This window comes from Anas acuta, chromosome 2 (assembly GCF_963932015.1).
Source record: "Anas acuta chromosome 2, bAnaAcu1.1, whole genome shotgun sequence".
Classification (NCBI taxonomy): Eukaryota; Metazoa; Chordata; class Aves; order Anseriformes; family Anatidae; genus Anas; species Anas acuta.
In genome coordinates, this window is record NC_088980.1 from 136,795,827 (window position 1) to 136,913,253 (window position 117,427).

Here is a 117,427-nt window from a genome sequence, read left to right on the forward strand (position 1 = left end):
CAGGACAGGAGCGAACATCAGAATTGTAACACTCCTGTAGTGAAGTGGGAGGTAAAGGATCCATTTATGCCAGACCACCTCTCTGTGCTATGTTTATTTCTCAAATTCACTTAACAGGAAAAAAAAAAATCCATTCTGAAGTTCTCTGAACTAGTGGAAAAATGAAGTCTAACTTTTCGATTTATTTTTTTGTGGGTGTGGGGACCGGATGCACACAATGACATCAGAAAGCGCGCTGTAGGGCTTTGAGATTACAGCAATAGGTCCAGAAAACACCGGCCTCCCTCCTCCGCCCCGTAAAACGCAGCCTTCAGATAGCATTCTGCAATGAACTCACTGTAACCCCTCCTGTGACTCTGCAGAAATCATATCCTGGGAACACAATCACTGGAACCCAGCGGGCTGCAGCGTTTAAGGACCATGCTCTCCTCCCGGGGTCGATCTTTTTAAAACAAAGATGCCAACTTCGCTACTTCCTTTCTCCCCCTGCTTTATCGCTTCTGCAGAACTGACAAAGGACACAACTGGGTAGAAAACGCCTCTCATTCTGCAAATTCGCAGAAACTACAGCCTTAAAGGTAGGGGAAAGAAAGCGGGCAGCAGCTGTAGGGTAACCCATCTGCAGATGGACAGCTTCAACTGCCTGTTAACTTACACAGTGAGAAGTTTAGCAAAAGCTTTTGTTAGTTCCTCCCTAGGTGGCTGATCACAAAATCAACTTCTTGCAAAACTCTTGACCTCAGTAAGGTCCTGTATCAGGTTAAAGGCAGCTCAAACTAGTATTTTTCTTCAGTTTTGCCATATTTGGTTCCTTACTTGGACATTTTTGGTGTACAACACACAGGCTGAACTGTAGGTCCCATCAGGCCAAATGATCATAGAATAACCAAATGATTTGGGTTTGGAATCAGGTTGGGAAAGGTCTCTAAGATCTGGTCTAACCTTTAACCTAGCACTGCAAATCCACCATTAAACCATATCACAAAGCCCTAGAAGTTTTCTGAAGAGCTCCAGGGATGGTGACAAGCACTTCCCTGGGCAGCCTGTTCCAGTACTTCACAACCCTTTCAGTGAAGTTTCTCCTGACATCCATCCCAAACCTCCCCTGGTGCAACTCGAGGCCATTTCCTCTTATCACCTGGTGCTTGGGAGAAGAGACCAGCCCCCACCTCACTACAGCCTCCTTTAAGGTAATTGTAGAGTGCGATAAGGTCTCATCCTCCTTTTCTCCAAGCTAAACAACCCCGGCTCCCTCAACAGCTCCTCATTGTACTTGTTTTCTAGACCCTTCACCAGCTTTCTTGTCCTCTGGACACGCTCGAGCACCTCCATGTCCTTCCTGTAGTGAGGGGCCCAAAACTGAACACAGTATTTGAGGTGTGGTCTCACCAGAGCTGACCGCAGGGGGACGATCACCTCCCTAGCCCTGCTGGCCACACTATTTCTGATACAAGCCAGGATGCTGTTGGCCTTTGTGGCCACCTGAGCACACTGCTGGCTCATATTCAGCTGGTATTGACCCCCAGGTCCCTTTCCAGCAGGCAGCTTTCCAACAGCTGCTCCCCCCATAGCACTGCATGGGGTCGCTGTGCCCCAGGTGCAGGACCTGGCACTCAGCCTTGCTGGACCTCACACTGTTGGCCTCAGCCCACTGATCCAGCACCCTCCTACCATCGAGCAGATCAGCACCTGCCCAACTTGCTGTCATCTGCAAACTGACTGAGGGTGCACTCAATCCCCTCATCCAGGTGACGGTACAGATATTGAAGAGAACTGGCTCCAGTGCTGAGTCCTGGGGGATACCATCAGCAACTGGCCTCCACCTGGAGACCCCTTTCTTTCTTTGCTATTATACAGCAGATCAGATTCAGACCAATAGAAAGCCCCCCTTTCCATTCAATTTTTAAAATTATAAGGATGAACCAAGAAGATAACCTTTTACAAGAAACATCAGATTTAAATTTTGTGTAAGCTCACTGTACCAAAAGTTAATGAAAAGATCTTTTGCTAGCTGTTGAAGTTGCCTTTGGCGAAGGATTTGTTCACCATATTCAAAAAAAAGCAAAATGCAGCAAAGCTAAAATTAACCAGTAGCCTTTCACTTGTGTTAAGGAACACAACATTAGCAATTTCAAGGCAAGATTAAGCAGTTCTATCCACAGGACTTTTACGGTGTTTATCTTTTGGTTAATATGCACTTAATACATTGCCACTTGAACCTTATTGTTCTAGGAAGCCTTGTGTTTGTACCTTCACAGTAACAATCTCACAACACTGTTGCAGACAATTCTTGTTCATTCACCCGTATCCACACTGCTCTGCCTCCACCTCAGCCACAGTGACGTTATTGCCATGTTCAGGGTTAATTCCAAAGACACAGCAGGAAACCTGTATGCGGAGTCTTCCTTCCACCAAGGTACAATATTTTAAAGGGCTACTTCTATTTATACACTGACAAGAGCCCAGACATCATGCTATGAAGGATTTTAAACCCAAATGTGGACCTAGCTGCTCTTTTTGTTTAAAGCTTAAGTTTTTATTACCAGTAACAGGTGGCTAAATGGAGGCTAATCTGCCAAACTGCTAAAACATACTCAAGGTGGATTCTAACTTGGTATTCTGAAACACTACCTTATCAGAAGGACACCGTACAAAAAACTATGACAAGTAAATCAGTGTTTAAGGAATTTTTATTAAACCAAGAATTTTATAATCCAAATTACGTTTCTTTGCTCAGCTATCAATTCTCACTGTCAACTAAAACAGTGGTGATACTCTGAGCTTTTCCACAGTAAAGAATTACAAAATTAAAGAAAGGAATGCTTTAAATTTTTTTTTTTTTTTACTGTGCTGAAAATTCTTTTTCCCCCGGGTTTATAAAACATTAATTTGTATTTTTTATTTTACTATTTTTTTTTAATTTTAAATCAATAAGTAATCTAGGACTAGCACTTGTTTTACTAGCCCCGGCATTGCTCTGTACATAAGCTTCAAAGTTTCCTTTCCTTTTTTTATTTATTTTATATTTTGCAATGTTTTTCTCAATATTTAATAGTTTTTCCATGTTTAGATTTTTTTTTTCTTCGGTGAAGCGAAGTTCTAGATTGTAGTTCCCGGATCTTTCTGTAAACAAAAACAATGCTGTTAGGTATTCAACTCAAAGCAGCACCTTGCTTTCTGCAACTGTAAGCTTGATAATACTTTGTACTTTCACAGTATTGACCATGCCAAAGTTCTTTACAAGCAGGGTATCATAGAGGCAGATAACCCACTTTTTAGAGATATTTAAGTTCCTCAAGGCTGCAATCATTTGCAAGGTAGAACGAAGCCTAGAACTAAACAGAACTCTGCCTTGGACAAGGGCTGGGCACAAGACTTTGTTACTGTAACCTGATTGCAGAACAGAGACCTCTACTCTAAGGTCAGCTCCAACAATTAGAGCATTTTCAAATTCCAATTACTAAAGCATCATGGAACACAAGGAGTAATGTTCTCTAAGTTTGGGCAGCTTAGTTTAGGCCAGACAACCATTCAACACTTTTTAATCTCCAGTGTGAAAGCGTCACAAGCAAAAAAGAAAGGAAAAAAGCAGCATGACTCATTCTGCCTCCAAAAGACCATTTCCTGCCTGCAGAAAGGAGACCAAGAAAGATGAAGATTTTAAGTGATCAAATTTAAAAGCAGGCCTTTTCAGCTGATAGTTTTAAGTGTGATAAGTTCACATACAGGCAAAACCTAACTGAAAGGAATGGGGAATAGACACCTACATTATCCCCAACTCCACATTTTTTCACTTTTGAAATGGTAAATGTAGTACCTTTTGCCTCTTCCCATCATGCAAATTTAAGCTATTAACCACTCAGAAAATGTAATCAGGATAATCAATATTTTAACTGCCGTTAAGGAACATGTAAGGAACAGTAAGGCTTAGTATCATTTAAGCTTACTTCCCCCACAATTTGCAAAAGTTCCTCTTGAGCAATATGAACAGCAACGTTTGACAGAACTTCTCCCTTTTGCAGGCATGCCCAAAAGCAGTACCAGCTAAATATGCTGTTCGAAACAATGCTTTAATTCCAGTTAAATATGCACAATGAAGTATAAAAATATCCTACCACCATGACCACAGCTCCTACTTTCTGTGGCTGCAAATGATACCGAGCCTGGAAACACTGCTTGTAAGGCCATGGACTAGGGACTGTTGCCCTACTCACCCTATAAAGCTGCATTCCTCAGAAAACTTACTTATTAAACACTTGGAACCCCAGTGGGGTTATTAACTGCCTTTTGAGCAGCCTCTTTAGCTTGGTGGGCTTGTAGTACGGCTACAGCTTCATCAACCTGAGAAGTAAAAAAAATAATTAAGAGGGAAGCTTAATTATTTAAGTTTATGAAGTGGTTTAAATTATACATGCAAGCAATACCTGTATCATTAACAATAAATGGATAACATTAGTTCCAGTTCATGCTAACATAAGTCACAGAATATTCTAACTTGTCACCCCAGGCCAATGTTGCATTGCCACTACTCCACCATGCCAGCACAAACACCCGTTCAATCAGAGATTTAATTGCTTATGAAATTAGCAGGAGGCAAAGGCTCACCCACCTTCGAACGAAGAGATTCAGGAGACTCGAGCATGTGAAGGAGTTCAGAGTTGTCAATCTCCAACAGCATACCAGTGATCTTACCCGCCAGAGTAGGGTGCATGCTTTGAATGAGAGGAAATAGACGTTCACCTAGAAAAAAGTTATCAGGAGTCACAGATCTCATCTGATGACCACAGCTTAAGATTCAAGGGAAAAGGGCAACAAGTTCCTTCTTGTTCTACTCCTAAAACCATTTATTCTGCATTTCAGAGCACTCTGAGTGTTCTTCTACCACAAGGCATCAGGAGAGAGGCCGTGTACATACCTAACATCTGCTTTTGTTCTTGCGGTGGGGCAGAAGCCAACATGGAAGCAGTCAATGGTTCCTGACCTTGCACATGGACAGCAGGCTGCAAAATTAATATTACACCATTTCAAAATTAAATTCTATTTTATAATTACACACAGCTTCAAATATCTGTTACACAACTCAGCATAAGCAATGCCTACACTGTCAGAAACCTGAAAAAAATGACTCTCAAGTCGATTTAATCAAGTAGTGTTGGTTAGGGCTGAGTGATGCTGGAGATTAGCATCAACCACTCCACTGGGGAGCAAACACAGAACACTCAGGCTAAAGTATCAAGCAACTGGAAAATATGAAGCAACACAGGATCCCATCCCAGGTGAACTTGAAATACACTTAAAGCCCCAAGGCTGTAAACTGGTGCCATAATGCAGAGCCTCAATTCTACAATAACAAAGGAAACTCTTAATCATAAGCATCCCCGCCTTTCATCAGAAAAAAAGGAACAGCAAAAGCATGACCAGTTCCTAAAATTACATACCTGCTGCATAGCAACCTGTGGCTGTGTATTAAGATGCTGCTGAGGATTGCGAACACCTGCAGCATATTTGTATTGTGGTACTGTGCGTACAGCAGGAGTAGCTGCAGTAGCTGCTGCTGCAGGACGTGGACCCATTGTTTGTGTTGATGTATTAGCTGAAAAGACAACAATTCTGCTTATGAACAGCTCCATTTTTAATTCATCATACACTGTACAAAAGTTAAAACAACCAAAACCAAATACATAATTTAAGTATTGCATTACAGATCCATCTCTGTCGTATTATCACATCACTGGTCCCATCTGAACATTCAAATCTAGAAATCTACTGGTTGTTACTCTCCAGTCACTTTTTTTTTAAAAAAAAAAAAAAACACGTTCTAGAAAGATGTATGAGAAAACAATTCACTTTTGGTTGAGTATTGATGTAGTTTCATCCCAACCTCAAAGGACATGATTTCCTGAGTGTACACACTGTCAACACTCAACTAAAAAAAAGATACTCTCATGAAGTGGATAGCTAAAAACCACCAGCTAATATGTTCTCAGTTAAGACTCCATTACAATCAATTCTGGTTCATTCAGTGATGTGCAGATTCTGCACGATAGCAGCTCACAGTATTCTATTACAAATAGTTAAGAGCTAAATTGGATCACCTCAGTGTTCTTCCTTGCAACTTATTAAATTGCCACATTGATATTTAGAAATGGTAGAAGCTCTCATACAACACTATGAAAACAGACAATAATGGAAGAACTGTTCAGTGCTAGAGACAGGACTACATCTGGAGTCTGATTTTCATTCTTTGATGGGACAATATTTTAAGAAGCTAGTAAAAGGTGATTATTGGCTTGCCAATTTAGAGCCAGAAAAGGAGAGAAGCAGTACCACATGTGACAATGATCTGATGCTTGAGAGATTCTGAACCAGCAAAATTAAAAAAAAAAGAGGTTTTATTTATATTTTAAGTGTAAGTTTTTATAAGTGAAACTCACCAACACGCTGCGTTGACATGACTCGTGGAACTTGTGAAGAAGCCGGTCTCATGGTACTAAATGGTGGTCTGGGCGCTGCTGGGCGGATAGCACCAGGCATGTTTTGGAATGCTGTTTTAGGAAAGGTATCTCACATTACACACTGAAACACTGCATGGTGAGGAGAGCGTAGAAGGAATTTGATAACATGGCAAAGACTGTAATACCACGAAAATGTCTGTAAAATTTCAAAGGTAAAGGCTATCGAGTTTACCACAATCACTGGAGAAGTAAAGAAGTGACTTACGATGAGGTCTGGCACCCTGAGCAGTCCAGCGAGGACTAGGTCTAGCAAGTTGAGCAAGTTGATTAGCAGGATAGTATGCAGCACGGTTCTGAGTCTGTCAAATGAAAAAATATGTACTTCTGTTATCTTCTGAGGGCATACTGAACAGTCAATCCCCTTTTCTGCTATGCTGAAGTTATGGATACATTCTAATTGTTTCGTTTACTCTTCAATCTAAACAAATTTGCTACATGGTACAAAATATTGTTACTAATCTCTATACATACCTGTGGGATAGCTGCCATGAAGTAACCTGAAGGAGGTGCTGGCTGGTAGGGGTTGATTACAGGATTAGGTACTGCTCTTACACTTGCCATTCTCTGCATATACTGGTTGGTGAGATGAGCCTGGCGCTCTTCTTTACGCTGCGCTAGAGCTACATATAATGGTTTAGTAGCCACAATTCTACCATTCATCTCTGTGACAGCTTTGGTGGCTTCTTCTGGTGATGAAAAGCAAACAAACCCAAATCCTTTGCTGCGCCCACCTTCCATCATGACCTGCCAAGGACAAAGCACAATTTTTTAATGAGAATGTTACGTCTATACATATTCAACTTGCACAACTTTTCTTTTTCAGCTTACTATACATGTGACACCACAGGTTTGTTTTACTGAATGCATTTATGAAAAAAAGGAGTATCACTGCTGAACGAGTTAATTCTTTAGTGAATACAGGTGAAAATCTCAGTGAAGTAACACTAAGCATACCATTGCAATGAAAAGACGTTATTTTTCTCATAGTCATGCAGTAGTACACAGCTTAAGTCAAGAAAGGACAATAGCATGATGCATTTAATCTGAGATGTACAAAAATCAGGAAAGCAGAAGCCCATGTATATATAACAGTAGCACTGATAGGTAATTGGGTCACATTTCTGTGAGTCAAGGAAACAAATTGCTCTTCCTTGGTGATCATCATTCACCAACAAAAGGAGGAGCGCAGTCTACAAACTTAACATTACCTTTGCACTAGTGATTGTACCAAATGGGGAGAATTCTTTTCGAAGGCGTTCATCATCAATGCCATCATCAAGATTTTTCACGTAAAGGTTTACGCCCTAAAAGAAAAGTAAAGTTATTTTTAAAAGTAAATGACTTGCTTAAATCTAAAAATAAAGGCAGTCTTCTTGAATTAAAAGCAAACCTGGTATCTGGTGATCCTGTCCTGCTTCATTTGCTCAAATTTACGCTTCAGCTCCGTCTGTCTTTCCACTTTTTTCTGAGCCCGGCCAACATAGATTTGTTTCCCATTGAGCTCCTTCCCATTCATCTCATCTACAGCCTTCATTAACGAACAAGAGGTTAGCAGTGGTTTATATTTCAGTGTTTTTCAGCCATAAGAAAAAGTAATTCAAATATAAAAACCACATTTACTGAGGTATTGGTGTTCTAAGTTACTTGAAACACACCATGTGTGATCCTGACTCCTGTGAGAGAAGCAACTCATTGATGAATGAATGCAAGGCTGAGAAAAATGTACATTTAAGACAGGATTTGTTCCAGCTTTTTGCTTGTGCGCTCGCATTACTGAGAAATCACAGAAATAAATGCCTTTTGAAAAGCAAACTTCATTTGTTGCCCCTGATCTGCTCTGTGCTGCTTTTTTCTCCTGATGCTATGTCCTTCCTGCCACAGCAAACTGACACATCAAAGCAACAGCTGCCAACAAATTAAATTATACAGCACACTGGCATGTTACAGACATACACACAAATTAATGGGACCCTTGTTCCACAGTTACTTTTCAAGGTAAAAGCAAAATCACAAGGCTATTTTCTTACAGCTATGCCAAACGTACTCCATAAAACTAATAGCCTTCCTGCTGACTTAGCAGTCCTGAAGTTCAAAACCTCCATCCTTTCTGCTTTGCAGTTGCACAAATGCCTTGTGCAACCAAATTGGATCCAATGATTCATCTGGGTTTTGCAGGGATGTAATAATTTACTATGCTTGCGTGTTGCCCAGCATGAAGGAATCCAAATCTCATCAAAACCTTCAAGCCCAACTACAACAGGGGCTTTTTCTCAGTATCTTAATAGGCTCTTCAAATCAACCGACATTTCCTCAAAAGAAAGCATTTTAAGTGATATCAACTATGTTCAGTCCCTTAGGAAGAAGATCCCTGCTTTTGCAGTGTTTTTGACCAATTAAAAGCCCTTAATGAACTCACAAGATTCCAAAGCATTCAATGAAACTTATTATTTGAGTCTCTGGTTACAGAATTCCTAACATGAAGTACAAAAGCTTACTTTTTGGGCATCTTCATGTCTTTCAAAACTAACGAAGCCGAAGCCTTTGGATTTTCCACTCTCATCAGTCATAACTTTCACACTTAAGGCAGGACCTAAAAGGAGAATGTAATACTTTATGTGGTGTATACAGAGCATATTCTCTTCACATCTTGAACACTGTTTAGACATTTTAATATTTAGTTTCTTCATTTATACTACAAAAGACTCTTGCACCAATGATAGTATCTAGTAAACACCATCCATTAATATAAAATTGCTGATTTGCCCTTAGGCTGAACTACAGCTTTTATGGCTGAGTTCTGCCACGCTGAATTTCTTTACTGTATTTTCAGCCAAAATGGAGTACAAATTTAACTTCAAAGTGAAGTAATTTTAATGGGGAAAACCCATGATGTTTAAGAAGTGTTGGCGCTTTTGTCCTTTGAAACAGGTGTTGAAAGGTGGAGAGGAGAGCCTTCTATTAGCTATGGGCTTCACACTTCTTGTCCTGGTGAAAGGATCCCAGCTCAGCTGTTTCAAACCTTTGAAAAGCTGTGGTTCAGACTCAATTGTCAGAGACATGAGCTAAATTTGCTACCATTTCATCCACAAACACAATAGTGGAAAGGAATTTCCTGTGAATGCTGCTATACTGTTGCAATAGGGTATCTTACATACAAGGCTCTGCCTTGGTTTGCGCAATATCCACTGGAGAAGAGCAAAGCATAGGAAAAAAATATAATATAAAAAGCCACGAGGCTGAGGACAACAGATACAGCCTATAAACCAGTGTAAGATCTAACCGAATAAAGGAACTTTGCCACTTCCTAACTTGGTGACACATCACATATAGACATGCTTACCATAACTCTGCCCTGAGCATAAATGAGGGTCAAGACAGAACCGAATAGCTTGCCAATGGCAAAGTTCCTCATAATTTCAGAGTAAGGAAGCCACCACAATGTAACCAAGTAATGAAAACAGATACCTTGAATAAAGCTAAGTCTGCAAGGTGAAAAAGCTACAGGAAACTTATTTGTCATGCTTCCTGTACAGAACTTGCAACATCAATCAGTACTAGAATAGAAAACGCTTCCATTTACAGCTTAAAGAGTTTGCAAAACCCATTAAAAAGACTAGACACTTTTCAAATTATCAAACAATTCTGATAGGAGGATTATATATATTATGGCCATTTAAAATTCTTTAGTGGATATAATTACAGTTTCAAATTCAAACTGATAGAAACAAATACTAAGTTTTCCATACTTTTAAAATAAAAGTTCAGCCAGCGATCTGATTCCTCCTATTATAAAGCACCATACAGCTGTAAGAGCTGAAGTTCACTGGTGTTTATATAAACTCAAAGCGTAAGACATTACCAAACTTGCCAAAGAGTTCCTTAAGTCTCTCATCATCCATGTCTTCTCCAAAATTCTTGATGTAAACATTGGTGAATTCCTTTGCTCTGGCTCCAAGCTCTGCCTCACGTTCCTTACGGGATTTAAACCTTCCAACGAATCTAGTTTCATGAGAACAGAATAGAATAAAGTAAATTTTAGCACCTTGATAGACTTGCTTTAATCACCTGGCATACTTTATTCTTTATCAGTCTCATTATTCATTACAGGCATGAAATTCTTCAAGTAAAATATTCAAAATAAAACTGTAAGAAAAACTATTTTACTATCCTTTTCTATATGAGTGCGCTTATCACAACTACAAACATAAAAACAATTCCAAACTCTTGGCAATATTGTTTGCTCTTCTGCAGCCCTTGGCATCAGGAGACACATGGACAATGGGAAAGAGTACTAAGTAAACTGAAATTCTAGTTACCAGCATAAACTGTCATACGAAAAACTTGGCAGCCATTCTGCAACCTAGCTTTTAAGCAAGGGCTATTTAACCAACTTTCTGCATGCCCTTAGACACCTTTCCAGCCTGTGTCAAAGCAAACCCTTATTTTTCCCCCACCTCTCTCAGTAGGCATGGAGAAATAAATAGTGCAGCTTGCTCTGTAGTCAAATATCATTGCAAGTTGGCTGGGAACACTAAAGGTCAGCTCACACTGGCAGAGAAGGAACAGAGGCTCAACAGAACACCTTACAATCCAAGGAACTCCTCTAGTACAGAAGTTATGAGAGTACAAGAGGCACCGATTTCTGGTTACAGGCTTTTATTCTCTAATCATCACCTGAACTTCACAGTTCCAAACCTAACCAATTCAATAATGCAGCATACAGTAGCTCAACAGTTTCTTCAATACTAACAATTTCACCAGGTTTTGACAGTAAGCAGAATATTAATTCACTTGCTTTTATGATGCGTTTTATTAAACAAAGTTTATGTAAGTAATGTGGTTTATGCCTGTATGCTGGCATTTATACTGATTTAAAAAGGTTATGTAAAGAGCAAACTGAGTGAAAACATACACAGTGTGTCAGCCAAGCACAGAACAAGAGGGAAAACTAAAGTTTCAAAAGATACGTTCTCCCTGCACATGGCTTGATCCACCCATTAAAAATAATCCAAGAGGGTAAGCTGATGCCAATTTCTGTTACCCTTTTTTTCCAAAGCCACTCAAGTATTTACAGAGCTATTCTTCTGCAACTATACCAAACACCATAATGATCCCTTACACACAGCTGTAGGCATACTCACTCCTCCCAGCCCAGCCTAGGTATCACTAACCAATTGCCAGAAGATTATTTTTTTTCCTATAGCAGAGAACAAGTATTTTTTAATCCATCGTGTTCATACGTTTTCTTTTCTACTCCTGCTCCCCAGGTATGTCTATTAACAGACATGAAGAACATTCAGCATAATCAGACCACTATTCAGGATTTAGTAGCTTCAGCACTCTGAAGATTCACTCAAGAAACAGTAACATACCCATCACACAACTTTAGTTAAGAGTTGTGCTTTACCTCAGACCAGTAAAACCAGAAAAGTTCCCAAACTCTCATTACAGCACCAACCTTTAAGACAACTTTTTTCTTTCCTGAAGTGCATTAGCAGAGTTTTCCAAACATATTCTGCCTTTAGAGTAGGTAGGTAACACAGTTTGTAGTATTCCTAGCACAAAAATTCTAAGTCATTTTAGATGAGAAATGTTTAGAACAACCTGTCTCTTCTAGGTAAGCTCTAAGCCCACGTCTACTTTAAACAGTTTCAGTCTGTTGATCTACAGCTCCGTATTTATGTACTTACACTTTGCGGTCATTAAGCAGCATACCATTCATTTTTTCAATAGCTCTTTCTGCAGCTTCTTGTGTCTCAAAATGTACGAATCCATAACCCTTGGATCCATTTTCGTCACATACCACCTATTAAAGAAAATCTTTGCTGTAATAGCCATGGAATGTTTTCCACATGTATTCCCCCCCCTCCAAATGCCAAACCAGTAAATGCACCCAGAATTTTGCACTAACCTTACAAGAAAGGATGTTTCCAAAAGCAGAAAATGTGTCATACAACGCTTTGTTATCAATTGATTTGTCCAAGTTTTTGATGAAGATGTTTCCTACACCGCTTTTGCGTAGAGATGGATCGCGCTGAGACCACATGATGCGCACTGGTTTGCCTTTAATGACATCAAAGTTCATGGTATCCAAAGCTCGTTCAGCTGGAAAAAAAAGCATCAGGGAGTTAGTAGGAAACACTAAAGTTGCTTTATGAAGTGCAAAACCAGCATTTTGAGCACAGTTCTTCAAATAATTTTAGCTTAGTCTAGTATCATCACCACCAAGATGCAAATCCAAACTTCCAATGCAAATAACCCCCCCCTCTGCTCTGCAAGTAAAAACCAGCAAAAACTCCTCAGCAAAAGCTGTGCTGAAGAAACAGGAAGGAGCACGGGTGAGATAAATAAGCAGTAGAAGCCCCAGTAGTCCCAGTGATTGTACCCCACCATGAAAAAATGGCACCTGGACATGATAACATCTATCAACCGACAGCAGTTATGACCCCATTCCCCAGGAGGAAAGGTTTTAACATTTGGAAAAAGAGCAGCTGGCCATAGTGTATCAAAAAATGCTTCAGGGGTACAACTTGTGCCCACACTAGTCCTTCTGCAAATATTTACATACCAACTCCTAAGACAGCAGCAGCCCTAAACTGACAGAACTGCTTTGCAACTGAGCCAGGTGCAGTTCAAGCAGCTTTTCAACACAACACTTTAGTGACAAAAAGAAAGATCTGTGATGGACTTCTAGGCCAGGCACAGTTCAAAGAGAAGTAAAAATAGTGCTTTACTTTAAAAATCTCCCATAATATATATTTAAAGCTCATGATGAAATACACAGGAGGTCAAAGGAGCAAGCATTAAAACAGCAAAAGGAACTAATGCAAGGTTTTGTGACTCCAGAGGAGCAGTTTTTCCAGTAGAGCTCCATAGCTGACTTTTCAAAGCCTGAATTTAAGACCTCAGTGTACTTAGACAGGGAAGTGTCAAGACGTCCTCAGTTTTCATGTCTCTTCAAAGCAACAAGATGTGCCTATGATGTTTTAAGTCAACAATATATTTAAGCAAGAAAGAGAGACAGCTCTAAATTATGGCAGACACTAGCTCCTTTCCAGTTTTGCTCCTGCCTGTCTGGCAGAACCCTGAAAATAGCCCCAATAAATACCTGAGGTCACAGCCATCGGTACCGATGCGACATGAACATGACTGAAATCATTCAGTATTAGTTTAAAACCAGTAACCACCTGGCTCATTTGTCTTTCTCAGGAGAAAGACCAGAGGCCAACCACGTTGCCAAACTCAACCAAAATCCTTTTTTTTTTTTATTCTCCTTTTAGTGCTGCTCATGTATTTGGCTATGCTGCTGGATATTATGGCCAAAGAAAATGTGCAGTTGGCCTCTGTTCAGCTAATACACCACGGCATCTCCTTTAGTGCTGTGTTTCTAGATCACAAATGGATTTAAAGACAGACATCTGCAGAGGTTAACTAGACAGACAGGTAAAAGTCATTTTTTTTGTGAAAAATCATCTACAGAAACTACTGCTACAGTCACACAACAGCCAACAACTGATTCAGAGCTGAAGCCATAGAAATACAAGCACTGCCAATCTTTTGTGAAAGTTCACAAAGCTCTCACAAACTTCGGTATAAATCAAGCAGGAGAGAAGGAGCCAGCTTTGGTTACTGGTAATTAGAAACAAGGAGTACTAGAACAGCAAATTACTAAAAAAAACCTGCTGGTCAAACAGAACAAGTTGTAGATACCAGGCTCGCTGTGGTAGAAACATCGAACACTTTGGGATTGCCCTGGAAGTCATTACAATTATTACTGCCAATGCCAGCAGAAGTGCCAGTAATAAACACTTTGTGATTTCCAGCAGTAGCAACAGGGCCTGCTTTTACTCGAAAAGAGGCTTTTCTAATTCGTGCTAATTGCTTCTAGAATAATCCTGAAACTCCTCAGGAATGTGCGCTCATGGCCTTGCTTCCCAAACGTCTGATCTGAAGCGATTGCTGGTGGCTGATTCCACACCAGCCTTTGCAAACTGAATTAGCAGTGAGCACAAATCGTAGGCCGATACAATTTCTCCATGAGGACGAGGACAGCAGGGAAACCCTCCTCGTCTTTTCTGTGGAGTGGAAGTGCAAGAAATAGGAAGAGTTCAGCTTCATATGCACCAGAGTCATACCACAATATACATTAACAGATGACTAGAATACTTTACATACTTTACTAGGCATAAGCTGCTACTCAGAAAAAATTGGAAGCAGTAAAATTGGCTTTTATCACACCACAGCTTGCCATAGGAACCCTTGGACTAGTTTGCAGGGGGACAATTCAATCCGGTAGTTAACTTGTTACCCAGAGGACACACCTACCCAGGCTACCCTTTTGCTGATTCTGCTGGAGCTTTTATTGAATGAGTCACTGGTTCCCATTTTAGTCACGAGCAACTGGCCGCTCAACTTTCGCAGCAACTTCAGAATCGCACAGAACACACTGGGTGCTAAACCTCCACTGGGATAGCTACGAGATAATAAACCCCCGGAAACAGAGCCACTGAAAAAAAACAACTGATGGGAAAAGTGCAGTTTCCGATTACTCAAGGATAAGCCCAGTTCAGTGATTAAACAAGATTGCTGGGGCTTTACTCCGGACAGTGACTCAAATTCAGAGAAGTCACAGCTGTGAAATGTGAGCATACCTCACGAGTGTGTCACCCGGCCTAATTACTTTTCGGAAGAGCTTTGAGATCCCTGGTTTACAGGCAGCTGGTAATGTCAAGCACACCTTCAAAGACCTTTTCAAAAGCCCAGCTAGTTGTTACTGGCTGTTTAATGAGCGTAGTCTGAGATGTAGGTAAGAATTAGGCTAAACCAAGGAAAGGCAGCCAGCTTGGAATTAAAAAGAAACCAACATGACTACAGGAATAACCATTCATCCTCAGAGCTGCTAGTGCAAGGTTCCAGAAAACGCTTCGAGGCTTCAGGAAAGTGCGATCTGTCAAAAAAGATCAGCAAACACTTTCTAGGTATTTGCCAAGAACACTGAATTCTTGCAGAAGTACGGTCACACGGTCGCATCGATGTGTTTTGTACTTCCAGTGAGGTGCCCGTGCCTGTCTGATACAGAGGAGAAATGCTTGTAGCCGAACCCGACTGGGTGTCAGACACAGACACCTCCATCCCCCACGTCAGAAAAATACTTACAGGTTTGGAGTAATAGCATTTTCCTAAGAGGCACATTCTCAAACCCTGAATGCAAATGCTGCCAGGGTGAAAAAGCTCTATTTATCCCACCCCCCATTTGGCAAATTACAAAACTAAGTCACAAAGTGTAGGGTTGACGAGGCTGTTTAGGTAACCACAAAGGCGAGGCCGACCCTCGTGGAGTTGTCATTAGTAAGGAGGAAAAGCATTTGAATCACCTTCAGCTTCTGCCCTGCCATTATCATATCACAGTGCTGAACTGTGCTGACCACTTATTTTGCTTTTTAAGAGTAAACTGTCCGGCAGTTTTTTTTATCAACTGAAAGAATGTTAAGGCAAGCAGTTAAATTCTCCCCTCCTCAACGCTGTCTGAATAAATTAAAAGCTCTCTGAAGTGAGAGGGCTGATAACAAGTGAAATGTCTTATTAAAGAAATGAGACAGTAACTTTTACTACTCGCACACAGATAACACTGGGGCACCAGAAGCCCGATCTGATAATGGTTACATGCGAAAGCCAACTCTGAAAGCCAGTTAATCTAATTGCCTGAAAAGTTGGTAATTCAAATCTCTTTCATATGCTCGAAAATAAACCCATTCTAATGGAAAGCTGTTTACTTAACTGTACTTGAAATCAAATATGATCTAGCTGGCCATTTTTTTTTCTTTTAATTGGTCTCCACAGAACTTAAAATCAGTCGGATTTGGTTCTTTTACTGAAATCCCCTCCAGAGGAGCGAGCCGGCTGGCCGAGCTTCGCAGAGACTTGGTGAGTGCTACACAGGAAGTTTCTCTGCTGATGTAACTTTGGAGAAATGGCAGCGTTGCGCGTAAAACAAGTTTCAGAGAAAAAAGGCAACTTCGTCAGCGAGCCGTCAGGGTGTAGCGGGAAGACAACCAGAGCAGGACATGGCAGAGAGCAGCCAGAGGAGGCCCGTGTAACCCCCCCTCCCCTTCCCTACACGTGATGAATCTGCCCCAGCGCTTCGGCCTGGAGCGGACGGTGGGTGCGTGGAGTCCCCGACGATCCCGGGCCGTCCTATTTCCTCCTGGTGCCTGTGAATCACGCTCACACACACACACCCAGCTCCTCACCACTTCTCACAGGGTGCTGATGACCACCGCGCTGCCTCCCAGCCAGCCTCCCCCCCCTTTGGCCCCAGCAACCCGAGTCACAGCTGCCCCCACGCCTCCACCCCAGGAGCCACCGAGCCGGGGGAACGTCCCCAGGGCTCTTTTTACCCTTTTTTTGCTTTTTTCCACCAATTCCTTCCCTCCACCCCTCTTCGCGGAAGCGCCTCCCCCCCCCCCCTTAACCGCCACGAGGCAGGCCGCATGTCAGCCCTGTGGGTGCGTGTCCCCCCAAAAAAAACACCCCACATTTATATTTCAATTTTTTAATTTTTTTTTTCCCTCCCCACCTCTTCCAACCGGCCTCCGGCCCCACCCCGCGCCGCCGGAAAATGGATGCGGCGGCGGCCGGGGCCGGCGGGAGGGGGCAAAATGGCTCCCCCGCACCCCCCCTAAAAAAGAAAGATGTGTAAAAAGGATTAATAAAAATATGTATTTCTGAAATCCGGGCTTACCGTCGGCCGGCTGCTGGAAGTTGACGTAGGCGTATCCGAGCGAGCGGCGGGTGATCATGTCCCTGCAGACGCGGATGGAGAGGATGGGCCCGGCGGGGCTGAACTTCTCGTAGAGCATGGCCTCGGTCACATCGGGGTGCAGGTCCCCCACGTAGAGGGACGCCATGGGGTAGCTGGGGGCGCTGGGGTTCATCCTGCCGCCGTCTCCCGGCGCGGGGAGGGCTGGGGGGCAGCAGGCGGAGGCGCTGGCGACGCGAGGAGGCCGCGGCGGGCCCGGCGCTGCCTCAGGAGGCGGCGGGGGACGAGGCGCAGGCGGCGGCGGCGGCGGCGCTCAACGGCTGCGGGGCGCGGGCTCGCTCCGTGGCTCCTCGGGCGGCGGCGGCGGCTCCGGCGGCTGCTGGGGGGGAGCTGCGCTGAGCTGAGCTTCGCTTCACCGGGCTTTATTTTTTTTTTTTATATATCAAAAACCGGCCGGTTGCAAGGAGGAAGGACGGGTTATTATTATTATTTTTTTTTAGGTATTTTTTTTTTTAGCGATTTTTTTCAGGATTTTTCTAATTTTTTTTTTAAAGTATTTTTTTTTAAATCTTTTTTTCCAGGATCTTATATTTTTTTAAGATTTTTTAAATTTTTAAATTTTTTTTTTTTTTTTTTTTTTTTTTTTAGTAATAAAGGGGGTGCGGCGGCGGGGCCGGCGTGTCCCGGTGTCCGGAGCACACGCACTGCGCACGCAGCACCGACGGCGGCCGGGGGACAAGGGGGAGGCCGCCGCCCCGGCCGCGCTCTATATATACCCGCCCCGCCCCCCCCCCACGCCGACGCCGCACGCCACGCACCGACGGCGCGCGCCGCGCATGCGCCGCCGCGCTGAGGCGGAGGGAGCGGGGCGGGTACTGCGCACGCGCCGCCGGCCCGCGCGGGAGGGCGCGTGCGCCGCGCGGCGGCAGCGGGGGGAGGTGGGAGGGGGGCCGGCGCGGCGCGCAGCGCGCATGCGCCGGGCTGGGGAGCACATGTGCGAGGCTGGGAGGGGGGGTGGGGGGTGGAGGGGCGCATGCGCGGTGGAGGAGGGGAGGGGCTTGGAGGCGGCGCGCAGGACGGGGAAAGGGAAGGGCCGCGCGCATGCGCACAAGGGGCTGGTTCCACCGCCCCGCGCGCAGGGGTGGTGTGACGTAGTGGGGGCGGGGCTTCGTAACGGCCGCGGGGGCGCCTCAGGGTGGGGGGGGGAGGGGCGGTGCCTCAGGGCGCTGTGGGGGGGCTCCCGAAATAAAGTTAAATCTGCGTGGATTTGGGTCCCTGGCTCTTTCTTGCTTCTCCGTCATTACCACTCGAGCGTTTTCTTACACGTTTCTTCTCCCCCAGGCGTGTTCTTGCCCCATCGTGTCAGTTGGTGCCCTTGGTGCTCCTGGGTGAGAGCGAGGAAGTGCCCGGAGCACAGCCGGGCGCTGCTTCTCCCTGGCACCACTTAAAACAAGCAAACAAACAAAAAATAAACAAAAAAACACACAGCAGGATGAATTCTGCTCAGCAAAGGTGCGCTATTCTCTGATCTGGCTCTTAGACTCCTAACATACAGCTTCAGAGTTTTCTGTCACCAATGCTCTCAGGGAAGCAAAGATGTGCTCTTACCCTTAGCTGGATATCCACCAAAGCTCAAATTATAGCTTAAAACCTCTGGAGCTTGCTCATGAAACGTTTCTAGCATTTCTCCCTTCAGCAAAATAATGGGCTTCTTGGGTCTTGTCCTCGTGGGTTATGCTCCTTTAGCTTGGAGCAAGGATGTAACCACTAATAAAAAATTTGCTGTCTGCTTCCTCTGTTTCCCCATACTGTCATAAAGTGTTAAGCTGGCAGTTTGGGTGTTCTTTAAATGAGGAAAAAAAATCATTGTAGGAGGTAGGTGTAGTTAGCTGGTGGTGCCCAAAACACTTTTCCTGTCCTCCACCTACATCAAATACATAACTTTTTGAGATGTGGCCTAAGTGCTTTTAGGCAAGCAGAAAGGATGGTTTTGTGGCCGAGGCACAAGATTCAAATTAAGCTTGAGATTCTGTTGGCAAAAATTGCTGGCAAATCCTCCCGGTCGCTTAGGATTCAACCTCATGGAAAACTTGGGAGCTTGTAATGCTCTGTAACACTGGTGGCCCCCCAAAACTGCAGCCCAGAGCCCCAGGTGAGAGCTGGGGTCAGAAGGGGACCCCGGCAGGAGATCCCTGGATGGCACCACCCGATGTATCCACCTGGCTCTCTCCAGGACCCATTTTAGCTCTGCTGCTCTCAAGTCCCGTGTGATGGTGGGTGCAAGTTGCTGCAGCACCTTTGTCTCATCAGCTGGGCTTACTGCCCGGCCCCAGCGTACGCCCTGCCACCGCAGGTGTTAAACACGCATGGCTGAGCCTAGAGCTGGCCTCCTTGTCAGAAACAGCTTCTTTTTTTTGGAAACCACAGGCTTGGGATGTAGCTGGAAGACATAATTCAGCGTTTCCTTTGTCAGCTTTGGAGAACCTAAGCCAAAGAGGAATTGAATGAGGAGTAATAATTTAATTATACATCTTTGAAGTATTTCACAATCCAGATAAAAATACTTGATGGGCACGTTGCCTCCTTTTGGCGGAGTATTACTAGAAAATAGAAAAATGAGCAATGTTTACACAGTATTTTTCAATAAGGGCAATTGATTAATATTTTAAATTACCCAGAAACGTGTTTTCTAAACAAAAGTGTTCTACCAAAGCTGCTAAAGACCCTTTGTAACTTCAAGCTCTAGGCAGATACAAGATTTCAATTTTTGTGCCAACTGTACTATGATTTGTGGATGCAATTATTTCTGATTCTAGGCTATCATGGAAGTGGGGAAGTTATTGAAATGTGCTCAGACTTCAACAAATATCCTTTCTGTTGCCGAGGAATTATCACTTTTTGAAATATGATGGATTGGCTAAACGGTTGGAAATCATGCAAATCTGGCTTTGTAGGTAGCCATGGGAAGCATTTTTAAATTGTATCCAAAAAATGCTAATATTGAAGACTGATACTTTTGCAAACTAACACAGCTGATGCTTGATTTAGAAAAGAAAGTTTTATTGTTCAGAATAAGTGTGCTGTGTTGCTGACTTCAGGAACTGCAGGATCTCTTCCACATCTCCGTGTTTTCCTTCCCAGCTTAGCTGCAGTACAACGCTGTATGCTAAAAGTGCATTGTGAAAGCTAAAACCTTGATGATCTGTGTCAAAGAGATAAGGAGGAACATGTACCCTTTGAAGGGGAGTGCCGGCTTCTTTAAATTGAGTGCCTCGCTGATAATGCTGTTTGCTTTTGGGAGCCTACTTAGACCCGATATGCTTTTCGGTGCTGGGTAACCTTCTGAGCAGAGCCAATCCCAAATTCTGAGTATTTTCTTTAATAGAAAATAAATATAATACAAGACCTCATAGCTGGGTATTTTGGAGCTTCTTGGGCGTGACCAAAACCAGTTTTGCATTTTTATTTTAGGGGCTATTTAATAAACACTCTTCACTCATGAACTGCATGTCCATTTCCTTCACTGAGCTGGTGTAGGGGAAGTCATTTTCGCAATGAGCAGCAGGGAAAGAAGTGTCATTCTCAGGCAGTCATGATGGGGGGAAGGCCACAGTTAATTACTTTATATTGTGCCTGAAGCAAACAAAACAGCAGGTTTGTGTGCTGGGATTGTTTTCTCCAGTGCAAAGTGCAGCTGAGAGCATGGGAAGGTGCTGAGCCGGGTATGGTCAGGAATAGCGCTGCATGGTTCCCCTCGTGTCTCATTAGGAGTGTGCTCCATCTCTGTGCCCTTTTCTAGTTAAAATCAGAATTGCTTAACTGTTGGGCACGTTCCCTTCATCAGATGCTACAGCATCTCTTCACCTAGAAACAAACACCTAGATTCTGAGAGATTGTTAAAAGTATGGAATTGTAAGGAAAAAAACAGGAAGAAGGTTTGGTTAGTGCCCTAGTCTGTTCTCTCCCCCAGTGAGGACACTGTGTCACCCCTGACCAAGATTTCATGGGCATTTTCATAGATATCCTCATATTTCATAGATATCCTCAGTGATATACAAGGCAGTCAGTTCAGGGGCTTTACTTTCCTTAACTTGAAAATGATTTTCCTGAGTTCCCATTCTTGCAGTTCCTTCTCGCTCTATTCCCAGTGGCAGTGCAGTCATGTTTTTTTTGCCTTTCAACTACTTTTCCCCTGACAAAGCCACGTCTCTCTTGCAGGGCCCGTGGTGGAAGTTGTTCATGCTGGCCTTGCAGAGCTAGATCAGGAAGTGGGTCAGGCTGGAACGAGTTCTGGCGTGAGCAGATAACGTTTTTCAGATGGGCACTGCTGAATTAGCACGGTAGTGACTTTGTGGCAGCATGTGCCAGTCTGTCTCTCCCTGTTCCAGAGCAAGCTGCTGCAGCTTGGCCATGTGCACGTCGTGTGGACGAGGGGATCCCAGTTCTTATTCCGTGGGGGCGGCTTTTCCCTAAAGCCGGGGAGAGGGCACTCTCCCACACATCTACAGCAGGACTTGGGCACAAGAGCCGAGGTCTGAGGTAGAAGGCCTGCATCCAGCGAGTGCCCAGAGGCAAGCATGTAGTCCTCAAAGTCTCCCGGATCAAAAGTCTCTCAGTCTGAGGGAAGCTGGTGGAAACTGGACCCTGTTCCCTTCCTACATCAATGCTACCACAGCAGAGTTTTTCTCTCAGTTCAGAGGGATCACGCTGGCAATTAATAACTGCCTTAAAATAAAGCTCTTCCCCATCGGAGGTGGGAAGTAGGCTGCTGCTGCTGTTATGTGTCATAAGTTCAGGTGCATTTTGTGGTGTTTGTAACTTCCAGTGCATTTTGTTTTAGTTGGGAACGCAGCATGGCCAAACCTGGTGTTTCTGGAGACAAGTGGCCCTGCCCGGCCATCCTTTAGAGGGCACTGAGTGACCATTTGTGGTTCCACCAGCACTGGAGTGTACCCAGGTGGCTTGCTGCCACCAAGAAGGCCATTCCTCTTTCCTGCTTTCTCTTGTCCTTGCTGCTTTCTCCCCTTCTTCAGGCCATGCAGTCCTGACCGCTTCCCTTTTAAGGGTTTTGGTTTTGTTTTTGCAATGAGTAAATTTGGATGTTTTAGTGACCTAAATATGCTCACAGAGCCGGAGCCGACACTGGATAAGCAGCAGGGTGCAAAGCTCAGGGACAAAAGGAGGCTGCTCTGTACGATGCCAAGTTCAGGTGCTCAGGTATTCGAGCGGAGTTGAGTGTGAGTCTCTGGAGACACCCACTTCCATTTGGACAGGGAGAAGTGTGGCACACTGGCAGATTCCCAAGGGATCTGCAGTAAACAGCGAGCACAGAGATCCAAAACCAGCTCCCGTATCGTGTTAGCGAAGCACAAGGCCTGAGGGTGCTGATGTTAGCCTGGCTGAGCGGGGAGGACTCAGCCTCCTGGGAGTGAAAGGGAGGATAACAACAACCTCTGTCCCTGCAAACACTGCCGCTGCAGCCGCATCGCTCGCCTTCAAAACCAGCTTTAATTGTTTGGCATAAATGCAACTCACTCCTCATCTTTACAGGGCCTAGCTTAGCTGCTCAGACTGAGCACAGGTGATATCTCCAGGCACGAGTGTCCCAGCACAGGCTGACCCACGGGACCTTCTGCTGGCCTTATTTTCTGCCCAATTCTACGTCCTTGCCCCACCTTCACCTCTGTGTGGCAGACACAGCCTCCTGCCACTGAAGGCAAGCAGGGGCTTCTCTCGGCAGCAGCATTCCTGGAGAGCTGACCAGAGCGTTCATTCCAGCCGTGTGGTGCTGTTTACAGGCTAGCCCAGGAGCTTTATAGCTAATTAACATTCCCAGGGGCTTTACCACGGCAGTATGCTCTCACAGGAGGCGCGTGGCCTAACTGCTGCTTAGGATTCAAAGCCTTAGGAGGGTGGCAGAGCACCTTGCACAACCCCCAGATCAAATGTTAACCTCCCCAGCACACGAGCTCCCGTTTCGGCAGGGTGACGTGGGCTCTGCGGGCTGAGGCCCTGAGGCAGCCGCCTCGCTGGATTTCCCCCGCCGCTGACAGAAACCACCGCTTCCTTCCCCCACAGCGTGCTCTGGCCACCTCCCCATGACACCATCCCCCTGTCCCCATACCCTGGCACACGTGGAGACACGCTGGTCACTTTATTTTTAATTTCGAGGTAGCACTTGATTTCAGAGGGCAAAAATAACCCCGTCATTACCTTGTGAGACTACTCGGTGATCAGCAGGCTCGTGGTGCCACCCATGGGCTGCCCCGGGGTACCCGGCCTGCACGGAGCCCCTGGCACAGACCAAGAAGGTCCCAGCAGGAGGCTGGGAGCAGCCCTGAGCTGGTCCTGAGCCCCCTTATGGGGTCTGGGGTGCTTCCTGCAGAGCGGCACCAGGTTTTGGGGGGCCTTCCCCACCTCCATGCACGCCTGAATCTTGGTGAAAAGTGTTCAACGCATCCCAAACCGTGTGGTTTTGAGACACTACCAGACAAATTCAGGTGATCCCACAATCTCTTTTTCAGTGGTTTAGGTTCTCGCTAGCACCCAACAGGCACTCTGGATTTAATTTAATTTCCCATAGGAAAATGGGGGGAGTTCAGCGCGTGTCTGCTTTGCTGCAGCTCTGCCACTGCTTTGCGGCACCAAGGCCCGGTAAATTATCGCAGATAAACACTGGCTGAGAACTTCCTAAGGAGCTTCTCTGAAATAACGACGCTTCCCTGGGCCTCCTCTTCTCCAGGCTGAGCAGTCCCAGCTCTCAGCCTCTCCTCACAGAAGGGCTGCTCCAGGCCCTCCATCTCATGGCCCTCTGCTGGACTCTCTCTGGTATGCCCATGTCCCTCCTGTCCCCCCAGGACAGACACAGGACTCGAGATGTGTCCCCAGCAGTGCTGAGCAGAGGGAAGGATCACCTCCCTCCACCTGCTGGCGATACATTGCCTAAACCAAGGCTCTTCACCGAAGGACTTATTCAGATGCAAAACGAGTTATTTTTTATTTTTATTTTTTTTTAATTTTACTGCACGTGTACCTCGGCAGCCGCTGGCAGTACCACAGGGTTTGGGGTGTCCTAAGAGAAACCACCTCAGGGCAATGGAAAGGGATTTAACTCCCTGCTCTCCCTGTCCCCATCCCCTCTCCTTGAAGCGAGGTGGCAGGATGCTGGAGTGAAGAACACTGAAAAGTGCTGTGCTCAGTGTTTATGATCTAAATGTGGCCTGATAAAACCTATTGGGATCTCCCTAGGAAACTCTCTTGGCTTGTTTCTTCAGCTCACACGCTGCTGAACCAATAACCGTGTGGCAAATGGTAAGAGACGCCCTCAGCACATTGTTTATCATCAAATAACAACACAGCACGAGGATGAGATAAATTCTTCAATGAAAGCACCTTTCATGTAGCTTCTTTTCAGATGCTGAAAAGCTCACGAGCATTTTTAGGCTCGGTAACTATTTCAATCTGGCACCAGAGCAGCCAGGGCTGGCCTGAGCCCGGTGTCACTTCAGTTTCACCCAGGAGTGGTTCAGTGACGGCTCCGTGGACTCAGGTCCCCTGCAGCACCCCGCTGACCCTATGATGGAGAGGCCAAGGCCAAGCCCCGTGGTGGTCACGAGGCTGGTCCCTAGGGCTGGTACTGGTGTTTGTGTGGCCCTGTGAGCAGGGATTTGACCAGCTGTGAACACAGCTTGGTTTGGGTTTTCTGGCTGTGGCTTTGGAAGGAATTAGCTTGGGCTGGTTCTCCGCCAGGGGAGCTTGTACAAAGTGGGGCACAGGTTTACCTACCCAAAAGGCAAGCGTAGAAGTGAGAGAAGCCTGGAGGGTTTTGCAGGAGCTGCCAGCTGCGAAGTTGTATCCTCAGCTGCGTAGGGTTTTAGCGTAAGGAGTTTGAGTCTGACACAGTTGGAAATCTCAGCACATTCCAAAGGAAAGAAAGGGCATAATTAATGAGGATTTAATATCACAAAAGCCAATATTACAGCCCGTTCCGTGGGGTTAACAGCTGAAAGAAAAATGTATCATTAGAGCGTAACCGACATTTTAATCAAGAAAAGGTCATCTGGCTTATTCCTCCTGGATATCTTGTTTCCTCTTGCAAGATATTTAATTGATTCTTTAATTTGTCCCAGGAACCTTGTTAGGGAGCGTGATGGAGTTTTTTGCTCAGTACGCTGTAAGTGCCGTGAAGCCTGCTCCAATTTGGCTCGCATCACCTCAAAAGTATTTTCTCTAAGGTCTAAATTACATTTGGAAGTTCTTTGTTTGAATAGTGTTTTAATCAAATATTTCAATTGAAAGATCTCGTACGCTTTGGGGGATGGAGAAGCGTTTGGGCTTCCTGATCATCCCTCCAAGAAAATGAAATGACCATGTTGAGCTGTGAAAATGACGGGACATCCGTGTACCAGACTGCAGGGAGGAGATCTCAGGGCTTTGGGAGGAGATTTCTGGGCTTTGGGAGGAGATCTCGTGGCTTTGACCCTGTTCGTTCAGTGTTTCAGGGAAGCAAATTGCAGGTGGGGATGCATCCCTTAGAGCATGGCTGTGTTCAGCAAGAGTTGTTCAGCATGAAAAATGCCTCAGCACGGCTTGGAGATCAGGTACAGCACAGACACTGAGCTCTTCGACGTCTCTGGGGAAGGAGATCCCTCTTTATTTTGCAACAAAATACCATATGTACAGTATTACCCCCCAAAAAGTGAACAGACAATTTGGGAATTGGCTATCCTGATCCATCCATTTGATAAGGAAAAGAAAAAAAAATAAATCTTGATATTCTGAGACAGAAAACCCAGAATTTTTTATTTTTATTTTTTGGTTTGAATAAAGTTTCTTCTTTAGAAAATGTCTTGGCTGAAACCAGCACAGCAACTTCTTTTTCATTCTTCTTGTTTTTGAATCTCAAGGTATTACCGGGATGAAGGAGCTGACTCAAAACTCACTGGAGATCTTCTGACGTACAAGGCACAGTCTGATGAGGCTGCAAACACGTTATAGACTTCCTAACTATGATCATTAGGAAACACCAGCCCCCCACGCATATATTTTGTGTTTTCTACCAGCAACAAATGCTCCCACAGGCATAAATTTTATCCTTTCACTTTAATTTCAGTTTGTATCCCTAACTAAGCCCGTTTTGACTGCAAGGCATCTTGGATCCATCCTTTACATTTCCTTGGCTTTGGAACATGAATTACCACCAACGTATTAACAAAGGACTTCACTTTGGAGATTTTTTTCCGTCGTTACTTACGTTCATCCCTCCACAAGATGACTCCCCACTGCATCCCGACTATCAGAGCTATTTCTTTTCCCTCCTTGAGAATTCATCAATCCTTTCACTCTCCCCTGGCCAATCCCACACCCAGTGCATCTGGGATCCCTGAGGACCCCCGTAGGCAGCCTGTCTCTGGGCTCACACGCACTGCGACTGGAAACGCCAAGTCTGATTCCCATTTTACTTTCCAAGCATGCTCAAAATCTCGGGCCTTGTTTATGTCGCAGGTTTGAGAGCAGGGAAGAATTCCTTCCTGTGTGTGTTACATCCTTTTTGCAGGCACTGAAGCAGAACCCTCCTTTGCTGACCAACCCCTGAGGATAATCGGTTTGAGTTGTGCAGTAATGGACAAGGAGGGACTCCTGAACCTATACTGACATGCCCCAGTGCTCATCAGGCACAGGCAGGTTTTTTTAGTCAAGAAAAATCAAAATCAATTGGGCATTTCCTTTAAAACCCTTGTCTGTGCAGCCTTCTGTATCCTCACTCGGATGATGATGTCCTTTCACAGGTTCCCTTATGACCTCTATTAGGGCCTGAGTTTCCAATGGGTCTAGCAGTAAAACCAAAACCAAATTTTAACCAAAATCTCATCACAGTTTTGTAGGTAACATAGACCTGACTTATGTTTCATGCAGCAATTCTTAATTTATCCCCCCTTCCCCAAAGAGACAAGACTAGCTGCTTCTCTCTGAAGGTCACATTTAATCATTTAATGAACGCGATGCCCTTTTGAACAACTCCAGCCCATTATCCTAGGTTGCATTCTTTCCAAAAATTCTCATTTAAGTCCACGTGTGAACAGTTTGCGAACACTTCTCAGCCCTACAGAATGGGAAAGGCACAACTCTGATCGTCCTCACCAAAGTGCTGGGCTGGCTGGCTGGGAAGCTGGGTGGTGTAATCCTCTGCATGGTCAGCTTCTTGCTGCCTCACTTCCCTACCTCAGCGCCTCTTCTTACTTCCTTTTCTTGCAGTCTTATTAGAATTTTCTTCGCTCACCTCACCGATGTATCAGTTTGCATTCCTTGTAAAACAATTCTTGATACTGCAGAAATATAAGGAGCTAGAGACACACAGTACTTTTTCCTGAAAGTGTTTTTTAATACAGTAAATCAATCTTTTACCACCGTCCTTTAAAAATGTGCTCATGGGCACATGGGAGGACGAGAACGTGGGAGGAAAACGGTCTGGATTTGCACTGAAATGCTTTCCATCTTCTAGTTTGGGCAAAATCTCAGTGACAAGCACTAACCTCGAAGGGTTCTCCAGCTCCTTTTGGCACTGGGAGTCGAAATTAACCATGCTGATGCTAAATAGCTTAGCATTAACAGCAGAACAGCTTAGCTAACCTGTCCCAGAAGGTTAAACGACAATGAGCCTCTTAAAAATCGCTCAGAGTAATGGGCAGGCAGAGTATTCCGTGGCACTAGGCTGGGGATCAGCCCTCCTCCCTGCTGTGTGTGGCTCAGCTGAAAGCCTCAGTCCGGATCAGAACATTTCTAAACGTTACCTCTGCATGTAAAGAAATAATTCAGTGAAACTAAATTTGACTTTCATCCATGAATGAGGGTATTTTACCACAATAAGAATTTATATTTGAATAATTCTTTCCTCTTTAAGCGTCTTGCAGTCCCCAGCAGCCCGGGACTCGGCTCTGCACTTTTACACACATTGACAGTGTTACAGCTCCCCTGGGGTCGCAGCACGCTGGCCACTCTGCCTGGAGTGTGCTGTGATGGGAGTTAAGGCTACGAAACTTCAATTTCATGTAGGTGGCCCTCTAATCGACAGCTACAGTTGCTCTGAAAACAAATGCTTCCAACACACGGCTTTACTCACCGCAGCTATGCAGATTCCTGATGAGCTGCTCCAGCTTTCACAGCCCTACCTCACAGCTTACACCAGGGAGCAGGGTTAAAAGCAAGCAGAAGATCATGGAGGAAACAGGCAGGAAGGCAAGAAAATGCCTCCCACCACAACCAGTGATCCCTGCCAGGCCAGAAAGGGTTGGTCAACACGGATCACCTACCAAGTTGCTTCAGGGAAGCACATCTCTTGTAAGAAAGAAGACAGAAAACACCTACTGGAAGAAAGAAACAAGGCAAAGAAAGAAAAAATGTAGACTCTGGTTAAAAATACACATTTTCTTTAAATGTTTTCCAAGCTGTTTTAAGGACACACCTGGGAGAGCCTCTTGCCCCAGGCACGTACTCCAGGGCACGAGGTATTTAAAGTCCTGTCCTTGGAAACTATTAGTTTTTGGTCCTCTTCCTCCATGTCAGGAATGACAAAGCAATGGGTCTGCAATGCAGCCTGCCAGATCCACAGCTAGGAGCTCGGTTTGGGGCCCAGCTTCCTTGTTTCAGCTTCCTTGGGAGGCCACCTTCCATCTCTGCAACCTGGCGGCATCTGGAGGATTTGCCTGGACAGCTTAACTAACCACCTGAGCACAACAATCTGAAATTGCCCTTTTCTCTCTATCTCTCTTTAAAAAAAAAAAAAAAAAGCCATACAAGTGACTTGACTCTACCCTGTAGCTGCTAGAGCCACTCCTGAGTGACTTCTCTGTCGTGCACCTGTCAAAGCAGAGCCTGGGGATGCTGGGGCACTGTGTAAAGGCCACAGAACCCAGCTTCATTTTCTGGCTTCCCATTGTCCTTGTCTTTTGTCACGAATGTTTCTGAATTTCTTAAAAAGCAGATAGCTTTTATAGCAATTAGCACTTGGCAGGCTTAAAATTATTCTTTTTTTGTGTGTGTGTGTTTTGTTTTGTTATTTCAGGCTAGGCTATGAGAGGATAGGAAAAGAATCCTGAAGGCAAATAACTTGGTTCCATTAAAGCAGAATAAAAAACGAATCAAACCCTTACTGTACGGTAATTGTACAGGGTATTACTCACCACAACCAGCAGCTCCTCCTCCTCCAGCTGACAGGTAATGCTAATTACTCTCAGGGTGGGGTGGGCAGAAATTATGCTCAATTATAGGCACGAGATTAATGCACGGCCTTTGAATAGGGCTCAAAGGCTACAGCTGCTTGGAAAAAGTTCTCGCTTTCAACAGGCTCCTTATGTGAATTTCACTTCAACATCACGTCACTTTTTTACAGAGAAACTCTAGTTTCTCTCTTTGAAAGGGTACCTTGAGTAAATGTTTTCAGAAATCTGGGACTTTGGATCTTCCAACAACTTTTACTGTATCGTTAAAGAAAGTAAAGTAACTTACCCAAAAAATAATCTTAGGAGTTGAGTATAGAAGCTAAATCTCGATTTCCAGTATTTTCTTATCCACAGCGCCATCCTTGCCTCCTCCTCCGTTCAGGATTTGGAAATTTCAGCCTGCCAGGATCTTGCTCGCGTGTAAACTACTGGAAATAAGGAAGCAAACCTGGTCACACGCTGCCAGCCACACGGAGCTCTTACCAGTAGAAGACGCAGCTGATTTAGCTACCTGCCATCCAAAAGGGCCAGGAGCAAGAGGCAGGACGAGTAACAGCTAGGTGCGCTACCCGGGACATCAGAGATTGCTTCTGCGGTATCTTAACTTCCACCTTTTCTCCTCAGGTAAAGCTTCTGCGTGTCCGTGTTAGCATCCTAGAAGTCCTTCCCTTCAGAAACAGGCTACAGCAGGTGGCTGCGTGGCTGTCCTCTGTGCGACAGGCGGTTCTGTACAGACACCTCCAACCTCCGGCGTTGTTTTACCTGTTCCACCTGCACCAGCTTGCAAGCACCTCTATACAATGTTTTAAACGTGTGCAGCACTAGCACTGCGCTAAAGGTTTGAGGAATTCACGCTCTAAGCCTTTTCTGCTCAACAAAGACTATTTCAGAACAAGATACACACTGGGTTTGAGGCAGCGCCCCATGTTAGGAAGGTCTTCAGCTTCCAAACTAAATGTGAGAATATACTTGCCCTAAGAGGAGGCTGCTCATTCACACACAAAATTATTTTCATGATCAAAGACTGTGGATCCCTCTCTAGTGGGATAATGGAGAAAATGAACGCTCAGGGTGAACCTTTTGTGATATCGAAGATCAGCTCAGATACTATAAGAAAAGGCTTTCTAAAAACCAAACAAAACCCCAATGACCTCCCATGTGAAGACACCTTCTTATTTAGTGATTAAAGACACAAGAGTGAAACATTTTTTATGCTATGTTCCACTGGTCCCTATCTGTGTGGGTTTTAATTTTCAGTAGTACCTTGATTTCCCCAGATAGATGGAATAACATTACAGAACCCTATTAACTCAGAGCTGGATAAAGATTTAAGGAAAAAGATTTAAGGAAAAAAAAAGCAGCAATTTCAACTCAAGTAATTTTTTATAGCTTAAAGTTAAATGTTTAGAGTGTAATTAGTTTACCATAAAACTTGGTAAATGGATTTAGTAAGGGAAGCACGCAACATCTTCATTAAAGACTTCCCAAGAAACACAACCCACATTTGCTGTGGTTCTTCCTTTCTAAAAGTGGATCCAACATCCCCAAAGGAATTTTGAGTCGTGGTGAATTTTTAGTCGTGATCTGCCAACTTGCCCTGCTCCCAGACTGGAATGCAGCCCTTTGTTTTGTCAGTGTACTTGATTACTGCTTTTTCCTTTTGACAAGTGCTTTCACATATTAAAGAAGCTATTGTTACTTTTTTTCAGTGGTAATTGAGGAATATACTAATTTCACCCCTATAAAACCTCATTAACCTTCATCCCCTGTATTCTTCCCTCCTTCCTGCTCTTCATGAGATTCTAATTTTTATTACCTATTATAACGGACAGATTATTAACTTACCATTCTGGGAATGGTTATTAGTGCCCCTAACTACCTTTTTAAAGCTTGAAATTATCCTACCCACCTTTTCTACCAATATAAATATTTAAGATCTGGGAGATGAAGCTCAGCTGTTTCTAGAAACAGAGCATCACATTCTGAATGTAATCATGCTTTAAATCCCCCCCCCCCAAAAAAAAAAAAAAGAGGAAAAGCCTGTACAGTCAGGCCTGTTACCTTGCTCTTCAAGTCCAACCACACATGCCAAAAGGATAGGGCAACGGAGATCACTTTCAGTGACTCGGTTTATCTTATTCTAGGTAAAAAGATTAAGCTGGCAACACTAAAATACCTTTTATTTGGGTGGAAAGTTATCTAAAACTAGAAAATACTCCTAACTGTGCTTACACATGCAGCTTGACCAAGAAAAAGACCACTCATGCTCCCTTTTATTAAGTTTTTCCTGTTGTAAAATATTTCTGCAAGCAATATAAAGGTCAATTATTTTCCAATAATCTCAGCTCCTGGCAGAGATGTGACATGGTTTGAAAAGTAGTTTCTACTTCCTTGCTTTTTTTCCCCAGTTTCTAACTAAATATCCCCAAATGCCAGAGCTATTTTGCAAATACTGTCAGTTTAGACCTCAGCAGGAACAAAGAAAGGAAGAGCATCATTATTCCACAGAGTCTCTTTAAATTGAGTCATAATATCTGAAACGCCTGAATCCTATAGAGGCTCCTGCTCTGCTCTCCTTTGAAGAGCTCAGAAAAGGAAGCTGTGGGCTTTCATAGACTAGACTCGTTGCAGGAGTCAGCTCTTTAAGAGCTTCTTATGCATTTTGCCATAAATCTGGGGACCATATGTTTTATTAAAGCATCTCCAGAGTACCAGCAGAAGTCAGAAAGCTCTAGCCACCCAGAAGTTGTAAATTAATTAGCGCAATCTAAAAATCTGATGTGAAACACCCAATCTTGGCTTCCATGAAATTAGCTACATGCCTGAGTGTGTATTATTAAGACTCTCCTTAATAAAAAGGCTCCCAAATTGACTTCATGTCTAACACTGCTGTTATTCTAGGTGTGGAAAGAGATCACATGAAATCTACAAAGGTAGTTGAAAAGTCCATTCATAAAACTTTTATTCCACTTACATCAACTTAATACACATGTTCTGAACAGTTATGCTTGGATTGTTCATGAAAATTTCATAAGACATTAAACAAAGCTAGCCATCATCTCAAGTTATTTCCCTGTTAACTATTTTTACAGCACATGCATGTTAGGCAAGTATCAAAAAAAATCACAAAAGCAAAAAACCTAAAAAAGTTAAATACATGGGTTTTTGTTTTACTGCTGTGCTCGATATACAGTGTCATTATGGATATCAAGCAATTCATTTTTACTGCATCTTTACTTGTACATTTGTTCTTAGGTTGCTTAAACCATTTAAATACAAATAAAATGTGTAGCAAAAATAATGAAAGCAACAGCAGGTAACTTTACAAATAATGGAATGTGAACCGTTTCTCTGTCCTTCTCTAGAGAAAGCTGACTGGGTTTTCAAACTGCCTTAAGGAACACTTCAGCTGCAATCAGAGATGTACACTTGATTGGTATATTCCACAGATTTCACGTTTGCTTGACACGCAAGACCTGTGGGGCATCGCTTTGTTCACAGCCATGTGTGCTCCAGCTCGAGTACGCATGCTAACTACACCTGTGGCTGCAACCAATTATCCCTTTTTTCCACCGCGACAGACCAATATGCAAGCAGTCGTCTTTGCTTGACATAGAAAGCTGTTTTAACACTGGCCTTGTGGGAAGCCACAATGTACCAAAAGTACTATGCCAAACATGTAAAACTTGTATAAAAATTTCACAACCCTATATTGGCCACCTCAGATGAAAACAGATAAATTCCCCAAATGTTAACTGGCTCTATTCCCCTAATATTAAACAAAACCACATGGGAAATATAGAAATCCAAATAGAAGTAACATAAACCTGTCAAATCGTAAACAAAAACTATTCGTGGGACAGCATGGATGACAAATGGTCTACTGTGTAAATTTCAGAATGAGGCAGACGGAAGTTGGAAGGCTGGTTAATTCTCCCCTCCTTCTCCTGCTTCGGCTTCATCTCCTTGGGTATCCGATGTCCACAACTGTTTGGGGGAAAAATGGAGTAAAACAGGTAAGATAGTAGTACTTACAACCAACAATCGATGATTATTTGAGAAGCCCAGTTTCTAATAATATTGTGGGAGGCCATACTAAGCACCACAGGGGGATAAAAAGCACGTTTAATAAATTTCTCTTTGCAGGAAAGCAGAAGTAAATGGCTATTGCTTCCACCCAAAACAAAATATAAAGCTAGTGCTAGGTGACCCAACCCTACGCTGCTTTTAATGAGGAAGTTCGTGAACAGTCAAAACCAAGATCTCGTATTCACAAGGCTCACCAGAACACGACTACAAGCAGGCCAGAGTCACACCTACGGAACAGATGCTTGAGAACAAGGAACTAACAACACTTGGTTTCATGTGGATTGGTACTTTCTCCTCAAGTGAGCTTTATGCATCTTTCTGAAGGAAAAGCTTCAGTAAAGGTGTCTTTCCACAGCCAGTGGCAGAGCGAATGCTGCCTTTTCTTCAGAATAGGCATCTAAAGATTTTTTTTTTTAAACCAAGATATTTCACTAAAACTGCTATCCCCTGGCTCTATTTGGTTAATGGATCCAAAATTTGCTTAAGGGTAGGCACAGAGCTTCTAAACTTAGAGGGCAGTGGAAGGAGGGAAGAAAAGTCAGGCTAAGCGTGCTGTATGTACCAAATCCTATTTTCAGCTCCATAAAATCACATTAAGGAGCCATGTATCAAGATTAAGTACCACTAAAGCAACTAAGCACCAGTTCCAGGGCAACACCCAGGGCAAAGAAGTTATTTTGTGAACCAAGCCTTTCGCTACACTGACTGCTTCCAAACTACTCCCAGCCCAATATGATTTGTTATCTCTCACCATGGATTTAGAGCAGCCTTAACTGAATCCTTCATGCTCTATGGCATTAGGTGGTAAAACCTGAGAACAACTTAATTCTTTGTCCACCCACATCTTAGCATTGCTTTGGGATCTACCAATAATTGTAGGTCCTACGTGATGCTTAAAGAATTCAACACCAGAACATTTTACCCTTTCCAGAAGTACAACGCAATACAGAGACTTCAGCAAGACCATGTTCTTACTCTCAAGACACATCTGCACTAAAGAAGACATTGCTGAGACAACATCATACTGGTCTGTTTCCAGCTCCTGCACTACATTCAAATCCATTATTCTCAATTTCAGTGCTACTCCATGCATTTGTAAGGAACAGTCAGTAAGAAGAGCTTTTAATCAGAACTTTATCAGGTGCTTCTACCCTAAGTCTTCACCCCTAGAATATCTAGGGTCATGTACATACCTTTATTCACTCAATAAAAAACAGCCTGGATAATATAAAAAGGATTACCAACTGAAAGCAGAGTTTAAATAATCTGTTGGGGGACCTTTATGGGAAAGGAAATGGGGAAAGATTCCACGCCCCCCACCTCCCAGCCCAGTAAAACAAGTTTTGACCTGCTATATTATATTAAACAGTCCTCTGAACACTTCTCTACCTTCAATCCCCCCTGAGAATGAACACAGTCTCTTCTTCAGCCAGACGAGACAAAGAATCATCAGCTGAGGAAACTGCTACTGCATAAAATTGATCAGCATGCTGAATCCCTGTTAAAAGCCTACATCCAAAAGAGTGTGAGAGACTTGCATAACTAGCAGAACTTTTCACATTTATGATTTTAATTGCAGTCTTTATCAGTCACACATATATCAGAAGTTACTTCCTACCTCAAGAAGTTGAGGAAAAAACACTGAATCATTGTGAGAGCAATATTCACACGGGTCACACTAAACATTTAAGGCAAGACACATCCATCCATCCAGGGACATGGAGTCTTGCAGCTATCTACAGTTTTCTCCCTTATAATGTAAACCTTACATCAACTATCATTGCCCTTCTATCATAATAGAAGCAGCAGGGTATCTCAGTCCAACTTTTGCTCTTGCATGAAGCAAGCTGCTTTCCAACTGCTGTGACAAGCTTTACATTATTTTCACTGGAAAGCTAGCAATTAAAGTCAGCTTCTATTTTCTGTTTCAACAGATCTCTCATTCAGAGGACAGCTCTTGAGCAATCTCACCCAAGGGACAGCACGCGCACACACGCACTGAAAGCGAGGCCAATCCTGTATCTGTCTCTGTTACACAAGTTGAGAAATCTCTGCCATTTGTTTTGTAAGCAACAGCTGGAATCATCACATGTAATTTTCCAGTAGTATTAAATTGCCATTCTCATGGAAAAGGTCCCAAGAAATAGGCAAATAATGTGTTAGAAACAGAAATAGAAGGTGTGGCAGCTCCAACTTTATGCAACTGTACGACTTTAGTTGTAGTTATGTTAAAAGAAGTCCAGCTATTTTGCTGTCTCCAATTCCAGATGAACGTATGAACAAGGGGTTACGTCTGGCAACAAGAGAGGTGCTTCTTATTTTCCTGCTCTTGCTTCCAGTTCTCCCTTTCCCTTACAAGATGACCGTGAACTGTGTCATTAATTACAGTAATGCATGCTTGCTTACACTTACTATTTAGATGTTTATCTTTGCCAGTTTTAAAGTTCAAAATAGGTTAAAAACCACACACACACAATGAAGATCGTGATTACAGCGGAGTCCAAGTCAAAAGGAATTAATATGGCTGTTTTATGACTTCCCCAGAAATAGCCTGGCTAGCACTGATTCCAATTTCAGCTTTACCAAAATTGAAACCAACGCCCTCCTCCCTCCCCCCCCCCCCCCCAGCAGGTCCTTAAATGGACGTGCTGGCTTTGTTTGAGTTTTCATACAGGGTCTGCTTCTTACAGATGCAAATAGAGATCAAGCTATGTGAGATTTGATGGAAGTTTTGAGATGGCAAATGTGACTGTTTTCTCTAAGGCTGTTACAATAAAAGAGAGCACTGTCAGTGGTCACAGTCCCCGTACCACATCACTTAAACATGCTAAATTACTTGGATTAACAAAATAAAATAAAAATGTGGTCAATCTGTCTTTTGTTAGAAAAATGTGTTATGTTAATTCGCCTGGAGACACAAGAGATTAGGCAGGAGAAAAAGATATAGCTCAGAAATATCATGTAAGCTTGCCTGTAAGTAAATAACAGCTAAGAATAACAATAAATAGAAGTTAAGAAAGAAGGGGGCAACTCTAATTGTTGTAAAGACCAACCCCACTACCAATAAATACGTAAGATTTAACGATACTCACTGTCAAGTTGTCTCTCAGTAACTGCATTATTAGTGTGCTGTCTTTGTATGACTCTTCACTTAATGTATCAAGTTCAGCAATTGCTTCATCAAAAGCCTACAGTTCAAAAACAAACTTCATTAGACACGTGACAAAAGGTTATGTAAATAATAAAGTGGGATTTTCCACCCCCACAGACCTACCGTTTTTGCAAGGGAACAGGCTTTCTCCGGGGAATTGAGAATCTCATAATAAAACACGGAGAAGTTTAGAGCCAGACCTAATCTGATGGGATGTGTTGGCTGCATCTCCTTTTTACTGATTTCAAAAGCCTCTTGATACGCCTGTTGTGATTGCTCCACTATCCCTTTAGGGAAAAAAACCACACACACAAAAACACAACAAGTAAATAATTCAAATAGCGTATTCAGAAATACAATAAGGACTGTGTTCATGGTTGCATGAACAAAGTATGTTAAGAGCCAATGCTCGTGAATAAGCACTTAAGTTGTTTTATAAAGATTTTACTAAATCATATTTTTAAATGGGTAAAAAAACAGGAAGTTGCCACTCGATCATAGGTTAGAGCATCTCCCTGTCACACTGTGACTATCTGCAAATACAATCAAATGCTTACAGCACTTTTACAGTGCTTGACAAATATAAAACTCACTGCCTAAATGAAAAAGGTACAAAGTTGAAGGTTCAACTACACGCAGGTTTGATGTAATACCACGGTTCCAATAAGTACTGCACAGAGATCCACATTTTAGTCACAAAAAGCCCTGATTACCTTTGTGTATCTCGCTGGATCTTTTCTGTTACAGTCATCTGTGAATTCCCACTCAGTTACAGGAAAAAAGTAGGAAAAAATTGAACTATACAGTGTTTACTAAAATGGAACTGTTCCAGACACCATTCTCACTGAACACACTTGAGCTTATGAGCAGCCTGTGCCTGCACGAGTCAGAGGTTATGGTCCAACACCATTTACAATCTGGACTATGCCCTTGATGACTGCAGGAGGTAAAGTGTAAGACACTGAGAACAAAGTCACCATTGTCCCCTACACTCTCAAAGATTGTTAATAGCAGCTGAGAAAAAAGGTGTGCAGGAAGGAATTCAACTCAGATGCAAAAGGATTCACATTCTAACGTTTCTAGATCAAGCCAGAAATGCATCCAGTGTGATCTCTGCAGGAGTGCCAGTCACATAGCCAAAAAGGAGGAAAGCAATCTTAAGGTTAAGGACTCAAAAATATCAACATTCATGTCAGAGCACTCAAAATCTGAGAATAACCGAACACCAATATTCAGGATGCCTATGTAATCTCAGTTGGTTCAGCTTTGAATGAATTCCCCCAAATTAAAGCATGTTGTCCTCTGCAGCGTGGAAGAGGAAGGACACTCACTGCACAATTATTCAGGGCTCTGTCCCCTCTTCACTTACTACCAATAATGGAGTGCTTCAGAAGTCAGACAACCACCACACCACCTTGAAAATCACCAGAAGTTAGCTCATTACAGTTGAGAAGAACTGGTTTTACAAGAAGTTAAATTTAGAACTAGTGGGATGTGTTTTACTCCTTCCGTAATGGAAAAGAGCTAGAAAATGGTGCTGTTTATGAAAGCCAGAACAAGTACCTTGAAAAATAAACACCTTCAAGACATGAAGGTAAGTGCTTCATTTTAAACATTTTTTCTTTAACATAAATAGCTTCAAAAAAAGTACTTTTTTTTCCTTATTTGACAAGAGTTACCTTTTGAGCATGGATTCATGGAACTGCGAGCAGAATTAGATATATTCTATTTGTTTTAAAATCAGTCATCCAGCATAAAAAGGCTGCAAGATTTTCAGCCTTGTTCTGCTCAGACAGATAGCATTGCACAATCCCAAAGTTCAAGGCTAAAACAGCAGGGTAAGGTTACCTGCTTGACACTCGTGTCCACTGAACAGCTAAAAGAAACCCCTGTCAATACAATAACTTATGAAAACAGAAATCCAATTTCTAGAATTGGGAGCTTTATCCTGATATTGCATTATTCTGCAAAAGAATATTATTCTGAACAGCCATTATTTCCTAAAAACCACTTATCAGTTGCTCTTCAATGTTACCCATCACAGCATGCAGGAAAAGCCTGCAAGATGAAACACCTACAAAAAAGATCTTCAGTTTAGGAGCCATAGCAACTAGGAGCCAGGGTGCTTTCAATTCGTTTTCTTTATTTGGTAAGTCAAAACCCACTAAAAACTGCTCAGGCAGGAGATCGGGTTGATTAAAAATGAATTTTAAAACCACATTAAGCAGAGATTTTAACAGTCTGATTTTATAGCCTGCAACTTAATCCTCACCATGAGCAGAACATCATACCTTCCAGGTCTGTAAATGAGAGACTACTAAATGGAACATAGCTCCTTTAGGGCTGTGACAGTACAGACCACAGGTTACAGAGTTCTGCAGTCACCAAGGATGGGTCAGTTTGCATGCGGTAAGTATCAGAAGTCAAATCAAGCCCTATTTAAGTCTCAGTAACTTTATTCAATTCCCCATTATCTAGCATACTGGGGAAACTGGGCTACCACAAGTGATGTGGATAAAACATATACGAGGCAAGACAACAGCAGTCCATGCATTTGGATTGTCCGCACGCTCCCAAATATCCCATACTTCCACAGACTGAGTAACAGATTAAACTGAGTCTGCAAGGAAACAGCGCAGGGCTGGCAGAACTTGCAGACTGGGCTCTGTGCTGAAGAGCACTGGTCTTCTGAGCACTGGTTGCAGCCCTAAACTGGCCCCAGGAAGTGATTTAGGAGTGCTCACAAGCTCCACCTAACGTAATGTATCCTCTTGAATTGAAGGTGGCTGCACAGAGTTAACTTGTTGTAATGCTACAATATATTAGGTGGCTTAACTGCTGTAGTTAAGTACCTTATTTTAATTTTACTAGCCACACTTAGGTGAAGGCAACTTACCTGCAATTAGGACAAGCTGCTTAAGTGAAGATATAAACAAGTTTAGGAAATCAAAAAACATTTGGAGATTAAACTATCATGGCTATCGAACAAGCTCACCTAACAGCACCATTTAGTTCATTAATCCTGTTCTTCTCCAGGTGTACTGCAGTCTTTGATCACTGAACCTATGCAGATACGCTGTAAAAATGCAGAACTAGCATGAAAAGGACTTCAAAAAGCTAGATTGACTGACTCCCTGTGAAGATGCGAAAACAATGCTCAGCCAGGAAAGAGATGCACAAACTCATATTTCAGTGATAAGCTGCTCATGTGCATGAAGTGGAGTTGATTTCCAGACTGAACATCTGTTCCCTGGCTCAAATTTTAATAACTCATTTGAAAGCCAGCAACCTATGACTTTTCTTTAGGAAACAGGAGGCTTATTACAAAAGAAATTTACAGCCCAAACAGAAGTATTCCACAACTACAGTAGTGTCACTGTTCACCAAAAGCAACCCAACGTGACAACAGGCGGTGACGCGCTGCCATACAATACCTTTCTTGTCATCTCCAGCAGCAACCTCGGCCAAGTAACGGTAGTAGTCGCCTTTCATTTTCAAATAGAAAACTTTGCTTTCTGCTTGCGAAGCATTAGGGATCAAGAACTTTTCCAACAGAGACTGAAACAGAAACAAAGAACACAGTGTTGTGAACATGCGTGCTCGTACAGCTCGTTGAACCAACAGTTCGGTTACACTACCATCTCTCATAGTCAAGACAGTTTGATTTTCTGCCTGTTTTCTTCACGTCTTACATAGCATTGTCAGTTAAGGGGAATGTGTCCTGGATCACAATTCAAGGCACCAAAAAGGAATGCTCCATGGGGAGAACAGAAAAAGAGGCTGTGTTAGGTTTGCAGATGAATCTGTAAGAACCACAGGAAGGGTTCCTGTAGGCCTTGACAAAAATAAGGTAATCCAAAGAGTCTGGGCAGAGCACACACAATGGAAGAAAGTCTGGATCCACAGGTGATAAAAGGATTCAAAACATCAGCTGCCAAATCAGAGACCCAAATATCTTACATAAATGGGCACCAAGAACTAGGGCAGGCTAATGAGGCTTTTTTAAAGTTATGATTAACTGGAACTCAACACCAGAATCACCAAAAGAAACTGCAAGGTGAACCTGGATCCTTGAATTTCTCAACAGCTGAGCAGCACCGAGGAGGATCAGCTATTTGTGTGCTGCCCTAACAGGTCTTCCCATCCCTTCCCAAGCAAAGGGGAGCTCTCTGAAGTCACCCCACCAAATCCTCCCCGTAGGCTGCCAGTTAAGACCAGGTTTTTCTAGATTATTCTAGCTGCTTATTAAATTAACATAGCGAGTTCCCAGCTGAGGCAGTCATGTAATTTAGTAAGAATTCTATTATGATGAAAAGAAAGAAAAAAAGTCACTAGCTCCAACACATTTAGTCAAATTAAGGTACAAGCCTGTCAAACTTCTTGATAGTGAGTGCTCAAAGTCAGACTTTGAAAGAAAAGCCAGTTATTTAAAAGCCAGGAAAAAAAAAAGTGCAGAAGTGCTCTTGAATACTGAAAATGCAATCAGAAGCTGTTACATAAACTTTGCTATGGCTACATAGCAAACAATTTTTTTAAAAGAGGTCTCAGTACGAATTTTTGGGCGTCGCTTTTCACTTGAAATTAGAAGAATGACATTTCAGTTTTGCTTCACTGTTTTTAGCTCATCTTTCCAGAGCCACGGCTGCCTTACAGTGCTTTCCTCTAGACCTGCAGGTTTACTGAGTGTCTTACGTGATGAGCGCTTGGGACAGGCTTAACTGGACTACAGTAAGCTGGAACCAGTGTGCTGCAACCCCACACAGGCACCTGTGGGCAGTAAACCAGTGGACAGAAGCAACAGAGAACTTTGTCATTGACAGAAAGAGCAGGAGAGAACATGACCACGCTGCCCCAGCACGGCTGGCACGAAGCAGAAGGCGGTCAGGTCTGTGGGTCACACACTTTGGCTCTGCCACTACTTATACATTCTGCTCTCAGCATCACACAGCTCCAGGATTTGCAGCTCTGGCATTCTTCATCAGTGCCAAGCAGCTCTGACTTCAATGACAAGTGAAGGTTCCTCCTCGCTGCTGAGAAGGAGGCTCGTTAGGCTGTCTCTGCAGGGCTGCAATTAAGCCAGGTGTGTCAGTCTGCACCCACCCTCTGGCACCACAGGGAGCTGCCCTCCTTCTGTGCCCTCCATTAAGCGCCCAGACCAAAATATTTGCAGCAATTCCAGAAAGAGAAGTTATTCATCACCTCTATAGGAAGCTGACTGAACAATACAGCTCCGCTCACTCCCACAGCAGCAGCTAAACCCCCAGACCTGAACTTCACTTCGGTCCCAAAGGAGGTCAAGTTGTTGGCCAACATCTAACTGAAGGGGTTGATTGCACCAGCAGACACAGAGGAGGGAAGACTACCAATTAATGAAGTCTTCATAATTGGATAGGGCAAAACAGCAGCTTGGACAGTGGGTAAACAGTGAAATGAAGAGGGTTCTGAACCCAAGCTGACTTGGGAAGACAGAGGAACCAAGAAAATCCCACTGAATAGCTATTCCTACAGCATAACCTATACAACGAGTCTCTGACTGCATGGGTAGCTCGCTCCTGTTGGGGTGAAAGTCTTCTCATGCACCTCTGGGAGAATTTTATTTATGCTGAATACTTCATAAACGGTAACAGCAAGACCTGAGAGCCAGTCTGTAAGATTACTGAAAGGAGGAGCTCTCTCCCCTCTCCAGAAATCTATCAACAGTCCTACCAATGCTTCAACTGCTCTGTTCTAATATATCAACTGCTAAAGGAGAAACAAGGTAGGTAGATGGCAGTGGGTGGTTATCAGCGTAGTGCTCATCACCACATGGGGCACTGAAGTGCTAGAAACTAGTCCGGGACAGGACCAACATGCCAGTCCCTAATTAAGAAGTTCGTTAGGTAAGCCACAGCACTGCAACGCACGCAGTGTCCTGACAATGGAAGGACGTCCCGAATAGCAATGTATCATACAGATGCTATGTACCCTTGCTAAGTTGTCCTGCTTCTTCAAGATATCCTAGCTATCATGTAAATTTCTGCCTATTTTTGATTTTTTTTAAATATATAAAAGTATTATATATAATATATATTGAAGTATGCACTAACTACACCTCCATGGGCAGTTAATTGCAGTGCTGGAATGAGAATCTTGTAGAAACAACTTATCTCCCCAAACCAGCCCTCTACTCCCCCAGCTGTAATTGCCAGAGCTTTTAATTTGACAGCAAGAGCGTTTAGCTGCTGTGAAACAAACCACGGCATTGTAGTCAAGCAGACAGGGATGCAGCAGCATCTGAGTGCTGTACAGCAGAAACCTGTAACAGCTTGTGCAAGTGCTTCAAATACTTCTCATAGCAGAGTCACAAGCAGTCTTTCCAAAGGGATTTTCAATGGAAACTCACTTTTTTGGGGTCTGTTTTTAAACATGCATAGATTAAATCTGAATATCAACTCTTACAAATACATCAGCAATGAAAAGCTCGGGCTCAACACGTCACAGCTGGCAGCAATCGCGGTCCAGACAACACGTCTGTCCTCTGGTCTGGTAGAGAAAGTGCATTCAGCCCTGAGAGATGCCAGCTATGCTGACGCATACCACAGATAAGCAATCTCACAAATTTGGTACATTCCCCCACCCCCAGCAAGTATGCAGCAGAGAAAGTCTTTGTCTCGAAGGATGTAACAGGCTGCATCAGCACAAATTTATTATTCGACCAGCGAGCTTCAGTTCTGGCTTGCATTAAAATAAAAACTAAATGAGAAAGATTTATTCTGTTCCTTTTTAATTATGTTCTTTAGCCAGAGCAGGACGCATTCAACAGATGGCCATGCTAACCACAGGCACAAGGCGTTTTGGATGAAAGGCCCCAAGGACTTGTTCCTGTGGTTTTGCAAGACAGTCTTAAAGGTGAGCACTAGACTCAAGAGGAGTATGAAGGAAGGATCACAGTAGTAATTCAGTCTAAAAAACAAAAACAAACCCTCTACAAGAAGCCTGCTTTCTTCTGCAAGCATACAGGCTTAAATTTGTCACGTTGTGGTGAGAGCTTCAGTTGAAGACAGGAAGCCAACCCAAGACGACTTGAATAGTCTTTTCCTTTCACAAGAAGCCTCAAAATACCTTTCTTTTGAAAGTACTTGCTTACATCTTTGGCAAATGACTTGTGCAGGCCAGAAGACCATTCCCAAATCCACCATAAGAGTGTTGAAATCCCTGCCTCAGTTTTGCTCCATTGCTTGTAGCCCTGCATGCATTTCCTTTTAATATGGGCTCAGTTTCAGTACGTGTGGTGTGGAATCTTTAGATAATTCCTAAAGCTCTTGAGGACTGCAGCAACAGCTCAATTTTCTATTCAAGATATTCCTCTTCTGACAAACAGGTCATAAGAATAAAGTCACCTGATTGCACAGCAATATAATTGTAAATGAGCAGGTAATATATAAAAATGTTTAAACACCAGCAATTAGCTACCAGTAAGATAAATAGTTGAGTAAAAACCTTTCGAAATATCAAAGGGGGAGAAAAATCTCCTGCACAAAAGGACCGAGCTTAAGAGAGGCAAAACCTGAGAGGAACACGCTGAAAAATAGTAGCTAATTTAAACGGTATCAGTTTTGCTCAGAGCTAACGTGGCAGGCCTTTTGTTTTCAAGAAGTGTCAAAGCCATCTGACACAGCTATGCCATTACTGCTGCTTTTGGAGAGAAGTTACACGGGAGAATTTGCTGAATTTTAATCCCACAAATTGATGATGAGTGAACATGGCATAGGGCTGAAGAACATATGGAAGGGCTTTCTCTTTTTATAAATCCGCCCAGAAGGCATGAAAGAAGCAGCGTGTCGTCTTTAAGCTCAGCCTGAAAACCTATTTCTTTGCCATTTCTTATTAAGGGACAGCGGCCTAATTTCATGATGTAGGCAGCGTGCCATCACCTTTCTTCAGGAGCACAACACGAGCGCTGTGTTTTTCACAAGAACACAGGGGTGATTGCCCTGGAAGACAGGGCTGTTCTGTCCAACCCACCCACAACAATGCCCCAAAGAGGCTTCCGTTAGAAAAACATACAAAAAAACAAGAAAATACCATGCTTCCGTTGGCCTCCATCGATGCCTAGGGACTTCCTGAGCCAGATGTGGTTTCTAAGTGTGGTAACCTTCAGCAGGCTGCTTGGCCACGTTCTACACACTCGTCCAAGCTCCCTTTAAATCACCATTACCTTAAGAGCCACAGTACTCTGCACCAAGGAAGCTGCAGATATGTGACTACAAGGAATTGTTACTTTTGCCTTAAACCACTTTAAAAAAAAAAAAAAGCTTTTAAAAGCATCGGTGCTCAAGTCTGCCTTTCTTTCAGAAGGCCACCAGATAGCTTCAAATCATTTGAAGAGTTTACCATTTCTAAATTAGAATCAAAAGCTCACGCTGCACTTTGACACCATCCAGGCAGCTCTTTATTTGTGGTCTATGAAGGAAGGTGAGGAGTGGAAGAGGGAGAGATGTGGAGGATGTTAGGAAGGCAGCATCGAGCTGAAGCCCTGTGGTTGAACAAGCAACGAAACTGCAGTCAACTGAAGACCCCTGAATCTCCTGAATTAGCTTTTGGGGTGTATTTGGGATGTACTAATAAACTTACCAAGTGCAAACCAGAGTACCCAGCTCCTCTCGTGTTCCAGATCTCCCAGGGTAACGACTTCATTTCTACAGGTGTGGAAATACTTTATAGATGTAAAGCATCAGGTGCAGCCAGGCAAACATTTATCACATTGATTCTGATCGGGTACACACATGGCAGGAAGAACTACACGCACTTAGTCCCGAGCAGAGCCAACTAACCAGAGTAGTAACTGCAGAACATCCTGGTTGAACTACTCCCTACCTCTATTTTGATGCCAAAATTAAAGTCGGTCACGTGTGTTGGGTAAATTCATGATAGCTACTGATCCTACAAAAAGCTAGTGTTTGGTTTTCTGTGTGTGTGTGTTCTGTGTCAGCACCCCAGCTAGGCAACTCACACAGGCTACAAAATGCTACCTGCAGTTAGCCACCCCGCACAGATCTGTGTGCCCACTAAAAAGGGTTCAACCGAGCCATCTGTGGCCACCACAAGTTTTATTTCCAGACATCTATCTGAATTGCTGGAGGAAAATGGCAAATTTTGATTTTTAAGGGGATTTACAACTGCTGCCTCGTTGGTGACCTCCGGCTCTCTTGGGAAACAGAAAACCAACAAACCTCCACAGAAGGGATGGTTCTGCTGCCAGCCTTCTCCTCTGGCCAACAGCAAAGCCTCTTGTTTAAAGTCAGCTCGAGATTTCTACCTACTCATTTCCCCAGCAGAACAGGCATACAAGAAGATCTGTCAAATACCACTGGCTGGTAAAACAGCTGCTGAAGAAGGAAAGAAGACTGCTGCCTGCCCTCAGTACCAGTTATCCCCTCCTCCCATCAAAGTGGCTGCCCACACAGGCAGCAGCAGGTTGAAAAACGCGAGGCGAGGGAAGACAAGGTGAGAATAATGAGCCTGAGCAGGGGAGGAATGCAGGATTTGGGACACGGGGAAGAGCAGGACTCCTGGAGCTTACCTAGGACTGGTAAGGACAGGAAAAATGTTAATGGTTACAGCAAAGCAGCTGCTGATCTGATGAAGATCTGGAAGGGGGAAAATGAAGGAGACAGTCCTGAGTAATAAGAGGGTAACTGACAGAGCTAAAAAGCTGCTGGAGAAAAGGGAATCCTGTGGAGCAGGCAAGGAATGGCAAGAACTTTTAGCTTATGCAGAAGATGCTGTTAAAAACGGTCTAAATATATTTCTGTAGGAAAGAGAACAAAAGCAGTGTCACATGTGGGCAATCAGAGGAAGACATGAGAGAACTAAGTAGGACACCCAGAAAAAAATCACCCTCGTGCTCACACATATGCTGAGATGTGGCACTGAACAACAGGTAGTTCAGAGGGTGGTAGTTCAGAGGGAAGATCTGGCTCTTACAGCCACAAAGCCCCCAGTATGAGAAGAAAAGCAGGGGGATGAGGTAGCAGGGAGCGAGATCTTCCATACCATGCTTCCACAGGCAGATCTGCAGCTCTCCTTGCAGACCTGCCCTTCCCAGCTCGTTCCTTCCACCTCTCTGCTCTCCAGCGAGTGTTGGTGGCACAGGGAACAGGTGCGCTAAATATCAGGATATACTCTTGGAGAAAATCCATACAAAAGGCAGCAGCTAATAAGCCAGTTTAATCCTAATTATTTTTCTCGTTATTCTTTTGTTGAGGCATTGCTATAGGCATTAATACACAAAAACAGCCTTCGCTGGGAACCAAAGCCAATATGCAACATTTCCCTGCTTTTTGGCACCACCTCAAGTTTATTTCTGGACTGTTGTGGACTCGCAACAAAATAGCACGGTGCCAAGAGATCATTATTCCCTAAAACAAACAAACAAAGAACAAAAAAACAGAATACCTTCTGAGAAGCTTGTAATAATACAAAATTGAAACCAATTGGGTTGGATGAGAATTTCTGCTGTACAGGTAGGGCTACATGACAAGCTGTCCTGGCTGCACTCCAAACCAGAGCACAGTTCTAGCTGCCTTGAGCTTTTCCAGTTTTCCTTTCTGAAGAGATACTATTAAGCCCCCCCAGAAACATGATGTAACACTTCTTATCCTTGAGAAGAAACAAAAGACCAAGTTATCCCTAGCAATTTAACAATCTCTGAGCAGATCTGCAATGTGAAGTGCACCACGTTACACAACGTGTCTATTAGCAGTTCGTTACAGCACGGGATGCTAATATTAGCAAAAATGGCATTTTAGAGATGTAAACCCACTCTGCACTAGGAGGAGCTGATTGAATACAGACTGAGTAGCTTAGATTCCTGTTGTTAAATATTTGGTTACCTGCATAACCACAAAGGGTAGTAACAACCAGGAAAAAAAACTGCTAAATTATTTGATTTGGATTAAATCTCATCAAAAAATAATTTACTTTTTATCTTTGTCTCAGCAGCAGCATGACTTATTATTACTCTTCATTAGATGGGGCCCAGCCACTCTTCTGTCCGATTTCAAGAAAAAATAAGCAGCTATGCAAGAGCTGGCATTCAGTAAAAAACAAGTTCAAGAGGTAATCATCATCTTAACATTATTCCATCATATTTAACAGCACAAAGCTTTCTCCCAAACTGTTTCAAAATGGTAGCCAGCTACTGCCTGACGAGATGATCACATTCAGGTTAACAGCCAGGAGCTGCTTCGTCTACCTACAGGAAAAAAAAAACAACAACTAAAAAAAGACAAGAGTTTGAGAACTGGTTTCAAAAAAGTGCATTTCTGTCAGACGCATGGTAACAAGACAGAAGTTTCCAGATAAAACCAGAGATAGCTTGGCATCTGCTTATTACAGATGAGCAGAGATAATGCACCAACTCTGCGCATGTTTTAGATGTTGTATTTCTGCCACTCACATCTTCCTCAGGCCCAGCAGCAGCAGGCACCTTCCCATAGCAGTGCTTCTGCTGGCAGCCTCCTGAGTATCAGTGAAATGAGCACACCTAGCAGCTAAAGAGTTCCAAGTGCTTGCGTCAAGTTCTTGCTTCTTCAACAGCAAGAAATAAGGGGGAGAGCATTTGTTATAAATGCCTAAAATTGAACAACTTGTTTTTGTGTTGCTGCTTGAAACTGTGTACCACTTCCAAGGACATAAGGCACGCAAACACTCGAGGTTGCTTTCAAGTAAGAAAGTTACCTGGATGCTCCTGAGCAGCACAAACCCTATGTACAGTTCTTATTTTATTTTCTTAATTTATTTTTTAATCAAAGTCAATTATTAAGCATTAATGTGACCTTAAATTAGTACAGCAGGCCACTGGTTATAGTAAAGATCTGCTGTACAAATTCGAGAGGGCACAGATACCTGCATATATGTACATGCACCCGTGTGTGTTTAACAGGTAACTGCATGTTTAAATACTTGTTTGCATTTGTGCAGAGCACCATGACCAACTTTATGATAAATGGGCGCTCCAAGAACATCAACATTCTTAATATTAGCAAGAATTCCATCTGTAAGTGCTGTCTCACCTTTACTCTTGCAGCCCAACCATCAGTAAATTACTTTCAGATGCTGGAATCAGAAAAGTCCTCTCAAAAATGAACTGAAATTTCATGCATTCACAAAGAATTACATAAATAGTGTAGGAAAAAAGGATTAATTTTGCACAGCTGATAACTAATAATTGAAATTATCAAAATAATAATATTTGACCTTGTCCATGTGATTCAAAAGCTTTTCAACACATTCTTTTTTTAAAGGAAAAAGTAAATTGCTCTAGTTTAGGCAGTGCTTTCGCCACTGCAGGAAAACAAGGACAAAAACAAACACCTGAAGGGGTGTAGCTACAACTAGGGAAGCGATTAAAGGATTAGCAAAGTGAAATCATGAGGTTGATACAAATAGTCTCAGCCTCCTCCCTTCAAGGTATTTGAACAATTATCCCAGCTGAAACTTCACTGAAAAAGCTAGACTTGGAGAGTAATTAAAAGCTTTAATTATAACCATCCTGGGAAGGCGTAAACCCTGGCTGTTTTCTCCTCTGCAATAAACAAAGATTTATTCATATAAATGATTTTTGAACTGACTTAATTCACATACATCCACTAGCACGTTACCAGTTACCATCTTTCAGCACACAGGAGATGATAACCAGAGTTTTTTTGTCCAGGTTTGGGCTCCACCGCCCAACATATCGACATCCTAAAATGAGCCTGGGGAGGCCACCAGCATAATTATGGGGCAGAAGCACATGAAACGTGAGGCAAGGCTGAGAGCTGGGTTTGCTCAGCCTGGAGAAAACCAAGGGATCTTACTGCTTGTTACAGCTGACTAGAGAAGATGGAGCCAGACTATTCCAGAAGGTCTACAGGGAAAGAAAGAGACACAGCAAAAGAGCTGGAGTATAAGTTCTGACTGCATAAAAGGAGAAAAAAAAGTATATATTTTATGGTTACACTTCCAGTGTAACAAATATTACAAGAGGCTGTCCAGAGAGGCTGCACAATCTCCATCCTTGGAGATGTTCAAAATTTGACTGGACAAGACCCTGACTGATGTGATCAAGCAGCACCTGTTCTGAGTGAAGTTGAACTAAAAGGCCTGCCTTCAAACCTCAATAATTACTCAACCAAAGCAGCTTAAAACGACATGGAACAAGTTTTTCAAGACAAAGACTTGGTGCACACAACTCCTAGATTTCAAAGTTAACCATCCTCCTTCAAAGAGCTGCTTTCTGCAGACAGAAGTTTCTACCACTTCTTCCTTTTTTTTTTTTCCTCCTTCCTAAAAATATCTGATAAAGGGCACAGATCTTAAAGGCAGAAAAAAGTGGAGTCAGAAATAAAAGATGAAGTCTGACGGAATCAGAGAACTAAACATGGAAATTTTCAGCCAGAATATGGTATTTTTTTTTGTTAGCATCTACACTATGAAAATATCAGAAGGCTGTACAGGATAATCAGCCACTGTGGCTCAAACAATCCACTTGTCTGCTCAATTATACCACTCTATAGGTCAGCTGTGTCCTGACACACTGAGCTTTACAAACACCTCACATGTACACATAGCTTCTTACAGGGGGGAGGACTAAGTTTCCTGATCCTATCGCTTAGGAGTTAGCGCACAAACAGGTTTTATAGATGTTGAAATAGTAACCTATTAGGTGTTTGCAGGCATCCAGAAAACAGTCACAGAGGAATTTGTGAGTAGGACAGCAAGAAGCATTAATTCTGTGGTATGTTCTCTAAGAAGCCATTTAGATGCATTCTGAAGGGAATTACACTCTCAGCCCCCAGTGAACTGCAGCCCCACAACAGGTTACTAAACCTTTCAAACCTTCCCTGTTCACAATAACCACTGTTATGGACGTTTTACTTTTTATAGAATGCAAAGAAATCCAGCTAGGTACACAAAGAGCACCATTTTATGCTTTTGAGCATGAAGTCAGGAAGAAATAAAACCTGGAAAAGCCAGCAAGCAATTCATCTTGTTCTTGAACAGCACCTTTATCCTTAACCTTTTCTGGCAGGGAGGGGAACGCGGCGCAGCACCTCTGTGCAACAGCAGCTCTCGAGGGCTGAATGGGAGCCAGGGCTTCAGGAAGCACTCTACACCTCAAGAGGAACAACCCAAAGGGAACAGAAGGAGGGAAGCAGAGCGCTCGTGCACTGCAGGGAAAGATTAATTTAAGGTATAACTGTGGGAGAACCTGGGGGAGGGGGGGCAGGTCACCCAGAAGACTGGGCACGGGGCAAATGTAAGAAAATCACAAGGTGTTTTAGAAAAAATGCAAGGGACTGTGCTTCCATACGTGCCAGCCTAGAGAGCAGACAGTAACTCTGCCTAGCAAGCTGCAGAAAGCTTGCCATGCTTCAAATTATTAAATTATCAGACTGCCTGAAAGCTAGCAGTAGTTTAGAGCTCCAGAGAACACGCAAGCAGTAAGAAATATCAGATGCTAGCTGTGCAAAGACCTCTCCACATGTTCTCTGTATTTCAGAATCTGTATTAGCTGGAAAATTCATCTTACTACACATTTAATGGGACCTACTTCAGCTACAGTTCTGTTTCCCTTTAACTGAAAAAGGCTTTCTGAAGAAAATCCACACCTGTTCAAGTAACATCCATTTTTATTATGGAAACGACAAATAAAAGGTTATTATACTGCTATTTCAGACAGACCCTCCTTCTGCCCCAAAAAGTGAAACGGGATGTGAAGCACACACTTAGCTAACATCAGGAAAAGTGCTTAAAAGCTTAATTTCCTGTATCAATATGAAATTTCTGAGGCTGGAAATTTTCTATAATATGTACATTTAGGATGCTTGAATATGGCAATGCATTATCCATCCACGTCCTCCCCCCCAAATTATATTATTCTTAAAGGGTTTGGAAAATCAGTCTTCACTGTTACAGTGCACATAGCTTGTAGTATGCATCATGTGTCACCATTACTTGCAGTTTATCGGTGCTACCAAAGGAACCAAAAATCAGGGTTAATTATAATATGCCTGAATGTATCCAGGCACATCTGAGAGAACTGGTGCTAGAACAAGAGATTTTGGGTCTCTCTCCATGCAGCAGCATGCTGAGGCTGCAGCAAGCAGAAGGATGAGTTCAACCTGTTTAGAGCTGTACGAGTACTCGGTGGAAAGGTGAAGTAAGGGAAGATAAAAAGATGGCGAGGATGTAGATGCTGGCTTCTCTCTAGCGAGGTCAGTGCAAAGAAGAAAAACATCTGGATCTGCCCCACGTCACTGCTCATGTTATCTCTCGATCGCCAGCAGTTAGGAAGCAAGCAAAGCCCAGCATTGCTCTTATTCAGCCCGTAAATTAGCAGGGGAGCTGGGAACAGACCCCACTCGCAGCTTGGCATACTCCACACCTACTGGCTTAGAAGGGCTGTTCCTTCCAACCGCTACTAATTTGATTCCAACAAGTGAGGGAAGAGAGCGAGAAGCTTCAGAGGAGCCGGCTTTGGCTACATTTTGCTTCAACACTCCCTTAATTTCCTCCCTTCAACACAGAAGTTAAGACTCTGGTCACAGCTGAGCGTGGAAGTGACGTAACACTCCAGGGCATTAAATATTACTTAAGAGCCCAGTAGGCAACTGAAGACAACGGCTCAAATGGATTCAGTCTTGATAAAAGATACAAACAAGTTGCCAAGCTGCCTTTTTTGTTTTTTAAGCCAAAATGGATAAGCTTCATGCCTGAGAACTCTGAAAATTTAACACTTTGGGCCCTGTTAAAGGCATTTTTCATACCAATCAAGGTTTGGTAAGCATTGTTTTTCATTTCTGTGAGCAGTTCCAGGCTGTGCAAAAATTACAGAGGATAAGAAAAAAATCCTAGTTCTACCTTTGCACGTGGCATTGTGCAGACTCCTGTTCATAAAAAAAAATTATGTTATTAGACCTTTTTCCTCTGGTAAAGCAAAGTGGATTTCAAGTAAAGCAATGGAATCAGTCATGTCACTAGGTAAGGAAGAATGTATGTGAACAAAGAATCAAGAATATATTTTAAGACATAAATCTAATCCTTCACTGTAATTATCAATGTCAAATTCAGTGTGTGCCACTTGAAAGCATTTTTAAATCTCGGCTCTTCAATACAAGAAGATTTTATTTTCCTTTTTAAATCCCAAATCTCAAAAGTAGTTTTATTGCTGTTAATCACTGTCTAAGGCATTGTTCCATCTGGACAATACTTTTTCCTCAATCTATTAACAAAAACCAGACTGGCAACACTGAAAATGAGCGAGACATTAGCTGCCTAGAAGTAGTAACATGTCAGAGGATAATAATTTTTTGAATAATTTACGTATCTCTCATTAAGCACAGCAAAGAGAAGTTCAAGCCTATTTTGAGAATCAAAAGATTTAACAAGATTCCCCACCCATGTTTCCCCCTCCCTGATTCATTAGTTGCTGCAGCAGCCTCAAAAACTTTTTTTTTTGTTTTAGTTCTTGTATTTAGCATGCACAATAAAAGCAGGCTAGTTTTGCCTCAATCTGGTTTCCATTATCAGAATGAAACTTAATTGCAAACACTTTGTTAACTTCTACTAAAAAGGGGTTTCTAAGCCCAACGGCTTAATTAAAATTAATCCTTAAACCCACATGCAGTTTACAAAAAGAACTTCAGATCGCTCTGAACTGAAAGCATCCACCCCCGAGGACTTTCCCCGTTAATAAAATCCGTTAATAATAATAATAAAAAAGAAATCACAAAATTAGAACGTCAGATTCGGATCCTTATTTTCCTGGCTTAACCTGATGAGCTGCCACTTAACGCACGGAACAGCAAAGAGGCTTTTTCCAATGCACAAGCTTGGCTTTTCCATTTTCACAGTGGAAGCTGAAGAGCCATCCCCGCACAGAGCAACAAAGCACATGAAACTGGGTGTGTTACAATAACCGTGGAAGCCAGCCTGAGCTGGGAGCCAAGGCTCCGAGCTCTCCATGCCGACTTTTACACACCCTTGGAGAACCAGTCTGCTAGCAGCCATCACCGCCCATGCCGTTTCGCTCTCCGACACGGCGAGCCAGGTTTGTGCTACTCGGTGGCATTAATTTTAGTTTGACAGCAGGTCTGGGAGCACATGCTTTGCTACAAACCGCTCGTGTGGCATGCTGTCACCGCCAGGGATGTGGCCCCGTCACACACAGGGTGACACACCAGCAGGGCCCACGGTCCAGGGTGAAATTCTACAGCTGACAGCAACATCTGCCCTGAGTGGAGGCAGGACAGGATGGCCACTGCTCGTGTGCTCGCTGAAGCATTACCAGCGTATGCAGTTAAAAAAAAAAAAAAAAGACAACGTGGAATAAGCATTTGGAGGAGGTTCAGGTTTTCTAAACCTGCCTCCTAATGGCAAATGTAACGTTCCTTGGTAGGTACGTGCCCACTGTGACACAACTGCGAATCCCACAGAATGCTGAACTTGAACCCCTTTGCAGTTTGCTTCTAAAAATCTGAAGTTTAAGGAGGTATCACAGCGTCCCCACTGCCTCTTCCTGCAGTGAGTTTTCTGCATGGCTGAGTCATAACTAACATTACATCATCTTACCCAGGGAGGGGCACAATTTCCGTCGAGTAAGAACTACCTCTTACAACTAGTGCAGCGCCTTAAAGTTACAGGAATCAAAGCCATCCAGGACACGAGTACTGCAGGGGGGCGGGCTGGAGGAGAGGGCTCCAAACCAAGCCTGTATCTACTTCAGCCTCAGAGAAATATTAGATATAAAGTAACAGGTATTAAAAGTTACCGTAAGGTTTCAACACATCTCCAAACACATTAGCATCGATAGTTATGTTAATTTGTACATAAATAATCAATATATTAGAGGGAAAGAAGAGCAAGACAAATATTAAATCCCATCCTTCAGAAATGCCACAACTTTAATGAAAGAACAGACAGAAGCAGCCTTACAAGACCCAGCACCATTTACCCTGCAAACGGTAAGTAAAAATGGATCAACAGTTTCATTATTTCTCACCAGCACATCATTGCAGATGTCTCTTAGCTCAGTCTCAATTTTCTCTCTGTATTCTCGAGCCATCTGCTGTTTTTTCTCAGCGCCTTCCGTCTTTTGTTCAATACTTGAGACGACTCTCCAAGATGACCTACGGGCTCCTACAACATTTTTATAGGCAACGGAGAGAAGGTTCCTCTCTTCGTTGGACAACTCAGCTCCTTGCTCAGTCACAGACTTCATGCAACTTGCCATGTCATCATATCTTTCAGCCTGCTCAGCCAGTTTGGCCTTCTGCACCAGCTCATTTTTATCCATGCTGATATGTTTCTAAAGAGGAAAAATAGTGAGGCATTATTCAGACACCGATTTCATGAAAAGAGATGTTTTAGCTTCACATGCAGAGCCACCATCCTCTAATTAGCCTGGAATTGTACAAGGTATGGCTGAAATTGGCTGAAATCTAGACTGCGAGGCGTGCAAGTGCTCAGACACAGGGATTGAAAACTCACAGTCATTGATTCCTCCTAAAAAGCTGTTAACTTGTAGAAGTGATTACTCCAAAAAATGCAAACAAAAGCATCCAAAGGTGAACTGGAAGCAAATCCTTCCTATCTTATGCAAATACATGATCCCAGTTCTTTGCCACTCTCTCATAAGAGCGCATCCAACCTGCAGCATCAACTGCATCTAATCGTGAATACAACAGAATTGACAAAGGAAGCAGCCAGCAGTGCTTTTTTCACCCCTACAAAACCAGGCAAATAAAGGCTAAGATGAACAGCACCACACAACGCTGTGCCAAAAATCTTATGGTTACGTGCAGAAAGAACTGGCAGATGGATCTGCAAATCCGATCCCACACTGGATGCTGCAAAGTCAGAACCTAAAGCACCTGAATTTCAAAAAGCCACGCTAATTTCAGCCACACTAACCTCCTCTCCTGAAAGGCGGGATGCTAGACCTTCTGACCCCTCAGCCTGAGAGGCTTTTTGGAGACAAAAGGAAATTTTAGGGTTTAGTAAGGTATCGCTTCAGCATCCGTATTTCAGATGGCAGGAGGTGGTGGCGATGCTTCACGACCTGCACCCCATGAGGGCTCCTCCAACCCAGCTCTGCTGCACGGGGATAACCACTACCTTTATTTTTTTTTTGCTCCATAGCTCAGAACCATCCTTCCTCACCCCCAACCTTTCATACACCTCGGCTGGCTCCTTCCCAAAGCCCTGGCGGCCCTTTGGGCTCTACAAAACCCCTTTATCCACCCTGCTGCGGCGCACACCCCGCTCAAAGCCGGCTCCATCCGACCCATTTCGCTTCCCTAGGGTGACAACAAGAAAAATAAAAAACCCTGCGGGGCTCAGCCCAGGCAATAGAGGGCTGGGGGGGGGGCACAACCCCTAGCGGGGAGCCCGGCGGCGGCTGCGGGAGCCATTTTACAGGCGGCTCCGGCCTGGGGGGGGGTGGGGGGGGAGGCGGTGCCGCCCTCCTCAGGCTGTTATATGAGGGGGGGGGGGGGGGGCACAAGGAGGAGAAGGGGAGGAGGAGGAGGAGAAGGAGGGGGGGGGCTGCGCGAGATGGCGGCCGGGGGCGGCCCCTCAGGATGGCCGCGGGGGCACCGAGCGCCTCGCCTCGCCTCGCCTTTGTCATGGCGGCTCGGCGCCGCAGCCCTGCCCACTGCGGGGCGCCTCCAGCCCCGAGGAGGAGGAGGAGGAGGAGAAGGAGGAGGAGGAGGAAGAAGCAGAGGGGGCGCCCCCCCCCTCACACACATCCCCCCCCCCCCCCCTCCGCCTCAGCGTGAGGCGGGGAGCGGCCGTTAACGGATGCGGAGGGGGGGGGGGGGACCCCCGGGGCCGGCCCCACCCGCCCCCTAAGGGCCCGCCGGGCTCCCCCCCACCCCGCTCAGCCCCGGAGGGGGCTCGGCAGGCTGCGAGGAGGGCGGTGGGCGCCGGGCCGGGCGCGGCGGGGCCCCGTTACCTGCGGGAGGCGGCGGCGGTGTGTCGGGGCGGGCGGCCGGCGCGGACTGTGCGGGGCTCGCGGCGCTGCAGCCTCTCCTCCCCTCCCCTCCCCAAGCTCGGCAGCCGCGCACGGGCGGCTCGGCCAATCAGCGCGCCGCCCCGCCGCCCGGCCCGTGACGTCAAGCGTCGCCATGGCAACGGGCAAGGCGCGGGCACGAGCCCCGCGCCCTTCCCAGGGCGGAGGCCCCGGCGGCGGGGGCGCGCGGCCGTTCCCCCCCCCCCCCCCTCGTTCTCCTCCCCCGCCCACCTCCCGATCTCCGCCGCCCTTTTGTGTTTAACCCCCCTTATGTAAAAAAAAAAAAAAAACACATAAATTTGTCACAAAAAGCACAACAGCCCTCATTTCTGCTCCCTCATGGTGGTGGGGGGGTGGTGGTGGGGTGCACAAAATGGCTGCTGTGGGGGCTCCCCAATCACCCCCGGTCCCCTCACAGGGAGCCCCGGGAGTGCTGAGGGGGTCCCAGGAGAGACCCCCGTGGGTGGGGTGCCTGGGGAAAGGGTCTGAGGGTCCTGAGGAGGTGCTGGGAAGGAGCGGGAGGCGTGTGGGAATGCGAAATATTGGGAACGCTTTTTGTGTGTGAAATGAAATGAAATAAAATAAGATGTTCAAGCCTGCATCCACTTGGCTGCCTCGTTCTCTGCCTCAGCACGCTGCGTCCTGAGCTTGCTTCTGGGCTTTGGGATGAGCAGGATCGGAAATGAAACCCCGCTCCTGGCTGGGGCATCCCACGAGAAGCCGCTGAGGTGGTGCCTCGCCGGCCTGAGTGAGGCAGCGGCTGCAGGATGCTGAGGCTTGGGGTCTGCTGGCGGTGGAAGATGGAGAAAGCGCCCCAATGTGTCCCCTGCCCATGGCCGGTGACAGCCGAGGGGCCAGGGAGGTTTTCTCCTCGGGCTTTGTACCGCAAGCTGGCGGTGTCACGGAGCAGGAGCACCTCCGCAGGGAGAGGGAGATTCCCTCTCGTGGACTCGCTCCAGGCGCTCGTATTTATGGAGATTGCAGCCAGCACTCCACCCTGTTCCTTTTTCCATGCGGGATCCAACAGAAAAACCTCGCGCGGCGGTCACGTGGCGGGTTCCTGTATCTCAGCGGTGGAGCAGCGGCTGGAAAACAAGCTGCAGCACTGCTCCGAGCTGCTCCTGCTCGCCTCACGCACGCTTGCTGGGCGAATCCTTCAAAACAGCTCGTGCAGAAATAGCCAAAGCACGGGACGGAGGGGTATTTATGTGGGTAGAGCCGTAAAAACCTCTTGGTAGGGCAGCGAGTGGGAAGAGCATAGGAAGGCTGAGGTAGTCGCTTCTCGGAAAGCAGGAGGAAGTTGGGAGTGTGCTTGTGCTCTTGGCAAGTCACTGGTCAGGGCTAGGCTGGGACGGTACTGGAGAAAACAGCGTGAGCAGGTTCTCCTGCGAGCTCGCCGCCTCCCGTGTTGTGCCTCGCAGCCTTTCCCGCACGTCTCTGTCTTTTCCAGGCGCTTCTGGGGGAGCTGCTTGGCACGCTCCTCGCCTTCCCTTCTCCCTGCCTTGGCAAAGGGGATGGAGAATGGGAGCTTGATAAAGTGGCCAGAATGGGGATTTTATTTCCAAATCTTCCAACCAACTGTCCCGTGTTTTGACTGAATATCGGGAAGACTCTATTTCAAGCTCCGCATGACAAAATTGGTTTCCTAAGAACAGGGCTTTGTTTCATCTACCTTTAAAATTGTATCATATAAAGAACTGCTCCGTTTTCAGCAGTGACATTTTACCTGTACTACTGGCTTATGGCTCTGTCACCACCCTTGCTCACGGCCTATGATGTGTGTTGAGGTTTGTCATAACGTGCCTTTTCCGCCTTGTTTTCTCCGGCAGCTGCTGATATCCTAGACATTGATTTAACACTGAGGAATATATATATATATATACATATATATTACTTTTTTTTTTTTCTTTCTTAACATTTCTAGTGCCTTCCATAAGAATTTCACTCGCTTGCCCGTGGCATATTGCTGGGATGCCTGAGGAAGGAGCCAAAGATAGCAGAGCATGGAGGCTGGTGGGCAACACCAGGTCAAGCAAAGCTGGCCAGGCTTGGCTAGCTGTGTCAGGTGAGAAGATCTCTGCTGCTTAATTTAAACCTGATGAAGAACATAACCTTCCTTTTTTATTTCCCCGGTGACACCTTGTTGCAGGAGGCAGATACAGAGGAGTTTGTTTATTGTGACAAGCAGGGTAAGGCTCAGGTTCATAATGGATTCCAACACACAATGCTTCTTCGTCTTATCTGTTTTTTATTTTTTTATCATTATTTTCCACTTTAGGAAGCTATAGGAGGAGAGCTCGAGAGCTGTACTTGAACACAGATGGTATGATGGCACAGCATTTGCTGCAACTTGCTTCAAGTTATGTTACAGAGTTCATTTTTAACATAAGCTTTAAACCTTTATTTTGTAGAAAAGTCTCATTGAAATGGCAGCTACCCAAATATAGACTATACATTTTCAGAGGTACTTGAATGTTTTGTGGTAACGTGGTGAAAAATGATCTGATACGAGAAAATAGAATAATCCTTACAGCCTTACAAGTGCACAAAAATCCATGCTGGAGTGTGTGTGTCAGATGAAGCACAGGTATGCATCGTATCACTTCTTGGTACCTCCAGGAAACACAGGGCAATGGCTTGCGAAGCAGGCTGCAATACAGTAGGTAGTGTTAATAGGTTTGTGGAAGGAAAACATCAGCCTTTCCATTCACTTCTTTCCATTATTTCTGTTTTTGGAGTGAATGGAACATCTCCTGCAGCAGCCCTAATTGCCACTAACCATAGTTTTTGTTTGCTAGCAGCCCCATATGTCAATAGACGCTGCACTCGTTCTCCTTTAAGTAAGCTATTTTTGCCAAACACCGTTTCCACTTCTCTGGATTTTACGAACGCTGCCATTTGAAACAGATCCAAGGAATTAGACATTACTCACCTTTGCATATGCCGTCTCCTGAACAGATACTCTCCTGCTGTCTTCTATTCTTACATTTCCTGCACTTTTCCCCTAGTGTGGAATGTTATATTTTGTCTTGCTTGCTGCAGTTTTGACCAAGGAGCTCGGCCTCTTAAAAAGATAGGCTTTAAGCAGTTTCCCTTTCCTTCAAATGCATTTTCTGTGCTGCTTTCCACATGGCTTTTTGTTCGATGACTTGCACTTTCACTATCTCAGACTGTCAGGCATACTTGTCAACAGCTAGGAGCAAAAACTCATTTGTGGAGTTAGACACATTAGCATATAAAAGTATATCTATGTGTGTTTATTTACAGCGCTTCTCACTTCACTTGCTTCTTGAGAGAGGAAGAAACGGAGTGGGAAAAAAATGAAAAGGGCCCCAGATGTCTTTTATTCTCCCTCGAGCACAGCATTTAGTTCTTTCTACTTCCCTCTCATCGTTTCTCCTGTAAGTGCTAGTTATTCTCCCCTGTGCTTAACCATACCCGACTGAAAGTGGACGGGTGGTTAAGGGAGGGTTATCCGCTCGCTGGAAGAGGACAGCAGGAATTTTGGGGGAGGTTATCCTCACACAGCCTAGGGAAAGCAGTCCAGGAAGTCAGTAGGAATAGCTCTTAAAGGTCGGTGACTGCTGTCCGGAACTGGGAGGCAGAGCGTTGCTCGATCCTGGAGCTAACCAGGAGGCGGCTGCTGCTGCTGCTAGAAAATGGACATGTTCTGATTGCCTTATTTTTTCCTGGGAACAGGAAAATGAGGAAAGGCAGCCTAGCAAAGGGCATTTCTCAGGAGACCAGGAGATGATTCGGCAAATCTATGGCCTATGGGGGGAGAAAGAAGAGATGGCAGCTCTGTCCTGTGGTGTCCAGCCATCAGGAGCCACTTTTCTGAAAGCTGCTTGCTCAAAACCCTAGCTGTTGTGAATTTGTTTCACACTTTTCTGAACCAATTCTCAGGTTATTATGTTGTATATAGGACTATGTATCCTTACATAGTCTTTTTGAGCTTCTGTAGGGCTTTGAGCTCCTTGCCCCCACTTAGCAAAGGCAAGATCTTCAGAGCATCACCACCTTTCTGGAGTAAAACTTTCATCAAAATTTAAAGGAATCCGTCATAGCTGCCTTCATGTCTTTCCTTGGCCACAACCTGTGATTTAAAAGTCAAACTTCAAGCTTTGCTGATAGCATTAGTGGATGAGATATTTCCTCTCTTGTATAGTCTGATTGAGGTCTTGAGTCAGCTAACACACTTTGTTCTCAGGACATTCTTGTAGATTGATCAAGCAGAGACTTTACTGAAGGAAGGATGCATTTGAGACTTTCCATTTTGTTCCTTTTTTTATTTTTTCTTTTTTTTTTTCTTTTTTTCCCAGTGGTCTAACATGAGTCAGATTCTGACTCCATGTCAGGTGCCAGTGATAAAAAATATAAATTGTGGATAGGGCTGCTATTTTCTGCCACTGAATGGAAAGCAGTTAGAGCTGCTGGGTCTTAAATGCCCTTTCCCTCCGTTTCCCTAGAGATGTGCTGAGAACCTTCTCCAAACTCCTCACCTTTCCATCCGTAGTTCATTTTTATTAAAAATGACACATCTAGCTGAAGAATCAGAGCGAGTCCTGCTTCAGTAAGCGGGTACACAGGAGTTAAATTCTCAAGTGATTTTGGATATGGACTGGTTTAAATGCATATATTAGGGAGTTAGTGCCTGGTTGCAAGTGTCCTGAAGGATGATTCCTGAGATTCTGCTGTCAGGAAAATGCAAACATCATTTTCACAAAAATAAAATGTAGATTTTTTTAACATTAGTAAACATTTTGTCACAAAAGTGATGTGGATCCAAGAAGGATGTCAGAACACCACCAAATAAATGGCATAGAGCAGGTAGATTATGAGTTAGCATGTTCCTTGGTTCTGAAAATAAAAGCGATGTGAAATGGCAACTTCCTTCACAGAACTTGTCGCCAAATAACAAAGATAAATTGACGCTGCTCTTTACTTCCTACTGACCTTTCTGAGAAAGGAAGCTAAATGCAGTTCTTCCTTGTTTAGAAAAAGTTCCAGCAAGGTATGAAAGCCCGCAAGTTTGCACAGAGGTCACTAGAAGCTGCATTTAATCTAAAAACCTTTTATTTCTGACATTTAGTGTATGACATGGCAGAGAACACCAGAACGTGGCTGTATTTAAAGGGCTGCGACAAATTTCAGTACTGAGTTAGCTGCGAGTTAGTTTGAGAGGTCAGGATGTTGTGCATAAAATGTAGCTCCATGGATGGATCTCATTTGGTTCCTTTCCTTTTAGTGTTTGAATGCGTGTGCGACATTTGAGCACCTACATATTGAGGAGAAAATGAGCAAATTCTTGAACTGCTGAAAGCTCATTTTCAGAGCAGGCAACTTGCCATGGCTTTGGGTGTATTTACTTTCCCATGGAAAATTCATCCTATTTCTGTGTTGTACCTGATTTGATTTTGCAAAATTAAATGCAAACTGAAAAGCTATGCGGAAGAATGAAGTTCAGCACTTGAATAAGATTGATTAATCAGACTATTTTGAGAAGCAGCTAAGGAGCGTTTTAGGGATGCTGCTGCAGTTATCAGAACTGCGAAGAAATCAAATGAAATATCCCCAACCATCAGCACAAGGAGACTTAACGTGAGTGTTTAAAGACACTTGGCTAGACAGAGGCCTGCGAGTGGAATATATATGGTTTATGTCTTGTGATTTTATTATATTCTCATTCTTAACCGATTGCCCAAATGCTGAGGTATTTGTGTCTTCCAAAGACGTATTGAATGAGTGGATCAGATATGTTTTCTTCTCAATTTCTCCCTACAGGAGACAAGATGGATGAGGCCACTGTCAGCTGAGATCACTGGCTGAACCTGGGTCCTCTGGGGCTGAAGGTATGAGTTGGAGTGAAGTTAATACCGTGCTGATAAAATCACCATGCATTGGTCTTATCCTGGTACTCTACACAGCCCTAAATTACACCCTGAATTACTAAATTCTGAGTAATTCGGTTGGTCTATAGCTGAAAACAGTTCTTTTCTTTTTGCAAACAATAGCCACGGGGATTTGGGAACTTGGAACTCTCCTTAGCTTGTGTTCATTTCCTTTATGTGTAACTGTTCTTGAGCGAGTGAGATAATACATAAAAAGTGTTACCAGAAGAGACAGGATGTCTTGAAGCAGACTTGAGACTAACATCATTCTATTATACTTACTTTGATTTATTTTTGGACTTATTTTTTATTTATTTGAGCTTACGAGCTAATGTTATTTTAACGTTGATTGTCAGGAAAAAGGTTCTGTAATGTCTTGTTTCATACCTGTTCTGTCACTAAATTTCAGGCCTCCTTGCCTGGTATGCATTTATGATGAATTAATTTGTCTGATACTTTTTAAACGATAAATTATTTACTGTGTTTGCATTCTTTAGAAATATACAACGGCTGCTACAGTTGAAGGCATCAGGAAAAATGCTAAGGTGTGCTCGCAGTTCGTAAACATGTAAGTTGCCAGTTTCATAGGGTATGGCCTGAGGACTTCTAAAGGGCCTCAAAAATGAAGTAGCATAGCTAGTGTATAATAGATGAGAACTCTCACTAAAAACATGATCAGCGGGTAATTTGTTGAACCTATATTTTTAAAAGGCAATCCAAGGAATTACTAATACAGTGAATTGTGTATTTGCTTATCATTATACTTAAAAATGGAACGATGCAGTACCTCAAAGATCATTTTCTGAGGTGGTCTCAGCAACCACAATTTCTAGAGTAGAAAAGTCCATCTCAATAAACTCTCACTCTTACCTGAATGGTTAAATAGAAGTATGGATAAAGGAGAATTTACTAAAATATTTTATTAAGATTTTTCACAAACCTTTGGTGAAACTAACAAGCTACTAAGGAAATTCAAAATGTAGTTTTACAAGGGAAACTTGGGCCCTGAAATAAGTATTTAAGCACATTCATTCAAGTTACAGGCATTAATAGCATTTTTCACCCCGATGGTTTGCTTAGTGCTGTAGGAACTTGCATTTTCCACTGGTAAAATCTCTTCGTTCCCTTGTTTTTGCTGCCGATCATGTGCAAAACCATCTTGACAGCTCCAGGCTGCTAAGCCCCAAAGAAATACACAAAATAAGCATTTTCTTGCAAGTTTCCTCTCAACTGCCTGTCAACTTCAGTTTTGCATCCCAGCAACCAATTTCCACTCATTTTGTTTTATACTGACTACATTTATCACAATTTATTTTATATTCTTGATAGGATATTGAAAGAGGCTCTCAGGGCCACAGATTGCTGCTGAAATGTTAGACAACATTTGGCACGAACAGGATCAGAAATTAAAAACCGGCATTTTTTTTTTTTTTGTTTTTAGCCTGGTTGCCTTTGAAACGAAGTTTATAGGATTGTGTTGTTTATCTCTCTGTACATTCAGCAATTCCCCTTAAAAAACTTCGGGACCCAATTTCAACCGAATTTGAAAGATGAAATCTCAAGATAAATAAGGTTTGTGAGAAACTGCAGCTGTACAGAGGACAAGGAGCATAATTAAACGCCTGCACTATGGAGAAGGCAGGTGGAAGCCAGCCTTTTATAGCAGTTGAGAGCAGCCAGCCAGCCACAGCGTGCTCAAAGATTTTGATTGAGCATAGCATATGCCCTACATGGAGGGTGGGTTTTGGAAGATAACCTGAGGTTATTAGGGCAAAGGAGATTTTAGGAGACAACACAAGACTGTGAGAACAATCAATCAAAGCCCACTTCACTTGTTTTATTTCTTGCAGAGCAACTCAACTCTCTTGTCCTGCCTCTTCTTCCTTCTTTCCACCCTGAACACCTGCTTTCCTCCCAGAATTTGGGAGTCTGTTACTATCTTTGCATTCCCCCTGCTCTCCTACCTCAGTATCAGTTCATGTAACTTAACAGGCGTACAAATTTTGTCTGATTTAGTAATGAGGTCTCAGAGGTACCCTGTTGGGAGCCAGTTACTTGCTCTTTCTTCATCCAAAAACTTCAGCCAGGCTGTTAGGATGTGGAGAAACCAGAGAAACAAATTACTTGCCTCCTTTTTGTCTTTTCTCTCAGGTTCTACCTCAGGATGGGTACCTTATCTAGAAGAGAAAGTTTTTCTAGATCTTCTCCGGTCAGTTGTCTGCACAGGATGACCCAACTGTGCTGTGTCAAAACAAAGAACACATACACACATAGCACTGCGCTGTGATAAAAGCTGCTCTTCTGCGCAGTGTCCCAGCTTGTGAAACCTGTCTGGTTTTGCATAATAGATAAGCCTCAGGAAGTATAAAAGTAGTGGGAGTGCTTGCAGTGTGACCAAGTTACAGTTTTACAGTCGTTTAAAGGTCAGCAGCAAATCGACATCTACACCCAGTCCTGCAGGATAAGGTTTTGTAGGGACAAAGCTCTCAGGCAAATACCTGCGTCATTTGCCTACGGCCATACAGAAAATCCCAGGCTGAAGAAGGGACCGAGATCCCACCCTGTCGCTTGCAGGCCATGGCCAGAGTTACCAAGCCAATCTTTCTCATCATTTACCTAGCACAGACTTTGAAACCTAAGCCTTGAGGAGAAATTTTTGAGGAAAAAACTCCAGGCCTGAGGTCTCACAGGGCCACTACTCTTTCCCCCCCTAACTTCTGGATTCTCTCTCTCTCTCTTTCTTTTAATTTATTTATTACTTGAAAATGAGTTTTGTATGAGAAGAAAGTTAAACTGCTGAAGGAGACTAACAAGTTTATGGATGCTATTATCTCCCAAATAGTTAATGTCTCACTTCTCAGTTAAACATTTATTTTTTCAAACTTGTTTTCAGCCCTTCTAATAGGCTTCTGGCTAGGTTAATTAAGAGTGCAACTAGGCTGAAAACAAATGATCTCTGTGATAGGATAGGCAGCATGCAGGCAGCAATAACAGCAGCACACGAACTTCTGAATGCTGTGAATGCCTCTGGACTTCACCAACAGGTGTGTTGATCAGCTCTTGTTCTTCTCTCACAAGAAAAGTATCACCGTAGCTGGTTATGGCTCATGCCTGCAAATGTAAAAAGCTTTGGAGAGACAACAGAATACAAGGAAGACTTGCTAGGCCATGGATTGGGATCCTTACCAATGCCAAATAAAAACTCATAATCAGAGGTTGGGTGCTCTTAAGAAAAAGCTGTATTTACACATTTGCATAGGTGGAGGGACAAGATTCGGTGGAAAAAAAAAGTCTAAACCACCAAAACCTAGTGTAAAAAATGTTCCACCTGCTGTGAAAACAAACATCAAGGAGGTTAATAAGAGAAGTCTGAAGCATTTCTATGTTCAGAATTTGGGTGAATAAATAGAAGCAGTAAAAAGCACAACTACAGGTGAAAGCCACAGACAGTCTTAAAGAATGGAAAGATCTGTGCTGCATCCTGCAACTGCTGGAAAGAAGAGGCACACAGGGGGATTAACAAGCAGATCACAAGACAAGGTGGAGATTTGGAAGAGCTATGGCTCTGTTCAGGCAAGAGGATCTTGAAGCATCATGGAGCACGCTTAAATCCACAAGTCAATGCCGTGTGTGCTACAGCTACTCAGCACCAAACAAGGAGCTCTCCAGACCACTTATTCTCTCCATCTCCATCTGTATCTCTACAGATATTAAGTAGGTGATGAAGCAAACCTGGTTAAGGGTTTGCTTTCTGCTGGAAGTTTCAAGCTATTGTGCACGTGTCCTTGATGTGCAATCCCAGGCCTGCCCCTGAACCAGGCAGGGATGACTCAGGGAAGGCTTTTCCTTCTGATTCTCAGGTAGAAGCTAGGCTGTCATACCCTTACCTCAGCTGTCAACTGGGAAGCCTTTACTGGCACTTGTGCAGCGTGCCACTCCCAGGGAGATTTGGGAGTTTGTTCTGCAGTGCCTGGCACCACTCCTACATTCACAGAGCAATTCACATCTCCAGCATATCACCTCTCCACCTAGGTAAGACACAGCAGCTCAAGGGGGACGTTCAGAGAGCTCTGCCAGGCTTTCCTCCGGATTTTCACAGCACTAAAGCACCCCTTGTCTATGCCATACCAAAAAATCCCCCTCCCCATCATGATCTTCCTCCCACAGAGCAGCCTTGCTGGTGATTTTGGCCTGCTCCTCCCTTCCCCAGCACTCCCCAGCGAGCTTCTTGCTCTGACAAATTCTCCCCTGGCAACAATAGCTGCTGCCGGGTCCCTCCCAGTCTGTGGTCATGGCTACTGGGGTGTGAAGCGCTCTGCCCACCTGAGTCAGAAATGCTCAGCAGCTCTGCTGACAGCACTAACAAAGAGCCAGGCAGCAGAGGAATGGTGCTCAGCCCTCAGGACCAGCTCGGATGTAAGGATTGCTGGCCCAAACGCTGCGATTTCTCAAATTATTATTGCTATTTTTCATTTCTAGCAGCCCTGCAAACCAGTTATGAATTTATGAATCCATCCCACACGTTATTTTCGAACTACCTTTTCTTCAGAGAAAAAAAATTACCGAAATAAAAACGTTTCTCTACCTAAAAAAAATGAGCCAGCGTTATGTCTGGGGAGTCGAAAAGAATCCCCAAATTAGGCTACAAGCAGATGCTGTGTATTGTTTTGATTGCAGTTGTTCTAACCGACTATGTTTGCAGATCTGTAAATGTTCAAAGGGATTTAAAAATAAAGAAGGCACTTTTTTTTTTTTTTTTTTTTTTTTTTTCCCCTTCCAGAGCCTTAAAATTTAAATTCTATCTCCATGCTCGCTAGAAATCTTTTTTTTCTCTGCTTGTTTTTTACCGAGCTTCCTATGGAAGATCCCCTTTTTTTTTTGCTTTTTGAAGGGAGAGCCTTCAATTCATCTCTGAAACGTTTTCAGAGCAGGCTGAAGCAGAAGCACTGACGCTGCAGAAGCTCGGGAGAAACTCAGGGCTGGTGGGTGCTCGTTCTGCAGCCCACCCATTTCGCCTGTGCTCGGGGCATTTTGCCTGGACCGAGTGCCTGTGCTCCTCCAGCACTGCTCCTGCAGCATCTTCCTTTGGGCACACGTTCCTCCAAGTCAAGCGAGCAGCCTCGCACCTTTAGCTGGCTGCAGTGCTGATCCTCCTCCAAAAGGTAACTGAGCTTATTTATTTCACCCAGCAGCGATCACTGGACAAGGCACAGCAGCAGCAGAACCAGGGCTCCTGGCTCTCTGTTGCAGCCCTGCCCAGCAGCTCAGGATCAATGCTCTGCTGTCCATTTTGGCACAAATATGACATTTCAGCAGGAGCTAAAGGTTTCCTGGTAGTAAGAGTGTGTTCCCTGAAGCAATGGGTTTATCTTCTTTAGGATGGATTGAATTGAATCTGGGTCCCCCCTGTCCCGGGTGAATGCTCTTTCCACTGCAGCTCTGGGTTAAGGTGATGGGGAAGAGAAGATAGGAAACTTTGTTCACAGTCGGTGGCAAAAAATAGCACTGATCTCTGGGCTGAAAAGCCAGTGTGGGATCAACCCTTTTTGTCTTGTGCTTCCTGCAGCCTGCAGACGGGTGTGGATCTGCAGGGCTGAAGTGGGATCTGCTAGATCTAATTACCCCCTAATTATAATACATTAAACAATTAAAATAATAGAGATCGGGCGCAATCAGATCTCAAAACAAAGCGATTTAGCACGATGAGATGTTGAAAACTGTGCAGATGCTGCTGCTAATCCTGGAGGAGGTCCAACATAAACAATCCAATACCCAGCCAGCTGGGAAGACAGCGAGCTCGAGGTAATATCAGGTTCCCAGCATAAAGCGTGAGGGGGTAGGTGGATTTTCCCCCTCCGTTATCCAGCTGTATGTTTAGACAAGAGCAAAATACTGTGTATTTCAAAACGTGTGTATGTGTGCAGGTGAATGATGGAAATGTATGGGCTTCGAAGGGGCAGGGAACTCGCCGCTTTAAATGCTCGGTGCATTATACATGTAGCTGTATTTTATTTTTGATGTTAAGAGTTACGTGGTTAGTAATTTACTGTAACTTTAGCCCTGAGGAAGCTGGCTTTGGTGGACAACTCCGGGAGCAGAAGGTGTTCTTTGTCCATAAAACAGGTACGGCACTTTGGGAGATGAGAGGGGACCTTGGGCCCCACGCTCATTCCTCTCCTGGCCTCTCCAGGGACCTCATCACCACTTTTTATCAGCAGCAATGCATTTATGACACTTTGTCATTTGTGAGAAAAGCTGTGTTGTTTGTGTGAAGCCAGGCTTCCCCCCCCCAAAAAAAAACCCTAAATTGGTGGAGCCGTGGGGAAGGGCGATGTGTGACAACTGCTGATGGAACAGCAGGTGAATGGGACCAAAAACCTGGCCTGCAGTTCACAGGTAGAAGGACTTTACCAGAAAAAAATAAAAATAAAAAAGGAATTCTCTTAAAAAAGCCAAAGAACAAAGACATCCGAGGCTTCCTCTGGGAAATAAGGATGAGCAATCCAAACTGTGGGTTTTCTTTGTATAATCGAACGCTGCATTCCTGGAGGGATCTTTTTATTTGGTTCTTTGCTCGCTCTGGTTTCTCTCGACAATGTACACAAGCTGCAGCACAGAAGAGAGAGAGTCAGAGAGAGATAACAGGGTACTGAGAGAATTTAATTAATAAGTCCTTGTGGGGCTGCGGGTGACTGTGGAGAGGATGGAGGACGATGAGCAAAAAGAGGTCCTCTTAATGTCTGGATGTATTGAACATTTCATTGAAGGAAAGCCAAAGAGGCACCAAAAGGAGTTGATAGCTGTTGGAAAACAACTCACAAAGAGCATGAGGCAACACGTTCTCTTTTCTGTTTCAATTTTGCTGTAGCAAAACTTAGTACTGCACCACTTTCAAGGAGGAGAATTGGGGCCAAGGATTTAGCAACAGACATCTGAAGAGCGCAGAAAAAGCAAGGGATCGGGGAAAGAGGATAAAAGGCTCTCTCTTTTACAGCCACCACCTTCTTTTACAGTTCTTCGGGAGACGCACGTGAAGTCCTGCATGGGTGGGTGCCCCACACACTGAGACACAAATGCTGGAGCCTCTGCTCCACAGCAGGCAGCGGATGGATAGGAGCAAGGCTGCTTAACTCCAGGCTGACCCAGGAATGACAAATTTTTGGCATACTGGGCTTGACCTCTCCCTTCTGGCCTGTCAGCTGTTGTTTCCCAGTGCCCTTGGACGGGCTGGATTTGCTCTTGCTGATGCCCTTTGTGTAGTTCCCTCCCCGGGTACGCGTGTTGAAGCCAGGCTTTTAGGTCTTTGGGTGGGTCTTGAAATTGCCAATTAAAACCCCACATCTCGGCTGTTATGAGAAGCTTTGCTGAGGTCCAGAAGTTGCTGGAAGCCTGATACGCGCCACAATTTACTGGCTGTGAATTATGTAGATACTCATATTTTTAATTTCCTTTCATTTAGTTGTGTGTGCAGGACCTCTGTCACGACCAGCGGGGAGCTCTCCTGGGTACAAAGAGGCAATTCAGCGTCTGTGCCAACCCTGGCTTGTAAAAGCCTGGCAGCCCTTGACAAACAAAGCCTAGAAATGTTGCTATTAAAAGCATTTATTGAATAAATCCATATGTGACAAAATGATAGCTGCAAAAAGCAGTGGAATTGTTTTTTTAATGGATAAATCTTATTTGAAAGGTAAAGCAGAGCTGCAAAAGCTCCGGGAACAGTCACCTGAGGATAGAGCTTTGAGCAACGTGGGAAAAATTAGACCCACTATGAACAATATAGAAGATAATAGATTTCAGAACATGCCTGCTTTGAGTGGGAGCTTTTATGTAAAGAGAAGAGAGGATAAGCCTGGTTTTAACTTCTGTGTTTGAAGGCTCTCGCAGAGATAAGAGAACAAATCCTCGTTCCCACCAGCAGCAGCTGGAAAGAAGAGGACCCCGGTTCTTCTTCAGGAGGGAAGGAGGAGGGCTGCTGACCCAAGAGGGGGCTCTGTTGGGTTCCCCCCCGTCCCCACAGCAAAGCACCAGCCCTTCCTTTGCTCTGCGTGCAGCCTTTATGCTTGAGGGAGGCAGGGTGCTGAGCTCAGGTGGCTGAGATCTCCCTAGAGGGTGGAGCAGAGGAGCAGCGATTGTGTAAAGGCTGCTGTAACAACCGGAGAGCAGCTCTGCTGGAAATCCAAAAATTGTCATGGGAGAGGATCCTATTTCTGTGCCTCTCTGCTTAGAGCCTCTTTGCTTTGGCCTCGCTTGGCGATCAGAACTTGCTCTAGATACCAAAATAAAGAAAAAAAGAATGACATTCGTTGAAAAGAGGCATCTGGGCTGTATTTAGCCTTAAAAATAAATCAAGAGCAGCTATCTGCATTGATTGTCTCGTGGGCTGCTGGAGATGATCTGTCATGACGGGCTTTCGGCAGGTGATAGCTGGGGGTGGCTGTTTTCATCGGAGGGGCGGAGAGCCCTTCGCTGGAACTGGCAGAGGCAGATGCAGTGACCTACAGGTGCAAAATAACCTCTCTGGGAGCGAGCAGTCTCCAGCGAGGACAGGCTGCCCCTGTGACGGCTGCTGACATGCATGAATGCAGCATGGAAATGCTCAAACTCAGTCAGGAATTTCCTGGCACACGTTATGTCCACACTGGGGAAATGTTTTACATCACTTCGGGGATGGCCGAGCTTGTCCGGTCTCTTCAAAGAGATTGTTGGAGAAAGTATGAAAACAGCATATCAGGATTATAGAGGTTTCCTGGGGGGTCAGATAGAAATGAAAGGGAGGGCAGAAAAATTGTTATGGAACAATTAAAGCAAATAACATCAGAAAACATAACAGCGGAACTGATCCTGAAGAAGTCCTGGATGAACATCACAAGCAAACCTGGACTGAAGAAGATATTTGGGAAGCAATGAGTTCAAGCTTGCGAGAAACAGATTTTTAAAATCAGACATAGGAAAACAGTCAGAAGTGCCTACTATGTTTGGAATATTACACATGCAGGTGCGAGTGCCCGATTTAGAAATGAGCCTCTGACACTCCTGAGAGGAGCAAATGGATATTTGTGTGCACCTATTGCTGCAAGTCAGCCTTATCACCCAACAATGTCCTGCTTTTGGAAATGTCAATATTGTCTGAAAAAAATAATTGTCCTCTCCTCAGTTTCCTAGTCTGGGAGGACTAATGTTGGCGAAATTGTAGGCCTTTTATTTCATGATAGATCTACGCTGGCTTTTCTCTAACAGCAGTTTCCCCTTCTATTGCTTCCCGAAGTGGCTGTGGCAGAGCCGTGGTATATCATCAAAGAATGTCAGGTGCTTACTGCTCGCAAACCACCTTCTTATTAGAAAACATCTTGGTGAAAAGGAGCCATTTTTCCACAATTGAGGCTATATAGGCTTTCAGAGGTGTCTGAGACCCTTAATTTCTACCTTACTCTTCCAAAAAAGAGATGGGTAAAAGAAAAAAAAAAGAACAACCAACAGTTCAATGCCTTACACAGGGCAGAGCAGCTAGAAAACAGAGAATGGAAACACAATGCATTTAATTCATATGTGATTTAATTGAATTAACTTAATTTAATTCATGTGTTCAACCACCCCTTGTGTTACAACAAGTCAGGGTACCGCTGCCATGCTCCAGTCCCAAACCACAGCAGCTGCCATCCCGTGTCAGTAACTCCCCTCTCTGCTGTCTCGCTTTCTTCCCTGCTTTACCCACAGATTCCCCTGTTCTGGGGATGAACACCATGGGATCCCACCACTGGGAAGAAGAAGATGGCTCTTTTAGCCAAGCCAGGCAGGCCAACAAGCAGCTGCAGCAACGTTTGTGGGTCCTGCCATGGCAGGAGCTGGCGGAGGCGTGCTGATAGCCCGGCAGCAGTTGCTGTGTGGGGTGAAGGGAGGGCCCCAGGGCCCCATCCCGCACCAGTACTTCTGTCTTCACCCTTCCTATCTCAGCGGCAGAGGCAGCAGCAAGCAACAAGCCTGGTTTTCCGTCGCAGAGCTGCCCTTCCTTCCCCTTTCCTGTGGCAGGAGCAACCCAGCCCCGGCCCCTCGTCCCCAAGACAGCAATATTCAGTGCTGCCAGGCCTCCTGAGGAGCCCCGAGGTGGCTCTGCCCCTGGCTCTCTTCCGAGTTTTGAGGGAAAAGTCAGATGTTTCTGCGGAATTAGGATGCCAGGCTTGCAATCAGGCTTCGCACAGGCTGAAGATCCTCCTGGTTAAGGCAAGGTCACTGAAATTGGAGTGCTCGGCCCAGCTGGGCCCGCAGGGATTTCAAGGCATGCGTCCTCCATGAACCAGTGTCCAGCCCCCAAAGTGCGCTGTCACCAGCCAGGCCTCCTCACCGCACAAGGAGCTGCTGCCTCGTCCTCCCTGCCCTTTGCTCAGGAAACTGCCTTTTACTGGGGGAATTTTGGCAGGCTGCTCTGGCCTTGAACCTGCATTACAAACTAGGGAAAACACCGGAGTCCCGTGCCTTTGAAATCACCTTGAGCCTCGCGTTGCTCTGTTTCTCCCAACAACTCCCATTTGTGTGCTGTGATCATGTTCCCCCAGACACTCGAAGCAGAATATCTGGGCAATTATAAGCTGAATTTGTGGTTCAGCTTGTGCCTTCCTCCCATGGGCTGAGCCCTGAGCTTCTGTGACTGGGCAGTGCCATTTATACAGCCCCGGGATGCGGCTTTATGGCCAGCACAGAGAGATGGATGCAGGGCTCCTCCAAACGAGACTCCAATACTCAGTCTGATCTCCAGATCCTTCCTTCCACATCCTTACAAGCAACAAAAGGCTTTTAACAGCAAAGGCTGAGCTTGAATCTCCCATTCCAAAGTCCTGCGTGGATCTCAACAAGGCACAGAGGTCCTCAGTGGCCACTGGGATCCCTGAACATCCCATGGGGTGGAGCAAGGACCTTCGTCACCTTGGTTCAGTCTTGCTCTGGGGCAGTGACTGCTGGCAGAGGGGGCAAAAAATGCCAACAGCCACCACAAAATCACCCGGCACTGTCTGGCAGAGACCTCAAAGTGACCCAGAAGACACACTCCTGGCAGAGCCAATCTCTTTTCAACCACAGAGCCATCCTTCCTTCCCCATGTCTCTGTGTCACATGCTCCAATCGTGGCGGTATTTCTCCAACACAATGAAATAAACCCATGTAATAGAATTGTTATTTTTTTTTTTCCAGCTCTTGGGTTTATCTATCCAAAACATTTTTAGGAGCTGGATAGCAGAGCAGAATGCCAGTCTCAAAATCGTAACTTTTAAAGTTGGGTGAAAAATTAAAACAAATTAAAAATAGATATTAAATTTGAGAGAGGCTGAAAAAGTTCTGCTGGAACTTGGAGGAGTTTCAAATGTTATTTTTAACCATAGACATTTAGCTCTTATGGGAAACAAAACTTAGAAGGACAGATATAATTAGGTCAGATATTGAGAAACTTATTATGCTTTGCTACAGATGATCCCAGGAGAATGTAACTTAAGCCCTTTTTTTTTGTATTAAGATTCAATCATGGTTCTTCACTTTTTTATGTAGAGTGCTGTTCAAAGAATAAAATAAAGTAGGATAGAAATATGCTTTGTATTCCTAACTGTTTCAGCATGTGAAGTAATGAACGTTTGACAAGAAATCCGAGGACAGAAGGCAAGATTTTTATTTCATTTTGTACCAAAATACATAACATTATGCTAGCATCTGTGCCTGGTTTTGTTCCCTGCGTAGATACAATTGATATACGGCTGATACTGCTGTCTCCTGGGATGATCTGATGCGTGGCACCTCCAAAGCACCGCTGCGCAGATATCGGATACACCTTGCAGCGTGATTGCAACACAGGCATCGTTCAAGCGACAAGTGGGGAAACTGAGGCAAGGAACCTGATGATCAACACCAAGCCTGTTTCACAGCTGCAGTCAGGACTCAGGAGCTTCTGCCTTCTGCTCCCGTTGCTTCTGCAGAGGCATCCACCTTCACAAAAGAAATATACATTTCGTACAGAACCGGAGGAGAAAAGCCTCTTTCAAAAGAAGAAATGAGCCAGTAGGTGGCTGATAGAGGGTACTGCTAACACATGGATCTGTCATTACTCATAGCATTTATCGTGTCTGTTACTGAGGCACACTGTTCTTTAAAGTAGGTGTCTAATTTGAGGGATACTGGTTTTCTCAGCAGCTACAGCGATCTGGGGGGGAAGTCTTGGTAAGCTGCCTGAAGTGAGATATCGCACATCATTCATTGTAAAGCCTGCTCGGAGGGAAGTGGAAGTGGACTGGAGTCATGGTAGGCAGGCCCTGAATACCACGTTTTCCTGGCAGAGCCCCACAGGCTCAGGAGTAGGAAAAACAATCAATATTCTCACTGACATGGATTTGTCGGCACCTCTTCTGGAACCCACAGCCAAGTCAGACACCACGTATACAAGCAAAAGAGCCTTTTGGCCAGGTAACTTCCATTTCTCAAAGATGGTTTAACTCTATCAGCAACAGGTCTCTGCTAGTATAAAATGTTTGTCCAGCCAGCAGGGAATTTGTGTGTATAGCTATTAGCACAAATTCTGTGGTTTAGATGGATTCTTAACTGCCATCAAAATGCAATTTTTTACAATGTCTGGATCTGGAGTTTGGGTCAGACCCTTCATTACAGGTGAATGAAAGCAAAGGAGTCTCTTTGTAGACCATGTCCAGGCCAGGAGTAGTGAGAAGCCACTTTTGAATCCATCTTGAACCTGAGGTGAAGATTAGCAAGATGAACATAATTTTCCAAGGTAAGTAAGAATCTCTTGTGTGGCCTGTAAGAAATCTTCATCGAGACAAAGTGGTAGAAGGTGACTGACTCCTGTACTGCACTGTAAAGCATATATTTGTGGCAACGTAAGAGTTTCATCCATCCCACTGTTGCCAATATTCAGGACTTTATTTGCTTTCTACACTTGTAAACAGTAGAGATTACAGACATAGTTTCCTTGTCTGCCACAGGAGGTATTAAGGTTGATGAGCTGTTCCTAATTATTGCTAATGACTACAAGGTAGTGATATTGCTCTTCACCTTCAAGGTAGTAAGTGGCATCAAGCTATGTCAATAATTTCCCAGAATAAACATTGTATTCTTACTTTCCAATGTAAATTGCACTCTTATTGATGCAATAGACTGTAACTGTTTCTTCAGGCTGTGGAAAACTTCCAGTAAGCAATAAAAGCCTCGGCCATGTAATTCTGTTGGGTGCTAGTTCCTCCCAGTGCTTTGCTTGCTGAGCTTACAATAGAGCCATACAAAAGAAACAAATTCCCTGTCTGCAACATATGAACTGTACAGCAAGCGTGTTTTTTTCCTTTCCCAAGCAGAGCTGGGTTGATCTCTCTAAAATATACCACTTCCTACATGCCACCACAGAACCTCACTGCCCTTAGAAATTCACGTCTGCTGAGTTATATCTCAAAGCCCTGAAGTCACCTTTCCAAGACTGCCTGTTAGGGATAACACTTTTGCTGGTGTCCAAACTGACATAAATTAAGACTTATTGAGATTAACATGGAGAATACATGTATTTTCCTATGCTGACTAACTCTGTAGGCACACTTCTACAAGAGCTCTTTCTTTCCTGCTATTTCTCTTCTCTCAGACATCTGTCAAGTCTATCCCAAGCCTTGTCAGCCTGCTCGTATTGCTTGGTACAGTTCTGCCAAGAGACTGAATTCCTTTACTCAAGGTACATTGGCTAAGGAAGGTGTCATTGTTGTTTTTATTTATTTATTTATTTAATTTTATTTTGGCTGAGGCAGCTGGTCTAACTTTTCTCAGTCTAAAAATCTATCCCAGCAAAATCACTTTTTTTTGCTTCTGCACCAAGACTCAACTTTTTCCAGCACACAAACACCATTTGTGTGTGTAACACCGCATGCTAATGACTGGTGTAGCAATAACAGCTCTCTCCTGACACAATGGCTGAGCTCTGAATTTGACATTTGAGTGTTCCCTGCTGTAGGCAATAGTGGCTCTGTCTCCAGAGTAGTGGCAGGGGAGCAGACTATGCAGAAAGCAAACTCTGCCTTAGGTTTTCAGGATGCTCAGCTAAAAGATGTTATCAAGAGAACATGGAGCTTCATCCTCAGGTTTTGACAGGTAAAATTGTCTTCCTTTTGATCCTTGAAACATCATATTTCTCTGTTAGTATTCAAGGCAACCAGTAGGATAGCTACTCGCCTTTTCTATTTTTCAGAGAAAAGCAAAACCAAATTCTTCCTGGTTTGATACAAGAGAGACACTGTCTACTTGAAATAGAGCCAGCTTTTGAAAATGAGTTAAAAGTCATCTCCTTGCCAATTTTTGTGGGTGTTCATCCTGCCTGGGTAGCAAGAAAATTCCTGCAGGGAATGAATGTCAGAGCAAGCAGGTAATGAAGAGCTAAACCCCTGCGAAATTTCTTTCTTCCTTCCTGTGAGGAGGAGGAGGAGAGGGGAAGGCAGATGGTAACTCTTCACTGGAGCACTGTGCGTATGTCTGTTTTTGAAGCTTTACCTCTACTGAATTGATGCATTTGACTAAAAAATTATATTTTTCCTGCACAAAACAGGAGTAAGACATCAGCATATTCAATGGCTGCGTTCCTGTGAGCTGGGGGAAAGTACTTAGGAAGGCAGGGAGAGGAGAGAGTAGGAGCTGCTTGCTGCAGAGAGCACTCCCAGCAAGAAGAACATATCAGGACAACTGCCAGCACACTGAGTGAAAGGTGTTGGGGAGTGTTTGTTGTTCAGATTTACCAAATTGATGTGATTTATTGTGCTTTTCTTTCATCCCCCTCCAAGATGTTACATCTGTTTGAATACATTTTTTACTTTATTGCTCATTATTGGAGATATTTCACTCAGTGAGGCCCAAGTAATATAATGCAATTTCCCAGATTTCACCACGGAAGCTCAAAATGATGTTTAAGTGCTTCTCTGCAAAGGCCCTCTAAAAATTGAACCCAAGCCCTGCTTCATTAGTCAGTTTGTGGCAGAACAGCAGGAAAGCCTGTCTCAACTTGAATTTTATGTCTATATTATATATATATATATATATTCACAATAAAGCCATAACCTAGGCCTACATCTTTTCAGAAAAACAGAACGTGTCAAAAACGTCGTTAAAGCAGTATTTGTTCATTAGCCTCTGATCACATTTTAAGGAAGACAAAGCAGTACATCCTTTTAAATGCAAGGGGAATATTTCCTAAATTTCCTATTTCCTAAATTTTGGGGGCATAAAATTTGTCTGCTTGAGCCAACTGGGGAGTCTGAAGTCCATCATGCTGTGGGTGCCAGGGTGAGGGGGTGAGGATGATAAAAACCTATTTAAATTTAGAATGAATGCACTGGATTGTATTAGTTTCACCTTTCTGAAAATACTGCATTCCAACACATTCAAAATGAAACCTTAGCTTTTTTTCACATCAAAACCCCCCTTTCTTTCAAGTTTTACCTACATTTAATTTAGCAGAAATCATTTTATCTCCCCAAGTAGAGCACAGTGCCTTCTGTCTTTGTGCCCAGGTCCCACATTTTGTTTCTTTACTGACTTTCTCTTTCAGCAGGAGCAGCAAAAAAAGCTTTCAGTCCAGAGCAGCCACAGCCCTCATGGATCTTTATTCATCAGGTGAATGCCAAAAGTGAGTAATTTGTGAAGTTCGGCAAAATCGAGGGTTTTCACCCATACTGGCCTGAAAACATCACTGCCCTCACACGGACACCCCCAGGAATGGAGAGCGTGCTATCAGGGGAGGGCTTGGGGAGCCCTAATTAGCACCTCAGGAGGGTGCTGATTAATTGGGTTAATTGGCAACCTGAGCTGTGAAGTACAATGCCAGGCTGGAAGAGTGAGGCCTGGTGGGGTACGTTGGGCTCTGGCTGCCATTGTGGCCTCCTCAGCCGGCAGAAGCTTCCCCAGCCCTGAGGTGGGGAGGACAGGGCCCCGCCGCCATCTTAGGGCAGCTTGAGGGGCTGGCATGGCTATGTTCCTCCTCCTTTCACTTGTCTCCTGAGGTATTACCAGTGTTGCCCTCTCCCTGTGGAAGCACATGGAGTTTCCTAGCAATTTCTGGGCAGGAGGCAACTGGGGAAAAGCACAGCGCTCAAGCAGCAAATGGCAGCAGCAAATCCAAATGATGGCGGCCACCCACCCATACAACATCCATCACATTACTGTGGGGAGGCTGGCTTTCCTCCAGATGGCCAAACTGCCACCAGTATTTTCCAAAAAGATCCAGTGCCCACTGCTGCAAACAGTGTATGTGGCACTGGAAAAAGGCAGGGAGACAATGACAGTGAGGTGGGGTTTGTATCAGCACTGCTGCCCAGCCCATGCCTTGCAGCAGACAGCAGAGAGGGATGAGGGGAAGGAGTGAAAACAGCTCTGTTTTTGGTGCAAGGTCCAGGGAGGAACGACATAGTTTGAAGTTGCCTTTTTTTTTTTTTTTTTTTTCTTCTTTTTTGTCTCATCCTATTCTGAACCAAGGACAGGAAGCAAAGAAGACCTGGAAACATTTCATTGCTTTGGTTTTATGAAATCAGGAAAATAAGAAGTATTTAATTAATTCTGAGTAGTCTGAAATAGTCTACTTCTGCTTTTGTGTCTATAATTCTCCATGAAAGTCCTTAAAAATCCTTGCCTGTTTCTTTCTGTTGGACGTAGCTAAAGAAGACGCAGGGCAGTCCCAATGAATCGGCATGCAGCTACCTTGACCCTTGGCTTCTGCTGGGATCTCAGCAACACGCAGCAGTTGTGGAATGCCTATTCTGCTTTACATTCAGCCCCTAGCTTATTCTGGAATAACTTTCATGTGTAGACAAGCCAGGACAAGGCTGCAGTGCTAACTACGCCGTCTTTCTGTCTTCAGAAATTCTCCCATGGGAAGGGAATACTTTATTTCCTCTTTAAAGCAGTGATTTGTCCCAGTATCTTCCACAGCTGCACAAAAAGGGGGAGACTAGACACCAGGATTTGTCCGGAGTGAGATGGGCTGGATCTGGAATAAGCAACTCAAACTCCCTTTAAGTTAATGTCCCAGCTACCAATTTAAGATGGATCCAAACCAGAACACTGAATGCAACTCCTCTAATGCCAGGGAAATTCAAATCCAGGTCCAACTTAGAAACCTAGGAATGAGAGGTGAGGTAATATGACACTTCCCTTGGGATGGCTGTGCAAAAGAATGCAGGAAGAAGGAAAAATTAACCCTGTCTGCATGCAAAGCAAGCCACGTCCCTCCTGCTCTCCAATCCTGGGGAAAGACTCTGCTTGTTCAAGATTTGAGCATTACTCCTACCCCCCAGACAAGAAAGGGCATGATACAGTTCTAATGACTGGGATCTAGGGGAATGTGGAGTTCATGACGAATATTGCAGACTTAGCAATACGGATTTTGGTGGTGTGGGGGCGGCATAAAATAAAAAGAATAAGATTTTAGAAACATTTGCTTTGATTTGATGCAAGAAAGATAGTTAGTAAATAAGCTGCACCTGATATTTATTACATTTTTACAGGTGAGCCTCACCTACACTTGAATATTTATTCAGCTGTATAGCACAGGATTCAGAGTGAATGTCATATGATTGTCTGCAGTGAATAAAGATGACTGTAGAAATCAGTACCACAAGCACTTGCTGTACTGTCCCTTTTATCATGGTTTCACAGCATTTATACTATGATAAAAAAAAATGGCAAAGTGATTTTGAAGGCAGATACATCAGTATAGCAGCCTCACTCAAAGCTTCTATTAGAATAATTTTTGGAGAGGGAAGAGAGAAATTTTGAAGGAGATGGAATCTGAAAAAGAGCCTGGGGCAATGGCTGATTTCCACTTCAGCAGACATCAGGGATGGGCAAGGGAATCTCAGCTGTGGTACCATCTGAAGGGTGACACTTTCAGTTGAGTAGCACCAAAGTGCCATGAATCATCAGCCAATGTTTTGTTCAATATTTATACAGAGCCAACACCTGTAATTTCCTGGTCTAGAAGTTACGGGAATACCAGCTAATGCAAGGAAGCAGTATCTACTAATGCAAACAAACTCGCTACAGATATACTTATTTGTCTGTCAGTGTTGTGCTTGCTGATAAAAGGCAGATATTTCGTCCCGAGTTTGCAGATGTACTTAGTCAAAGCTGAAGAATCGAAAAAGATCAGGTGTGAAGGACTTATGACATTAAAAACAGGACGTGCATATTGCAGACGATAATCCAGTATGGAAGGTTTGAAACATACGGTGCCTTTACTTACTCCTACCTTTTGGAGCAGTGACTATTGAAGTTAGCTGGAAAAAAAAAACAAGGCAATACACAGCCAAAACCATGGAGCTGCATATGGTTTTGACTCAAAACTGTACAAAAAGGCAGACTTTCAATGGTGTTGGAGTCAAAACCGTAATTCCCTTCTTCCATTTTGAGTTTCCTCGTTCCCTTGGGGAAGGATGCCCTGCAGGAAACTCAGCCCTGCTGTAGCCAGGTTGGCCTTGGTTTGTCTTGAAGGGCTGCAGGGCAGCCAGGGGAGCTCAGCTGAGGCTTGGTGCTGGAACAGTGAAGCCCACAGCCGAGCTCCAGAGAGGTCCCAGGTAGTTCTATTTAGAAGCTACAGCTTCCACCAAATTAGTTATGGCCCCCTGCGGGCTTAGATCTAGGCCAGTTTTAAAACGATCGCAGCCCATTATATTTAAATACTCACCCGCAGCTTGTGTGGTAGCAGTGCAGCGTCTAAACCAGGTCGGTGACTAATCAAGGGCAGTTTGTGCTAAAAAGGAGGAAAGAAACTGTGGCACATGCGTGGCTTCGAGATGGGGCCCAGTGTCACACGCTCTGCCAACGTGGGGCTCTGCAGCGCCAGGGTCAGCCTCCTCCCAGGCTGGTCTCGGGCATTATCTGGGTTCCTGTTGAAGGGAAATCTGATGTTTTCACCCAGATTTGAGTACTGAAAGGATATGGTGTCACAGCTATCTGATTGTAGGATGAAGGGCACTGTTTGCATCATATTAAGGATGATACTTTCTCATGCGCACTGCTATAAAGTTACACCCACAAGTGTCTCACATATAATTGTCTCCACATGTAAGTGCCCTCTCTCAAGCCTCTGCGTGAAATTGCCCTGATCTCTGAAGATTCAACGGGATTAATTTCACCCTACTTCGGTGCTTACCGTGTCTCTTGCCTCAGTTAGTCTGCTGGGCTCCCTCTGTAGTCAGAGAGAAGCAGTTTTACCTGATCTCCTGGAGGCATCTGCACGAGGACAAGACGAATCAGGTTCTGGAAGTGCTGATTTTTCTCAGGTGACTACAGAGGAATCCAGCACTTTGCTTCGGAGCTCTGTCCCCACACCCCAGCCTCCTGCTCCCCGTGTTACAGCCGGGTCTCTGCCTCCCTGCCTGCCCATAGTTTCCACAGGAAGCGTGTGTGGGTGGCAGATGTGATCAGCCCCACAGGATAATCCTGGCTGACACGCAGCACTGCAACCAGAGATCCCATCTGGAGGTGGAGTAAGCTGCAAGGTGTATCTGTGGGAAGGGAAGGGGCTCAGGTGCTTGTCACGGTGATCCAAGAGACCAGAAACCCAACGAACCTGAATGTTTTTAGCCGTAAAAGCAGCACAGGAACCACCCAACCCTCCAGTATATGTTGCTATGATTCCCCCCTGTTTTTACAGGCTTTCATTTTTACTTTGGCTTAGCCCTTTGGTGAGGGAGGTGTCTCCTTCCTCTTTCTCTCCAGGCCTTTCGATCTCCGGACCTTCTGCACCCCGTGCAGCTGCAGAACGTCGCCTCTCGAGGTCCTCCCGCAGCCCCAGCCCTGTTAGGGTGGCAGCGAGCCATCCCACCCCGTGCTTGCTTAACCCATCCTGTGCCACACCAGCCTTTTGCTGGAAGACCCCTGCTCCAAGAGGCAGGGAAGGCCAGGACACAGGGAAGCTGGCTTAGCACCCCAAACCCATCCTGGGACTGCCTACAAACAGACCTGGCGATGAGCCTGGCCTCCCGTGAGCTCCCAGGGAGAAATACCACGACGAGCAACTGCAAAACGCGAAGAGAAGAGGCTGAAAGGAAGCAGCTGAGCTTCGCAGATGATCTGAAGCAGAATCTAGTGGGTGTTTCTCTCCTTTCAGTTCCCTCTGAAAACCCTGGCTCGCAGCGGTAAGATCACATGGGTGCACAAGCCAGATATTGCACAACCTCCTTCCCCACCGCAGAAGAGGCGGCGTGGTTGTTTTTTAATATACACTGCCCCCTCTGGCTTCCCTCTCTGCTGCTTCTCTGCTGCCAGGTGCCAAGCTCCTGCAGGAATTAGGAGGGAAGAGGACAGCAGCGAAGCTTTACCGATCACGTCAGCCAGGCCATGCCATGTCCTCGGGCAACGCGGGAGAAAATGGAAAGGTGCTGGTTGGAAAATCTGCCAAAATCTGTCACTTCTGGGGCACGGGAGGCACAGGAACATTTTGCAGCCCCAAAGTGCAGTCCTCATCCCTGCAGCCAGCAGGGTTCACGTAATTTGATGTCCATTTATTTTTGTTTCTTTCGCAGTTTTGCTTAGCCATGTTAGCACTTACACAATCTCCAGCAGCCTCGGATACGAGCACCTCATGACAACGAGCAGGGGACAGGATTCGCGCCGCCACGGCTGCTGCGTTTCGCTCGGAGACAGGTGTTCTTGGGGATGGCTGGGAGAAAGTGGGCTTTTGGTGGGGAAAACTATCTTTATAACAGATAGGTCTAAGAATAGACCAACTCCTTGGCGTGGACCCATCTCTCAGAGACATCCAGATGGGAATCCTGAGTCCAGTGAGTCAGACCGTCTGTGCAAGATGAGGGGGCAGAGGGCTCCTTCTCTGCAGATCTTGCTGGATAAGCAGGATTTAGGGAGCGTTTTCACCCCTGTGAAAGCTCCCCGTGACCCTGCAGGGTTTTGGGCACCTGTGCAGAAGGTTATGGCTGTGGGCAAGACCATTTTCATGTGTTTTCCCAAAAAATACAGCCACCAGCACATCCCTCGCTGGCTGTGCACCAGGACAGCTCTCTCAAGAAGGCAGAAAGGGAAATTTGATGGCACTGTTCCAGAAGAGGAAACGAGGCAGAGATGCACTCAAAGCATCTGAGGAAAAGGGCTTGTCCTCCTGTGGGTTCAGAGAGGCTTTTGCTCAAAGGACAGAAAGGAGAAGGCGGTCCAACCAGGCCGGATTTGTCCCCGTTGTGAGATCCCCCATTGCCTCCCCTCGCTGGTGGGCAAAGGACAATATTTCTAAAGCAAAAATGGGCAAAGAACAAAGCGGTGGCAGGGCTTTTTGAAGCTATTTGATACATTTTCACACATAGCAGGCACATAACCCTTATTTGATTGGGTATGCCAGAAATGAACTTTCTCTTGAATGTATGGCCTTTCAGAGCTGGCACAGAAAAGCTGGCCAGATAAACACAGCGTTGGTTTTGGTATTCTTTAGAAGTGGCTTTGAAGCTGTAAGGATCACTGCTGTTGGATTGAGTGATGTCAGGAATCATCCCTCAGGAGGCAACTGGGTCATTCAGAAACCAAGCCAAAACCAAGGTCTTTTCAAGGTGGTATTTCTAAGAGTGAATGGAGAAATCTTCGCTCTCGAACCTGTGTGCTCACAGGTGAGTGAGATATCTGCTGATATATATTTTATGTATATCTTTTATAAGGATTCACCCCTTATCATTTCTACGATAAGGAAAAATAGTGTCTTTGTGCAACATTTACTTTTCATTATTTGGCAGGGAATGCTCTAAAATAAATTTTCCTGAAGCAAAGCCATCACAGGAAGGGTTGTTCTCGTTTCTTCTCGCATTTGCTGTGGTGGAGAGCAGCAGTGGTCCTCCATCCATCCCTCTGAGATGGTCGTGGACTGTGCGGTGAGGGATCATGGTTATTTGTGAAGTGTTTCCAGTGCTCAGAGACAAAAGAGATATGACAGGATAAAGTATTAATTCTATCGCATCTTGATGTTATCCCTATAAATCCCAGAGACAAATAACACCAGTTTTAGCAATTCACTCCCTATCTGTTCAGGATGGCATTTCAGGCTTTGGTAGAGCAGTAAATTAACACTGCATCCTGGATGACTGGCTGAAGAGCTCTGAGCATCTCCTGAGCTTCCGTGCTCACGGATTTTAAACTTTCAGTATTCCAGGATGCTGACAGACGCTGTTTTCCCAAAAGACATGCTTCTGTCAAGTCATCTGTATAACTCAGTGCAGCATCATGAAACAAACGCACCTCTTCTGCATCGGTAACAGTTTTCCTCTTGCTGACTCTGTTCAGGATGACTAAGGTCCTGGTCTCTAATACCCAGAGAAATTAGTGGAAGTGAGGCATGTGTGTGCTTTGTTGTTTTTAATCTTCCTTAATTTTCATGTAGACCCACAGGGATCGGCTTCTTGTATGGGAGGGGATGACTGTGTGAGTGTCAGAGAGCTGTTACACAGGGAATAAAACTGGCAAATTGTGTAAGGGTGAACGGAGTGAAACTCCTGGCAGGTATCACTTCCACGGGAGAAGTAAACCAGGGAAATGTCTGAGCATGCAGTGAAACCAGATGCAGATGCTCCCTTTTTCAGATTTTCCCCTAACCTTTGTAGCTTGCCTGTAGCATGTTAAGGACAAGCTCCTCGGCGTGAGCACAGGGCTGGACCTCTTCAAATGCCACCTGAAAGTGCTGTGGATGCAGGGGGCAGGCGATGGAACATGTTCAGATGTTTCCAGAGGCTCTTGCAGCCCTTAGAGGCTAGCCAGAAATGTTCATCAGCTAAAGCCCTAATCGCACGTACTCTAAGCCATAGCAGAAGCATCGATTCATTGAATGGTTTGGGTCGGAAAACACCTTAAAAACCATCCAATTCCAACCCCCAGAGGCAGAGTAAAGCTGTGCCTGCTCTGGGCTGACACCTCTGTTCAGTTCATGCCGTGAATTATGCCTAGACAAAAAATGTATTAAAAAGCTAAGTGGAACTTGACAAACCATCAAGATATGTTTTATAGGGAGAAAATGTACAAAAGGAGTAATATTTATGCATAGTTAAAGCATATTTGCCAAATGCTGGTGAAATGGGAAATATTAATTAATACTTTTTTTTTTTTTTTTTTTACAGCAGAAAATTAATTGAAATTATTCAGAGTCCAATCCTGCTCTCCTCGCGCTGTGACTAATCTAAGCGAGATGAATAGGCTACTTGTAGAACAAGAAACTGCTCAGCATGACTAACTTTGGAGGAATCAAGCCCTCGCTGAGCATTATTAACCAGGTTTGAAGCACAGAGCTCATTTTGTGTTCTCCCACTGAACGTCAGGCAGTTCTCTCCGCTCCTTTAGCTTTCCAAGATGCCCAGGAAGGTGGCCTTTCAAACCGTGCCAACAAAACAAGCTTGCCATGAGAGGTGCAAATGGTATTCTTGCAGGTGTCAAACAGCTACGCCACACGCAAGGAGTGAAGTCACTCCTTGTAGCACCCTCAGTGTCAAAATGCTGCTTCCAGGAGCCAGCTGAAGGCAGATGATGTCAAGGCACAGCTCAGGACCTTCCCCTGCATTTCTCAGGGCACTCGTTTCTGCAGCCATCTGCTGCGCAGAGCCGATGCTCTCGGTGGTGTTCATTATGAGACATGGTTTTAAAGCATTTAACATAACCACAGCCTGACAGACAGGAAGATGTTTATCCCCTTAGGGAAGGGATCAACAAAAGTGCATCTGGAAGCAAAGCAACGCGTTTGGATCCTGTCCTTGTGGCCTGGCTCCATAAAAGAGGAAGCCAATCTTTCTTTTTTGCCTTCAGGAGGACTTTACACTTTTGATCCAGAAATGTGTTAGCAGAGATCAGAGAGAGGAGGTGGCATCCCAGATGGCCCACTTGGATCCATCCTTGGATTTCCCCAGAAGGGGATCCTAATGATCTTTCTGAGTCCTGCTTTTTCGTTTTCTGTGTCCCGTGCGGGCAGCTCAGCCGGTCTGAAGGCAGAAAGGAGACATCTGCCCGACAGCAGCGCTGGCACGCTGAGGAACTGGTGCATGTTCCAGATAGCTACTATTTTTCTCTTTGCACCTGACCTAAGGCAAGGACTTTTCCCTTGGTTCTAGTATCAGGAGAAAAAATAAAAAATAAATCCTGAAGTTATGGCTACCCATTCAGCTATTCTAATTTATTTAGCGTTGGTCTTTACATAATCAGGTCTTACATAGGACTACAGACTTTCTGATTATCCCCTGCTCAACACACATGAAAGGCAGGCTTGTAATTCATGCTATGATCCAGGATGCAGTGAGCAGCAGCGGAGAGGACCACCCCGAGGCTGAGTCATGCCACCTACACCAGACACCTCGCCCAGGAGGCTGTGAGTCAGCCGTGAGAGCGCCCATCTCCCCGCGGATGGCAGGGACAGGGACGGCTGGCACACGGCAGCTGCCCAGATTTTCGGTGGCTGGGCTTAGGTGAACTCTGCCCCGGCTCCCTGCCGTCAGAAACGGGGCATTCTGCCTTTAAACCCCGGTGTTCACAAGTTATGGACAGATCTGAACCCCTTTGCTTTGCTCAGCCTACTCGAGTTTGGCGCTGGAAAGCTGCTCTGCCTCTTCGAGAGCTGGCTCTGGGAGCATTTGTCAAACTTTTTGTCAAGCATTTTTTTATCAAGCATTTACAGGAGACTCCTGCTCTTTAATGGGGCCTCATAAGTCCCTTCTAAACTTCTGATATCTACTGGGAAGAGGGACAGTGGCCTTCTTGCAGGGGTCACAGAGCTTTCTTCATCTTGGCTCCCACCACCAAACCCACCATTTTGGCTTCCCACCAAAGCCAGCATCACTCCCGCTGGTCTTTATGGACTCAGGGGGTTCATTTAGGTCCCTGCAGTGTGTGCCAGGTGCTGATTTTTCCTTTCAACAAGCATTTCCTTTCATTTATCTACATTGCATTTCCCATGCCTTGTATTGCCCTTCAACTCCCTTCAGGTTCTTCAAAGCTCTTTGTTCCTATGGTCACAACTTTACTTCGTTACTGCCCTATAGCTCCTAAGGGCTCGTGCACAACATTGTGCCTTTTGGACAAACTGTCACCAGCCAGAGGCTCGCGTGGCTTTGTGCTGATGCCATGCTCTGAAGCCTCTTACGGAGGCTTATTTTCTTGTTAAGTAGCTCTTCTCAACCTGGACACGCTCCCCTATTGACTTAAAGGTCATGTTTAACCTCCAAAATCCCCGTCCAGAACTCTGCGGGCTGCAACGTGAATTTTTGAGCAGAGAAGGATCGAGTCTGGGGAAAAACTGCAAGGAATGATGCTGCAGAGAAATATCCCACCGTCTCCTAAACACCCTGCCTGAGCTCTTGGCTTCTCTTGTGGCTACAGAATGCTACCCAAGCCATATAGCCCATGTTGCAGTTTCCCTTTGGAACAAATTATAACATTTTTAGCTAAACATTTATGGTTTAAGCATCATTTTTTATTTAGGAATAGAAAACGGTGCAGTTAAAATTCTGAGCTGTTTGCACTCATTTTAAATAACTCGTTTTGGTGATGGATGGCTTATGTTTGATTGTTAGACTGGTTTGCACCGATCTGTAATCCAGTAATCAGATAGTTCATTGCTGCAGTTCTGTGCAAGAATTAATTGGGACACCAGGTGCTGGCCGTGTACACCTTAGGTAGAAGTTCCTGAGAACAAGATGCTTCTGTGTGATTGTTGTTCTAGCCTGAAACTGTGTTAAATTCATTAGATTGGAAACCGAGTGGCATGGAGAACATTTGAGAGGGTAAGAAGATTATTGGCCTCTGGGCTGCTAGGCTGTTGTTGTGAGCTTTGAGGATATTTCTCCTTTTTCTCTCCTGTTTTAAAGTGAGCGTGAAACATCTGCGAAGCCTTTTCTACAACGTGCCAGGAGTTTTTAGACAACTCTTTCACATATCAACCCTTATTGTGTCCTATCCATTATTTCCCATAACCCTTTCTTTGTACAGCCCAACAACTGAATACTAATTACACGAGGGGAAGCTACCTGATTCATCACCAAGCCTTTCATTTTCTGACAAGGTTAGCCACGGCCGGCGTATTTTCCAATAACCTCTTCATTCCTAATATCCTGTTCAAGGTATTCATGCAGCTTCCAGTGCCCATCAAATCAGGAGCGATAAAAAATAACCAGAAATCATGCTAGTATCTGTCACTTGCTATTCTTCTGTTTTACAAGCTTGTCATCCAGTTAGGGAACATAAGATACACTGTGTGACTAGTCCAATACCACTAACAGACAGCAACTTGTCAAAATGAACATTTGCAGACAACCCACAGCATAAAAATGTTTTTTTCTTTCTTTTTTCTTTATTTTTTTTTTTCTGAAGCGTTTGAGAACACTTACAAACAGCAATCACATTCAGGAAAGCCTGAGAGTAGCATTCAACCCAACAAAGTCTCAACTTGTGTTTTTGACTCCTTATTCCAAGTGCGCTGTGTGCCTGCTCGTGTGCAGCACTAACCACGTGGCTTCTTCACCCAGCAGCGAAATGAATTAAAACGCCAAGTAACGGGGCTTATATTGTGCATTTTATTCTCTGTGGCTCTCCTGCTCTGCAGAATCTGGAGTGACACCTACGTAGGTGCATGGGGCATGTGATGAAGCAGCCTCAGGCACCAAGGCCATCCATCAGACTCTCTCCACCCCCACAACTCAACACCCTGTTAGGAAAGGGCTTTGGCCTCTGGCTGGTCCTGAACGATGCCTGGGGAGCTTTCTCATGCTGCAGTGGAAGTCTGTGGGGAATTTTGTGGGTTTCCACAAGTGCTGTCCCCAGCTGTTAGTCTGCAGGGTGACCAGCTGCCTGAGGTGGCCGTGCTGAGGCTCTGGGTGGATGCTGCAGGCAAGCAGCGGGGTCAGGGCTCTGTGCTCCGGGATTTCTGCCTGGTTATGGGATCGCAGGGAAGAATTGTCCTGGAAGATGCCACAAGGGAAAAAGATGCCCAAGAAAACAAGCCAATTTCTAAAAACAACCGAAGGCTGAGGAATGAACTGTCCTGTTAGGCACCCAGAACAGGGATTTCAGGAGAAGGCCTGCGTGCCTCAGCAAGGAGATTTTCAGTGAACCTAACTGCCAAAAAGGAGGCGAATAATAAGTGGAAACAAGGACAGGGAGCAAATCAAGAGTATAAAAGCACTGCTTGGGGATTTGGGAACAAAATCAGGAAGGCCAAAGCCCCCTTGGTGGTAAAACTAGCAAGAGACCTGAAGGGTTAGGAGTATGCTAGTAACGTAGAAAAGTTCAGGTAAAAAATAGTGGTTTTGTGTTTTTGTGTTTTGTTTTGTATGAAAGAGGTGAATAACCTGGGTGAATAACCCAGGGGGCACACCAGGGGACCGGAGGGACTTTGCTGCATCCTCTGAGGGCAGCAAGCCCTCCTGGAGAATGCGGGCATGATCCGTGATTCCTGCCAGAAAGAGTGATGTTTGTCAGAGAGGTGAGCAAGGTGGGGATTTTAGGTGGGCTCCAACTGGATGGGCTGGATCCAGCTGCCAGGCACGGCCAGGGCAAATGTGCTGAGCTCCACTGAGGTGGTTCGATGGGCAGGATTAGCCCTTCTGCAGAGCTTTCCTTTACTGCATCGGGAGCATCCTGGGGTAGCATTAATGCAGGGTTCAGACGCTGTAATTTGAAAGCTACGAGGAAATCTCCTTCACTCTGAACACAAGAGGTGTCATTTTCTCTACTTGTGGAGCCTTTACAACCATCCCCTAAAGGAAGATTTCCCTTTCCCCATTTGACTAAAGCAGTGCAATAAGCAAGACGGCACAGCATGGGCAGGGAAATGGCACACGTGCTTTCACCTCTCTTGGCATAAATCAGAAGTGTAAGCCCAGCTCTTTGCCTGAGACCTTGGCACTGGTGGTTGTTCGCCACCAGGATTTGCCATGCAAGGAAATCTCATAGCTTCGTAGTGATTTTTATTTCCATTTGAGCAAAGACAAGCAAGTCTGGGCTGCAGGCTGGCAGGGCTTCCCTATTCTACCTCATTCAGCTGAGTGGTCCCTGGAGGAGATGACCTCACATGAGGTCTTTGCCATGTGGAAATGGCAATTCAAGTTTTATTATATATATATATATATAATTTTTTTTTTCCCCAGGAAGAACTTGTCTCCTTACAATAATATTCCTGGGATGTTAGGGGCAGGCAGAATAACACAGGGGCTTGGGATATTTATTGTTTTACCACCACAGAGCACTGAAAACCTAAAAACTACTTGTGACTCCACCTGAAGAGTCGATTAAATGGATTAAATTTATAGCTTGCTGTGAAGGTATCCTGCCTTTAGGATCCTTTCTTTTTTTCTTTTTCTTTTTTTTTTTTTTTCTTTCCTTCTTCTTCTACTTTTTTTTTTTCTCTCTCTCTTTTTTTTTTTTTTTTCTTTTTCCTTGTAACAAAAACAACCCCTGCTATGCAAAGACCAGAATTACTCATCCCGTGCTGATGGATTGCCGTACCCATTGTGCTCTATTCTGAGCAGTCACACTTTTCAGCTGTTACCTGGAAAGAACAGCAGCTCTTCGGAGGCTGCCTGGGATGGTTAGAAAATACCTGCCTGGGTGAGTCACCGGGGAGCAGAGGGGGAGAAGGAAGCCTGGAAGAGTTTACTTTTGCAGAACTGTTGCATGCGAAGAAGGATATTCAAAGAAAACGAGCATGGAGTTGCTGTGTCCAGCCTGTAATTTAGCACGAAAAGCATTTAATTTATTATTATTATTTTCTTTAATAAAACAAAGGAGAAATCTTCACTTCTCAGTTGGAATATTGTTGAAATATTCAGCGTGGCCACACCAGTCATAAAAGCTCCCCCACCCTTTTTTTCCTTATAAGCCTTGACTTTAGCCTCCTGTTTTGCAGCTATCAGAGGACACGTTGGCAAACCCAATGGGACAACATCGGATTGAAGAGGGAATTAACCCCGAGAGAGTTGTCAAGCTGTGGTTAACACCTCGGGGGCTCAGGTTAGTTTGCCTGGAGGTCAACCCTGAATGTCCTGTCCAGCTCTCCCTTGCTGCACACACTGCAAAAAGGGGAAGAAGTCTCCTAGATCGGCTGTGCTGCCTCAAAACCACCTCCTCTGAATTATGTAGTGATTCCTGCTGGAGACACTCGTGGCCCTCTAATACCCAGAGCGGTAATTTTTGCACTCAGTAGCTGTTTAACACAAGTAGCTGGGAGGCCGTGGCATTAACCACCAGCAGTAATTAGCCATCTCCCTTTAATGGCCTTGCGTCCCCACACACAGAGCCCCAGACGAGCTGGATGGTGGCCAGTGGCAAGCAAAAGCAATCTCCTGGCAGCGACGGTCCCGAAAACAGTGAAATTAAATGAGAAAATTGCAGCCCGCAGACTTAATGTGGGTCTCTCAAGACTGGGTGTGAGCTTCCTACAATCTGGCCTCGCTGGGCATTGGCAAGATTAATTTCTGGGGCATCTGGCTCAGTAGCCAGGGTTGTGTAACAAAGCAGAGCCGTGTGGGCCACGGGATTTCCTTGGGATTTCCTTGGGATTTCCACTGGGGAAAGCACCGAATGGCACTGGGGGAGCAGGAGAGATTGCACTGGACCAGTGAGGACGAGAAGAGCAGGCAGGGGGTTGTAGGAGCCCTGGGGGCTGGGGCACGGAGCCTTTTCCTCGGGGCAGTGCTGCTGGGGAGCTGGGTGGCCGAGCAAATACCCCAGGTACCCAACTCCGCGCCTCAGTTTCCCCATAAATAGAAAAAAAAACTCAAAATATTGCCTGGTGCTCAAGACATGGGGCCATACCAGGCTGTTTTTACTTATGCTGGAGCAAGTCAGCCGCTTTCTGTGCAAGTCCTTCCGACTTCAGCTGTGTAGGAGTCGAGAAAATTGCCCCCTGACTTTTTCCTGTAGAGCCTGCAGCAAGAGGAGCTATATTTAATCTGTGATCTCGCACAGGCTGCCTCACGCAGCCATGCGAATCGGATCCAGTTTGGATTAAGGTCCAGCGCCTGGTGTGGGCCAGCAGGTTCTTTGTACCAAGACATTTAGGGTTTTGAGTGTAGCAAGGGCTCTACCTTGCTACAGCCTGCTTTTTTAACATCTTTAGGAAAACTTTCATTTTAAATTGGTGTATTTGCTTGTTTTTTAAAGTGGCAGTGACTTATGCAATCAAGGGATTGCATAAGTCAGGGAAGGGAAGGGAAGGGAAGGGAAGGGAAGGGAAGGGAAGGGAAGGGAAGGGAAGGGAAGGGAAGGGAAGGGAAGGGAAGGGAAGGGAAGGGAAGGGAAGGGAAGGGAAGGGAAGGGAAGGGAAGGGAAGGGAAGGGAAGGGAAGGGAAGGGAAGGGAAGGGAAGGGAAGGGAAGGGAAGGGAAGGGAAGGGAAGGGAAGGGAAGGACCCCAGGTCCTGAAGGGTGCCCATCAGTCCACAGCAAGGTTTCGACAGGCCCCGAAGAAACAGGGCTTAGAGTTCAAACATCCTTATTAGTTGCCTGATTGGGAAAATGCTATTTATAAGTGCTGTTTACAAGACTGATGCCTGTGAGTATTGCCACTACTCAAATAGTAATTAATTACTTGCAACGTGCGGCAGCTCTGGGACAACTTTGCTGGATGAGGTCTGCGAGGCTGATTAATGCCTTCTCCAAGTCAGTACCAGCAGCAACCAGTGAGAGTTTTGAGAGTCAAAGATGGTCTGGAAGGCCACTGGATCTTCCAGCCCGCACCTACTGCACATCCTCATCATATTTTCAAGACCGTCAGAAGGTCTCCACCTGAATTTTAACAAAGCTGCAGCCCCCAGCCAACAGCCAGGGAGGTTTTATTATGGATGGGTCCTTGGTGGCGTTCCTGCAACAAGCTGAGCCAAGCAAGCAGCACGCGAGTTTGCACATTTGAGAGACAAACCAGCCGAAGAGGAAGGATCCAAATCCAACCCAACACCATCTGCCACGCGAGACACTGTAGCTGTATACAAAGCCTCATTAGTACCTGATGAGAGGGAGGCTGGGCCCACAAATACATGTATATTTGCAACACAAGGCACGTGCCATGCTTCAGCACCCGCTCGACTCCATGCTTGAAACCTACAGTGGGCACTGAAGCGAGGCCCAAATTATTATTATTATTATTATTACTTATTGCTTTATTTTTTAACTGAACGCTCGTGTTTCCATGCTGTCTCCCTTGGAGATGGAGGCGCTGGCTGCACCACAAGGTGCAGAGAGATGGCACCAGGGGCAGGCAGAGGCGGTGTGGGAGCGGCAGGGATGGAAAGCACGGCTTCAGAGCAGAAACGATACAGAGATCAAAAAAGTAATTAAATGGAGAGAGGCAGAATTAAAGGGTCACATCAGGGCTGCCATGTGGTAGCTGCATGAAAGCTGTCATGCGAGTGCAGCTGGGGATAGGAATGAGGAATTGACACGGGCTATTGCCCTGCGAGCTCTGTTTCTTTCGAGTGTACCCTCAGCAAGTTTGTCAGTGACTCCAAGCTGGGTGGTGCAGTCAACAGGCAGGAGTGAAGGGCTGGCAGCCAGAGGGACCTGGGCAGGCCTGAGAGCTGGGCCTGTGTGAGCCTCATGAGGTTCAACAGGGCCGAGTGTGAGGTCCTGCACCTGGACCAGGGCAATCCCAAGCACAAATACAGGCTGGGTGGAGAATGGGTTGAAAGCAGCCCTGAGGAGATGACCTGGGGGTCATGGTTGGTGAAAAGCTTGACATGAGCTGGCAATGTGTGCTTGCAGCCCAGAAAGCCAGCCATATCCTGGGATGCACCAAAAGCACCATGGCCAGCAGGGCGAGGGAGGTGCTGGGGCCCCCAGCACAAGGACATGGAGCTGTTGGGGTGAGTCCAGAGGAGGGCCATGAGGATGCTCAGGGGGCTGGAGCCCCTCTCCTGTGCAGACAGGCTGAGGGAGCTGGGGGTGTTCGGCCTGGAGAAGAGAAGGCCCCGGGCAGAGCTTACAGCGGCCTGCCAGTGCCTAAAGGGGGCTGCAGGACAGCTGGGGAGGGACTCTGTGTCAGGGGGTGTAGGAATAGGACAAGGAATAATCGTTTAAAGCTAAAAGAAAGTGAATTTAGGTTAGATATTTGCAATAAATTCTTCACTGTGAGGGTGGTAAGGCCCTGGCACAAGCTGCCCAGAGAAGCTGTGGATGCCCCATCCCTGGAGGTGCTCAAGGCCAGGCTGGATGGGGCTTTGGGCAGCCTGGGCTGGGGGGAGGTGTCCCTGCCCATGGCAGGGGGCTGGAATCAGATGATCTTTAAGGTCCCTTCCCACCTGAGCTGTTGTATGGTTCGATGATAATTACAGCCTGGAAACACTGTGGCAGGCAGACTCTTATCCTCTGCCTCCTTTCATAATCACAGCACTTGCACTTCTAAAACGATTCAGTTGATTTAGCATTTCGGATTCAATTTCAGGCACACAAGGGGATGCATCAGCCTGGATTATTTCCTGCCAGACAACCCTGCCCCGACCAACACCAGAGGAGCCTGTGGAGGTGTGTGGCACACGGCAGAGTGCGGCGAGCACCTCCAGCCCTGGAGGAGTTTCTATGGTGACATTTGCAGCAAGCAAGCGTGCGTGTGGCTTCTCCTGGTGCTCCAGCAAGGGGATGAATTTCAAGGAGTCCCAGCTCCAGTGGGAGCCTCCTCGCTCAGCAGCTGTAACACAAATCCACATGTGCATCCCCTTTGTGCATACGGCCAAAGCCAAGGAGAGCCACAACGCCCCGCGTGGAAGCACAGCAGTGGTTTCATGCCTCGTTCTGCGAGGTTTTCAACCCTTTCTTCCCTGGGATGGCTCAGCAAGTAGGAAAATGAGGAGGTGATGCTCTGCTGGTTTTTAAAGTCATTTTTTGCATGCCTTGTTGTACCTCAGTGGAGCTTGCTCGGTCTCCTCATGTTGGCAGGTTTCCAGCAAATGCCTGTGGCACTTTTCACAGAGGCAGGCACGTGAGCTCCGGTACCCCAGCCAAGCGTTACTTGGGTAATTACAAGGAGCTGCGTGTAGCTGAATCATTTTTCCTGTTGAGGCTTCTCTCGCCGTTCCGGCTCCGTGGAGCCCTCTCCTTTCTTCCCCTTTCACAGTTTTGCACCGCTCCGGGCTGCTCCGAGGCTGCTCCTGCTGCAGGAAGCGCCGCATAGCACCGCAGGCTCAGGCTGACCCCAGGACTTATAAAAAATGTGATGTGCTTTATCATTATCCAGGGGACTGTGTTTTTTTTTTGGGGGGGGGGCAGAAGATTTTGGGCACTACTCCCTGCTCTCCCCACCAGTCACTACCTAAAACCCAGGACTTGTGCTCCCAGGTGTTTAACCTCTACATCAGGGAGGTGGTGAAGCAGAGGGATACCCCTGTGGGGGAATTTGGGGCTAATAAGTGAGTTTTTGTTAGCGCTGGTGGAGCTGTCAGTGTGGCCCTTTGGGGTCCCCCACATTTTGGGATGGCAGCAGAGCTTGTTGCCTTGGTAACACACTTGCTTAGGGAAGAGCATCCGGAGAAATCCCATTAGGATGGAGGGAGCCCTTTTGGGGAGGGCCACCACAGAACCTCAGCCTGATTTTTCCCCCTCTAATGCATACAAAAACCCAAGCCAGGAGTCAGCAGGAGCACGCCACAGCAAGCGGGGCTCACACAGGGTCAGGAGCCTCCACAGCCAGCCTGGGGAGTGTGGATGCCAGCCCAAAAGGTGTTGATGACTCCAAAACGTTGCCGTGCTCCCAGGGCACCAGTCCGCAGAGCCGTGCTACTGGGTTCCGGGCCCGTTTCCTTCATGTGCCGGTTTTCCACATCCCATAATGGGACCTTGCAAAATGGGAGGGAGGTGGAAGGAGGGAAGGCAGGGTGGGAAAGCCCTGCCTGGATCAACGCGTGGTTGCTGGCAGCATCCCATGTTTGCTGTGCCCCCAGGGTTTGGCTGTGTGCTTTACAAGGTAGGTGAGGTCCTCAACAATTTTCAGAAGGAAGAGGAGAAGGGATTTGGGCATGCGTTAATTGAGGGGGATTTCCTGTGCACCTGAGGCACAGAGAGAAAGGGAAATAGGCAGCACTGTGCAGGAGAGGGATGGGGGTGGCTTGGGGAGCATCCCTGGCACGGGATCTGAGGGAGGGAGAGAGGAAAAACTGGGCTTGGACAGCTTATGGGCAAAAAGGCAAAGCCTGCCCAGAGGGAATGGGGTGATGAGGGTTTCCTCAGCATAGGAGGGAGCTGGGGAAGAAGGAAGCGCAGGAAAGGATGCCAAAATGCCAGCGAGCATAACGTCACTGACTGCAGCGCCGTGACATGCTCTTCACTGCCCTCATTAATCATTAACTGGAGCACACCAGCCACATGGGCCCACAACTATGGGGCTGCCAGCCTGGGAAGTACGGGACAGTGCAGAGTCCCACCTCCGAGCATCTCACAACCCTCTGTAACTTCCTCGTTTGATTTTTAAAGCACTTGAGCAAACAGTGGCTCACAGCTGTTGGCCACACCTGATTATTTTGCTGTGGAGTGATACACAAGGAGCTATCACAAAACAACAATAGCCTTTTGCTGGAAAAATTGTTTTATGCCTGAGGATTATTGCTAGTGATCCATTATCCAAGGCTCCGCAGGAGAGGCTTCCAATTTCCCCGACACAACCGTCCTGATCTCTAAAACAGTTAAAATGGGTAACAGCCATCAGGCTCTCCTTTTTTGGGTTTAAATCCCCTGTGGACACGAACTTGGAGCAGGCATTAACCATGATGGGAGCCAGCAGGGGCTGCTGCATGTGAGGGCATCGTGGGCACGTGGCTGAGCCCCCCAGTGAGGGAAGATGCCCCAAGAGCTGGCTCCGTGCCATCCCTCTCCATGGGGTTTCATATCATAGTATCACAGAATTGTAGAATCATTAAGGTTGGAAGAGACCTCCAAGATCACCTGGTCCAACCATCCCCCTACTAACACTGTCACCCACTGAACCTTGTCCCCAAGCACCACGTCCAACCTCTCCTTGAGCACCCCCAGGGACGGTGACTCCACCACCTCCCTGGGCAACCCGTCCCAACACCTCACTGCTCCTTCTGACAGAAATGTCTCCTCATTTCCACCCTGAACCTCCCCTGGCACAACTTGAGGCCATTCCCTCTAGTCCTATCACTGGTTACCTGTGAGAAGAGGCCAACCCCAGCTCTCCACACCTTCCTTTCAGGTATCTATACAGCAATAAGGTCTCCCCTGAGCCTCCTCTTCCCCAGACCAAACCCCCCCAGCTCCCTCAGCCGCTCCTCACAGGCCCTGTTCTCCAGGCCCTTCACCAGCTTCATCGCCCTGCTCTGGACATGCTCCAGGGCCTCGATGTCCTTCTTGTAGTGAGGGCCCAAAGCTGAACACAGTACTCAAGGTGCGGCCTCTACCGCCCCAATTCTCCCTGTTGTTTTGTCCCCTCTCCACTTTCTTTGTCCTGTCTCAGCCATTCCTTCAGCTAAACCGGCCTCAGGCTCCTCAAGCCTCAGGCTGAGGCCGTCCAAGATCTCCTGAGGACGAGCTTGGAGGTCTGAGCAGCAGGCAGAGCTGTCCTGAGGGTGGTTCAAGCACATGCCAACAACCGAGAGCTTTCTGGAGTCACCTGCTCTGGGTTTCAGCCCACGGTTTGGGTTGCAGAGCTGCAATATCCCCGTGCTTCTCTTCAACAGCAGTTCCGCTGGCACAGAAGCTTCAGAGAAGCTTCAGCCAGGAAGCTGAGGAGGATTAAAAAGGCATTTAAAAACACCTTTAAGAAGAGATGTGATATTTAAAAATTAATCAGTTAATCGTGTTTTTAAACCACAGTTTATCTGCATATAGAAGAAGACCAGGGGGTTGGGTTCTGCCTTAGAAATATTCAGACTGCAGGAGCAGGACTGCCCTCACTGATGTTAGCTTCCTATAAGCCAAGTCTTTTCTAAACTAATTGCCAAAATCCATGCAGGGCCAGAGCCCCATGAGGAGATGTTTCCCCCACCCCTGAGCCCACCTTGACCCCAGACCCCCCCGAGCCACCTTGAGGAGGCCAAAGGACATCAGTAAAGTCCTCAGGGAGCACCCAGCACTTGTGTGGTGGTGGAAACCCCAACCCCATCTGTATTTTAGCATAGGAATTGCAGCACGGTGGAAATTAGGTGCTCGAGACCGAGGAAATGGCAAGGTGCTGACCCTGATTAGCAGCTCTTCGTTCATTACCAAGCCTTAATTTAACGACTGGAAGTGAAAAGGTGGCTCACGCTCTCTGTGACAACCTCCAGCACTAACAGAAGCTTCTGGCTTGACTCTGGAGACAGAAAAAACACCAGGTACAATAAGATTACAAACAGACACACACACAAAAAAAAACAGCAGGTACAATAAAATTACAAAGATCGTCTGGAGAAACAGCCCGGTAACAAATAGGAAGGAGCTGCTTGGAAGAAGCTAGACAAGAACATTACGAATTCATTTTAACTGCAGCAATCGCTACCAAACAGCTGGGAGGATGGTAGAAGCGCAGGGTTATTACACTGCAAAATTTGAGGTAATTTCTTCCTGAAATTTGCTTTTTTCCCCTCACTTTATTGAATTCACTGGGTAAGGTCTTTCTAGAACTCCTTGTGCACAAGTAACAAGCCACCCCCAGGGCAGGTGGAGCAGCAGACCCAAGCCACGTGAAATCAGCCCCTGGTGGACACAAAACCAAGAAGAAGCTGGCAGGAGGCTGTGGGGGAGGCTGAGGAGGACGTGGCCATGGTGGATGGTGGAGGCCAGGGCACTGTGCCACCACGGGATGCACTCACACAGCCTGGGGCCTTGCAGGCCGCAGGTCGGGGCTATGGATGTGTGATCACAGCTCTTGTCTGCATGGGTCGGTGTTTGAATGAGTTAATTAAAAGAAACACATAATTTATCTTCCAACCGTGGGTCCGTGGATGTTTAGAGAGGAGAAGGATGCTGCTTTGAAACCGAGTGGATTTTGCAGCTCGTGATTAATTCTCCCGGGCATGTGGGAGCCGGGCGGAACAATTACGGCTGCGGGCAGTTTGATCCTCTTTGCCACGAGGAGAAAATGGAAGGGCTGCAGAAGGAGACAGCATTATATCCCAAATCTCCTTATTTCGTAGGGGAACAAAATGTACTTTTATGCCCGTGCAGTTCGCAGCGCAGAGCCGAAGCTTTCTTCCTCTTACCCCAGGGTGCTTTCATTTGTGCTGCCTGCCCATTCCCTGCCAGTCAAAGGCTATACATTATTAATGTACAGCCTAAACGCTGCTCTCACTCATCCCTTTGCTCTCAAAAGCGCCGCTTACATGAAGAGGACAAGGAGGATTTGGCCCAAAGATTTTAATCGTGTCACTCTGGTGAATTGGTTTAATGCAGGTTTAAATGGGAAGCTTTTTGTTCTGATTTTTTGTGGGTGTTTTAATTACTGAACCGGTTATTGTTGGGCTAATTTAAATCAGCATGGAAGGGGAATACCCTGGTAGCTTCCTGAAGGAGTAGCCTTGTAGCTCTGCCTGAAATGGCAAGAAACTGGCACTGGAAATAAAGCTTTATAAATGGAGATTATGAACAGCTTGTCATTTTTTTTAAAGGGAAAGTATCCGTGCAGGAAGAGATGCCACCTGCAGAGGAAGCTTGACATTTGGGGCTAATCCTGCTCCAGCTGAAGCTGACTCAGCTCCTGGGCTGTGTTTTTGGCTGCTCGTGGCCCTGTTTCAAAACTGAATGACCCCGATGGACAGAAGCCAAGGGCCAGAGCCAGCCAGCGCTGCTCCTCGGATTTGTTGGGCACTCGTGCTGGGTATGTGGCCTCTCTCGTAGGGATTTGATAGCGCCTGTCCTCATTTTGCACCGTGCCAAGGAGGAGGGAAGGCGGGTTGGGGATTAATTTCCCTTCACGCCAGACTCGCTTTTTTTTTTCCAGACAGAAGGACATTAACTGAAAACTAAATGAGGTGAAGCCCAAGGAAGAAGGAGGAACAAACAGGTTGGGCAGGAGATGCTTGAAACCCAGTAAGGCAGAGCTTCAGGATGTTAGCAGCCCGAGGTTCACCTGGGGTAAAGCGTGAGGTTGACCTTGACCTGAGCACTAATTATGTTAGATAATGGTGGAACACACTGAAGTGTTTTAAGGAGCTGTGTGGCTTCTCATTTTGGAAGGGGCGATGCTCAGTACTGTGGTGGTTTGAAGCATGGTGACAGGAGCTTCATGGAGGGGTCTGAAGGAAGGCAGCGAGGTCTTGGGCAGTACAAAGAGGAGGCTAATAGAGGAAAGCAACAGATCAGGAGAACAATCTTCTTGGCAGCTGTCTGGGTAGCAATGCTCTAAGTTATCAGCAGGGCCAGGGAGTACACGTGAAGGCTTTATGCAAGAGGCAGGTACATTTTCTTTCAGCTGTATGGAGCTACAGCTTTTGGCCAGGCATTCACATGCAAATGGCAAAGAGGGGGGCTGCGATTTATTCCACAGCAAAGAGGCAGATTGAGGAGCTTTGGGAGCAAAAATGGTAGCTGAATCATGGTTTTGAAGAGGAAGGACTTGTCCAGCTCTCCGAGAAAGCTGGCTGGAGATGGGGATGAGGAAGAGTCCGCCAGGAGAATGGGGAGACGAGAAAATGGTAGCCAGTGGAAGACAAAATTAATACCAGTAATAATGCTGTTTTGGAAATAGCTTCCTGGATTAAAAGATGGATTGTTACTAAACAATATGAATTCACAGATTGGGAAAGATTCTTAAAGCAGATAATTATTTATTTATTTTATTATTATTTTATTAGCAGAAACAAGAGATGCCTACCAAAAAAAAAAAAAAAAAAAAAAAAAAAAGGGACGTGTCTAACACCACAAAATCCGGTAACTAAAAGATTTAACCAAGGGTAACCATTGGGGTTATTTGTTTAATGTCTTTGCATATGTCCTAATCCACCAAATTAAAAGTTAAATTCTACACACTAATTCTAGTCTGCTTGTGTTCGCTCTCCAGGGGGACATTACCAGCGTTGCATGTTGTAAGGAGCTGGACCACTAACCTTCAGCTAGAATAACATTTCAGTATTTTGTCGTAATCGGATTTAGCAATCAAGCCAAGAAGCTCTTGGTAGAGCTTGAAACTGCTGGACAACCAGAGCCATTTGTAAGAAATCCTGGGACGTGGCGCTCTTTGGGTTCATTGCTGACCTTTATTTTTTGGTGGCATTTTTCGATGCTCCCATTCCGCTGTTCTAGCCTGCTCTCGAGCAGTGACTGCTTCATTGGGCTTTCCTGTCCATTTCCTCCCTTGGAGCTCACTGGAAATGGAAGGACTTCCTTTCTCTCCCTGCCAGCTCGACGGCACACGGCCTGCTGGAGTCAAATTCTGGTCAAAATCAGCTCGTAAACATCCCCGCTGACAATGAAGTCCCAGCATCAGCTTTGTTTAAATTTCCGTCCAGTTTTTCCCCTTCCTGAGACACCAGCTCTAAGCAAGCCTGCTCAAGAGTATGTGGGGAGATGAGTGTCTGGGTAAGTGTCAGCGCAGCACGTGGCGTAGGCAGAGCCACGACGAGGAGGCATGGAAGGGGAAAAAAGCTCACTCGAGGAGTTAGCACATTAGTGAGATGGATGGTGCATCAGTAATTGCAAAGTATCTGCCACCGGTGCCACATAAAGCACCATCTCCTCCAGACATTGTCAGTTTATTGCCTTTAAATGGACTTTGACCATCATTAACAATCAATCAATTGAGAGCCAGCTTCCAGTGTTCACAAGCAAACACTTCCTGAAAGCAAATGCAGAGTAAATTGTTCTTGCAGCGTTTTGCTGGGATCTAACCTCTTCCTCTCCTCCTTTCCTCGCGTAGCACACTATCAAGGAGAAGCTGTTTTTCCTTTGCTGATCTTGTAAAGAAAGACAGGCTCCCTGGGAAGCTGTCTGAGCTTAATGCATGCTCCCGAAGAGCTCAAAATACGGCACAGGGACACTCAGTATGGGATTTGGCCCCCCGTGACCGTGGTTCATGTGCTGTGGTGAGGAGGGAGGACTCCTCTCCTGTCTCTCACACTCCCACCAAGCTCACCCTGCTTCCCTGCTCCAGGGTTTGGCAGCCTCCCCGGGGCTGACACCTCTCCTGGCCAGCAGGAGCTGCTGGGATCATTTTCTGTCGGAGTGCTGGCTTGGCTCGTTTCATGGAGGTGCCCAAAAACACCTAGTGTTTAGGATTGCCCTTAAAACACCCCCTTTCTGCTGAATTTGGCTGTGTTCAGCCAGAGGGGGTTAAAATTCCTGCTCTAGGGGAAGCTCGGCACGACTCCAGTGTAACTGCACGAGCCTCCCTTCCAGGGGACAGCACGTCTACAGATGCCAGCTTGCTCCTGCCCCTTCGCAGTGATGAAAGGTGAAGTCAGGCCACCACCAGCTAAAAATAGATGGTGCAATCAAGCCAGTGTTAGCTTCACGCTGGACAGTTTCATTGTTACATGATTGCACTCCTACGCCTTCACCGCCCCAGCTGGGATAAAGGGGGTGACACGGAGATGTTCGGGTCCTGAGAAAAGGCCCGGAGCCTCACAGCGAGTGGGACAATTAATTTCCCAAGTGTCCAGGACAGCGGTTTCCAAATCTCTGTCTATGGGGCACCAGCATCTGTGAGGTCCACGCAGAGTCACGCTGCCCACACAGCCTTTGCAATTAAAGGGCTTACGATAAAACAGCAGGGCAGGGCCGAAGAAATGTTGAGGATTGAGTGACTGCAGCTCAGAAACATCCAATGACTTTATGAACTGCAGTTTGTGAAGCCTGCCTTACCTTGCATTCAGTATTGTGTGGGATTTTTAGGCTAGAGCATCTCCTGCGTGCCCGGTAATCGCAGCTTCTTTTTGGTGCAGAGGGCAGAGGAACTGGACTTGATTCATAGATTGAGTCACGGAGGTGCTCAAACTAGCAGATTTCTGCCCAAACACACGAATATTCACCAAATGACAAAACTAATTTCCTGTCGGGTGATGTAGAATTAAATTATTACTTGAGAAAAACAGAGGCATGCTCCGTCCGTGTCGAAGGCAGTCGAAAAGCTGAGAAGTTTTCCTCATTAGTTGGTGGCACAGTTATGACCCAAACGGCGTCACTTTCTTTCCGATGCATAGCAGCAAATTCTTTGAATGATTTACTGCAGCAGCAAGAAGCAGCTGTGTGCTATTTCTCAACATGGCCCTGAATAAACAGTATTGCTTAGATCTCTGGAGAAATGCTGTCTCTTAGCATTGATTTGGTAAGAGCTAACCGCAGCGGCAGACGCTCTTTAGAAAATGTATCTAAGACGAGTTGAGCATTTTCCGTAAATCACAATCTAAACATGTTCTAAACAAACAAACAAAATAAATGAGCAAGTGGGATCTAGTCACAAATGTAAATTATTTTTCCCTGTGGTCCTGCATGAAGGAGCTCCACTGCACAGGCAGCTGTTCTGGTCAGCTCTCATAGCACACAAGATCCGAATCACAGCCCCCTCAAAACCAAAAAGTGCCATTGTGTTGAGTGTTGCTGCAACAGAAAGTCAGTAACGACTGTTAGAAGGCTCCTAACGCCAGCACAGCACACACAAAGAGGGTAAAGAACATAAATAGGATGAACTGACGCCGGTCTGGATGGCACAAGCCTCCACGTGAAAACGAAGGACAGGGAGCAACCATTAAAGCTTAGGAACAATCCTGAAAAGCGGGGAAGAAAAGATCAGAGTGATGTCTGGTGAGAAGTCGTTCACTCATTTACTCTAATTAGCAGTGCACAGGTTTAGGCAGAGCCTAGCAGCTACTGCACACTGAGATTTATGGGGTCAGCCCAGTCTGCTGCATCTCTCCCCCGCTGCCGTACTCCTGCTGGCGTGCAGCCACAGCTGATGTGAGGCCGGGCAAACACCGAGCACAGCTCAGACTTTAATGAGAAAGTTCACAGCTCTGACTCGTTCGGGACCCTGAGCTTATCACAGCAAAGTATAAATAGCCTCTGATATCTTCGCAGTGAGCAAAGGGTGCAAAAAGCCACCACCACCACCACCAAGTCAGGCTAAATGGCCTGAGCCCACCCCGGGGCGCTGAGCTCAGAGCGAGGCCTTGTCCGCACGCTGCCTCTCAGACACCAGCTCAGCCCAAGCTGTCCCTGTGACACTAAAAAAAGTGTTTTTAAAGACCCGTGTGTTTTGATTTCTGTGGATTCTGGCAGGCAGGTGACTGGTTTTTAGGTGGCTGTAAAGCGGGCAAGGTAACAGCTTCACTGGCAGGGTGGAAAAAAAGAAAACAGCCAAGGGTATAAGAGAGAGATACAAAGAGTCTATAAATACCTATAAAAAGATGAAGTTGAGGTACATTACTTGATGGGGAAGGAAATCAAATGTAAGAGGTTTACCAGTAAGTAATAAAGAGCACTTTTGACTCAAGTCCACACACTCAAAGAAGTTAACAACTAAATAAAGCACGACACGGAGTGGAAAGAGTAACCTGAAAGTATTTAGAGGATTTAGGTGGTAGTTCTAGCCTGTGCTGATAAAACTGACGTATGCCAGTTCCTGAATGTGCCTGTTCCACCTACTCTGTGGTGCCTCTGCCAGCGCTTCGGGTCACATTTTGGACAATATGGAAGTGAAGAACATAGCCACATTGGAGGTGATACAGAGAAGAGCACAGGCAATCAACAGACTTTGAAATTGTGACCTATGAAGAGTGACTGAATTACCTGGGTTTACTTAACAGAGAAGCCCACAAGGAGGACATGATAGCAGTGTTCGGCTGAGGGCACTGCTCATCATATCTGTTGTCAGTAGGAACAATAAGTAATGGACTTAACTCGCAGGGATGAACCATTGCTGCGATAACCCTCCAGCTGTGAGGTTCAGCAGTGGGACGTGCTGCTTACAAGGTCAGGGGATGCCCTTGTTTGGAAGCTTTTATGGAAAAGAGAAAGAATTGTGATAGTCTTGGCAGATCTGACCCAATCTCCGAGTGAGGAGACGGCCTGGGTAGCTTTTGGAGACCTCCCTCAGCCCTTCCATCTCCTGCATTTACCACTGTTTTGTGTAACACCTCTCTTTGAAAGCTACCACAATAACACTGCTCCCTCAGGGACTCTCAAGTGTACCTACATGAAAAAACGTAAGACAGTAAACAACGCACTGAAGTTTTCCAAAGAGTTTTCAAAACACTGATAGCAAAATTCCACAGACAGAGCAGACCTTCACGCCTTTCCCCTGCCTGGACTGCAGCAACAGCTCTGGTGGTGCTGCACGATGTGGAAAATCACAGGCTGGACGCACGTCCAAACCTGAGGCTGGGGGCTGAATTCAAAATCCGCTGTAAAACCTGTCCAGTTCTAAACACGTAAATCGAAAGCCCCAAATTATCTGCAGTAGAGTGAGCAGGCAGGAACACACGCTGACCTTTACACTGTTTATGAGTGCTGTAGGACTAATGGACCTCACCGGCCAGAGCTCGGGAGACCACCCTTGTAGCAAAGCCAGAGAGTCCCCGACTTGCTGCTGTGGCAATGGGAAACAAGGCAGACCTCGAGCCACTCTGATGACAAAAGAAATTCCACTCGTTAGCTCATTTTATCGGGACAGGGCAATGGCTCAATACAGCTTGCAGAAATGCTACAAATTCCTTCAGTGCCATGCGGTTTGCAAACAGCCCCTGGTCATTAGCTTCACTTGAGCTGAAGTGTTTGCAGCTTTGGAACAAATAACCCAGAGGGACAGTCTCTGGGGACATTTCGAGAGCGCTGCATAAAGCCAACTATTTCCTTACGGCTACATTGCAACCGCCTCCCACGTCCACTGCAGATTTTTCATGGCTTTTTTGGTAGCCAGAACCCAGAATCTCTCAGAAAGGGGCTAGAACTGAGCTCCTGCACCTCTGTTTTACCCCAGTGAGCCCGGGCGATGCAGCTCCTCCAGCTGTTCGTAGCGATTACTCAGCGCTCCCTGGGATGACCTCATCTAACTACACGTGCTCACTTACTTTCTGGGAATTCAGTGGGATTTTTTGGAAAACATTCTGAGCCTCGCTTAAAATTGGATTTTAGATACTTCCAGAAGAGACGTGGGCTTTTAACAACCCCAAATCCCTTCTTAACGTTGTTCCACAAGCACCCATATTGATGACACAAGAACGTTTTACCTAAACTCTGTCCCTACACAAAGGTGACTCTTAAGAGGACATGGGAAACTTTCATTTACAGTTGGATGGCTTCAAGCTCCAGGACTGTCCACAGCTAGGAAATTCATTTCCTAAGTGCAGCGATGCTTGTTTTTAAAACCAGGCAGGAATTAGGCCGTTTTACATTTTAGTTTTTTTTTTTTTTTAATTCTCTCTAATCAGCCTTTAATCTGACCTTCCAGGCACGAGGAATATCACAGATATCCTATATGAGGACTATTCCCCCATTTCGTGTAGCATTCCCGCTACACTCATGAAGCCCTTGTAACAAGTCAGTGACAGCTTTCATTTGCTCCTGTATTTTGAGACTGCAGCTACTGCACCCAGGGGTCTTACTGCACTGAGGGTCACCCTTGCCTCCTACAAACACCGGTTCATAGGGTATTCTCAAATTAGGCATCACAAAGTTTCAAAAACACAGTCCTAACTTCACCATCCCGCTAGCGATGCAGCTTTCCAGCTCTTCAGCGCTCATAAAGAGAGATTGTTTTAAGAAACAAAATCTTTTTATTTAATGCTACACAATCTGGATCGAAGGAACAGATACTTCACCTCAAGACCAAGCCATACGGATACATCCCAGAACATTTTCCAAAGTAAAACCAGGTTACCAAACAGCAGTCAGGGCAGGAAGCATCTTTATCCATTTGCACTCGGCATTATTTTAGACAAACTACAGCATCAGAACAGTTAAGCACGCCTCCCCCGTACAGCACAAAGGTTGAGAGCGGATTTCTTGCCTCGTGGGAGCCAGTTGGTCAGGATGTAGTCACTGGTAACATCAAAGAAAAAAAATAAATGAAGGGTTACATTCTGATGTCAGGTGTACAAGTGCAGTCGTGGGTTACTCGCGGAGGAGAACAACATCACCTATAAAAGTTAAGTGGCACACAGGTTACCCCGGAGTGACTCCAGTACAGAGAAACTTCATGTCAAAGGAGGTATTTACACAGGTACTGTCACAGCAGAGGGGACGGGCAGCTAGTCTCACAGAAGTAGTTCATTAAAGAGCAAATGAGGGGACGAGGACAAAGGCTTCGACTTTATATAATAAAATACCAAGTGCATTCTTTGAAGTGAATGAGTCTTTGAGGCTACGGTCCTAGACTTCAGGAAGCCATCTGAGGGTCACAGGTACAGTCCTGCTGCGCAGCAACGTCACCTGGACCACCACAATTTGTATTTTCACACCCCTTTTTAACTACAGTAAGCCACAGCAGTTGTAGCGTTGCTTCTTACTGGGAGCTCCCAAGGAAAGCTCTGAGTAAGCCCCCTCCACGTCCCAAAGACAGGGTTTTTGTACAGCAGACCCTGTTTTTTCACTACTTCTGCACCGTGCATTTGGGATTAGAGCTGAGCCCAGAACGTTTAAAGGCTAATCACGGTTAGCTTCTCAAATGTTTTTGGCCAGAATTGTTATCCAGCTTTTTCTTGTCACTGCAACTTTTAATCGCATGCAATTTCTTAAGCTAGCCATAGCTTCAGTTGCTTTGGCTCCCTTCCAACAGGCTTATTTTAAGCTGGTCGTGAAGAGGGGTTATTAGTGGCTGGCTATTTTATGTATTTCCTGAAGAGCTGCTACTGCCATAACCAGATGCATTTAGAGGGGGAAACACACGCTCGAGTATCTTCAAAACTCCTTCTCAAATCAAATTTTCAACTCAGAGCTGCTTCTAACTACTATCTGCGAGCACTTTTCAAGCCAGCATCCCCAGAAGCACTAAACCCTATCATCTCCCAGCTTCCTCGGGCACCTACCAAGGATCACAAGCCTACCCAGTCTCTCCAGTGGAGGACAAGAACCCCCTATCAAATGGCTCGTGGTACAGACTCCAACACACAGGGCAGAAGCATAGAAAGAAGTCTCCTGATTCTCATGCAGCTTCTAGGGAGCTGGCCGTGCCTCTCGAGCCTGTAACTTGAATGCTAGCGACCGAGCTCAAGCAGGCAGCACATCGAGCAGGGAATCCGAGCAGCTTCCCTCTTCACTTCGGATTAATCTACTGTAATGTACATTACTGTCAGTGGAACGATACTGCTCGTGTTTTGGCAGGATGGGGAAAATTCCACTCTGTCTTTTATTATTTTTATAAGGCAGACAATGCAGGAAGTTGAAACAGAACTTCTACAGGCGTTTAATCTGTGATATTGTAAAATCAAAGTACTACTTTATTAAATGAGTTATTTTACACAATATGAACATCAATATAATTACAATTGTAAAAAATTCTTTTTTTTTTTTTTATAACAAGTATGGACTGATTTTTCAGGATTTCCAAAGAGGGCACAACTGTACATTTACACAGAATTGTCTTTGCATGAAGCCCGAGAGGGAACAGCATAAAAATATGAACGTTTCTGTAGCCCCTTCATTTTTGCTGATCAACAGTTTTAGAAAAGCAGCTGCAGGTTTGTTATGTAAGGTCTGACAGTAGAAGAGTCAATAGGTGCCATGACTTCACCTACAAAAAACAAGAACAACTCCGTTAAGCTGAACTATTGCATGACGCTGTTTACCTTTGAGTGAACAAAATGCCATAATACTGTTTTTTGCCTCATTTCAGCCTTTAATTATAACCACTTTTAGTTACAGCCTCACAACTGGCCGTCGGGGAATCTCTTCTAGAGTTAACGCAGAGGTTACATTTTGTATTTGAATGCAGAAAAATCTGCATTCACTTGCATAGCTTCAGGAACAAAGAAGGCTGAATTGTTGGAAATATTCTAAACAATTCTGCTTTCATGACATGTTTTGTAGCCCACAGATCCCATTTATTATAAATACTTTGTTCAAAGTGAAAAGTGCAAGAGCTAATGTTTCAAAGCAGTAAGTATGGAACAAAGTATTCCTACAACTCTAAGGATGACCATTTCAAATGATGTTAATACCCTTCAAAACATCCTCTGGAGACAGCAAAATGCCACCACCACATCAGCTGTGTAAGTATTAGCTTTCTTCTTGATATAACAATTCATAATTTAAAATTTAATTTACAGTTATATATTTTTTTATATTAAAGAAAATGAAGCAACTTGTAAGCCCCAGTTGGTGGGGGGTAAAAAGCCCAACAAACAAAAAACTGGTTCATAATATACCTTCTCAAATAATGATTTAAAAATTAAGGTAATGACCTGTAGACAACTTTATGCCTGAACATCAGCCAGCTCTGGAGGAAGTGGAGTCTTAGGATGCTTGCTTTCAAAGTGCTGTTTGAAGGTCTTGGGATCCGGCATTTGTGTCTGATTGAAGAGAGACATTTAACTTTACGCACAGTACAAGAGGTAGATGATACTACAAAACCTGTTCGCCCCCTGGTTTATTTATTTATTTATTTTAAATCTCAGGTTTTCTGAGAGGTACTTAAGTACTGGTATCATATTGCCCTGGCATCTTCACCAGCAGTTATTATTCTTACTAGCAATCTGCCTGCAAATCTTGTGTTTCATACGCTAGTTTGGTGAAAAACCCACCTCCTCATTTCCAACACCTAAGAGGCGAGCATTCATCTTTTTCCAAATCAGATCTTAATGAAAGCTATTCACGGTTTATCAAGAGGCCAGAGAGTTGTGTTGCACAGTCTGACCCTCTATGTGGCACAAACAATCTCAGACTATTGCCACAACGTATCTGGGCAGTTGTTGCTTGGAAAGTAATGGCTGCTACAGTCCCATTCACAAAAAGAGAAGCTAGCTATAAGTATTTAAGTGAGCAGCCCTTAGTTTGGAACCTTGATTAAAGCATTCAAAAGTGACGAATCTATTCTAAAATTGACCATTTAAGTGAAAATGGCAAGTTTATACTTCAGCTCCAGCACTGGAACACTCCAGAACACCCAGAAGGAAAGTCCAATCTGAAGAGCGCTCAGATTTCTGTTCTCTCATCAAGCCTTCTACCCTAACAGCAGTTCCTGTATATTGAACTTGCACTAAAGCTTTTGGCAGCACCCAATACCACCTTTCCCTCTGCACATTGTCATCAATGACCAGGGATGTTAGGGCAGGCCAATTCCATCACAAAGGAATGATCTTTCTACCCGGAGGTTAATCAGGAAGTATTTACAGCGCACTGGAAGCGCATGCAGACCCTTACAATTTAGCAAGGGAACTACCTGAAACCACTACGTGACCTCTTAATTCCTCCTATCTCAGTTATCAATACAGCTGAGTGATCTGTAAGCAAGTAACAGAACAGATACAAATGCTCACAGTAACAAACTAGACAGCCACTTAAAAGTACTTTAGTTTATGCTATATAATCTAAAAGTTCTGCTCTCGGCCTTCAGTATCTCTTACCCTACAGACAGTGCAGGTATATATCAAGGCAGCCTTGGCTGCAGCCTTCTGATCATGTCCTTGTTTCTTTTTTTGCTCAGCTTGCTTTTTGGCATTTTTCTGCTGCGACTGAATCTTCTGCTGTCCACGAGCCATATCTACAAACAAAAAGAAGACATTTAGTCTACAAGTGTGAGAAACTACCGCTGCTAGCCGACCCAGAAGCTCTAACTACAAACGTGAGCAGCCATGGGCTGTCCATGCACTCTGGCCTACAACTCCCGTCATTCATACACAACAAACATCTGTTCAGGCTCTTTACTTTGTGAAGATCCTCTGGTCTCGCTATCTAAGAAGATGCAACAGTTTTTTAGTCCATACTGAAGTTTCTGCCTCTGAAAAGCTTCCAGGTTTCATTTTGACAAATGTCTTCAATACATGGAGACTCAGCCTTTATTTCAGGAGCTTGGAACAGGTTTCAAGAAGGGGAACTCAGAAACATTCCCCAAGCTGCATCACGGTCTTCTGGAGTACCTGCTGTGATCTGCTTTGGAATCAGGAATGGTAAGAATGATGTGTCATCCCTCTTTATCCAAGGCTGTTTTTAGAGGTGGCCACCCTTCTCGATCTCCAGCTGATTTTACATGCATGCATACACATTTCTTGGAAAGACAGACACAAAGCTGTGTCCGTCAGAAGCCACTATTCGACAGAGCCCAGGAGCACGAAGGAAGCAAACGCTACAGCCACCTGCCATCAGGAGGTCCACCACAAACAGAAACGAGCTACGAAAGCCACATTTGATGGAGTAGCAAAGCAGCATGTTTCACACCAAGAAGGCTCCACCTGCGTGCAGCCCACCAGGACACCCAGCTCGGCCTGTACCCAAGCAGGACTGGGACGCACGGCCACGGCAGGGATCAGACCGCGGTTATACAAGCCAGCAGCCCACTTCCAGTTATTATCTTCCTCACAGTCCTTTGCGTCCCACGCATAATCCAGTTGCGTGGCTCTCACAGCGACGCGAGGCTTACTGCACAAGCACAGGAGAGCTCCTGGAGTCCTCTGTTTTGAGGACAGCCTGTCCAAACACAGGCCGAGCTCCATCAACACACAAAAAGCCCTCGCTGTCCTTAGAGAAGCAAAGCTTCCCTGAAACACCCCTACATGTGGGCATCCACCAGAACCACAGGGATTCCCAGACGCGGAGCATCACAGCGCCCAGCACCATGCAGGAGGCCAGCCCTGACCCGAAGCAGCTGGCAGGCAGCTCTCCGGCCACGCTCCCATTTTTTCAGGGTGGATCACGCCACCACACAGCCCCGGGCAGCGGCACCAGGCTACATTTTCAGCGTGCCCTCCTCCTTCATCATCTGCTTCTGTAAGAGTCCAAGCACTTCCAGAGAGATTATTTGTACGGCTAACAAATTGTCTGAAGGCAAGAAAACACCAACTGTACCACCACCAATGCAGAGATGTGACATTCAACAGGGCGTTAAACTGAGCCCAGCAGCCTGTGTCACTGCCAGCAGCTCCTAGACACCCCGAAACACCCCAGCCAGGGCCTCTCGCTGTTGGTGGGCATCACGGCTCGGCACGAACCCCCTTAAAACACGACACGAGGTACTGCCAGCTGCTTTGCGCACGCTATAAAGAGCCACGGGGTGTATTTCAGTTCCATTTTCTTGCGATCGGAGCGATCTTTGCAGAGCCAGGGGCTGCTGACGGGCATTTTCGTGCAGGATTTTGGGCGTTTTTGTGTTTCAGCCCCCGGCAGGGAGCTGCTGAGGGCCACGCCGCCCAGCCCAGTCACGCTGACCTTGGGTGCAGCGGGCGGGCGGTGCTGCCGGGCAGGCCCCGCAGCAGCACACACAGCCGGGAACATCTGCTGGGGAGCCATCGGCCTCCGCACCACGCCTGCGAGCCGAAAACCCAGCGTTTAAACGCCACAAATCGCACCGATAGGGCTGAAAATACAGAGAACGGGGCCTCGAGGAGGGGATAATTAAGACGAGTGGGGTTCATAGGACACGAGGAGAGGAATAACGCGACCCCAAAGTTTGTTTATGGGAAGAAAAGGAGGCACAGCGCCCACACCGCCCCGCACCCGCAGCCCGGGGAGGCCGCGGAGCCCGGGCACGGCCCGCCCCGAGCCCCCGCTGCCCGCCCGGCCCCGGCCCCGGCCCCGGCCCCTGCCCCTCACCCGGCCTGGGAGCTGCGGCCTCAGGGCGGCCCCGGCGAGCGGCAGGAGAAGGCTCCGCGCGGCCCCGCTGCAGCCGCCGCCGCCTGCCCGCGAGGAGGAGGAGGAGGAGGAGGAAGGAGGAGGAAGAGGAAGGTGGAGGAAGGAGGAGGAGGAGGCCGAGCACGGCGCATGCACGGCTCCGCCCCGCCCCGCCGGCAAATGGCGGCGCCACCGCCGTTACATAACGAGGGGGGGCCGCGGGGGAGATGGCTGCTGCGGGTTATGGCATCCTTAGGGTGGAAAAGCCCTCAGAGACCAACAGTCCCAAACATCCCCCCACCACCAGTGTCACCCACTGAACCGTGTCCCCAAGCACCACGTCCAACCTCTCCTTCAACACCCCCAGGGTTTCCACCACCTCCCTGGGCAACCCGTCCCAACACCTCACTGCTCCTTCTGACAGAAATGTCTCCTCATTTCCACCCTGAACCTCCCCTGCCACAACTTGAGGTCATTCCCTCTGGTCCCATCACCTGTGAGAGGAGTTCAACCCCCAGTGAGGGGAGCAGGCCTGGTAAAGGATCAGTTTTGGGACAGATCCTCACGTATCCCAGAGGAATATGAGCACCCCCCGAGCTCGCACACCCACACAGAAAAGGGGAAAGGGAGCAGGCTGACATCCCACCGCTCTTTGATCAATCGCTGTATTTTTGACATAAACCTGGGGTCCCCAAACATTCCTGCATCTGGGACAAAACAGCAAACACAAACACGCTTACCCTCACTAATTACTAGGTGTTGGCGTTTTACAGGTCAGGCTAGATGACTCTTACGTTCCCTTCCCATCCGAGAGAGAAGAAAAGCTACAAAAAAAAGTCCTCAAAACAACAATGGTGCCATTGTTACGAGTCATGCCCATAGCGTGACAGCAGCGACAGGGCAGCTGCGTAGCAAATTTGGAGACTTAAGTCACTGCAAGTAGGTCTGGATGTGACTACAACTAACACAGTCAAGCTGTAAGCACCTGATTTAAATACACACACACACACACATATTTATAATGTCTTTTCCCAACATTCCCATTTTCAAAAATTTCTTCCATATTAAAATGACAGTGCTGAAAATGCACATACTTGAGCAATGACATCCACAGTCCACGCCGCATTCAAATACTCGTGTCAGTGGGTTTTGAACCTTCTGGAAAGCACAACTCTAAAAAACCCTGAAAGTGCACGTGTGGGGGGTTGTGGGGTTGCAGGGTGAGGTGGCCAGCTTGGGTTTGGTGTTTGGAACAGGTGGCTTTCAGAATGAGGTTTTGCATTGATCAGAAAGAAGGTTGTGAAGTGAAAAAATAGCTTCTCTCCTGGCTGATGCTGTTCTGGGAAGGCTGCTGACCTCAGCAGTGTTACCAGAGTCTGCTTTCAAGGGTCATGTCCCCATAGGGAGTCACTGCCACGCACCGGGCTGGATGAGAATTTCGAATAAAGCAGATTTCTTGACCGCACATTGAGCTCTGGCTTGGCTCTGAACCTTCTCCTGCTGCTGGTAGAACAGAGATCTTGCAGGACAGAGGACCACGGTCACCCCTCTGGCTGCTTTGTCTACAGCTGCTTGTGCTGTAGCCCCCGGTCACAGCTTCGGTTCCTATATTGCCCAAATCATTTTCCAACTGAGACACTTCCAAAGAGACTGTTAGGAAACAGAAACAACTGTGAAAAAAGAAAACGAGTCCCCGTGGCTGACATTTCTATTATGAAGATAAAAAAAAGAAAATTTCCCTTTTGCTCTCAATGATTTTTCAGAATTTATTCACCGGGTGAAAGCGATTTATCACACCGAAGGGGATATTTACATGCACACGAATGTGCAGGCTAGCAGAAAGGTGCAGGGTGGGTACAGTGAGCTGGTGGAGGCGAAGCCGGGCTGTGTGCTGGATGTTTTGCATAGCTCTGTCAAAACGAGGCAGTTAATTGCAGTTTATCTGGCTGACGGACTTCCTGTGCTTTGTGTTGCTCCCATATGAGGTAAAGCAAGCCGGAGTATATGAATGGAAGCAAAAATAGAAGTTAAAATGAAGAATACAATAAGGCTTTAGATTGAGATGTCATATTTTCAAATTACTAGAAATATATTGTATTTTTTTCTGTCTTTTTGTTTGTTTATTTATTTATTTTATTTTAAAACAACTCTCGAGCACCACTGATGTTACCAAATATTCTGTGTTAAAATAGAATTTAAAAAATCAATAATACCTCTCAGTAGTTAAGGGTAGACCAAGTGTAAGGAGCTTGCCAGCATGTCCAAGCCAAGCCATACAGAAATGTTTCAGAGGCTGGGATTCACTGCAACCTGTAGGGACATCATACACAGAGGAAATAGCTCCAAATGGTATTGTTAAGGCACTGTAGCTCTTGTGGAGCCCCTAAGTACAGTCTATATTTAAAAAAAAAAAAAGAGAGAGAGAGAAAGAGAGGGATCTTTTCATGATGGCACAATTTATCAGAAATAAGGTTTTAATTCAAGGCCCAGTATCAAGGTGGCGAACAACAGGTTGAAAAGGACTGAGTGCTAAGGGCCGTAGTCACTTACAGGATGATGGTAAGAGCTATACAGGGTAGGAGTATAAGAAATTCCACATCTATTAGTACAGTCTTATTTTATTTACAAACAATGGGAAGAATGATGTATGGCAAGATTATTTGTTAATTATAATTTTTAACAGTCCTGTTAGTTACTCTCATGCTTATTTCCCACCTCGTTGAACTCTAGGACCCCATCATTTCCTGGGCATGCACAGGGGTGCGATTTCTGTCACGAGGCCAAAATCCCCGTCCTGCTCAGAAGCAGCTGGCTGGCACTCGGCCCTCACTGCAAGTCAGCTTGGGCTACCTCCCTTCAGAGCGACGGGTGTCATTAAACCCACGTCGAGCGCTGCGGTGCCGCGGTGCAGGGCAGGTTGGCTCCCAGCAGAACAGGTGGGGCTGCATCTCCCTTCTGAATCAGCTCCTGCGGGCGCCTGCCAGGTCCTCCCACTGCCGTTCCTCACCACGTCTTCCTCCTGCTTGTTTTCTGGCGTGCTCGCTCTCGATCCGGTGCTGCATCCATCAGACGTCACCTCGCCAGCCAAATGCTGGCTGCCGGCCGCGGGCTGCCCTTTGCTACCCACGTGTGGGATGTGTACATGCTGGCATCGTGTGCGTGGCTATCAAGAGATTTTATTTGGTGCCCCACCACGGCACGTCTGCACATCTTCATGAGTCAAAGGGGACGTGCCCCGGGCCTGCGAGTGATAGAGGTCACACTGCATTTTGTGGATGCAGAGCAACGCCGACAGGAACACAACCAGAAGAGATTGGCTCTGCAGCAAAAGGGTGCAAAGCTTAGACTTTGAAGCCAAGGTCCTTCGGGAGGGTGTTCAAAGCTGGTGCAATGGTCGGTCAGGGACAATGCTGCTGAATTTCAGGGGCAGGGTGACACAGTTGTAGGCAGAGCACCAGACAGGATGGAATCCTCCCCTGTTAGTATTGCCATAACCCATCGTGTACCAGCACTTACCATAGCTGGGGGGCCTGGCAGTGGCATTTTGCTCACTTACCCTTCCTTTGCCTTATCGACTTTTACTTCCTCCCTCCTCTGTGTGTTAATGTATCATTTTTTTCCCTGTAAAAGCATTTTTCACAACCACTGCTTCAGCTTTCATATGTCCAGTTCATGCCTGCGTGACACAATATCGACTCCTGTCCCTGTCCCCCTTTTGCCCCTTTTGTGCTACTTTTCCACAGGTGGGATGTTGGCATCTCACAGGCTTGTCCAATATTGCTGTCGTGGCACACACCAAAAAGAGTGAGCTTTTTGGGCAAAAAGCTTTTGGCAAAGCTTTTGGCAAAGCTTGCCCTGTGGCCGGTAAGTATTTTGCAGTCTCTCCTCTTTGAAATTCACGTTTTTGGATGTGGCTCCTGCTAAAAACAGGGCGCAAATGCCTTTCTCAGCATGTCACAACTTTCAGACCAACCCACATAGGCGAACTGGAGACCTTGAGAACATATGCTTCCGTCCTATGTAAACAGCCAAAAATAGATTTCAGCTTTGCACAGCATTACATACAGTTTCTATTTTTAAATGCACACAAATTAATCTCATGCATTCATTCCTTTTTTTTTT

General features: G+C 45.5%; 3 protein-coding genes and 3 long non-coding RNA genes across 10 annotated transcripts; 2 read left to right on the top strand and 4 right to left on the bottom strand.

The window, feature by feature from the left end:
- Nucleotides 1-2,672: 2,672 nt before the first annotated feature.
- On the bottom strand, nt 2,673-18,021 carry PABPC1 (poly(A) binding protein cytoplasmic 1). 2 transcript variants are annotated; one of them, XM_068672368.1, is made up of 15 exons: nt 17,257-18,021; nt 12,427-12,620; nt 12,206-12,321; nt 10,384-10,514; nt 9,011-9,105; nt 7,906-8,043; nt 7,724-7,819; nt 6,987-7,259; nt 6,721-6,814; nt 6,435-6,545; nt 5,439-5,593; nt 4,916-5,000; nt 4,610-4,740; nt 4,246-4,341; nt 2,673-3,123 (listed from the first exon to the last, which is right to left on the bottom strand). In XM_068672368.1, the coding sequence occupies exons 1-14, from the start codon at nt 17,447-17,449 to the stop codon at nt 4,249-4,251; spliced, it is 1,905 nt and encodes a 634-aa protein (XP_068528469.1). In that variant the 5' UTR covers nt 17,450-18,021; the 3' UTR covers nt 2,673-3,123; nt 4,246-4,248. The 2 variants fall into 2 exon arrangements, with proteins under 2 accessions (XP_068528469.1, XP_068528468.1); XM_068672367.1 differs by having other exon boundaries at nt 10,375-10,514; nt 17,257-18,020.
- Nucleotides 18,022-32,437: 14,416 nt separating this feature from the next.
- Nucleotides 32,438-56,872, bottom strand: YWHAZ (tyrosine 3-monooxygenase/tryptophan 5-monooxygenase activation protein zeta). Its single transcript, XM_068672400.1, has 6 exons — nt 56,714-56,872; nt 54,761-55,066; nt 40,167-40,290; nt 36,856-37,019; nt 36,674-36,769; nt 32,438-33,479 (listed from the first exon to the last, which is right to left on the bottom strand). The coding sequence occupies exons 2-6, from the start codon at nt 55,052-55,054 to the stop codon at nt 33,420-33,422; spliced, it is 738 nt and encodes a 245-aa protein (XP_068528501.1). The 5' UTR covers nt 55,055-55,066; nt 56,714-56,872; the 3' UTR covers nt 32,438-33,419.
- Nucleotides 56,873-57,620: 748 nt separating this feature from the next.
- LOC137851366 (uncharacterized) lies at nt 57,621-73,745 on the top strand. 4 transcript variants are annotated; one of them, XR_011093140.1, is made up of 6 exons: nt 57,621-57,978; nt 58,695-62,622; nt 63,159-63,229; nt 64,813-66,278; nt 66,522-68,784; nt 69,675-73,745. It is a non-coding gene; the product is annotated as an uncharacterized lncRNA (long non-coding RNA). The 4 variants fall into 4 exon arrangements; XR_011093139.1 differs by having other exon boundaries at nt 58,695-58,959; nt 59,049-62,622; nt 64,813-68,784; XR_011093141.1 differs by having other exon boundaries at nt 58,695-58,835; nt 62,555-62,622; nt 64,813-68,784.
- Nucleotides 73,746-74,281: 536 nt separating this feature from the next.
- Nucleotides 74,282-82,810, bottom strand: LOC137851365 (uncharacterized). Its single transcript, XR_011093137.1, has 4 exons — nt 82,633-82,810; nt 81,883-82,175; nt 81,353-81,554; nt 74,282-74,625 (listed from the first exon to the last, which is right to left on the bottom strand). It is a non-coding gene; the product is annotated as an uncharacterized lncRNA (long non-coding RNA).
- Nucleotides 82,811-82,840: 30 nt separating this feature from the next.
- Nucleotides 82,841-88,087, top strand: LOC137851367 (uncharacterized). The gene is made up of 2 exons (XR_011093142.1): nt 82,841-84,281; nt 85,776-88,087. It is a non-coding gene; the product is annotated as an uncharacterized lncRNA (long non-coding RNA).
- Nucleotides 88,088-108,958: 20,871 nt separating this feature from the next.
- ZNF706 (zinc finger protein 706) lies at nt 108,959-113,452 on the bottom strand. The gene is made up of 4 exons (XM_068672379.1): nt 113,288-113,452; nt 111,106-111,242; nt 109,945-110,052; nt 108,959-109,274 (listed from the first exon to the last, which is right to left on the bottom strand). Exons 2-3 carry the CDS (start codon nt 111,238-111,240, stop codon nt 109,957-109,959), a joined length of 231 nt encoding a protein of 76 aa, XP_068528480.1. The 5' UTR covers nt 111,241-111,242; nt 113,288-113,452; the 3' UTR covers nt 108,959-109,274; nt 109,945-109,956.
- Between the last annotated feature and the right edge of the window lie 3,975 nt (nt 113,453-117,427).

What these genes read in the sequence shown, in the direction of transcription:
- PABPC1 (XM_068672367.1), bottom strand. Translation starts at nt 17,449, where the DNA reads ATGAACCCCAGCGCCCCCAGCTACCCCATGGCGTCCCTCTACGTGGGG. An exon ending in GGAACTCTTTGGCAAGTTTG is followed by an intron (nt 9,106 to 10,374) that starts GTAATGTCTTAC and finishes TTCTCCTTTTAG; the next exon opens with GTCCTGCCTTAAGTGTGAAA. An exon ending in GACATGAAGATGCCCAAAAA is followed by an intron (nt 8,044 to 9,010) that starts GTAAGCTTTTGT and finishes TCGTTAATGAAG; the next exon opens with GCTGTAGATGAGATGAATGG.
- YWHAZ (XM_068672400.1), bottom strand. Translation starts at nt 55,054, where the DNA reads ATGGATAAAAATGAGCTGGTGCAGAAGGCCAAACTGGCTGAGCAGGCT. An exon ending in ACATCTGCAATGATGTGCTG is followed by an intron (nt 40,291 to 54,760) that starts GTGAGAAATAAT and finishes TTTCTGTTTCAG; the next exon opens with TCTCTGTTGGAAAAGTTCTT. An exon ending in TACTGAGAGACAACTTGACA is followed by an intron (nt 33,480 to 36,673) that starts GTGAGTATCGTT and finishes TCCCCCAAACAG; the next exon opens with TTGTGGACATCGGATACCCA.
- ZNF706 (XM_068672379.1), bottom strand. Translation starts at nt 111,240, where the DNA reads ATGGCTCGTGGACAGCAGAAGATTCAGTCGCAGCAGAAAAATGCCAAA. An exon ending in ATACCTGCACTGTCTGTAGG is followed by an intron (nt 110,053 to 111,105) that starts GTAAGAGATACT and finishes CTCTTCAATCAG; the next exon opens with ACACAAATGCCGGATCCCAA.